This window comes from Acartia tonsa, unplaced genomic scaffold, assembly GCF_053477335.1.
Source record: "Acartia tonsa isolate MP-2025a unplaced genomic scaffold, ASM5347733v1 sca6, whole genome shotgun sequence".
Taxonomy (NCBI): Eukaryota; Metazoa; Arthropoda; class Copepoda; order Calanoida; family Acartiidae; genus Acartia; species Acartia tonsa.
In genome coordinates this window covers 1-110,000 of record NW_027649600.1, presented here as the reverse complement: position 1 = coordinate 110,000, position 110,000 = coordinate 1, and the positions used below count along the sequence as shown (strand labels likewise).

General features: G+C 32.4%; 1 protein-coding gene and 1 long non-coding RNA gene across 2 annotated transcripts; one reads left to right on the top strand and one right to left on the bottom strand.

The window, feature by feature from the left end:
- Window positions 1-36: 36 nt before the first annotated feature.
- LOC145311338 (uncharacterized) lies at window positions 37-13,416 on the bottom strand. The gene is made up of 10 exons (XR_013876627.1): window positions 13,206-13,416; window positions 12,390-12,457; window positions 11,411-11,495; window positions 10,631-10,768; window positions 9,632-9,818; window positions 9,330-9,426; window positions 8,857-8,986; window positions 3,300-3,585; window positions 1,477-1,546; window positions 37-960 (listed from the first exon to the last, which is right to left on the bottom strand). It is a non-coding gene; the product is annotated as an uncharacterized LOC145311338 (long non-coding RNA).
- Window positions 13,417-21,996: 8,580 nt separating this feature from the next.
- LOC145311339 (uncharacterized) lies at window positions 21,997-110,000 on the top strand. The gene is made up of 17 exons (XM_080150539.1): window positions 21,997-22,185; window positions 91,467-91,667; window positions 94,201-94,288; window positions 96,509-96,604; window positions 98,731-98,821; window positions 100,077-100,222; window positions 100,699-100,763; window positions 101,213-101,317; window positions 101,478-101,574; window positions 102,946-103,119; window positions 103,364-103,378; window positions 103,676-103,776; window positions 104,460-104,532; window positions 104,960-105,013; window positions 105,616-105,822; window positions 108,521-108,684; window positions 109,339-110,000. The coding sequence occupies exons 2-17, from the start codon at window positions 91,548-91,550 to the stop codon at window positions 109,372-109,374; spliced, it is 1,632 nt and encodes a 543-aa protein (XP_080006665.1). The 5' UTR covers window positions 21,997-22,185; window positions 91,467-91,547; the 3' UTR covers window positions 109,375-110,000.

Here is a 110,000-nt window from a genome sequence, read left to right as displayed (position 1 = left end):
TGAGATCCCTTTTACTCATAGTTCCTACAACAATATTCTCATTCACTATTTTAATGAAGAATCAAGGAATAAACTAGATATTCTAGAAATAGATCCTAATGCCCTTAGTGCTCAGGATTTTGTAAAATCGATCCTAACTACCATAGGTGCAGAATTACTCAACCCACATCAATATGAGAAACAATTCTACACTTATAGATTCACTGCTGAAGATGAAGACAAACCAAATAAAATAATAGTATATTTGGCAGCCATGTTGCAAAAAACAGGCAATAGTCATGAAAATCAAATGGCTAAACTTAGGGAGAAAATATGTACCTATTTGGTACCACCATTATTGCAATCTGCATTTTTGACATCCACCAATGTTCCTTACATTACTAAAGAGACAATCTTAAGCTGGTTTAGCAACAACAGAAGCTTTTATAACTCAGCCATTGAGAGAAAAAGAAAATTAGACAGACAAAAAAATGCAAATGTAAACCAAGTAGAAAAGGAAAAAACTTGTGAGCATTGCCAAAAGCCTCACTATTCTAGATACTGTTTAAAACATCCAGATGAAGCAGTTAAAAAAGCAAATATGGAATGGTGGTATAAAAAGAATAAAGAAAAAGCTAACAGTATAGTTTGTTTATTGTGTAATTCTGACACCCATGGTAGTGGGGAGTGTTTCACTTTCCCTAATGTCAATCCCTCCAAAGACCAATGCCCACGCTGCTTAAATTATGGTGTATCAAGATTATACCATCCATTGTCGGCGTGCAAATTCCCGCCAACAATGGAAAAAAACTAGTAGGGCAGCCGAGTATTTCTCAAGAAAGCAAAAACATACAATTACAGATAAAAATACCACAAGTTACGGATTCTTGGGACATACCCGGCACCCCTATTCTAGGGAAAAAATCACCTCAGAATCAATCTGGTCCCAAAATCAACATTTCTTTGTCCATTCAGATAAACCTGAAAAATTCGGATATTGATTATCAAAATGAAAATATAAAAATTAAGAATGTTGAAGTACTAGAATGTTCGACTACCCAAAATAGTGTCAATAATAATACCCAAAATAGTGTAAATAGTAATAATACTAATAAGCTAATAGAAAATATATTAATGGAAAGTCAAACATCTAATACTTCAACATTAAACTGTTCGTCTATAGACAATGATTTAGAAATAATAGAAAACTCTGTTGTTAATAATCCAATAGATAAAATTAATCCGCCAATAATTACCAATATAAAAGAAAATGTGTCTAACACAAAATTGGATAAATCCCCTAATTACGCGACGGATCAAAAAATAAATCAAAAAATTGAAAAATTATCTAGCAATAAAATTTCTGTTAATTTGTCTCAACAATTGCTATGCCCAGAGGTACAAATAGACAAAGTCGATTTAGAAAATAGTTTGGGGCAAAAAGAGGAAATAGACGAACAGATAAACATCAGTAAAATAAAAAGCAAAGAAAATTACCCTGAGGATTTAGATGAGCAGAAAATTGACTACTGCAAAACAGTACAGTCCTCTTACAACACTGACATATCTGAAAACAATAGAATTAAAGAAAAATCAGATTTTAAAAGTGCATTGTGCATGAAAAATGGGGCCAGAAACACAAAGGCTTTATCATGGCTCCAATATCTTGAAGACTTTCCTTCTCAAAATAAATTCATGACAATCATGTTAGTTCTACTAACAAGTATGGTGATTGGTAGTACTCTTGCTTCATTTGGCTTATTATTTTTTATCATTGCATACATTAGTATGTCAAATGAGAGATTATTACTCATTGCCATGACTGAACGCGGAACCAACAGGATTGATATGAATAAGCATGAAACAAAGCCGGAGTTTAAGCCAATTAAATCGAGCAACCGTTTAATTAAAACCCTAAATAAAATAATTAATGTTTTAAATTATATTAGGGTTTATCTAGCTAAAAAGATAAGGTATAAAATAGCCATTATGCAAACGTTTTAAGAATCTCCAGATCCCATTCTTAGAACTATACAATGAGACACAGAGTTTCATTAATAAATTTATAGTATAAATGTATAAAGAGCATATTATTTGATTTCCAATTGCAAAGACCTAGAGCGTTGCAGACGAAAAATAAATTTTGCTTTCTAAGCTTAGCTGTTTAATGCTTTTTACTGCTTTTTGAAAAAGAAAGTGACAATTTTTGTGAAAATTGTCATTTCTGTCTAAACTTATGTGTAGTATCTAAAACTACCATTATCAATTTCTCAAAACTTAACTCCTGACTATAGAATTATATTCATAATCATCTTTTCTGATTTACAATACTGCATTTTTAAACCTAGTTATTTGTGATTAATAAGACATTCTTCTAAATGATATGAATACTTTGTAGTAAATCAAAATTATCAAGTTTTTAGAGACGTCTAGCGACAAATGTAGAACTAATATATTGCAGATGTTCCCAAATTAAATTTTGCCTATATTTACATTGTTTTCGATTATTTTTCCATAAATGGTTGAGCTCTCCCTTGTGGGGGTGACAAATTAACTATTCCTTATTTCAAGTATTGGGTTATTTTCAGATTCAAGAGATCAATAGATAAATTACAAAATAATTTATAACAAATGAACAGTATTTAAACTATACAAAAACGAAATTAACTAGGCAAAATGCAGAAATCATTATAACTGAAACATAGATATCCAAGTAAAGGGGTAATGGTGTATTTATCCCTTACACCCCTCAAGTTTTAAATATCTTACATTACTAACATATTGAAATCCTCATTTTACCCCCATGCTAAGTAAAAAGCTTGAGCGTCCTTGTGTTAACATTAGTTTGCAATTTGCTCTTGGTTCTTTTGCCAGCACCCGGCTGTATTTACATTTTTGAATGATTCAGCTTATTTCAAAGACCCAACCAAAAGTAGTGTAAAAGGTCTTTGAGAAGGGGTGGTTGTTACATATACTATTTATTGCTCTATATACATTACTTTAATGTTTTATTTATAAAAGGCAAGAAAAAATAATAAAAAGAGTTGAACAAGAATAGACATGATTATAACTATAAAGTAGGGCAATTATGTGTGCTTAATAAAATGAACAAATTCAGCAGAAAATTAAAAAATAATTACAGACGACAATTCTAGTTTTAGAGCAGATATGCTCTCTAGTATTTATCAAGTACAGACATATCTAGTTATGTAGCAAGCTGCAACATACAATCAAAATTATAAAATAACTCCCCACAAAACTGCAGAAAACATATAACCTAGAGATAAATTTTTCTTGCTTAAAAAACAATAAATTCCTACCTGCCTATACCTCCATTAGTATCCTCAAGCCCTTCACTCTTTTTGGAAATATGTGGCTGGCTAAGCTCGAGCACCACTCCCCATCTCCAAGTCAAAACAGGTTCCTTAACTTCGGAGATACATTTCTTTCAGTCAGCAGGGTAAAAGATACAAATCTGCAGACAAAAACCGGTAAAATCTGCGGAGGTCCCAAGGGAGGAATTTCACAAATAACCAATTTCAGTTCTACTGTTTCTTCAACAAAAACTCGATCCTCCAACCACAGGATATTGAACAGGCATGATACCTAAAAATAAAATACAAGAATTAGTAACAAATAAATAAATAAGCTATTAAATTCTTTTGTAATAATCAGAAAACACCACACAATAATAAATTAGAATGACACCGTACTTTTGAAATAATAATTGGCAAAAACTTACTAACAGAAATGTGTCATCCAAAATTACAAGACCTTATTAAATAAGCATGAACTTAATCCCAAAAGAAATAAAAATTTCCATAAGAAAAGTCTAACTAAATCCAATTTCCATAAATTATGTGTTTATGTAGCAAAATAGTCCAACAAATTTATCATCCATTGTCTTATCCCTTTAGATCCTTGTATAATTAAATCCAATTTTCATTAATTATGAGTTAATGTGTCTTAAACTTCCAACAAAATATCGTCCATTGTCTTATCCCTTAAGATCCCTGAAAATAAGCCTAATTTTAACTAATAATTTTTATGAAAATGAATTTATAAATTCTGAGGTTTATGACCTAGTTCTGAACACAGGTGTTGATTTTTAGACATGTGTGTTAAAAATCGCTCCAAAACATACATTTAATTCAACTTTTTACAAACTTTTAAATACATTAAATTGATTATCTTGAATTTTCAACTACAAATTATACAACATTATAAGACTGAACTGATTAGGCTCTCTATCTGGTATAAGATTGATTTAAGTTTCACTTTAGACTTAAAGATTTTATCTTTTTTTTAGGCTTTACTATGATTTTAGGTTTCAGTTCTTTTATTGTATGTCCCCAGCGGGAATTTTGTAGTTTAGGCGAGCGCTAATTAACCCCTAAAAAGTTATCTCTATCCTATCTCTAAATTGATAATCTTGCAATTTTTAAATATTTTCTGCCTATACTTTTTCCTAAAAAATACAAAATAAATAATCTCCAAGTATCCTCAAACCTCATATAGTAATCTAGGAAAAAATATTATTTGTCGCATCGTATTATAGACAGTTTCCCGCTGACATTAAAATGAAAAATTGCTAAATTAATTTTTAATTAAGTATTGGTTGAAAATTATGTACAATTCGATGCTATATACTAGCTTTAACATGGCTGAGAACCAGTTAAAATCCATCGGGAAGTAATTGGATTCAAAGCAATTTTTACATATCCTGCTATCCCTGAACCTATAAAATGTTAATTTTTTTTGTAGCATGTAACTGAAAATGTTTAAATAAAGGCCTTTTGTTATGTGTGGCAAAATAAAGGACTTTTATAGCCTTAAAACAAAGGATTTCTCATCGGATTGTCAAACTTTAATATCATTTCAATTACAATCTCAAAGATAGGGAAAAAAGAATTCTTGTTTCACTAAAAAACGAAATTTTCTGCTTAAATTTTAATAACCCCAAAATATGACAACTTTTTCTAGATGTAAAGGATTTGAAACTAAATGTCTTTTTTTATACAAATGTAAGTAAATTAGAAATTTATAAAATAAACAATATTTTTATTCAATTTCCAGTACAATAACAAACTCAAAAAACAAGGTTACAATAAAATGTCCATGTAACTTCAATTGGCCCACTTCTCTCCCATAAATAGTTAAAATCCTTAAATAATAAAGGCAAAATATTTCTTTTAAAACAGTCCAAAAAAGAGTCAAATTTAAATATGCAAAGTGGTTTTCTATTGTCAAACAAAAAGTAAACTGATTAACATTTATTTTTTTCCTACAATGTAAACCGATTTTAAAAACATAACCCTAGCTTTGATAAAAAGGACATTGGCATGCTACACTATCTCTGATTTTCATCTTTTATAGATAGAGGGGTAGTTTTGTCAATAATACGAAATTAAAATATGACATTTAAGATTTAAAACCCAATAAAAGTTAAAACAAATAAAATCTACAAAAGTTTTTCTATTTTTAATTCCTTTTTGCAAAGATATTTAAGACCAATTTGAATACAAGTTTTTATATATTTGCAACTGATTTCTTGCTGATTTTTTTTTCACAAAACCAAATGTCGTAGCCTTGTCAATACCTAAGCGGATAAATATGCCCAAGTTTGAGTTCCAGATTCATCATCTACTAGCTCCTAACAAAGTAGCTGATTCTGATAAAAACAATCAGCCAACCATTGCTCTTGAGCTTGAAAATCAGTAGATCTACAGTCAAATACGTCAAGAAACCAGCCTTGCATCATACAACACAAGTCATCAGGCGTTTATCAGATGTGTATCCACAGTATCCTAGCAAGATTCCACCTGACTTGGACTGGAATATTCACCAACAGCCATAATACCAGAAATACCTAATAAGAAGCTACGGATCTCATAACCTGTTACAGCATTAACCTGAAGAAACTCACTGGTATTAAACAGTAAACACCTTACTGTTGCTAACTCTACAACACCATCAAAATACATAATTTTAATGTAAATCATTACATTTTTGAGCTAAGGATTTTGACAACGGGGGTCACGCGCGCCCGGTAGAAAAATATCACAAGCAAAAGTATCAAACTCCTTGTTTACATTGTATTCAGATTTGTAAAAAATATCTTAATTTTATACTTTTTCCTAATTTTTCACACATTGATATCAGTAGTCTTATAGCAAATCTTGTCCAAATTTTTACAATAGTTGGGTAGTGTTAGAGATAAAAATCATAGCTGTAGTCGATGTTAAAATAAGAGATAGCATTGTGGCAAGCTAAAATGATTAACTATTAACAACCTTTCGTTCTTCTATAAGCAAATTAAAATATTGTTCATACTTTTTACAGCACTAAGCATCTATGGCATTGTAAAAGGTTTTAAGAACCTAAATATGAGTTTAAGCTTTTCCCTAAGAATATTCTTATAGGGGCGCAGCCAATAGTTGTATCATTGTGTAAAGAATAGGGCCTTTATGCTTTGAAACATGTATTTCTTAGGATGTGTAGATAAAATGGCGAGTTTTTTTTTTGTATATTTTTGGCCTAAACAAAGAATATTTCAAAATGCAGTATAATTTTTGAAATTAGTTGTTTATGGAAAGTAAATTGAATTTTTATAGTAAAATTTGAAAAACTTTATATAATAAAAACTTTTCTGAGGGTTCTAATATTATTAAACTGATAGATAGTAAATTAAAGAAATGCTTTGCTCCGAAATAATATAATTAAAATTTTTGTGTAAATGCATAAATATAGTGTTGAAAAAAGTTGACACATGTCAAGATAGAAAACAGACCTCATCAAAATTATTTTAGTTTTTAATTTAAATAATGCATATTTTGAAAGTACAACTTGCAATATTTAAACACACACACGCAAGCCTAAGATAAATTAATAACAATTTCTAAGATTTAGGACAACTTAATCTTAAATTACTTTCTAACATTTCTTGGAAGCAGTTTTAAAATCGATTTGCCTTAAAAATAAATTTTTTTTCTTATTCTCTTTAAAATAGGAAGATAAAAACGCCGAATAATTTTTCTGTCAATTTTTGGCAAAATAAAAGACAATTATTGGAAAAATTCGTTTTCGTGCGCATAAAAACAATCAAAATTTTTGCGTAATAGAATAGGTTTTAAGCTATTTTTGTAATTTTTTCATTTCTTTACATATCCTCAGTGTTTATGGTACGATTTCCAGATTTTTTTTTAGTTGCAAAATAAAATTTCCTGCTGTTTAAAGAAAACAGACATGACGATCAGACTTCCTTTTTTGCAGGTTTTTGGCTATTTCTATATTTTTTACATTTTCCCCCATATTTTTGGTATTTTTGGACCAGTCTTAAAACTCTTTAAGATATCATAATCAAAATAATTCTTCTCATAGTTATGAGCATCCTTTATGTAAGTTACTTTGACCGACAACATTATATAAATAAAAACAAGTTTTAGTGTTTATTTTACCCAATAAATCAATTAATAAATACACTACAAATCTACTTGTAAATATTACCATCAATGACCTTTTTGTGTTTCGCTATTTATAGATGTTGTCATCCTTGTTTTGCTACATTTAAAATATTTACTTCACTTATAAATCTTCTTTCTTGTAAATTTATACATAAAAAGTTACAATTGCTAAGCCATAAAATTTTAAACTTTTAAAATGAACAAAAAAAATATAAGGTCATTTAAAAACAAATGAGAAACTACACATATATGTTTTAAAGCAGCAACTTTACACACCACAACTCAGCTGTTTCCCAAGCCACTTAGGCGGAACACACACGCAGGCTATATAGCTCTAAAATACATTATTCAACATCTAACAATAGGCACACACACACACAGCCTAGTTAGCTGTAAAGTACACTTTGCTAGGCCACTAAACTACACGCACAACCAATGCCGCCTAGGCACACACACACACAGCCTATTTAGCTGTAGAGTACACTCTACCAGACTAAACAGCGACAAGCACACACCTGCCCACTTAGCTGAGAAAAAATTAAATGAGAAAGCAGAAATCAGCTGCCTATTTTTCTTCTAACCAAACCGGTTACACACATACACTAGCCTGGATAGCTAAAAAGCTAACAGCTGAAATAAAACAACACTATTAAAACAAACTTACAAAAAACTCTAAATTAAGAAAATATCAAACAAGCTGGATGGCACATGCACATTTCACACAACATAAAAATAAAATCAACATAAATAAACTAAAACTTTACTTATCAATATTTTTTTTACACACACCTTGATTTTTCACCTTACACGACACTCCTTAATAAAAACAAAACACCAAAGCTATCAGTATAAAACAAAAAAGCGATATTAATTCTTTCTCTCTTTCTCTCGACCCTTCTCTTTATCACTTTCTCTCACTCTTGTCTTAAATCTATAAGTCAAAAGGCCAATGTCTCTTATGTCAATTACTCTATAGAAAGACAGAAAATAATGCCTTATATGTTTTATACAGAATGATATTAACAAAATAAATTTAAGTTTTTAAAATATAAACCACCCTCCCAACTCCCAACAAAATGAACTGAAAAATAAAGCAGCTAATAAAAATCACTCTCAAATTTATCTCTAACTTATATTAAAACCCCTCCAATTGAGCAAAATTTTTTTTGCAAAGGGGGAGAAGTTATTTTGCTAAGCAAATAACTATCTAATTATAAAAATATCAGTCACATATTCTGCTTACATTAAACAAAACCTAATCTTTTTGCTTCACCTAAAATAAGAATAAGCATGCATGTATCTTATCCCCCAAAAAATAATTAAGGGGCTTTCTTTTAGCTTCACAATCCTATAAAAAGGGATGGGAGCACCATAGGCCCTAAAGGACCAAAATAGAAGCAAAAGGAACACTTACTTAGAAAATCAGTATACAGGCTACTCCGTCTGCAATCAAATATAGGGCGGTCATTCACCAGTTACTTGATCAACAATGCAATATTGGAACCACAGCTGTTGAATTAAAACTGGGAGCCGAGGAAATATGACTGAAAAAACAGAAAAAATAAATATTAAATCAAGCTAAAAAATATTCTACAAAATATAAGCTGTAAATAAGATTATTTTAAAAAGAAAAGCACACAGAATATAAGCCAAAAGACATTCACACTTAAAAAATTACATCTAAAAATCTTAGGATTTAATTATCTGCACTACACTCTTGTTCTACTCTTGTTCAGAATACTTTTTTTCTCATCATAAAATCCATTATAAATATAAACCAATTTTTTTATCATTCTATGAAAACTTATACAGCTCATAAATTACGAATAAATAAAATATTTTAAATTAATACCCATCTAAATTGAGTCTAAATGATAATACCATTACCTCATAACTGCTATCTTAAGTAAATTTTGTACACCAACAACAAAGCCCAATAAGTGAGAAAACGGCAGAACAAATAGCTAAACAGCTACATGATAATCTAAAACAAAGAAAAAATAATTGTAAAATGAGACAATAATGAATAAGACAATAGTAAAAAACCAAAAAACTTAGTAATTAAAACACCATTATTTTAAAATTAACAACAAGATAAAATTATTAGTTGTTTTGAAGAAACACAGTCTCTTATCCAATATTAAATATGAGTTCGATACTTAAAAATTCATCAAAGAATTATAACTTACCAAATAAAATAACAAAACCAAATTAGAAAGGATCTCCTACATCGTCATCCCACAAATAGCGGCAAACACCACGCTTCTTGGAACCTTGTTCCAGGACAGGAACATTCTGCTCCATGTAGGTTGTCTTGGCGGATAAATAGCGGCCCAAACAAATCCCAAAAAAATCTCATCTTCTTTCTCAAAACAACTGAAAAATAAGAACAATTAAAAAATATTAAAATAGCTATACAATTTTAGAAAAATCAATCTTTTAAGTATCGGTCTAATACTCCATATATCTATTGTATCATTAAAAAAGCTATAATTTAAAAGTGAAAGAGGATGTTGCTCTTATGATGTAAAAAACTTGGCAAGGTGTCTAATCACGTTGTCGTCGGTGTGCAGTGCATAAATCTAAAAAACGTTTTATTCTTTGCTCAATAATCTTTAAAAATTGGAAGAAAAAACAGCTTTTTGGACCACAACACTACCACACCACCTCCTAAATTAAATCAAGATATCCATGTTTTTAAAAAATGTAAAGCTAAGATAGATACACACTCTACTACTTTAATTGGAACAATAATAATATTTAATAATTTTATTTCAGGTTTCTAACTCTTTTATTATAGGATAACACCAGAAAAAACAGCTAGTAATCATCAATTTCCTAGGATCCGAAAATGGAGAACCATATCAGTCTCATACTTGAGACAAAAAACCAACGAATGACTGTTAAAAACTAAACTACTAAAGACTTCAAATATTTTGAAATGGTCCATTTTTATCTCTTCCTAACAAAAATATTCAAAAAAAGAAGACGGCATTTAAAAGTTTCGATATTTTCAATCAACCTTTTTCTCCCCCTGTAAAGAATATTAAAAAACTTTCTTTTTTTCAACTATCAGGGAAATAGGGATAGGAAACTCAACAGAGAGCTGAAAAATTTAGGTGAAAAACACTCAAATAATATATATTTCCCATTCATAATTTACCCATTACATGCAATGATATACTTACTTTGTATGTGTACCACAACCCACTAGTTGGAGATGTAGCAGTGCGGCAGGTGTCCCAGAATGAACAGCTGACAGTGGAGCAGTCAGGGAAGCTTTCAATACTCGTTTATTCAGGTGGAATACAGCAGTTCTAAACAACCTAAAATAAAATAACAAAATTAGGTTGTTATAAATGAACTACAAATAAAACAATAAAGTATAATACATAAATAAAATACTAAAGTTTGCATTGCTTTGTTAATTTCTTTTTAAAGTCTTTTTTCGATTTAGGGCTTTTCAGAATAGTACATTTCATTAAAACAATCCAATGGTTCATTAGTCAAAGAATGAAAAACTTACTTACATAATTAGGTGATATTTGGATAGGCCGCAATCTACATTATAACTAATAACTAATAAAAAAGTTCAAATTGTTTTTATAAATGCTTTGAATTGATTTAAATGCGTATTCTGTACTAAAAAATAACAATTTTCTTTAAGTTTTTATGTAGACTGTTTTCCCTTGCTTTTAGTAAGGTGGCCGACGGGCGACGTTAGACTGATACAACGAATATAGAGATTTGAACCTTTTGCGCGTCATAGGTTAATCACATATATAGATTGGATAATATTTTTCTCATTTTTATTTTCTACTCTTTGCTAAAAATGAATTTGAAAATAAAAATGACTTTTGCATTAAACAATTACATTTTAGTATAAATTTAAGTTTTGTAAGTAATTAACATTATTTCCGGCACTTAATTTTTGCTCTGTGGTGAAGAAATAGGTTGCGTGACTTTACCTTGACATATTTTAAATTATTAAACTTTAGTCTTGTTAGGGAAGCCTTCTCTCAGTCTTCGTGGGGTGATTTGACTGGATTCCTCCTAAATATAAAACAGTATGGCTACCAGGGAAACTTATACTTGTATTAATAATAAAAGAATTAAGACTCTATGACAATCTCTCAATATTTAATGCCTATTTTGGGAACTTTCTGATGACTCATGACATCGAGAGATTGAAACTAATAAGTGAGAACAAAACTGGGAATATGATATTGCTTGAAATTTATGCAATAGCAACTAACTTTAGGGTCTTTTTGACTGTATAGTCGGGTTTTTAGCTATTTTTTTTATAAAAGGACTTTTTAAGAGTTTATTATTTATATCTGAAAGGATCTAAGTAATTTTTACAAAATTAGAACCGACTATGAGATAAATGTAAAATACTTCATATACCTACTAGCGGTTACGCCCTTAGAAGCCTCTAGGAGCAATTAATGTGTGAGGTCTTTTCACCCATAATAGTTTACAACCTTCCATAGACATATAAGAAGCTTCATTGTAAAGGTGAACCATATCGGTTCAGCGGTTAGCGAGATCTTTCGCTACAGACAAAAAAGGCTTACTACTTTATAAAATAGGATAAAATCAATAAAATATGTAGCTTTTGCTAACGCATAAAAAGAACTATAACAGTTTAAATAAAACTACTCTATAACTAGATAAAATAAAATAACAAAAGTAATTGTTGGAAAAATATTTGGCCCATAACAAATAAACTGAAACAACCCAGCTGCTCTTTAAAACAATTTCCCAAGAAGTTGATGTGGACCTTATATTTTTTTTTCAACACACATAATGTTATATAATGTACAACTAGTAGAAAGGAGATGAATATGACGAGGCTATCATATTTGTCCACTTGACATTAGTTCAATATAGTAAAACTAGTGTTTTAAAGGTCAAAAATAAAAAAGTCACAAATTTGATACTTACCAAAAATTGAGAGCCCAAACTACGACTACAATCAAGAACAAAAAACAGCCAAACTACTGCAAAAGGGCCTGAAAAAATAAGAAATTCAATTTTTAGATCTAATCAAAAAAGAATAAATCCAATTTTTAAAACACATAAAATTCAATCATTGATAAATAATTATGTTCAGGTCATAATGCAGGAATATGATTGCAATTTTATGGAAAACAACATTTTAAAAATAATGTTTCTTTAAAAATACATATAAAATTTAGTCTAAAAAACATCTGTTTAGTGAGAGATAAAGGAAGGACTAAATATTATATAATAAAAACGTAGCATAAGATTAATGACCTTAAAAAACGAACTTTCGAATAAAACAGTAATAAAATGACCAAATTTGTATAAAAGATAATTAATTAATGGAATGTCTTTCTATTTTTTAACTCTTCCCGATAGGAGTGGATTAATATCTAAGAGATAAAAAATATATAGACAAATAATATAATGATGTAAGAATAATTTATCGCATCGTGTTATAGACAGGTTTTCTCTTACATTAAAATGAAAATATATAAGTATAAAACCAGTTTTATTGAACTCTAGGGGCTGAAGGTATTAATTTTTTTTAATATTCGTGGGAAGTTGTCTGTAATACGATGTATTTCATGACTTTTAGAATGGGTGAGAGCTGGTTCAAATACAGCGGATATTAATCGGTTTCGAAGCCGAATGTCCATTGTCTATGAAAACCTCTTGGTTTAACTTGCTAAATAGTCGACGCATGAAAAGACATTAAATTATAGCTTTAAAAAACATAAACAAAATTTAGTTTACCAGTAATAGTGTGCTTATTTCTTCTTTAGTCAATTCTTTATCATTTCAAAACTAAGCACATTTTCACCATGGCAACACCCGACATAAAGCAAGATAAATCTAAAATATTCACAATGTTTATATTAAACTAAGATTTTCATATTTATCATATCACGAAGGCTCTTATTAAAATTTATCACCAATTTTTAGGGAAAATGACAAATTATAGCAACAAATGATCTAGCTTTTCTTATTACTATTTCTCACTTCAAAGTGAGCATAAAAAAGCAACTTTTAACTCGTATATTTCCTTATTTTATGTTTAAAAAATGTTTTTAGCTTGTAGTCTAAAACCTATACAGTGTCGCCATGCGGTAAATAAGAACTACTCAAATTTTAGCGCGGCATCCATAAACTAGTGCGCTCACCAATGTAGGTAAGACGACATTAATGTTTTGGTATAAGTTTTTAAGAGCCTTCAACTTTTAATGTAGTACATAAAGATATTAATTGAAAAATAACTTAAAATCATGTCTTAAAGCCATAATATTATATAAAAAATTCGTCTGTGCCAAAAAACACAAAAAAATTATTAAAATAGTAAACAAATAATATTCTATGATTTAAAACACCTCAAAAACAAGGCTGTATGAAACACGAGTCATTTTTAGCCTCCTGAAACGTGTTATAATCGAGCTTTTCTTTTTGAGGGGGGTACATGGATCGTCTTTTTCCCCTAAACCGATTCTATGAATAACTTGTAGAGTAGCTTTACTGGGGAAAAATCCAACCCATACTTTAAATTATGTATTTATTCTAATGAAAATAAAAGACTATAAAAATATTATCAAAATTAGACAAATTTAAAACAATTTAATATAATTTTTAAGTAAGAAAGCATGTATAAAGACCTATTTATTAAAATGGGGAAATAAGATTTATAAAACGAAGACCCTAAAAGGTAATGTTAGAGACAATAACCCTTTTAATAGAATGGTCATAGTACAGCTAAAAAATTATTAGCAAATATTGTCAGTATAAATTAACATTAGTAAAACAACACAAGAATCATAAAATTAGAAGTTTCGTGATAAAAATACTGAATTAAAAGAATGGAAATTTGTAAAAATTAAAGAGGACATTGAAAAAACATTACTAGGAAAACTAATTCGAGACCAATAGTTTAATGTATTCTTGATGTAAAATAAAATAAAATGTGATCTTACTAATTTATGAAATGAATATTGTGATTTAGTTGAGATATACACACACTATTAAATGCAAAATCTTAAAAATCAGGTTGCCAATTTCTAATAAAACATAAAAATCAACATAAAAATCAAAGTCATCCTTTTTGTCTCTCTTTTTTCCTTAGGCCTCAGGCCTATAAAAGTAAACCTGGAAGAGAGAAACAATCAGTCGTTTTACGGAATTATTATATCACACAAACTCTTTTTAAAATTCTAAAATTTAAGGGAAGACTCCCTTCTCTTGCTTTGGAATTTTCTTGAGGGTCCTGGCGGCTCAAACTTAGGATTTTCATTTAAAACACACCTAAAAAATAAAAGTTTTTGTTAGATAAATTCATAATACTTTGTTAAATAAATTATAGAATATCATTTTGATGTTGGTCAATTGAGATAAATTTAAGGACAGGGCCTTCTTAGGGCCTAAAGGCTTAGGCATCGGAACGGATAGTTATCTCCAAGTTTTCTTCTGAAGAGAACTCCTATAGCGCGGTACTAGGTACCAGCAAGTCGCAAGTCACTACGGGGCTAAATAGGAATAACACAGGGAAGATACGGTGGTGGCTCGGCTACCAACGGTTGATGATAGCTCGCTATCTGACGGCCGGTACTAACAACTGGATCCTCCCCCAGCTTCTGAAGTATAGGAAAGTTGGAGATCGTTATCTTTTCGGACAATTTAACATTTTCGGATTAGAACTCTGAATAAGTTCACGTCTTAAAGGTAGTTTTACTTTGCTAATACTCTGGAAGATCGGTTCGGGGCTAGCCTAGTGATTTTCTTACCTGACAAAGGTACCTAACAAAGAACTTCACGCCTCACGGGGATACAGGCAGCAGAACGGAATATTGTAGTCATGTTCGCATGGCTCTAGTAATCACAATAGATACTTCCAGTCCAAAAGTGTTGACAAAGTTAGTTACCTAGGAATAAAAGAATTCTTAGAATAAAATAACAGTATAAAGTTATCAGTAATGTTTTAATACCATTTTCGGAATAGGGCCTATAGGCAAAAGACTATCCCTTAAGTATATTTGGGTTTAGGATCGGTGTAAAGTAATACCACCATTCTAAGGTTAAATATATTTGTCAAAACAGGGATTAATGTGTCGCTGATCTGGAAAGGAGACATTGGTGAGAGATTGTAGTCCTGTGATAAAGGATTGCATTTGTCCCTGGAACCCGGAGGCGACCCATGTACATAGCGTCAGCGCCCCCCTAAGGGCCTCTAGGGGCAATCAAGGCAACCCTTTTTGAAGGAGACGTATTTTTCTTCGGTTAATTTCTCCTACGATTTGGAAGGTAACCCCCCCCCCCTCAAAATATAATTATTACTTGAACCCACAGGAAGCTTGACTGTAAGGGAGAACCATATTGGTTTAGCAGTTATCAAGATCCTTTGCTACAGACAGACATATTCATCTTATTACTTTAATATGTGGATATTCAGATAATTACAAAATTTATCTTTCTAGGAAGATGATTAAAGTCCCTCAACAGATTATGACGCCATACGATAGAATAACCAATGAGAGGCCAGTATACGCTGTAATTGACCAATGGTCAAATTTATGCTGGCTTCTCGTTGGTTATTTTATCGTATGACGTTATAATCAGTGGAGGGACTTTAATCATCTTCTCTTTCTAGTATACTAGCTGTTAAAGGATTCTAGTAACCCTTGAAAGTGGGGAGTTGTAAACCTTCTCAGGTCCAATGAGAAGCTACACCGTAAAGTAGAACCGTAGAATTTCTGCGGTTGGCGAGATCCTACGGTACGGACAGTTAATAAAAATTATATGGCTCAAAATCTTCCAGGGACCTATAAGAAAATCCATAAATTGGAGAACTCAATTGGTTCAGTAGCTGTCGAAATCTTAAGCTACAGACAAAAAAAACTTACATTACTTTATAGTACTTTATTACTAGGATAATATAATATGTGTCTGTCTGTCTATAATGTGTATATCTGTTTGTCTTTAAGTCTGGCCATCTGTCCATCTGTCTGTATGTAAGTCTGTCCATTTGTCTATATGTTTAAATGTCTGTTCATCTGTATGTACATTTGTCTGCATGTAAACTGTATATCTGTCTGTCTGTAAGTCTGTCTATCTGTCTGTCTGTTAGTCTATCCTGTCTGCACATCTGTCTATATGTCTGTCTGTAAGTCTGTATGTCTGTAACTCTCTCCATTTCTTTATCTTTATTTACTGCACTGTTTTACTTATACTTATATATCCTTTTATGTCCAATCTTACTTCATATTGGTTTATCGCAGCATTTGGAAACATTCCACCAAGTTTTGCCTTTTTAAAAGCAAAGCTTTTCTATAATTAGGGTCGGTCCGTCCGTACGTCCGTCTGGAACGGATACCTTTTTTGTTAGTTTAGAATTTAGGTATGCTAGAAATGACCTATCGATTTCAAACTTTGGATGGGGATTCCTGTAACATATAGGTACGATTTAGAAAGTGTAGCAACTCTATAACCATTACCAGAATGTCCGTTCGTCCTTTTTAAACATATTGATTTTAACTTTTTTAAGAACAAATTTTTATGTGTAAAAATTATCCGATTTATCCGATTTTTTGGATACTGATTTCTAGGATAACAAATTAAAATGTTCTAAGCGAAGCATCTCTGTAATCAAGTCCCAAAAACAGTATTATCCTGCAATTATGCAGTTTTTCAACAAATTTACTTACGATATTGATTCGACATTTATGTTCTGATTTTTCAGTTCTGACACTCTACAATTAATGTTAATATTCGTTTGTCCTGCCGTTTCAGAGCTTCGCTTTTATGGATGTTTTTATCCTTGTTTCATAAAAGATTTCACATTAACACGAACGATTTTTTCTACAAATCACTTCTGGTAATTTGTATTCTTCTGCTACTTATGGATGCTAATGTCCTTGTTTATAAAAGCAAAATTAAATTTGATACCTTAAAAGCTACCTAACACTAAATTAATTAAAAACAGAAAGAAAAAGTGTACTGTTTGAAAAAAAGGGGGATTGTAAATTAGGGGGAAATGTTTGGATTACACCGGAAAAGGGTTGTGTTAGAGGTGTAAAAAAGGTGAGAAAGTGGAGGGGGGGATAACCTGACGGGGGTATTATGACGTTTAAAGAGGAAGGGAAAGATAAAAAAAATCCGGGGCTAGGTCAAACGAAGAAAAAATGTAGAATTAGGATAACTTGCGAGGGGAAGAAAATTATTTAGAAGAGGAAAGGGTTAAGATGTTGTGGGATATGGGGACGAGAGGAAGGGGGGGGGGAGAGGTTGTTGTTGTAAGTTGATAAAGGGAGGTGGGAGAGGTGGTGAGTTGTGGTAAGAGAGGTCGGGCCGTTACAACAACAACCTCACACGCTGGCCTCACAAATAAATAAGTAAAAGCTAACATTCTCTCTCAAAAAAGAGCATTTATTGATAAAGAAGGTGTCTTAACTTTTTTGATTTTTATTAAAAATAGCTAGTCGGTGTTTTTAGTAAGTAGTAGATGTAAAATGGTCCATAGAATTTAGATATGCAATCGTTTTATTTGTAGACCTCTTATTTTTGAAGTAATTTAAGTTTTTAAAAAAAGAAAATTGCTATTATGAACAAAAATAGTAAGATCTTTAATTTGACACCTTACTTTTTAAATTCTGTCAGGTAATTATTGAAAAAATCTCAGTTTAATAAAAACTTTGAACTTAAATATATCCTAACACAGGCATAAAAATATGTGTTTATATATACACATATATATAGAATGAGAAAAATATTTCAAATCTATTCTAAGCAAAATTTAAAAAGTTCAACAAAATTATAATAAAAAATATAAGTTTATCTTAAGTATAGTAACTAGCCAATCACAAATAACAAAAAATTGACAAATCAGGAAGCTTTATATCAAAAGTTAACCAATCAAATTTCTAGAAAAAAAGAGAATGTTTATAAAATATATACAATAGATACTACAGACAAAATAATAATACTTATATTACATGTAAAGAATTTAAATTATGAACAAATATGCTTCTGTCTGTTTATAAACTTATAAACAATGCAGTTAAAAACACATTATTGTTTCTGGCGTTGCTACAAAAGACCAACTCTACAAAAGACCAACGCCTACAAAAGACCAACACTACAAAAGACCAACGCCTACAAAAGACCAACAAATATATATTGTTATATATATACATCAGATAAAGGTCATGGCCGCAGCAATATTAAAAATTGTAAAAATCTACCAACCACTTTTTGTAAAATCCACGAAATTCTAAACCAACTATGTATTAACAGTTGAGGATATTTTTCTTAAATAAATGTCCTGGGGCTAACATAGGTTAGGTTAGGTTAGGTTATAGGCTAAAGGGCCAAGCGCCCGCGGCTAGGCAGGTCAGGTACACCATTTGCAGCGATAGACCTTCCTGCTCTACAATTTTTTGTAGGTGTTGGTCTTTTGTAGGCATTGGTCTTTTGTAGTGTTGGTCTTTTGTAGGCGTTGGTCTTTTGTAGAGTTGGTCTTTTGTTGTCTTATTGTGTTTAAACATATCTGTTACATTGCATTGTACATTTATTTAGGTTTTGTTCAAGTTAACCCTACTATGTTTGTTTGAGATTGGCTAGTTACAATTCTTAAAAATAAACTTATAGTTTTATTAAACTTTTGCAATTTTGACTTAGATAAAAGGTTGAATCCATTTTTATAGAAGCAGAAAAATAATCTATAATTACAGTTTTAATCCCTAAAAGACATAATGTATGATTTCATTTTCCCCACTCTTATTAATTATATCATCAATGCAGATATGATTTTTGTAAACTACCATTCCCATATAAACAACCCCTTAAATAGTGGATGTAAATATTCTTTTATTCTCCCTGAGATCATAGACGTCCAAGGGGGGGGGGTTATGGGGCGATTACCCCCCCCCAAACGATTTTGGGGGTGCTATAGGCACTCCAAAAATTTTTTTCATTTTAACCCACCCATTTAAAATCTACCCCTACCCTGGGGGTGCCTACGGCACCCCCAACCATTTAGGAGGGGGTATTTAACCCCCCCCCAAAATAAAAAATCTCAAACAAAAAATTTTTTTGTGCGCTTCGTGTGCATTTTTAATACTAAATATTTAATAAATTTTGAATTACCCCCCCCAAAATTTTACCCCTTGGGTAAATTTTTTTTTGGGGGGGGGGTAATTACCCCACCCCCCAATGTTACTATTACTATTATGTTGATTTAAATAAGAAAATCAATGTTTATGAATATGCTGGTATGTAAACTTCAATGTAACATTCCAATTTCCCCTCTATTTAAATTACTTTTTAAAAACATACTGTGACATTCCCTTTGTTCAGTCATAATTTTATGAAGACGTAAATTATGACTGAACAAAGGGAATGTCACAGTATGTAAAAATCTTTTCTGATAACCAATGTATTTTTGATATGATATTCTTTAATATATGTGTACATAAATAATTTTTATCCATTTTTTTTTGAATATTGTGAATGACTTTTAAAATAATATTGATAAACTTTAAATGTAATCTTTGTATGTAAATGATAAAGACAAATAAAGAATCAAATAATAATAATAACTTTTTAAAAATTATATTGACCTTGATGATATCATTACCAAGAGAAAATGAAATCAAATATTACATTTTTGAGAGGGTCAAAACTGAAATCATAGATTATATTTCTGCTTCTATAAAAATGGATTCAACCTCCTAACTTCAAAACAGGCGCAACTACTTATCATTCACAGTCACAACTTCTAATCAAAGCCATAATTTGCGTAAGACATTTGACATACACTGTTCAAATAATTTTTTCTTTTAGTATCAATTGATACGCTAGGGAGTATTGGTCCTGGACCTGTAAATGTGCTGTATTAACATAATGAATATATAACACTACGTAGTACTATATAATGCAATAACTATTACTAAACAGAGCAACTACATTTTTTAGTATCAATTCACAGTGTAACAACAACAACAAACCAGAGTGTGAAAAACTTCTTTCTATCATATTTAATTTTATTCCACAGAGCATATTGGATAATACTATACTACAGACACATTCTTTATTTAGTAATACATATTACTCTATAGAACAATAAGTAATAGGGCGGGTTCATATCGTAATTAGACAAAGAGGGGATATGCAACAGATAAAATTAACCTTAAAAACATTTATGACCAAAAAAGAATTTTTTAAAATTGAGTTTTAAAATGCGACCATTAAAAAATATATTTCATTACTTATTAATATGCAAAGAGGACATTAAAATTTTTTTTTGAATCAGAACTATGGCTTCATGGTGCTCCCAGGAAAGGCCTTGAGGAGCTGAATCAGGAACTTTTGTCTGTTTCAAAATATCGTGTTCCTAGCCTTAGAAATCTCTAAATAGCCACAATTTTTTAAGGTTTATTGAGAATTGTCTAATTTGTAGAGGTTTTTTAGAGTTTCTCAGGCTAGGAACAAGATTTGAAACGGTCAAAAGTTCCTGATTCTACTCCTCAATGCCTTTCCTGGGAGCACTATGAAGCCATAGTTCTGATTTATAAAAAATTTGACTCCCATTTACAAATAGCTATACAATTGAATATCTGGTCGTCAGTGGTTTTAAGACTTAGGATAAATTTTAAATCATCCAGAGGTGTATTATACTCATAAAAATCATTTGCAGATCCCTGCTTTGGCCTCAGAAAAAAAATGTCCCAAATCAACCCACCCTAACAAGTAATACTCAATACAGTATTGGAATCTTCCTTGTATTGTAATGAGGTTTTTTTGCTAGAACGTATGGGATGATACTATACATTAATGAAATGAATATATAGCATTATCTGATGCTGAAAAAAAAAAAATTTTACCATTGTACCTTCAATTTATATTCTCATGTATGCCATCGTTGTGAGGGCTCCTAGGCCTGCTAGATTACACTCATCAGCCCCCCCCCCTTGGGCCCGAACTTGCAACCCCCCTGAAGAACCTAGAGAGCAAACAGCCCGAGTAAGGAAGAATCTATTCCCGGATTTTTTTTACAATTCAGCCTCTTCTCTCGTAGTTTATTCCCCCTTCCTCTTTTCTATGCAATATTCTCTCTGTTCCTATCTCAATAGAGGTTGATAGATAGATAAATCTATCTATCCGTTTCTCTACTTTTCTCTCTTTTTCTCTATCTGATTACCCTCTTATTATTTTTCATCTATTCTCTCTCTCTATCTCTTTCTCTCTCTCTCTCTTCTCTCCTATAATCACTTTTCATCTTTTTCTCTCTATCTTTTTTTCTTCTTTTTCTTGATATCAGGGGTCTGGATATACATCTCAAGAAAGAAAAAAAAAGAGAGAGAGAGAGAGAGAGAGAGAGAAAGAGAGAGAGAGAGAGAGAGAGAGAGAGAGAGAGAGAGAGAGAGAGAGAGAGAGAATGAGGGAGAGATGGAGAGAGAAAGAGAAATATAAAGCATAGACAGTAAAATAAGATCTGTTGTCTATAGGAGACTTTCATAAAAATTACTAGTGATTAAAAATTAATAAGTGAAAACATGAAAAAATATACATGATTTAAATTTAATAAGTTAATATAAAAAAAATCATATTTTATCCAGTGTCAAAGTTTTGCAATATGTGACTGATTGCCTGTTACAAGAGGCTAGTGGCTGGGTTTTGAGATTTGATTTATCTGTTATTTTTGAGATGGGTTAGATGTAAGCATGATGCTGAAATTTTACAATTTTAGTTTCACCAGGTTTGTATTTGTATATTACAAATATCTGCGCATCTTCATTCTACTTTATAAAGTAGTAAGTTTTTTTTGTCTGTAACGTAATATCTCGCTAACCGCTGATTTGATTTGCTTTACATTGAAGCTTATTATAGGTCCTGCGATGATTTTAGGCTATTCTATTTTCATTAATAAGTCTGAGTATGGTTTTAGGCCATTCTATTTTCAGAAATAAGTCGGGGTATGGTATTACTATTAGTCTTTTTTTTCAGCCCTTCCATATCCGTTCGAATATATAGCACCTAGATGCTAAAGGCGCTGTCGCTAGCACATGCATATATATATATATCTATGACATGTATCATATATATGACATTTTGCTGTATTCCATTTAAATATGACTAGCGGCTTCGCCCCTAGCCTCTTTGGGCTTTGCACCAAGAGGTAATTTTAAAAAAAAATATTAAGTACTTCTGGTGCTGTGACAATTAATTTTACATTATGTTTAAATTAATTGCCTAAAAAAGGGGGGGGTATTAATTTATTTTGGAGGGTTGTGTGTGTCCCACCCACTAAGAAAATAGTGTAAAACCACCACAGGACCATTAGGTATATTCCCTAAAGAGTAGAATCCAATCGGTTCAGTGGTTCCGAGATTTTCAGGGACAGACAGACGGACGGACAGACAACAAGCTACTTTGTATAGAATTTACTTTCTGTGTCTGTCTGTGTTTTATGCGTATCATGCTATTAACCTTTTGTAAGTTGGTAGATTTTTTCTTGTCATATTTTTTTGGGAAAATTCCATATACATATTGTATAACATCATATTCTATCTATAATACAAAGTAGAACGATGTCTGTCCGTCTGTCTGGCTGTCCGTATATCTATATGTCCTGCTGAATCTTAAGATCTCAGTAACCACTGAACCGATCTAGCTCTACTCTTCAGGGAATATACCTACTGGTTCTCTTGTGGTTTTAAGCTATTTCTTGTCATCCTATTTATAAAGTTTCAGGGTTTTTTGTCTGAAGGTTAAGATTTAAATAACTTATTAACCGATTAAGTTTTTCTATTTTAGGAAAGCTTTACATATGTCCTGTTATAGTATTAGGCTTATTATATTGTTAAATACTAGCGGCTACGCCCCTAGAGGCCTCTAGGGGCACTTGAGAAGGAGGGAGTCGAATTTAATAATTCAATTTCTTATTTTAGATTTTAGAAGAAAAAGTTAAAAAAAAAAATTAAAAATTAAAAATCCCTCCCCCCCTCATTTTTAATTTTAGTTTAAAAAATCAAATTTTTTTTTTTTTGGGGGGGGGGTTTAATTTTTTAGGGGGGTTGGGGGTGTCCCACCCCCCAAGAAAATAGCTATAAATCTTCCCGGGACCTATGAGAAGCTACCCTGTTAAGGAGAACCCGACACAGACAGTTCAGACACACAGACAGATACACAGACAAACATCCTGTTACTTTAGTATAAGGATAAGTCTTGGGGTGTTTTTAAGGTATTTTATATGCCTTCTCTGACTTTTAAATACATAAACCCTATATGCATGGGGCGTAGCTGCTAGTATAATTTAAAGTAAAACAAACACTAAAGTTCTGTAGTAGCAGAAATACCTCGAATTGATAAATTATACTAAAGTTAATAAAAAAAGGATAACAACATCCATATAAGAATAGTTATGAAACGGTTAGACAAACGAACAATAACACTCTTTCAGAACTAAATAATTGTAAGTTTGTTGAAAATCTGCTTAATTACTATGTAATGATAAATCAAAGGTTGGTTATGACTAAATGGCCGACCCTAATATAGATAAGATTCGCTAAAAACCATGCTTCAAATGTTAGGCATAGACTAAATTAAGTTAACAAGATTGGTAAATAGAATATTACAAAAACGTGAAAAATTAAGGAATCGATCTAAATAGCACCACACAGATAAGAAATCTCGACCATAAAGATTTTTTTATCCAATCTTGACAAGTGAGGTATTTTTGGAAAGAGCAATATACATAGAAAACGCCTATGTAAATTAGAAAATCCGCAGAAATCATATTTGCAAGTTATTTGCAAAAATCTGCAATGTTAATTTGCAAAATTAATTTCATGCCCTAAATGACTGATTTAGAAAAAAATCTTTTTATGAAATGTGTTTATCTATAAGTTTAGAACATAATTAAGGCAAAAAAATTTTCTTTATTGTTACTTTTTTCACCTTATATATGATAAAAGCAGTTTCTCACAATTTATGATAAAAAAAGGTATAGGAACAAAAAATATTTTTTTTCTTGATGTAAACACAATAATTGGCATAAAATCTATCATCCTAAATGTAAAAATCAGATATAGACTCCTTTTTAGAGCAAATATAGTGCAAAAAGTAATCAAGACATTTTTGCAAAGTATGAAAATCTAAGAAAATAGTTCTTTTTGATTTTTATATACATATCAGATAAATGTATATAAAATTAGTGATCAAAAACTATAAAACAAGTTATAACTTTTTTCAACCCTATCATTGATTAAAATGCACTTTTAGGTTTGCTCATTACCAAAGTTGCACATAAAAACTCTTTTTATTAAGTTATTAAAGAAAATAAATTCAAATCAACAATTAGGCGTTTTTTATAATGCAGTAGACCATTTTGTAGTTGTTTTTTTTGGCATTTATTTTGTTTAATTACTACATAAAAAGAGTTTTTATGCACTGCTTCAGTAATTCTTAAACCTAAAAGTGCAATTTAATCAATGACAGTGTTGAAAAAACTTATAACATGTTTTATAGTTTTTGATCACTAATTTTATATACATTTATCTGATATGTATATCAAAATCAAAAAGAACTATTTTCTTTAGATTTTCATACTTTGCAAAAATGTCTTGATTACGTTTTGCACTATATTTGCTCTAAAAAGGATTCTATATCTGATTTTTACATTTAGGATGATAGATTTTATGCTAATTATTGTGTTTACATCAAGAAAAAACATATTTTTTGTTCCTATACCTTTTTTTATCATAAAATGTGATAAACTACTTTTTTCATATATAAGGTGAAAAAAGTAACAATAAAGAAAATTTTTTTGCCTTAATCATGTTCTAAACTTATAGATAAACACATTTCATAAAAAGATTTTTTTCTAAATCAGTCATTTAGGGCATGCAATTAATTTTGCAAATTAACATTGCAGATTTTTGCAAATAACTTGCAAATATGATTTCTGCGGATTTTCTAATTTACATAGGCGTTTTCTATGTATATTCCTCTTTCCAAAAATACCTCACTTGTCAAGATTGGATAAAAATTTCTTTGTGGTCGAGATTCCATAACTGTGACCACAACTAATGGGCAAATCTTTATGAAACTTGGTTAATATATATAGATTCGTAGAATAGTGAATCCCTTAAAATTTCAGCTGTCTATCCTGAATAGGAGCCGAGAAAATCATGTTTACCCCATAGCCCTACGGACTGACTAACGGACGGACAGACAATGTGAATAATAATGTAGCTTCGTTACTAAAAAGGGGTTAATTATGTTGTATGTAATTTGGAGACCTGATCAGGGTTTAACACAATGGAGGAAGATAAAAGAAAGAATATTATAAAAACGTAAAAATCTAGGAATCGATCTAGCACCACAATTAATGGGCATATATTGATAAAACTTGGTTGATATATGTACAATATGAACACATTTAACCCCTAAAAATTTAAGCTGTCTATCTTGAAAAGGAACCGAAAAAATCATGTTTTCCCACAGCGTTACGGACTGACGGACATAACAAGTAAACAATAGAGTAGCTTCGCTACTAAAAAAGGGGTTAATTATGTTGTATGTAATGTGGAGACCTGAGCAGGGTTTAACACAATGGAGGAAGATAAAAGAAAGAATATTATTTCTTGGCAAATCATTAATATGCAGTGCGTGTTAGTCATGCTACCAGGGATAGGTTAATCAAACAGAAAAAAAGGTTATTGCCCTCAAAGTCCCTATTTAGCAATGAAACACCCGAACCCTTTAAAAAAATAAATTGAAAATAAAGATGTTTTTTTTAACAAATAAAAAAATTAACTCACTTTCTTTTTATCAATTTGATAAATAAGTGGGGTGGGTTTCTGTGCTTAATAACGCATTTTGGAAAGAAAACCCCCAAAATATCAACACAAAGCCTTATAAAATTTTGTTCCATACAAATTTAGACCCCTTTCGACAATGCAAATGTTTTGATATAACAAGTTTAATCAATATCATATTCAATTATTAATCTTTTTTTTATACCAAAAATCAAGATTTATTTATGTATTTTAATCAAAAAACATTTGATTGGATGGATCAAACTATTTTTCACTACTTGGCAAGTTTTAAAAAAATCCTCCAATGCCATTAATCCTGATAAAACCACCATGGGGGGGGGCGTATAAAGAAGAGATCTAGAGGGATAAGACAATGGTCGATAAATTGATGTACATACCCAATAGTGATACACAATTACTCCTTCTGTAGATTACAATTAGTGGTTTGAAACATTTGGATACTCAACTTAATGAACAGACCAATCGAAATTCAATAAAAGTCCCCAAATTTGTTAAGCAATCGAATAGGAAAACACTAATAAACAGCTCAATGTCCCCTCCCTCCCTGGAGAGGAGATTATGTACTATGTTGTCTTACTAACAATTAAATAGTTAGCTTCTTCTACACTATATTCTGATGGATATATTATGTGTGTGTGAGTGTGTGTGTGTATAGGTGTGTGTATAGGTGTGTGTGTGCATGTGTGTATGTGTGTGCCAAAATTTATACACTAACACCACTGTATAAAGGGAAAACTTTCTTAAGATAATGATTATCCTGTTATTAGTAGCGAAGCTACTCTATAATTCACTTTGTCTGTCCGTCAGTCCGTCCTATGGGGGAAATGTGAATTTCTCGGCTCCTATTCAATATAGACTGCTGAAATTTTTAGTGAAGATTCCTATGACATATGTCCATCTAATCTATACATTGTTTTGTCCATCTGTCTGTTATTTGGGGTGCTAGATCGATTCCTAGATTTTAAAGTTTTTGGGATTTTCTCAATTCTTATTCAAGATAGAAGGCTGAAACTTTTAGAGATTAATTTATTTTACATTCTACATATTTTCATTAAGTTTCATTAAGATTTGTTCATTAATTAGGGTGCTAGATCGATTCCTAGATTTTTAGGTTTTCGTGTTTTTCTCTATTCCTATAGTACATTTTTTGTGATATAAATTCACAATTTCTTAGCTTCGCTACTTATGGATGTTGTCATCCTTGTATAAAGTATTGATAGCTCAATCAAAATGAGAAGATATCACAGCAAAGGGACAAGACAATGGCAGATAAATTGATGTTTGATGATGAACCAACTAGTTAAAGTTCAATAAAGGCCCCCATAGTTGTTAACCCAACAAATAATAAAATGTTATTATAAAACATTAGGGACTAGTGTAATAAACAGGCCAATGTCTACTCCCTCCCTAAGATACCATGAATTGACTGATTATTAATATTTTGAAATACATATACTTTATAATTACTGTTAGCTTGTACTGTTTGCTAAACCCGCGACCGTGGCCCAACACGTAGCGCATCCGCTCGTCGTCGGGAAGGTGATAGGTTCGAATCTCGGTCCGACACCGCGTCATTACTAAAGACGTTAAAAATGGTTCCCACTGCTACTATGTCAGATGCGCGACGTAAATAGTTAGAGTGGGGGGAATGCCTTGGCCCAAAACAGGCGCAACTCGCTACCATGCACAGTTGGGGCTTCTCAGACAAAGGTCGTGCATCTCAGAGAGTTGGTTGTCTGATGGGTGATTGGACGCTTTACACCGCAATCATAAGTATTGTATGTATGTTCCAAGGTGCGTGGAGATAGGTCTAGTACCCGAAGCGACACCTAGCCCCCTAGAGTCTTAACTCTTAACTCTTGTAACTGCTGCACTAACATGCAACATTAATAGTTAGTAAAGGGGGAATGCCTCAACCCAAGACAGGCACAACTAATTGCCATGCACAAAGTCATTTAATCAAATAGTTGGTTGTCTGATGGGTGTTACTTAACCTAAAACCCCGTGTGTTTAGACAGAAAATGAGAGATTTTGCTCCCCTTTTAGCTATCCTGGGTTGTTGGACCTGACGTTAAAGTGTCATGGATAGCAGCCTCGCCCGTATGAGGGTTGATAGGTATGTACTACTGTACTACTTAAAATTTGTCATGGAGATTTATTTATCTTGCATTGACCCAACCCTGTTTCCCTGTTTCCCTGAACCGTGTCCCAAGGTTTTATTATACTGGTCTCCAAAGATTTTTAATAGCGTTTTATTATTAATTGGCTTAACAACTTTATTGCATTGTGATTGGTTGTTGGTTCAACAAGTTTCGAGTGTCCAAACATCTCAACCAATAATTGTTATTTTCAGTAAGGATAAATTTGTGTATCATTATTGGGGATGTACATCAATTTATCAGCCATTGTCTTATCCCTTTAGATCCCTGCCCTCTGACCTGTAATTAATTATTTATTTGTATGGGTCTCCAGGTATTAAACATTAAAGACCATACACATTATAAGCTCTTACCTAATTGCGTAGTTTTCTTCAGAGATCTAAAGTGGTTTGACAATGGCTGGTAAATTTATGTGCATTACCAAAGATAATTCTCAAAATTACCATTTCTTTAGATTACATTTAGTGGTTGAAACGTTTGGATTCTAAAGTTCCCAAAGTCGTTGAGCCAATGAATAGGACAATGTTATTATAAAACTTTGGGGACTGATAATAAACAGCCCAATGTCCCATTAGTCTCTGATAATTTGATTGGTTGTCTATAGGGTGACATTGTGTGTTACTATGAATTTTTAAGGGTTAGGCCCCTAGAGGCCTATAGTACGATTAAGGGGGGACTCCATCAACAAATTCTAATTTAGTTGTTTTAAAAGTAAAATATATTTTTTCGGAAGGGGTGGGGGGGATTTTGTCTATACGCGATTTCTCGTAGGAGGTTTTCCAAAAAAATATGGATATATAGGAAGCTTCAATGTAAAGGAGAGCCACATTGGATCATCGGTTAGCTATTCACTGGCTAACAGATAGACATCCTTTTACTTTTTATAAGGATATATTTAACTTAAATAAAGATATCCATCTTTAAATATTTAAGTATGTTGAAAGCTTGGATGTATAGTTTACTTATTTTATCAATAATTTAACCCAGAAGAACTCAAACCAACTAATTTTAAACCCCACAAAAGGATGCAAAACGTTTTTTTTCAAAACAAATGTCTAATAAGATGTAAATCCAATGGCTAGCCTAATTTTCCTTTTTATGTCACAACTATTGCATACTAATAAAAAACAGAGAGAGAGAGGGGACAATTGACAGTTTATTACACTAGTCCCCAAAGTGTTATATCGTTTTCTTATACGTTGGCTAAAAAACTTTAGGGACTTTTGTGAATTTTGAATGGTTGATTCATTAAGTTGAGTTTTCAAACATTTCAACCACAAATTTTAATCTACCGAAGGCGTAACTTTGTGAATTATCATTGGGGATTTACGTCAATTTAACCGTCATTGTCTTATCCCTTTAGATCCCTGAATAAAAACACATTTGCCTAAATACACAATTTACAACGGTTCCAATAACTAGGGTTACGACGATTGAATATAATGGGGAATATAGGATGATTAAACTGCTTTTTCCACTTTCTTTCCATCAATAATTGAATTTAAAGGCTGTAAACAAAGATTTTTAATGAGAAAAAAAATTGGTAAAACATTGATTGTACTGACAAAGCCCAATCTGTCCTACTTTTGATTCCTGTGACGTCATAAAAAATGAGTGAGATGATGGGAGAAGTGGGAAAGAAAACCCCTTAAAAAGAGATGGATAATCCCTCATTTTTATGATGTCATAAAAATCAAAAGTAAAACAGATTGGGCTTCGTCAAATGTACTGTCATAAAGAACCCACGGGGAGCCTACCCCTACCTGCATTGGACAAAAATATTTATGCCTAGCGGCTACGCCTCTAGTGGCATCTAGGGCCCTTGAGGGGGGAGGGGAGTCGACTATCTTTTTCAATTGTAGTTGCAAAAAGAAAGAAAAATGGAGGGTCATTTTTGCTAGGAGCGATTTAATTCTCTAGGGAGTTTTATGATACCCTTCCTTCAAAATAGTCATAAACCTCCCAATAACAAATAAAGCGAAACAGTAAAGAAAATCAATGTCGATTTACCTAGATAGATAGATCCTTCTACAGACAGACAGACATCCTGTTACTTTATTATAAGGATAAAACTAAATTTCAACTATTAATATAATTAAGGATATGTATTACATTCCAGGGATATCTGGATGGGATTTGTATGACTAATACCTAAATTGGGGTTGTTTCTCAGATTTGACAAGGGGTTGATAAGAATGGTTTGTTACAGAAGTAACACAGTAGAATTTCTGGTTTATACCACCTATTCTTAGAAGATCAGTATTTTGCTTACAAACCAAAATAAACTTGTTTTTAAATTAAATTCAAATAGTCTGCTAATATGTAATATTTGTATTAGTTAGTTCACTAAAAGTGACCTGCTTTAGGAAAAATTGTTTTAGCGGCATTCTTTGCGCTAGTCTTCAAAGTCTTTAAAATGCGCCAAAATAAGAAAAGTTGCATTAGTTCTAGTCCCCAAAGTCCAAGACAGCCAGAAATATATGAATTTTATCCCTGATTGTATTCTGTAAGAAAGTTTTATTTAGAGAATTATATTATGAATTATTCACTGGTTATATTACAGATCAAAAGAAAGTCCTGTATGGCCCTTCTTTATATATTTATACATTGCACTGTTAAAAAAGTTTCCAGTATGGCTTTGAAACCGATTTATATTCGCTGGATTGGAACCGGTTCTCAGTTATACGGAAAAATTATGTATAACATTGTATTACAACCAATTTTCCACGAATTTTAAAATAAAAATCATAGAATACAATCCATTTTTGCGCTGGTCTGGGCTTCGGTTTAAATCTTATATACTTATAAAATTAGCTATATTACGAAAATCCTTTACTATATAAAATTTATCTAATATTTTTTTAAATTTCTTAGTTTTTTCCTGCCTTAAACTTAAAAAATAATATTTTAAAAAATCTGATATTTTTTGGGAAAAATTTTTTTTTTACAGTAAACAATTATTTTTACTTACCTAAGAGAAGAAATTTTACTTCAGCAGTAGAAAAGTGTATTTTACAAGGATAAAGGAATGGTGAAAACATCATCTAATTTTCTTGAATAAGATATAAAATGATCTTATAATACTTAACCTAACCATTTCTAACTACACAAAAGTCATATACCTTTTTTATGGGATTGTTAAAAATGTATTTTAGTTTTCTTTCTCCACTAAACATTAAAATTTTAACTCGTTTGGTTGCTTTGATTTTGAGGTCAAGTCTTCCAGCTTATCTTTTTAAATTTTAAAAGGTTGATTTTTCTGAGGCTTACACTTGGCTGACGCGCGGCTGCCGAGCCCTTACTTTTAGTTAATAAAATCGACCCAAAATTATTTCTTTTGAAGGGATTCATTACTTATTTTTTCTATAATGTATTTTGAGATTAGTTATTTATCGCATTATATTGTAGACAGCTTTCCGCAGGTTATAAAATAAAAAAAATATAGGATTAAAACCAGTTTTGTTAACCCGAAGACCCGGGCTAATAAAATACTATTAGTTATATGCTTTTCACTTTTTCATATTCGTAGAAAGTTTTCTGTAATATGATACCAAGTATGGCCGAGAACAGGTTCTAATCCAGCAGATATTAATAGGTTTCAAGGCCGATACTAGAAAACTACTTATCCATTTCTACCTTACATGTATGGTGCATAAATGTACATAGTTAATTATTCAGAAGCTTGGACAGGCATAACCCTGCTTATATTACCCAGGCAAGGCCATTTTCTCCAGGGAACTACAGGGATAAGACAATGGCCGATGAATTGATGTACATCCCCAATGAGAATACACTTGATTACCCCTTCTATAGTGGTTAAAGCGTTTTGGCAATCAATATATTTAATTAACCAACCAATCAAAACTTAATAAAAGTTGTTAAGCCAACGAATACAAAAAGGTTATTATAAAACTTTGGGGACTAGTGTAATAAACAGCCCAACGTCCCCTCCCTCCCTGCATTTTCTGTCCATTCCTTCACAATTAATATCCCATAGTAGAGGAGTCTTTATAATCACCGACTGCTCGTGTACAAATAGTAGGCTGTATGTGTGTCTGTCTATAAGCAATTTTTAGATTTTTTGAGTATAGTCCCTTTCCTGACAACGCCTCTTAAGGGTCGTTTCGTCGTATTTTCACAGTAGCTTTTGATAGGTTATTTTAGGTTATGTTATGTTAGGTGATTGCCCCGCAGTGTGAGGCAATTGGCCCCGCAGGGTTAGAGCCCCACGCAGAGGCTAGAAATAGGAGGCATTTTTAGTTTCAAGTAACTGGCGTCTTTTATTTTTGTAGATCTGAAAATTATTTTATCTTATCTAAAACTAGTATGTTTTCATGAAAATTAATATTATCAACAGTTGGAGAAAAATTATCAATTTTTTTATTGCAGTGGATATTATTTTTTATTAGTCCTTTTCATTTACAAACTATTCACTTCTCCCGAGCATATGGAGATACAGACAGTTAGAATTATAAAGTAGCTTTACTTCATAAAATAAAATTGAATTATAAAGATGCAACGACACTCCAAAAAGTACACAATATAACATAACATCATGTGCTAGTAATATTAAAGTAACGGAATATTTTTTTTATGGCGCAGGTATCTAAAGGGATAGGACAATGGCCGATAAATTGATGTACATGCCTAAGGATGATGTACAAAGTTTACTTCTGTAGTTTACTTCTGTAGATTACTTCTGTAGATTACATATTGTGGTTAAAATGTTAAAACACTCTATTTAATGAACCAACCAATCAAATTCATTAACGTGCCCAAAATTGTAAAACAAACGATCAAGAAACGTTATTATTAAACTTTGGGGACAAGAGTGAAAAACAGCCCAATGTCCCCTCCCTCCCTGATTATGGACCCATACCATTAACAAAGTAATGACCAAGGGTCGTTAGATAAATAAACCCATTAAGAAATAACCTTTTATGCCTAGCTCTGTTCTAAAGAATAACTTATGTGATTAATAGAAAATCTACATTATATTGACTTTTCCTTTATATACATTGACTATTTCTTTACAGGAATCTAAAGGGATACGACCATGGCCGATAAATTGATGTACATCCCCAATGATGATTAAAAAAATTACCATTCTGTAGATCAACAATAAGTGGTTGAAGCGTTTGAACACTCACCTTATTGAACAAACAAATAAAATTTTAAAAAGTCCCCAAATTACTTAAGCCTACTAATAAGAAAATGTTATTATAAAACTTTGAGGACTAGTGTAATAAACAGTCCTATGTCCCCTACCTCCATGATTTTTTCATATCTTTTACTTTTTCTATCTTCATCTATAATAGATTATTCATTTATTTAACAAGGATTTGACAATATCCATAAAAGCGAAGCTCTAAAAAAAGAAGGAAGAAAGGACAAAAACTCTTGTAGAGTGTCAGAACTTAAAAAGCAGAACATCAATTTCTAAGTCTGAACAAAATTGCAAATAAATTTGTTGCAAAATTTAATAAATAAAGAATACTGTATAAGTAATTACTTTATTTAGATATACTTTGCTCATATTTGAATCTTTATTCCAAAAATCCGATGAATAGGATGATTATATCATATAAACAATTGTTGTCAAAAAAACTTGTTTTAAATAGCCGTAGAGACTTTATGGTGACGATTATATAGCTGCCACTCTTCCCAAATCGTACCTTATTTCTATAGAAATCATTAATGAAAATTTTAATATCAATAAGACAATTCTAACATGAATAAATTAACGAAAAGAGCTATTATAATTATTAAAAAACTTTGTTTTTAAAAAGAGTTCTTCCCATTAAAGTAAATGCTTGTATTTTTAGTATTTCTGTAAGATTTTCGAATCTGTTCTAGAATTAAAAGTTACGGATATAATACAATTATAGATACGTTTTACTATCAAAAAATTATTTTATAAAACACGAAATATGTTGTCAAAGATCTATCATATTTTTTTAGGAATGTAAATTTTTTTTATTTTAATTTTTTTTTTTTAAAGTAAATAATCAAAGTCTTTTCTTTTAACTATGTATATTATACATATCTTAAGTTTAAAAAAATTTGTCTTTTTCGAAAATGGTAATGATACTTTTATTGTTTTACTTTTCTTCTAATAACTAGATAACAAACCAAAAGTATATCTATATATATTTATCTACTTAAGTGTACTTTAATAAAAAAAAATATAAGAACTCTGGCCTTTCTATCTTCATTTATTCTTCACGATATCGCTGACCAGTTTTTACAAGGATATCCAATTTTTTGCCTATTTTATTTATTTTTTAACAAGGATGGCAACATCCATGAAAGCGAAGCGCTGAAACCGTAGGACAAACGGACATTAACACTTGTATAGTGTCAGAATATAAATGTATAAGAGTCGATGCAAAATTGTAAGTAAATTTGTTGAAAAACTGCTTGATACAGAATAATGTTTGTGGACATACTTACAATTTTAGGACTTAATTATAGAGTAACTTCGCTTATAATATTGTACTTTGTTGTCCCAGGAATCAGTATACAAAAAAATCAGATCAATCGGATAATTATATCATATAAAAATTTGTTGTTAAAAAAGTAAAAAAATCAACGTACGGACATTTTGGTAATGATTATAGAGCTGCTACGCTTTTTAAATCGTACCTAACTACTGCAGGAATCACCATGCAAAGTTTGAAATCGATAGGACAATTCTAACATGCCTAAATTAACAAAAAAAGCTATCCGTTACGGACGGACGGATGGACGTACGGACAGACCGACCCTAATTATAGAAAAGCTTCGCTTTTAAAAAGTGTAACTATAATCTAAACCAAGACTTTTGGGTACTTTTTCTGTAAATTACTCTGGTACCCAAAGTTTTATAACCACATTATCTTATTTGTGTGCTTCTATTAAATTTTGATTGGTTAGTTTCAAACAAGCAGTGTCCAAACATTTTAACCAATAATTTGAAATTCAGCCGTTCTATTTGATATACTAGCGGTTGCGTCCCTTGCATCTAGGGGCTCTATTCGAAGTTATATTGAATCGCAGAAAAATAGCCTAAAACCATTCACAGACTTTTTTTTATAAAAAAATAAAATTTAATAAACCATCTCAAGCCTTATAAGAAGCTTCACTGTAAAGGAGAACCATATCGGTTTAGCGTTTAGCGCGATTCTTCGCTACAGACAAAAAAGCTTACTACTTTATAGAATAGGATATCAGTGTTTTTTTCTTCAATATTTATTGTTGTTTAAAAACTGTTTGTTTTATTAGTAAAACTCCCCTGAGTAATACTGGATTTATTATAAGGCCCATTGGTACAGGAAGGAAGGGGTCATTGAAGTTTTTTTTTATTAAACTAGTCCCCAAAGTTTTATAATTACGTTTTCTTATTTGTTGACTCAACAACTTTGGGGACTTTTTGGTGAATTTGATTTAAATTTAGTGTCCCAACGTTTCAACCAATATTTGAGATCTACAGAAGGGGTAATCAATGGGGATGTAAATCAATATATCGGCCATTGTCTTATCTCTTTAGATGCCTGTGATTCCTACCTTTATATTGTAATAATAATGATAATGATACCAACTAGGATAACTATAAGTAGTGAAGCTATCCTATTATATAAAGTAGTAAGCATTTTTTGTCTGTCCCGAAGGATCTCGCCAACCGCTGAACCAATATTGTTCTCCTTTACAGTGAAGCTTCTTGGGAAGGGTTTAAACTATTTTTGTGGAGGGTGTCTTCACCCCTCTCCCCCCAAAAAATGATTTTTTTACTCTTTTGAAACTCGAATTAAAAATGGGATGATGTCGACTTTTCCCCCTCCTACCTTAAGTGCCCCTAGAGGCTTCTAGGGCGCGTAGCCGCTAGTAAATACATAAAGCTCCAAAATAAACTTTTGTTTTGTAAGTACTTGAAGAAAGTGACTAAGAAATACAGTTTTTATTATATTTAAATATTCAATAACTGTATAATAGTTTGCTGTTCTTACTCAAAATATAGCTAACTTGTTATTCCTGCGCTACATCTGGACATAGTAATCATAGAGACTATCCTATCAATAAAAGTAGTAAGGTTTTTTTCTGTCTAAAGCTTAAGATTTCAATAAATACTGAACTAATTGAGTTTATCTGTTTCGGAGAACTTCACATTTATGCTTTTTATCTTTAAACTTAAGCATTACGATAGGTTTGGGCTATTTTTATGCCTTTCAATACAACTTAAAATACAGAGCCTCTAGATGCTAAGGGCACAGGAGCTAGTATTGCTTATAGAGTAGCTTTACTGCGTGCTAATAAGTAGCCAAGGATAACTACACCAAATTAGAAATAGGGAATAACATTTTACAAATATAACCGGACAAACAAAATAAAAGAAGTAAAAGTAAAATATGAGGGAAAAATTCAGTTCAGTGGATACTTAGATCTTAAGCTTTTGACAGACAGACAGACAGACATCATTCTACTTTGTACTATAGATTAACATTGTATCTAATCTCATTTCTCATTTTTAGTTATTAAATCCATGTCCTAGAACCAACCAATCTCTCTCCATTCTTATTATTAAAAATAGTTATTTTTTTGGTAGAATGTTCCTGCATTTATATTACCAGCGGATACTCCCCCCCACCCCCCCTAGAAGCCTCTAGATGCACTTAAGTAGGTAAGATTAAAATTTTACATTCAGCTTTCCATTTTCAGCTTTTTGGGGTGTATTTTTTTAACACGGACGGAGGAATAAACCTAGACCTGTATGAAGCTTCACTGTAAAAGAGAACCTTTTCGGTTCAGCGGTTGGCGAGATCTAAAGCTACAGAACAGTTACTCTTTTTTCCCTAGAATATTTTTTTTGCGGTGCTACCTATCCTATTATAGAAAGTAGTAAGCTTTTTTTTGTCTGTAACGAAGGATCTCGCTAACCGCTGTAACGATATGGTTCTTCTTTACAATAAAGCTTCTTATCTGTCCTGAGATGGTTTTAGGCTATTTAATTTTGTAAATAAATCTAGGTATGGTTTTAGGCTATTTTTCTGTCCATATCCTTTAGAATATATAGCCCCTAGATGATAGAGGCGCAAACGCTAGTAGACATAAATAGTGCAGGTTTTTCTTATATACTTAATATTTTTATATTTCTAATATATAATATGAACGAATAAATATTATTTCTACTAAGCTAAGATCTAAAGCTCATAAGGTTAATCTATAGGATTAATAAATAGCCTGACATTAGACATATAGTCTTTAGAATAAGCAAAATATAGTTTTTATATCAAATGCTTTGTTGGATTTTTTAAAATTTGACAGTTGTAACTTGCCAGGGATCTAAAGGGATAAGACAATGGCCGATAAATTGAACTAAATCGACAATGATGATACGCAGAATAACCATTTCTGTAGATTTCAATTAGTGCCTGAAACGTTTGGACATCAAACTAAATAAACAAACCAATTAAAATTCAAAGTCCTCAAAGTTGTCAGAAAACATTATTGTAAAAATTTGGGGACTAGAGTAATAAACAGCCTAATGTCCCTTCCCTCCCTGTTGTATGGGTTTTTTACTTGGGGTGTATTTCTTGATTGGTTGAAAGAAAGTAAGGCTGCCCTTTCCAATTCTTTTTTGAGAGGGGGGGGGGATGTTAATGTGGTATTCGGCAACCCTGGGCCATGCTGCATGGCAACCCTGACCCCGGATCGTAGGAGGTCCGAGGGACCTCCCTTGAGTAAAGGGGGGATGGGTACACCTGACCCCTCCCCCCATGCTTTAAAAGTAATTATAGTTTTGACAACCCCATTATGGTTAATCTGAATTGCTTGGTTCCCCACCCCTTTCCAGGGATGGGAGATAAATGTTGTCCATTCTGTTTACTGTATGTATATCTATATTTAACCTTTGATTTAGTATTAATTATTCCAATCTGTGTATTGATTATTTGTTGTATTATAAATCAGTAACCTTTAGACTCTGAATAAAGTAACACCTAATTAAATTCTGTTTGTTATTTGGTGATACATAGAGAAGCCCAGCTTCTCTATAATTATACTTGTCCACGTCTGTTCACACTGCCGTAATTCCTGAACTTGGGAAGCGGCTGATCAACCGCGGCCGCTACCACATTAACAACCCTCTTTCTTACGCTTATTCGTAAAAGTAAAAAATTAACGTACGTGAAATCAAAACAATTCTTCTAACATCAACACTTGTAGAATGTCAGAACTGAATAAGCAGAATATTAAGCATAATTCTAAACAAAATTATAGTAAATTTGTTGCAAAACTTCTTAATTACAGGAAACTGTTCCAGGACATAATATTTTTAAACTTTATTATAGAGATACTCCGCTTAATAATTATAACATACAGGAATTTGTTGCCAAAAAAGTATCTGCATGATTTAAATGGACGTACAGACTTTCTTTTAACAATTTTAGAGTGGCTACGCTTCCTAAATAGTACCTAATTGTTATAGAAATCATCATGCAAAGTTTGAAATCGATAGACGCATAACTAATAATAAAATTCTAAGTTTAGAAATATCTGTGAAAAAATGAATCTATCAACCCTCTAATTTAATTCTATATATTTTTATATTCGGGGAAAATATCAATGGTAGCAGGAAGGAAGGGCTGTTTATTACACTAGTCTCCAAAGTTTTATAATAACGTTTTCTTATTCGTTGGCTTAATAAATTTGAGGAGTTTTTATCGGTTGGATTATTAAGTTGAGTTTCCAAATGTTTCAACCACAAATTGTTATCTACAGAAGTTGTAATTTTGTGTATAATAATTGGGGATGTACATAATCTTATCGGCTATTGCCTTATCCCTTTAGATCCCTGCACTGATAGTAAATATTTTCAATCATATAGGGCAAATAAAAAGGCAATGATATATTATGGTTTCAATGAAAAATGCCATTTCTTACACAAATCCATTCCTTTAATCTTTAATCCCAGTTGAAGTAAAGTTTTAAAAAGTAAATTTTTTCTATGATAAGCGTCCGTACGTTTGTCCTTTAGTACTTAGCTTTTACGTTCATTTAAGCATGTTAGAAGTGTCCTATCGATTTAAAACTTTAATCATATTTTTTTATGGTCATGGCTGGCATACTTTTGACATGCAATGTTTTTACTCATTTTAAGAGTACTGTTTAAATTTTGCATATTCTTATAAATTGTATTTAAAAGGGAAATATCTTGCCTATATATTCAAATGTATAAACAAATGATTATTATTTTCGTAATTTAATCATTTGTACTATGTTTAAAAAACGAAGCTTTTCTATAATCAAGGTCGGTCCAGGTGTACGTAACGGAGAGCTCTTACCGTTGATTTAGGCATGTTATAATTGTCCGATTAACGATTTCAAAGTTGGCATTGTGATTCCTGCAGTAGTTAGTTCTGATTTAGGAAGCGTAGCAACCCAATAATCGTTACTAGAATGTACCTACGTTCATTTACAACATGTACTAGACATGTAACTACTTTGAGGACTCTTATAGATTTTTTTGGGTCATAATTGGGGTTTTACATCAATTTATCGGCCTTTGTCTAATCGCTTTAGATCACTAAATTGCTATGGATACACCTAAATAACTTTTTACCTTGTGAGTAAATTGTGTTTGTGTTTGCTGAACAAATATAGGATGAATCCAGGGAGCAAGGGGACATTAGACTGTTTATTACACTAGTTTTATATTAAAGTTTTCCTATTCGTTGCCTTAACAACTTTGGGGACTTTTAATAAATTTTATAGTTGGTTAATTAATTTGAGTTTCTAATCGTTTCAACCACTCATTATTTCTACAGTAGGGATAATTTTGTGTACATTAATTTATCGGCCCTTGTCTTATCCCTTTAGATCACTGGGATGAATCTCAGAGTTTATTTGACGCGAACTTGGCAAAGTTTACAGAACCCATATGGTTTCATAGGATTAACACAATACAGGAAGGTCTGGTGCCCGCAGTCAAGCTGCAGAGTTTGCAGAACCCATATAGTTGCATAGGATTAACACAATACAGAAAGGTTTGGTGCCCGAAAACAAGCCGCAGAGTTTGCAGAACCCATATGGTTTCATTGGATTAATACAATACATAAAGGTATGGTGCCCGCAGTCAAACCGAAGAGTCTGCAGAACCCATATGGTTTCATAGGATTAACACAATACAGACTGAGGTATGGTGCCCGCAAAAAAACTGCATGTAAGCCGCAACAAAACTGCTTCTTTGTTTATATATTAAACATTAAAAATAAAAAGTATAAAAATAAACAGTATAAAATTTAAAGGTAATTTATCTATATTCAGAAAGCAAATATCTTACCTCATTTATATTATACAAGTGTCCTTGCCCCAAGCCTCTGGAGGCATTATTTCAGAAAAGCAACCAGAATAACCAAAAAGTCAAACTAGATGGGACCAGCAATTTCAAACATATTTTGCATCTGTCCGTTTTTAAAGTTTTTTGTTTGTAGCTTTAGATTTTTATAATTAAAATCTTCTTTCTAGAAAAGCTTTATATAGTTTCTTGGGGTTTTTGTTTATTTTTGTGCCCCCTCCTTGCCTCTTTGAATTTAATACAGGACCCCTAGAATCGATGGTATATCCGCCAGCCTATTATATAGAATTATAGTAATTAATGTAGAATTATGAAAGCAGCTGAAGATCCTTAATACAGTAGTACAATTCCGGCAGACAAACTTATCTCAAGACTTTGCTTGGATGAGGAAATAATTTGTATCTCAAACAATTCTTATTATAAATACATATATCCTATTATATAAAGTAGTAAGAGTTTTTTTTGTCTGAAGCTTAAGATCCAATAAGTACTAACCCGATTGGGACATCTTCACATAGGTTCATGTGATGGTTTTAGGCTATTTTGTTTTTAGATTTAATTTTCATAACGGTTTTATGCTATTATTCTGCCCCTTTGAATACAGAGCCCGTAGATGTTAGGGTCATAGGGTCTAGTTCTTTTATACATTACTAGCGGCTACGCCCCTAGAGGCCTCTTGAGGGGGGGGGGGGGGGAGTCGAATTTGATAACTCAATTACTTATTTTAGTTTTTAAAAGAAAAAGTAAAAAAAAAATATTTTTGGAGGTGGAAATTTCTTTTTTTTTTGGGGGGGGGAGATTTTTTTTTTTTTTTTAGGGGGTTGGGGGTGTCCCACCTTCAAGAAAATAGTTATAAACCTTCCCGGGACGTATGAGAAGCTACCCTGTTAGGGAAAACCCGATCGGTTCAGCGGTTAGCGAGATCCTTCGGTACAGACACACAGATACACAAACAGACAAACATCCTGTTACTTTAGTATAAGGATTAGCGGCTGTGCACCTGGAGATCTTTTTGGGCCCTACTTTGATGAGGGGCCTAAACCTTCAATATTCATTGAAAAATAAGGAGATATTATTTTTTTGGGTGGGGGGGGGGTGGGTTGATGGCTTATTTGTCTTAGAGTTAGCAAGGTCTATTGCTACAGACAAAAAGACAGACAGTCAGACTGATATTCAGAAGAACAGACAAACATTCAGACAGACATACAGACAGGCAACATTTGCAAAAAAACTATAATAGTTAGACTAATTGTTTTCAGCAGAGTTCTTCATTATTATATATTCTGTCGAAAAATGTATATGAAATACTAAAGTCTTCGCCCCTAGCATCTGCAGGCTCTTTGTTCAAAGGAATAGAAAGATATAAAATAGCCTAAAACTATCCAAATAAAAATTCGATAAAATGGAACACTTAACTGGTCAAGTCTTAGAATACAGACAAAAAGACTTACTAATTCATATGGTAGGTATAAATAAAAATATGTCTTTTTTCATTTTTTTTTTATAAAAATCAAATTACATTAAAACTTTAAGTTGTTTTATTTTAATTGGATAATTCTTTCAGGCCTAAAAATTTCTAACTCCTTTTCATTGACTAATTATGCAGGGATCTAAAGGGATAATGGGCGACAAATTAATGTACATCCCCAATGATGACGAACAAAGTAACCTCTTTTGTATATTAAAATTAGTGGTTGAAACGTTTGAACACTCAACTTAATAAACCAACCAATCAAATTCCGAAAAAATCTCCAAACTTGTTAAGCCAACAAATAAGAAAATATTTTTATAAAACTTTGAGGACTACATAGTGTATTAAACAACCCACACTCCCCTCTCTCTGTGTATAAATCAATATCACAAACTTAAACTACAGAGAAGCTTTGAACTAAATATAAAATTGAAGAATAACTGTATAATAAAATCTGATTACTTTTGAATTGTCTGGATAGTAGACAAATCATATTCAATTAAAAGTTGAAATAAAGAGAAAACTTAAAACTTAATTTTCTTTTCTCAGAAACTTTAATTCTTTTTTTTTCTTTTTATAAATTAAGAATTTTATCTCATACTGACGGATGCGCCCTAAGCATCTAAGGGCTCTGTATTCAATGGGGCTAGAGAAAAAGCTTAAAACCATCCCAAGAATCAAATCTGAAAATGAAATAGGCTAAAACCATTATCGAACCTTGATGAAGCTTACTTGAAATAGAGAATCCAATAAAAAAAACCTTACTACTTTATAGAATATGATTAAGTATTTTAATGTATTTGACATAGAAAACAATTTCTCCCCACGTAGCGAAACATAGCAAACTTCTTTGGATAAAGAGCAAAATTTAAAAAGTCACTATATTGTAATATTGTCTGCGTTTCTCTTTTAAAATGTTTGGTTTCTCCTTAACAGCAAAGCAAGTCCCGATTAATGTATTTTATCAATTTATAATATTAATTCCTTCCTTCCTAGTGACTAATATGTATGTCTAAACATAACAGTTTTTTTAATCGGTTCACCAAAAAAATAAAAAAAGACTGTTAATATAAAAATCATCAAAATATTACTTTTTTATTCAATCTTTTACTATTAAAACTATTGAAATAAATACATACCTCTAAATTTTGTCAATGTAAATGTATTTATATATCTTTACTAATTAACCTATATTTTTTCAGGTAAGCTTTTCCTTGGTTCTTTAAAGTTTCAAAACAGTCTTTGATAAAGGCAGGGGCTGCTATTCAGCCAATTAATTCCATTTGAACTTGCCGAAAATTAAATAATTTGTTAGCGTAGAGTTCGCGCAAAACTGTTTTTAAATGTAGCTGAAGGGAAGTGGATAAGCAGAGGAGAAATAATGGAAAGAGGTTTAAGAGAAAATTTTTACTTTGAAGGCTTTTTGAATTATATAGAATTTCTAATCAATAAGCACCAAATATTCTAGCTGTTAAATAAAATGTTACTGGACAAAGTGTCTCAAAAATCAGCCATGTGACGTCATAAAATGAGGAAGATAAGAGGAGAAGTGGCAAAGAAAACCCCTTAAAAAAGAGATGGATAATCCCTCATTTTTATGACGTCACATGGCTGAAAAAAAAGAAAGAAAAGTTAATCCAAGACTATTCTGTTATAAATATGCGGATGTGGATTAACTTCTGTCAAACTTCTGTTAACTTCTATATCTTTTAATAGAGTATACATCAGGGAAGAAGGGGACATTGAGTTGTTTATTACACTAGAACCCAAAGTTTTAAAATAATATTTTCTTATTCGTTGCCTTAACAACAATGGGGACTTTTATTGAATTTTGATTGGTTGGTTCATTAGGTTGAGTGTCCAAATGTTTCTACCACTAATTGTAATCTGCAGAAGGGGTAATTAAATGTATCATTATTGGGGATGTATATCAATTTATCGGCCATTGTCTTATCCCTTTAGCTCCCTGGTAAACACACATTTATCCTGATTTATGTGCTTATCTTAAGTAGGTTCATGCAGGGATCTAAAGGGATAAGACAATGGCCAATAAATTTATGTACATCCTCAAAATGATACACAAAATTATCCCTGCTGTAGATGACTATTAGTGGTTGAAATGTTTGGACATTCAACTTAATCAAAATCCATTAAAAGGCACCAAAGTTGTTAAGCCAATGAATAAGAAAACGTTATTATATAACTTTGGGAACTATTGTAATAATCAGCCCATTGTCCCCTCTCTCTCTGGATTATAATTATTTTTAAGAGAGAAAGATAAAAATCCGCCTCCATCCATACCTTAAAGGTTATGTAAAATTAGCCCCTCTCTATTGATTGCATACTGTACATAAATGCACACACACACACATACACACACATATACACACAAACACACACAACATACAAACACACACACACATACACATAGTGAGAGGCAGATATACCTTAGGGTGTGACGAAATATACAACACACTGCACTGTTCACTGGTAACCTTATTCATAATCAGGAATCTAAAGGGATAAGACAATGGCTTATAATGACAAGATAATGTTCATTATTATGCACAAAATTATCCCTTTTGTAGATTACTATTAGTGGTTGAAACATTTAGACACTCAACTTAATGAACCATCCAATCAAATTCAATAAAAGTCCTCAAAGTTAATAAGAAAACAATAAGAAAACTTTAGGTACTAGTGTAATAAACAGCTCAATATACCCTCTCTTCCTATAAAAATATACACTTGCATAGTCGGGAAAAACAATGGCCGATAAATTGATGTACATTCTCAATTAGTATGCACAAAATTATGCTACTGAAGATTACAGAATACATTAGTGGTTGGAACGTTTGGACATTCAACTTAATTAACCAACCAATTAAAATTTAATAAAAGTCCCCAAAGTTGTTAAGACTACGAATAAGAAAACGTTATTATAAACTTTGGGGACTAGTGTAATAAACAGCCCAATGTCCCCTCCCTCCCTGAAAACATGACTTGCAGTGAACTGTGCCAAAGACGGTTTGCAGTGAACAGTTTACGGAGGGATGATTTCTATGGCTAATCTAATTACTTCCAAACACAAGTGCCTTTCTTCCCAGGGAGTGAGGGGACAATGGGCTCTTTATTATACTAGTCCCCAAAGTTTTATAATAACCATTTCTTATTAGTTGGCTTAACTACTTTGGAGACTTTTATTGAATTTAATTAAACCCGCAACTTCACTTGGTTTCCTTTAAATGACCCGAAATTTTTAAAAGAACTGACGATTTATTTTGAAATTCGCAACTTCATTGTGAAATAGTCTACTAACGTTGTCTGACTATTGATAATCTACTACACAATCCTAGTAACTGGACAAAGTGTCTCAAAAATCAGCCATGTGACGTCATAAAGATAAGGGAGTATCCATCTCTTTTTTAGGGGTTTTCTTTCCAACCTCTACTCCCATCTCTCCATTTTATGACGTCATATAGCTGATTTTTAAGACTCTTTGTCCGGTTACTCAATCCTATATAGTTGTTATTCCCAATCATCATCTATTCCTTATTTTTGTTTAGACATGCTTTGCAATTTATGAATGTTGTCATCCTTGTTAGGATATAATTGTTCTTTGTGGATGCCTAACAAAGCCTGCTTACCCAGGGAGGAAGGGGACATTGGGCTGTTTATTACACAAGTCGCCAAAGTTTTATAATATTATTTTCTTATTCTTAGGCTGAATAACTTAGGGGACTTTTGATTGGTTAGCTTATTAAGTTGAGTGTCCAAACATTTCAACCGTTAATTTTTATCTACAAAAGGGGTAATTTGTGTATCACCGTTAATTTATTGGTCATTGTCTTATCCCTTTAAATCCCTGCTAACAAAGCCTACTTACCCCCCACCCCCCAAATACACTTTTACACATTGATCTAAATGGATAAGACAATGGCTGATAAATTGATGTACATCTCCAATCATGATACACAAAATTACACCTTCTGTAGATTACAATTATTGATTGAAACGTTTGGACACTCAACTAAATGAACCAAAAAATCATAATTTAATGAAAGTCCCCAACGTCAACGAATACGAAAACTTTGTTATGAAACTTTGGGTACTAGTGTAATAAACAGCCTATTGTCCCCTCCCTCCTTGCATTTTTACATAACCTTCTCTTGCCCTTCTTGCTCACCCTTAATGAACAACACTATAAGATAATATTATATATATTTTGTATTTTTTGTAGCTCCTGATTGTCCTTATTTATAAACTTTTTACATTGTCAAAAGGAGTCATTTTTTTCGAGTTTTTTCCTTAAAGTTGTGTGTTAGCGTTTAGTCAAATGCGCTTATTAAGTCAAATTGTTCTTAATTATAACAAAATGAATATATATGAAATGACCACAATTAAAAACAGTTTGACTTAATAAGCGCATTTGACTAAACGCGAACACACAACTTTATGGAAAATACGCGAAAAAATGACCATCTTTGTTTAAAGTTATAATACGAATTTTAACTAAAAAGCACAAATGATTAGTGCCTATACTTGATCCTCTGATGTCTTGTGCCATCCTGGGATTAATTGATTTCTTCAGCCTGCGTTGGGATTCATTTTCATACACCATACATACAATAGACTACAAATAGATATAATTGGTAAAAGTAGATAAAAAGTTCATAGATATTCTTATATAAAAGTAACAGGATGTCTATGTGAGTGTCTGTCTGTCTGTGTGTATCGAAAGTTCTTGCTAACCTCTGAACTGATATGGTCCTCCTTTTTTTGAGTAACTTCATAAAGTTTCTCAAAAATCAGTCATGTGACGTAATAAAAATGAGAGAGATGAGAGGAGAAGTGATACCCTACAAAAGTGATAATCTATCATTTTTAAGACGTCATATGGCTGATTTTTAAGACACTTTGTAAAGTACCAATTTTGATGAGGTTACCACCACCCTCCCAAGAGAAATAGTCAATAGAAAAATGTCCCCTCTCCATAAAAAACAACAACTTTTTTTAAACTTTTCTTATCTAAAATTGACTCCCCCTCCTACCCACTTCTATTTAAGCCTCTAGGGGCATATCTGCGGTTAAAAATAAAGTAAAATCACATATGTATAAGACTAAAAACAGATGCAAAATGATATCTTTGAGGTTAAAAGTGCAAATAAATTGCTAAATCTGCAAAAGAAATTTAAAAAGTTTTCTATTCATATCCTTAATCTTTAGGCTTTTTAGATTATATTTTCATCATAAGTGTCAGTATAGACTGGCTGACAAAGTGAATTATAGAGTTGATGCTCAAATGATCAAAGCTTTGAGAATCTCTACAAAAAATCTGAAACAAAGTAACTTTTGAATAGTTTTCTTCTGAATATTTATACAAGTTATGATATACATCTTTGTTTGAATATATTTTATTACCACTGAATATTATTTACTTTACTCTGCAAAGTAAAGTTTGTTGTTTTATTTAATCTATGAAGAGAACATAAAGTAGTAAAATAAGAACTAACACAAACACAAACACACCCACACATACACATACACACACACACACACTTATACACACACTCACACACACACACACATACAAATTACTTCTGACAAGGGATGCAGAATTCTATTTTTAGTTTTCTTTCTTCCTCTCATTTCCTCCCCTCAACTTTCCAACATCTTCTCACTGCTCAGAGCTGTAGGGAAATATAAGTTGAAAATCTTCCATTTTAATTTAGATGTGTAAAAAAACACAAATTTAAATCTAAATCTAAATGAAATTTTGGTAGTATCAACGTAGCGGGATAAAGTGTCTCAAAAATCAACCTTATGACGTCATGAAAATTAGGGATTATCCATTTCTTTTCAGGGGTTTTCTTTCCCACTTCCCCTCTCATCACCCTCATTTTTTTGACGTCACATGGCTGCTTTTTGAGACACTTTGTCCTGCTACGTTTCAACTTCATTGAGAATCAACTTTCATCTGGTTAGCTAACCTTGCATCTTAACTTTATATTCTTTGATATTCTCATACTTGCTGCTACTCTTTGCATCTCATACACCCCCACTCCCCTTTCTATCCTCACAGTAGGGAAACTAACTGTACCAACTACCTAATTCAATTACTCAGAATACAATATTAGCACAGAATTTATGAGAGTAAGGCTGCAGCTTGCTTACTGAGGATCAAAACATTCACCGCTTACCCTTTTATACGTCTTGGCTTCCAAATAAATTTTCAGTTGTTATGTGAAGTTTTAATGTAAGCATATTACAGGACAAATAGAAGCAAACACTAATTATTAAATATGAAATGTAAAAAAGATTTATAATATTTCAAAAGAATTTTAGTTCTGTTTTTGGCTTTAAGGCGGCTAAAGTACTATGAGTTCTGATAGTTGAGACACAAGACAAATTTGGATAGAAGACGGTACATTTAGGACTTCATCTTTAACATATCTTACCAACAAAAGTAATAAAATTTTATGTAGAATATATATTGGTAAAGTAAGTATGGCCTACTTTTCATTGGTGCACTATTCTTGTTAGTGCTAATTGGAGGCAGAAAAACATCAACAATTAGTCATGCATCTTTACAATCAAATAAAACAACATCAAAACTATTTGCAAAATTATCAATGAATGAAAATGTAAGGCTATGGTATAAACTCTGAAAGATCCAATAAAAGACAAAATAACAGATTAGTTGTTTTTCATATGAATAATTAATTTTATCTCATTAAAATGGTGGCTAAGAGATAATAAGTAACTTATAAGTGCATTCTACACTTAAATCTTTTTATGTGATGATATATCCTATATTTACCAGATTTCTTTTCCCAAACCCTGCTAAAATGTTGGAGAAAAACTATTAATACTTTACAGCTCGCATTTTTCTTGTGCATAGAAATCATTTATAATCCACCATATTTAGTTCCAGGAAAATTCTATGTGTGGTTGAAGCTAGGATAAATGGCAGATTTTTATAGCCAAAAAAATTTATGTAAAATTGAACTTTACTGGTTTAAAGATTTAATTATATAAAGAATACAAAAGAACTTTTTATTTTTAAGCTAACGGAGAATTAATATTTAGCCAAAAGAAGTAAAATAAAATCTAAATCAATGGTATCTACTTCACTTTTAGATTATTACTGAGATTATCTAGGCATACAAGCTTTCTAACAGTCCATCTTATTTTTTTTTGAATGTAGGATAGAAAGAATAGCAAAATCAAGACATTGATTAAAAAATAAGTTTTAAAGCAAAGATTAAAATCTGCAGCATATGATGATTACATTGGGGAATCAAGCCAAGTTTTGTAGAGAACAGGTTTTGAAAAATTTCCTGAAAAAAAATCAAGAAAAATACCACATATTTAAACAGATAACCAGACTTATGTAAAAATAATGAATGACTTGTAGTGAACCTTTCTACTTTCTTATCAGTAATTGACAATAATATTTTTATTGCCTATTATCTTTTTTTACTTGTAGTGTTACTACATCATTTTCAATGATTTATTGCACTCCTGCTAAATTTGCCTTTTAATTTTGAAAATGTTAATTTATAATAATACTAGCGACTTCAACCCTAGCCTCTAAAAAATTAAGTACCGCTGTTGCTGTGACTACCACATTTTAAAAAAACATAAAAAATTGAGGGAATTTTTTTTGTTTTTGAGGGGGGTTTGTGGGTGTCCCACCCCCCAAGAAAATAGCTGAAAACCACCCCTGAAGAGTAGAATCCAATCGGTTCTGTAGTTACTGAGATCTTAAGCTTCAGACGGACTGATGGCCGGACATCAAGCTACTTTGTATTATAGACTAGTGGCTTAAAAGTTTCTTTTCAATATATATGAAGATCAGCTGTTTACCAAAAATATTTTTATGGTTGCTAGATGGGGTTAGATGTGTTTTTTTTTGTTTCTCGTGGGATGATGGTGGTTCCCTCCACCAAAATAGTTATAACCCTTCCTAGATCATATGAAAAGCTACCCTGTTAAGGAGATCCTTTAGTATACTTTACTTTATCATACGGATTTTTATTTTTTAATATTGATGCTTGACTAATTTTTTTTATTTACCTTTTAGATAAAATTATCCTTGTTTATTTGAATTTCTCCGTCTATTTACATTTCAATTTCACCATGATGCAGAGCCATTTTGAATGCAGCGGGTAGGATGCAACGCAGTCAAACACGTTGATGAGATCATAATTTAACTCCCAGAGTTTGTTTGTATGCATCATATGCTTTTAAATGAAACTTTCTTTCTGTGAGCTGCCCTGTTTGTTGGTTTTAATTGTTTATTTTAACCAGATGTGGTAATGTGCATTTTTATCAGCATAGTAACTCTTTAATTCATCATTTTTCTAAGTCAACTATTCATGCTGTTTGTTATTAAATGAATAAAGGTATTAAGTATAGATATTAATCCATATAACTACCTGGATCCAGTGTTGGGGATCTTTTTTGTCAGCTAGCATTGCTTTCTGCTTTTTTGTAACGACTTGGGTGTGTTAATATTTGTGACGTCATTGGCTAATATTTAAAGACTCAATTAAAAACTTGACTTTACATCTAAACTGTTCTTTTTTTATGTAAATGGTTATTATCAACCTTGTTTTTTTTAAAGTAGAATTCTGGTTAAAATTTAATTCATTTTCTTCAGTTTGAACAGTAGGAGATGATATTGTCGTATAAAGAAGCTGTTTTAAGCAATCCTATTCATTCCTAGTGCTGCATTTCAAAGAAATTTATTTTACAAAGAAAAGTAACTTTGCATTCTAAAAAGAGTATTTATATGTAATAAGTGTTCACAAAAGGCTTGATTCTCCCACTCCTTTAATACAGGTATCTAAAGGGATAAGACAATGGACAATACATTGATTTATATCCCCAATAATGATACAATAATTACCCCTTCTTTGGATTAGAATAAGTGGTTGAACACTCAACTTAAGGAATCAACCAATCCCCAAAGTTGTTGAGCCAACAAATAAGAAAATGTTATTATGAAACTTTGGGGACTAGTGTAATACACAGACCATTGTCACCTCTCTCTCAGCCTTTAATGTGTTTGTCAGCATCTTTCTAACCAAACCTATATAATTATAGATACTTTGTCATATGTGAGCAATTTTATTTTTACTAAATAAAAACATAGAAGGAATAAAACAGTTAATCTTACTCGCAACCGTGGCTCAACACGTAGTGCATCCGCTCGTAGTCGGGGAGGTGGTAGGTTCAAATATCTCGGCTTAACTAAAGACGTTAAAAATTGTTTCTAATGCGCGACATTTATAGTTACAGTAGGTGAAATGCCTTTGCCCAAAACAGGCGCAGCTCATTACTATGCACAATCGTAAAGGCAAAAGTCATAAATCAAATAGTTGCTTGTCTGATGGGTGTTACTTAAAATAACCCCCATGGAGTCAACGAATAAGAAAACGTCATTATAAAAATTTGGGGACTAGTGTAATAAATAGCCTATCTCTCTCCCTTCCTGTGACTTTGTAGACTATGGGCATTTTTCCCTCTTCTAAACCAATCCTAAATACTAGCAATCCAAATATATATGTAGAATTGTATAATTAAAACAAATCCATTTAATATTTGTATTAAAAGTGTATAACGTATTGGCTCTCGCATAAATCTCTAGCTTGAAGCTAATTTTGGCAAGGCTAAGGTCCGCCAAATCAGGGAGGGAGGGGACTTTGGACTGTTTATTACACTAGTCCCCAAAGTTTAATAGTAACGTTTTCTTATTGTTGGCTTAATAACTTTGTGAACGTTAAGGAATTTTGATTGGTTGGTTCATTAAATTGGGTGTTGTAACATTTCAACCACTAAATGGAATCTACAGAAGGGGTAAATTTGTACATTATCATTGGTAATGTACATCAATTTATTGGCCAATGTCTTATCCCTTTAGATCCCTGCCGGCACAATTCAACACAAGGAGTTGACAATTAAGGTTGGAATATCAGCAGGGATCTACAAGGATAGGACAATTGCCGATAAATTAATGTAATCACCAATGCTGATACATAAAATTATCCCTTCTGTAGGTTTAATATAGTGGTTGAAACGTTTGAATACTCAACTTAATGAATTAACCAATCAAAATTCATTAAAGTTCTGAAAGTTATTAAGCAAACCAATAGGAAAGTGTTATTATAAAACTTTGGGGACTAGTGTAATAAACAGCCCATTGTCCCCTCTCTTTCTCTGGATTTTAGAAATACATGCGGAATAAGTTATTCCCCGTGTTATACAATAGGTTAGGTAAGGATTTATTGGATACAGGTCAGCCCCGCAAGATTAATAACCTTGGAGACTTTTATTGAATTTTGATTGGTTGGTTAAGATGGTCTTCCTGTCCATAAGTTTCATCCACGAATTGTAATCTACATACGGTTTAGTTTTGTATCATCAAGGGGGATGTACTTTAATCTATCAGCTATTGTCTTTTCCCTTTAGATTCCTGTTATTTTCTGGATTTTAAGAAAAGACTCCTCTGTCCTGGCTTTGGCAGATTAAATGGTTGATCCAAACAAACACATTACCAACTTACCAAAATTTAAATTAAAACAATCTCTAATTATTTTTGCTTAAATTGAAATAAAACATCTTTAACAAATATTTTTGTTCTCAAAAAGACATTCTTATCAAATTCAATGTATTAATAACGATTGAAAAAAAACTTTTATTTGGAGTTAAGCTGTTCTTTAATTTTGTTGATCAAAGGATCTTGCTGATCGCCATACAGATATGGTTCTCCTTAACAGTGTAGCTTCTGGTAAGGTTTATAGCTATTTGGAGTAACCCTCCAAAAGATATTTTAAAAACTTTACTAAAATCTGAAGTATGTGGAGGAGATCACCGACATTATACCCCTAGAGGCCTCTAGGGCGTAGCCGCTAGTTCATAATATTGTAGCAAAATAACAGAATCAATAAAATAAATAAATAACAGATATAAAGTTATAAAAACTTGCAATTATTCATTTTTTCTTCATTTATTTCATTTACATAGAGTGATCAACACAGTTTAATTAAACATGTTATTTTTATTTGATAAGTCCAATACACAGTGTTTCATGTCAAGAACAATCTTCAGTTAGATAAATAAAAATACATGATGCTTTAATGAGCATAAATTCTATACTGTTTATTAAAAACAAAAGATGATTTTTTTCTTGCAGTGGAGGTGAGGAACGAGTGGGGGGGGGGGGTACTTTTGCATAATAAAAAGGGAAAGAGGTGAGGTATTTAAATTTTAGCATTTAAACTATGACTAATGTTTCTTATTTAAACACATAAAAAGCCAATATGTACTTTGTAGTAATGAATATTATGCATGATATATATATAAAAAAATTATGCATGATATATATAAAAAATTGCTATGATATGGCCATATAAGGTTAAGTTTGGTCCAGTAAGTACTTTTTTCGATGTATGCAGTGGTTGAAGACTTCATTTCTCATGTTGAGTGATGTTGTGGTTGATTTTGAAGCATGGGCAATGGAAACACATTCTGTCAGGCATAATTGGCATTTCTTGAAGTTTTGGTTGTAAGTCGTTGCAAGGGCTTTTATTGACCATTTTAGGCTATGTGGCTTGTTCTGTTCTTTAAGCTTTGAAATGCAGTCAGAAAGCTTGGTACCATTGTTGTTGTGTCTAAATGAGTGTAAGTGTTTGTAGTATCTGTTTTTAAAAGGTCCAGATGACAGCCCTATATATTGGTATTTAGTTTGGTTTGTTTCATCTGTGACAAGGGCTTTGTATACTAAACTTTCTGTAAGGCATTTTCCATCCAGGGGGCAATCTTGTGGATTCCTACAGTTGCAACCCTTTTCTGTAGGTAAGTTTGATTCACTCAGTAGTTTTTTGTTATGGCTTTGGATTATACTTCCCATGTTAGCCATTGTTGAATATGAAACTTTCAATGTGTTTCTGTTGTAGTATTTATGAAGTGGTGAGTTTTTTGGGAAGTGTTTGTCAACTAGCTTTAAGAACTCCTTGGCAATGTTGGTTTTTACTGCAGAGTTGTATGGAGGATTGAACCAAATTACTTTCCTTTTTCTGTTCTTTGGCAAAGTGTTTCGATTTTGTTGTTGTTGTTTGTATGTTAAAGTATGCTTGTAACCTGAGGCTTTTAAAGCTTTTTCATACTTGGCTTTCTCTGATTCAAAAATCGTTAGATTACTTGATAGCTCAGAAATTCTGTTTTCTATCATATTGGGAAGTTGTTTGATTACATTAGCAGGGTGACATGACTTTGTGTTAATGTAACATGGAGGATTTGTTTCTTTCCTGAATGGTTTGTGTGTTCCATTGTTAAGGTTTAAAGTTGTGTCTAAAAAATTCACAACTTTTATGCATATGTTTGTGGTTATTTGAAAGCCAAGTGATTTAAAATGTTGGGTGACTCTTTTCTTCAAACTTTCGGCGCCTGGGCCACTCAAATTTGTCACTGCTAGTCCATCATCCCTGTATAGGCCAATATATTGTTGGGGTATGAGGTTTTCTAGGCCATTAAGAAGGAAAAGGCCAACAAGTTCAGCAACCTCTGCTGAATCATAACTACCCATAGCAACATCAAATTTTTCGCCTTTCTTTTTAACCCATGCTTCACCATCAGAAAATAAGAATGTTTGTCTAGAATGCACGATGATATCTACTTCATCTTGGTTGATACAGGTATGTTGTTTAGCAAAATTAATTGCTTTTAAGAGGGTTTCTTTTGAAATACTTGGATAGAATGATTCAATATCAAATTGAAAGAATGTAAGGCTTTGTTTGTTGTTTAGTTCTTTAAACCAATTTAGAGCCTCTTTTGTGCTAGACCATTGGTTTGAACCGGTTTTGGTTTTGATTTCTTTGTTGACTTTTGCCAGGATGTGTTTGCTTATTTTTCCAATCTCAGTTTTTGAAGGATTAATAAGTCTGCATTTGATCCGACCAGGAAAGTCTTCTTTATGGTCTTTGATTGTTATAAAGCTTGAAGTGTCTGAAAGAATTTCAGCTTTTTTAGCCACATCAAATTTATTGGCTAAAGTTTTTGCCTCTAGGTTAGTGTTGTTCACCTCATTTATATTTACTTTCTTGTAATCCTTAGTTATGTTGTTCAGAAGTTGGTTCTTATACTGGGTTAAATTCATTTTGTATAAATTAGCTGTTTTGTCTGCACTAACTATTATGTCGGGTGAGTTTCTTATTATATTGCAGTCATTTTTGAGGCGTTTTTGAAACTCATTTGTTTGTGGACGATATTTTATGTTTGAAATTAACTTAACAAGGTCTTCTTTGAATGGTTTTAATTCGAAGGCCTCCTTATACAATGGAATAGAAAAGTTTGATTTAAGGCCAAAAGAAGGTTTATGTATATTTGTTTGGTTTGTGCATCTGGCCCAGTGGTTAAAAGAAAGATTTTTGGCAAAGTTCTGCAGTCTAAAAGCTACTTCCTTCTCGTACTTAAACCTTGAGGGAACAGGTATATTCTTTAAAGAATAATCAAGGATGATCCTGTCCATGGCCATTGTTGTTACTGTGTTTGATAAGTTTTTTGTTGATAAGAGAGCTCTACCCAGAATTATGAGGAGCAATGTGTATAAATGATCACAAGAATAACTAGAGTGCTCGATATTTAATCACTTAATAGAGCTTATAACATAGAGTGATCAACACAGTTTAATTAAACATGTTATTTTTATTTGATAAGTCCAATACACAGTGTTTCATGTCAAGAACAATCTTCAGTTAGATAAATAAAAATACATGATGCTTTAATGAGCATAAATTCTATACTGTTTATTAAAAACAAAAGATGATTTTTTTCTTGCAGTGGAGGTGAGGAACGAGTGGGGGGGGGGGGGTACTTTTGCATAATAAAAAGGGAAAGAGGTGAGGTATTTAAATTTTAGCATTTAAACTATGACTAATGTTTCTTATTTAAACACATAAAAAGCCAATATGTACTTTGTAGTAATGAATATTATGCATGATATATATATAAAAAAATTATGCATGATATATATAAAAAATTGCTATGATATGGCCATATAAGGTTAAGTTTGGTCCAGTAAGTACTTTTTTCGATGTATGCAGTGGTTGAAGACTTCATTTCTCATGTTGAGTGATGTTGTGGTTGATTTTGAAGCATGGGCAATGGAAACACATTCTGTCAGGCATAATTGGCATTTCTTGAAGTTTTGGTTGTAAGTCGTTGCAAGGGCTTTTATTGACCATTTTAGGCTATGTGGCTTGTTCTGTTCTTTAAGCTTTGAAATGCAGTCAGAAAGCTTGGTACCATTGTTGTTGTGTCTAAATGAGTGTAAGTGTTTGTAGTATCTGTTTTTAAAAGGTCCAGATGACAGCCCTATATATTGGTATTTAGTTTGGTTTGTTTCATCTGTGACAAGGGCTTTGTATACTAAACTTTCTGTAAGGCATTTTCCATCCAGGGGGCAATCTTGTGGATTCCTACAGTTGCAACCCTTTTCTGTAGGTAAGTTTGATTCACTCAGTAGTTTTTTGTTATGGCTTTGGATTATACTTCCCATGTTAGCCATTGTTGAATATGGAACTTTCAATGTGTTTCTGTTGTAGTATTTATGAAGTGGTGAGTTTTTTGGGAAGTGTTTGTCAACTAGCTTTAAGAACTCCTTGGCAATGTTGGTTTTTACTGCAGAGTTGTATGGAGGATTGAACCAAATTACTTTCCTTTTTCTGTTCTTTGGCAAAGTGTTTCGATTTTGTTGTTGTTGTTTGTATGTTAAAGTATGCTTGTAACCTGAGGCTTTTAAAGCTTTTTCATACTTGGCTTTCTCTGATTCAAAAATCGTTAGATTACTTGATAGCTCAGAAATTCTGTTTTCTATCATATTGGGAAGTTGTTTGATTACATTAGCAGGGTGACATGACTTTGTGTTAATGTAACATGGAGGATTTGTTTCTTTCCTGAATGGTTTGTGTGTTCCATTGTTAAGGTTTAAAGTTGTGTCTAAAAAATTCACAACTTTTATGCATATGTTTGTGGTTATTTGAAAGCCAAGTGATTTAAAATGTTGGGTGACTCTTTTCTTCAAACTTTCGGCGCCTGGGCCACTCAAATTTGTCACTGCTAGTCCATCATCCCTGTATAGGCCAATATATTGTTGGGGTATGAGGTTTTCTAGGCCATTAAGAAGGAAAAGGCCAACAAGTTCAGCAACCTCTGCTGAATCATAACTACCCATAGCAACATCAAATTTTTCGCCTTTCTTTTTAACCCATGCTTCACCATCAGAAAATAAGAATGTTTGTCTAGAATGCACGATGATATCTACTTCATCTTGGTTGATACAGGTATGTTGTTTAGCAAAATTAATTGCTTTTAAGAGGGTTTCTTTTGAAATACTTGGATAGAATGATTCAATATCAAATTGAAAGAATGTAAGGCTTTGTTTGTTGTTTAGTTCTTTAAACCAATTTAGAGCCTCTTTTGTGCTAGACCATTGGTTTGAACCGGTTTTGGTTTTGATTTCTTTGTTGACTTTTGCCAGGATGTGTTTGCTTATTTTTCCAATCTCAGTTTTTGAAGGATTAATAAGTCTGCATTTGATCCGACCAGGAAAGTCTTCTTTATGGTCTTTGATTGTTATAAAGCTTGAAGTGTCTGAAAGAATTTCAGCTTTTTTAGCCACATCAAATTTATTGGCTAAAGTTTTTGCCTCTAGGTTAGTGTTGTTCACCTCATTTATATTTACTTTCTTGTAATCCTTAGTTATGTTGTTCAGAAGTTGGTTCTTATACTGGGCTAAATTCATTTTGTATAAATTAGCTGTTTTGTCTGCACTAACTATTATGTCGGGTGAGTTTCTTATTATATTGCAGTCATTTTTGAGGCGTTTTTGAAACTCATTTGTTTGTGGACGATATTTTATGTTTGAAATTAACTTAACAAGGTCTTCTTTGAATGGTTTTAATTCGAAGGCCTCCTTATACAATGCACATAGGGGCAAGAAGGGGCATCAATTCACCACCCCCAAATCAAGTTTTAAACATTCTATGAGTATTATCATACCCAATGTACATCAGATTTCAAAGGAATCGTAAAAATACGCTTTTCAAGTAAGCATTCTAATGCATGGAAGTCAAGAAATGCAAAAAATTTCTTACAGAAAAAGGCATACTTTTTGTGTTTCACCAACAATTTTAAAAGTATTATAAAATCCCTTAGAATTAACGTAAAAAGACAAAATAACTTTTGATGAGTCATGCATTACATATATTTTGACACTATAAAAGAAAAAAACACAAATTGAAGAAATTAGTCCTAAATAATTCTAGTTGAAGTCAAGATTTTAGTTTTTTTTTGTTTGTTTTTTAATCAACTTTTAAGATCACAGTAAGAGGAAACATGTTTTCGCCGGGTGTCGCCGGCTAAAAAAACGATATTTGATTACCCAAAGACATATTTTAATCGCCAGTACTGGTTTCACTTACCCCCCTGCGCCCCCGTAGGGGTTTTTAGTCCGTTTTCTGAACGTAAGTGCACGAAAAGTTTGTAAGAAAAAGCGTTTAAATGCACTTTTAAAGTCAAAACTTAAGATATAATTCAAAAAAATAAAAGACACAAAAACATAGACATATTGGGAAATATTTATTCTGACTTAGAATTAAAGTTAAAAATAAGTATTTTCAAGTTCTATTCCACTAAATGATGGGAAGGAGAGGGGGGGGGGGGCTAAACCTAAATCTAAACTTCTTTATGTTTGATGTTTTAATGTAACTAAATAATCGTTTCTATAGATTATTACATATATCAGGGATCTAAAGGGATAAGACAAAGGTCAATAAATTGTTGTACATCCCCAATGATAATACACAAAATTACCCCTTATGTAGATTAAAGTTAGTAGTTAAAACGTTTGAACACACAACTGTAAAACTTTTGGGACTAGTGTTATAAACAGCCCAATGTCCCCTACCTCACTGCGGAAAGGTAAAGTAAATATGCAAATAACGTGAGGTTCTTATAATCATTCTAAATTGGAATTAGCAAGTAGTCTATCTGTCTGTCTATTGGTAATGCTTTGTTTTTAAATTATGTAGTTACATGGTATTCATGTTTAATGTCAGCAGTTTTATTTAGAAAGGGAGGGGACTGTTAATTACACTAGTCCCCAACCTTCAAAGTTTTATAATAACGTTTTTATATTCGTTAGCATAAGAACTTCAGGAAATTTAATTGATTTTTTATTGGTTGGTTCATTAAGATAAGTGTCAAAACTTTTCAACCACTAATTGTCATCTACAGACAAATAATTTTGTAATATAATTTATTAAATATGTATCAATAGTGGGGATGTACATATTAATCAGTTATTGTTTTGTTCCTTAGATCCCTAGGTGTTAATATATAATACAAAGTATCTTGATGTCTGTTTGTCTGTCCGCCCATCTCTTAAGATCTCGCTAACCACTAAACAGATTGAATTCTACTCTTCAGGTAATATATCTACTGGTCCTGTGGTTGTTTAAAGCTCTTATTCAAAAAAAAAAATCCTCATCAATTTTTTCATATTTCTATAATTAGGGTCGGTCCGTCCGTACGTCTGGTACAGATAGCTCTTTTACTTAACTTAAACAGGCTAGAACTGTCCTTTTGATCTCAAACTTTTCATGCTGATTTCTACAACAGTTAGGTACGACTTAGAAAGCACAGCAACTCTATAATCGTTACCAGAAAGTCCGTACATCCATTTATAACAAGCTGATTTTCACTTTTTTGACAACAAATAATGGTTTTGAATGTTACAAATATCCTATTCATCTGATTTTTTGAATTCTGATTCCTATTTCAATAAGGTGTAATGTTATAAGCGAAGCAACTCTATAATCAAGTCCTAAAAACGTCAGTATGTCCTTAAACAGTAACATGTATTTAATCAGTTTTAATTACAATTTTGTATAGACATGCATTAATATTCAGTTCTGACACTTCACAAGTGTTAATGTTTGTTTGTCCTTCCATTTCAGAGCTTCGCTTCTTTCATGGATGTTGTCATCCTTGTTTAATTACCTCTTGGGGCAAATCCTCTAAAGGCTAGGAGCGAAGCTGCTAGTATTCATATTAACAGTAAACAAGAATCATTATAAATATAGATATTAGTTAATAAAAATTTATGTTAATCATGCCCACATTTATAATGGATTTATTAAACATAAAAATAAAGTGAAACTTGTAGCTTGCTAAAATAAGGATCCCCATCCACCCCCTTTACACCATCCCCTCCCCTCCTACTGAAATGAATTACATGACCCCAAATTTGACACTTTGAACACTAAAATCGGACTACAATTGGCATAGTTACACTTTTAAGTGCCCAAAAAGCTGAATAGTGTAGCTGCGCTACTAAAAAATTCTCATATTGCTCTGATAACCAAAACCCCTAATTAGACGATTTAAACACGAAATTCAAGAAAGTTGATGGATAGATAGATGGATAGATAGATGGATGGATAGAAAGATGGATAGATAGATAAATAGATAGATGGATAGATAGATGGATAGGTAGATGAATAGATATATGGATAGATAGATGGATAAGTAAATGGATAGACAGATGGATAGATAGAGGGATAGATTGATGGATGGATAAATTGATAGTTGATGGATAAAGAGATGAATAGTTGATGGATAGATAGATGGATCGATATATAGATGGATAGACAGATAGATAGATAGATGGATAGATAGATGGATAGATAGATGTATAGATAGATGGAAAGATAGATGGATAGATAGATGGATAGATAGATGGATAGATAGATGGATAGATAGATGGATAGATAGATGGATAGATAGATGGATAGATAGATGGATAGATAGATGGATAGATAGATGGATAGATAGATGGATAGATAGATGGATGGATAGATAGATGGATAGATAGATGGATAGATAGATGGATAGGTAGATGGATAGATAGATGGATAGATAGATGGATAGATAGATGGATAGATAGATGGATAGATAGATGTATAGATAGATGGATAGATAGATGGATAGATAGATGGATAGATAGATGGATATATAAATGGATAGGTAGATGGATAGATAGATGGATAGGTAGATGGATAGATATATGGATAGATAGATGGATATATTGATGGATAGATAGATGGATAGAGTAAGGGGGGGCTATTTTCGGGAGTGGTTAATCTGGTAATTTTCTATCTACCTTCATAAAATGACCTTTATCTCCATGTTTCTTTCAAATGACAGAAAAAAACATAAAAGCAAATTTGTTTGTTGTTAAATTACCTACAAAAAAGTATAAAATGAAATTTTTGTGAGATGAATTTTAAGGGTACTAAATAATTAAATCCCCTTTTTGGTTGATTTGCCCCAATGTGCAATGGAATAGAAAAGTTTGATTTAAGGCCAAAAGAAGGTTTATGTATATTTGTTTGGTTTGTGCATCTGGCCCAGTGGTTAAAAGAAAGATTTTTGGCAAAGTTCTGCAGTCTAAAAGCTACTTCCTTCTCGTACTTAAACCTTGAGGGAACAGGTATATTCTTTAAAGAATAATCAAGGATGATCCTGTCCATGGCCATTGTTGTTACTGTGTTTGATAAGTTTCTTGTTGATAAGAGAGCTCTACCCAGAATTATGAGGAGCAATGTGTATAAATGATCACAAGAATAACTAGAGTGCTCGATATTTAATCACTTAATAGAGCTTATAACATAGAGTGATCAACACAGTTTAATTAAACATGTTATTTTTATTTGATAAGTCCAATACACAGTGTTTCATGTCAAGAACAATCTTCAGTTAGATAAATAAAAATACATGATGCTTTAATGAGCATAAATTCTATACTGTTTATTAAAAACAAAAGATGATTTTTTTCTTGCAGTGGAGGTGAGGAACGAGTGGGGGGGGGGGTACTTTTGCATAATAAAAAGGGAAAGAGGTGAGGTATTTAAATTTTAGCATTTAAACTATGACTAATGTTTCTTATTTAAACACATAAAAAGCCAATATGTACTTTGTAGTAATGAATATTATGCATGATATATATATAAAAAAATTATGCATGATATATATAAAAAATTGCTATGATATGGCCATATAAGGTTAAGTTTGGTCCAGTAAGTACTTTTTTCGATGTATGCAGTGGTTGAAGACTTCATTTCTCATGTTGAGTGATGTTGTGGTTGATTTTGAAGCATGGGCAATGGAAACACATTCTGTCAGGCATAATTGGCATTTCTTGAAGTTTTGGTTGTAAGTCGTTGCAAGGGCTTTTATTGACCATTTTAGGCTATGTGGCTTGTTCTGTTCTTTAAGCTTTGAAATGCAGTCAGAAAGCTTGGTACCATTGTTGTTGTGTCTAAATGAGTGTAAGTGTTTGTAGTATCTGTTTTTAAAAGGTCCAGATGACAGCCCTATATATTGGTATTTAGTTTGGTTTGTTTCATCTGTGACAAGGGCTTTGTATACTAAACTTTCTGTAAGGCATTTTCCATCCAGGGGGCAATCTTGTGGATTCCTACAGTTGCAACCCTTTTCTGTAGGTAAGTTTGATTCACTCAGTAGTTTTTTGTTATGGCTTTGGATTATACTTCCCATGTTAGCCATTGTTGAATATGAAACTTTCAATGTGTTTCTGTTGTAGTATTTATGAAGTGGTGAGTTTTTTGGGAAGTGTTTGTCAACTAGCTTTAAGAACTCCTTGGCAATGTTGGTTTTTACTGCAGAGTTGTATGGAGGATTGAACCAAATTACTTTCCTTTTTCTGTTCTTTGGCAAAGTGTTTCGATTTTGTTGTTGTTGTTTGTATGTTAAAGTATGCTTGTAACCTGAGGCTTTTAAAGCTTTTTCATACTTGGCTTTCTCTGATTCAAAAATCGTTAGATTACTTGATAGCTCAGAAATTCTGTTTTCTATCATATTGGGAAGTTGTTTGATTACATTAGCAGGGTGACATGACTTTGTGTTAATGTAACATGGAGGATTTGTTTCTTTCCTGAATGGTTTGTGTGTTCCATTGTTAAGGTTTAAAGTTGTGTCTAAAAAATTCACAACTTTTATGCATATGTTTGTGGTTATTTGAAAGCCAAGTGATTTAAAATGTTGGGTGACTCTTTTCTTCAAACTTTCGGCGCCTGGGCCACTCAAATTTGTCACTGCTAGTCCATCATCCCTGTATAGGCCAATATATTGTTGGGGTATGAGGTTTTCTAGGCCATTAAGAAGGAAAAGGCCAACAAGTTCAGCAACCTCTGCTGAATCATAACTACCCATAGCAACATCAAATTTTTCGCCTTTCTTTTTAACCCATGCTTCACCATCAGAAAATAAGAATGTTTGTCTAGAATGCACGATGATATCTACTTCATCTTGGTTGATACAGGTATGTTGTTTAGCAAAATTAATTGCTTTTAAGAGGGTTTCTTTTGAAATACTTGGATAGAATGATTCAATATCAAATTGAAAGAATGTAAGGCTTTGTTTGTTGTTTAGTTCTTTAAACCAATTTAGAGCCTCTTTTGTGCTAGACCATTGGTTTGAACCGGTTTTGGTTTTGATTTCTTTGTTGACTTTTGCCAGGATGTGTTTGCTTATTTTTCCAATCTCAGTTTTTGAAGGATTAATAAGTCTGCATTTGATCCGACCAGGAAAGTCTTCTTTATGGTCTTTGATTGTTATAAAGCTTGAAGTGTCTGAAAGAATTTCAGCTTTTTTAGCCACATCAAATTTATTGGCTAAAGTTTTTGCCTCTAGGTTAGTGTTGTTCACCTCATTTATATTTACTTTCTTGTAATCCTTAGTTATGTTGTTCAGAAGTTGGTTCTTATACTGGGCTAAATTCATTTTGTATAAATTAGCTGTTTTGTCTGCACTAACTATTATGTCGGGTGAGTTTCTTATTATATTGCAGTCATTTTTGAGGCGTTTTTGAAACTCATTTGTTTGTGGACGATATTTTATGTTTGAAATTAACTTAACAAGGTCTTCTTTGAATGGTTTTAATTCGAAGGCCTCCTTATACAATGGAATAGAAAAGTTTGATTTAAGGCCAAAAGAAGGTTTATGTATATTTGTTTGGTTTGTGCATCTGGCCCAGTGGTTAAAAGAAAGATTTTTGGCAAAGTTCTGCAGTCTAAAAGCTACTTCCTTCTCGTACTTAAACCTTGAGGGAACAGGTATATTCTTTAAAGAATAATCAAGGATGATCCTGTCCATGGCCATTGTTGTTACTGTGTTTGATAAGTTTCTTGTTGATAAGAGAGCTCTACCCAGAATTATGAGGAGCAATGTGTATAAATGATCACAAGAATAACTAGAGTGCTCGATATTTAATCACTTAATAGAGCTTATAACATAGAGTGATCAACACAGTTTAATTAAACATGTTATTTTTATTTGATAAGTCCAATACACAGTGTTTCATGTCAAGAACAATCTTCAGTTAGATAAATAAAAATACATGATGCTTTAATGAGCATAAATTCTATACTGTTTATTAAAAACAAAAGATGATTTTTTTCTTGCAGTGGAGGTGAGGAACGAGTGGGGGGGGGGGGTACTTTTGCATAATAAAAAGGGAAAGAGGTGAGGTATTTAAATTTTAGCATTTAAACTATGACTAATGTTTCTTATTTAAACACATAAAAAGCCAATATGTACTTTGTAGTAATGAATATTATGCATGATATATATATAAAAAAATTATGCATGATATATATAAAAAATTGCTATGATATGGCCATATAAGGTTAAGTTTGGTCCAGTAAGTACTTTTTTCGATGTATGCAGTGGTTGAAGACTTCATTTCTCATGTTGAGTGATGTTGTGGTTGATTTTGAAGCATGGGCAATGGAAACACATTCTGTCAGGCATAATTGGCATTTCTTGAAGTTTTGGTTGTAAGTCGTTGCAAGGGCTTTTATTGACCATTTTAGGCTATGTGGCTTGTTCTGTTCTTTAAGCTTTGAAATGCAGTCAGAAAGCTTGGTACCATTGTTGTTGTGTCTAAATGAGTGTAAGTGTTTGTAGTATCTGTTTTTAAAAGGTCCAGATGACAGCCCTATATATTGGTATTTAGTTTGGTTTGTTTCATCTGTGACAAGGGCTTTGTATACTAAACTTTCTGTAAGGCATTTTCCATCCAGGGGGCAATCTTGTGGATTCCTACAGTTGCAACCCTTTTCTGTAGGTAAGTTTGATTCACTCAGTAGTTTTTTGTTATGGCTTTGGATTATACTTCCCATGTTAGCCATTGTTGAATATGAAACTTTCAATGTGTTTCTGTTGTAGTATTTATGAAGTGGTGAGTTTTTTGGGAAGTGTTTGTCAACTAGCTTTAAGAACTCCTTGGCAATGTTGGTTTTTACTGCAGAGTTGTATGGAGGATTGAACCAAATTACTTTCCTTTTTCTGTTCTTTGGCAAAGTGTTTCGATTTTGTTGTTGTTGTTTGTATGTTAAAGTATGCTTGTAACCTGAGGCTTTTAAAGCTTTTTCATACTTGGCTTTCTCTGATTCAAAAATCGTTAGATTACTTGATAGCTCAGAAATTCTGTTTTCTATCATATTGGGAAGTTGTTTGATTACATTAGCAGGGTGACATGACTTTGTGTTAATGTAACATGGAGGATTTGTTTCTTTCCTGAATGGTTTGTGTGTTCCATTGTTAAGGTTTAAAGTTGTGTCTAAAAAATTCACAACTTTTATGCATATGTTTGTGGTTATTTGAAAGCCAAGTGATTTAAAATGTTGGGTGACTCTTTTCTTCAAACTTTCGGCGCCTGGGCCACTCAAATTTGTCACTGCTAGTCCATCATCCCTGTATAGGCCAATATATTGTTGGGGTATGAGGTTTTCTAGGCCATTAAGAAGGAAAAGGCCAACAAGTTCAGCAACCTCTGCTGAATCATAACTACCCATAGCAACATCAAATTTTTCGCCTTTCTTTTTAATTTTTCGCCTTTCTTTTTAACCCATGCTTCACCATCAGAAAATAAGAATGTTTGTCTAGAATGCACGATGATATCTACTTCATCTTGGTTGATACAGGTATGTTGTTTAGCAAAATTAATTGCTTTTAAATATGCTGTATATTTTATTTCCATCCCATAAAACAAAGAGATTTCCAGGGATGGAGGGGACATTGGCCTGTTTATTACACTAGTCCCCAAAGTTTTAAATTAACGTTTTCTTACTCGTTGGTTTAACAACATTGGTAGCTTTAGTTGAATTTTGATTGGTTTGTTTATCAAGTTGAGTGTTCAAATATTTTAACCACTCATTGTAATATACAGAATGGGTAATTTAATTATTTATCGGCAATTGCCAAATCCCTTTAGATCCCTGGAGATTTTACATGATTTATTGTAAACTTAAAACAATTCTATTAAATATATTTGGCTTTTATCTAAATTTTAGAACGATGTCTGGTCGTTTGTCGGTCAGCATTGTATGACTAATATGTGCAGTGTCCAATAAAAAAAGACGTCATACAATACAAATGATAGGGCAGAATACATTGTATTTGACCTATGGTAAATTGTATACTGGCCTATCATTGGTCATTTGTATTGGACACTATACACTTTTTCAAAACTAACTTCTAAAGAAAGAAAATAAAAGCAGCTAAAACTCAAAAATATAATTTAAAATTTATATTCCCCTAGTTGTAAACCTATTAATTTAACCAAGACAAGGATGATACATCCATAAACCCGAAGATTAACAAACCAGAAAAAGAAAAAAAGGCATTTTAAGTTAAAGTCTGCTGTACATATGATGGAAAATTTAAGCTCTGTATAGTGCCTATAAAAAATTACCAATAACAGGTCAATACACAGAATAAATTACCAATGACAGGCCAGTATACATTTCAATTGACCAATAGTAGGGCAGTATGACATCATTTTTTATAGGCACGATAAAAAGCTTCTGGAAAATTGCGTAAAATATCAGATATTTAATAGAATATTTGATTTTAATAGAACGATACAATAATTTTAAAAATATCAATTTATCCCTCCATTACTAAAGAATAAAATGACAGATGTACAGACTGACGAATCCTATATGTAGAAAAGCTTTGTTCTTATTAAAACTAGCCTTAGAATTGCGAGTATTTGTATAGAATACTTGTGTAAATGGATTTCTTAATGTAATAAGTTTTGTCTATACACGATTACTTTACTCATTTGTATTGTTATTTATGCATTGTATTATAAACAGCTTTCTGCGGATATGAAAATGTATAATTACATTGAAACTAGTTTTGTTAGCCCCGAGATGCCGTGGCACTCGTGACACAAAATTGGTTTTGATATTATGATTGTACATTTTTATTTTAGTATAAAACTGGATATAATACGATACATGATTTTTCATTAGGTCTTGGGACCAGTTCTAATCCAGCCGATTTAAATAAACTGAACAGTGTATTATGAAAATCTTTAAATCTTCAGTTGGCGTTGCTACAAAAGACCTACTCTACAAAAGACCTACCCCTACAAAAGACCTACTCGTCGGTTTTACAAAAGACCAACGCCTACAAAAAATCATGGCCGCAGAGCTTGGCCCCCTGGCCTGCCTAGCCGCGGGCGCTCGGCTCCCTTGCCTATAACCTAACCTAACCTAACTTATATGTAATAATGTATGAATGTTTATCGTACATTAACTTAATTATATTTTAGAATTTCATTGATTTACAAAAAATTGTTGGAAGATTTTTTTCAAATTTTAATATTTTTTTACAATATTTAGGTAAGGTTAGGTTAGGATATAGGCAAGGGGGCCGAGCGCCCGCGGCTAGGCAGGCCAGGGGGCCGAGCGCTGCAGCCATGTATTGATCATGTATTACTTTATTAATAAATTTGATGTTTATATAACAATATATATTCGTAGGTCTTTTGTAGAGTAGGTCTTATGTAGGGGTAGGTATTTTGTAGAGTAGGTTTTATGTAGGGGTAGGTCTTTTGTAGAGAAGACCTTTTGTAGGGGTAGGTCTTTTGTAGAGTAGGTCTTTTGTAGTAACGCCCTTCAGTTCTTGTTGTAAGTTGAGGGTGATTTTAGCTGGTATATATTTAAGTTCAATCAAAAAAAACTTAAAATGCAAAATTTATAGCAGCATATACCACTGTTTTTTTCTTGCAAAATGTTTTATTTTAGACAGTTTGAACTTAGCAAAATGTTTAATGTTACATTAATCTTGTAAACATGTAAACTATCAGAGTATATCTTAGTAAAGTATGATTGTGTATGTATATAAGTATTACTAAGTATGTGTATAGTATGAGGGTTTGTAAACTATCAGAGTATATCTTAGTAAAGTATGATTGTGTATGTATATAAGTATTATTTAGTATGTGTATAGTATGAGTGTATGTAAACTATCAGAGTATATCTTAGTAAAGTATGATTGTGTATGATTGTATATAAGTATTACTTAGTATGTGTATAGTATGAGTGTATGTAAACTATCAGAGTATATCTTAGTAAAGTATAATAGTGTATGTATATAAGTATTACTTAGTATGTGTATAGTATGAGTGTATGTAAACTATCAGAGTATATCTTAATAAAGTATGATAGTGTATGTATATAAGTATTACTTAGTATGTGTAAAGTATGAGTGTATGTAAACTATCAGAGTATATGTTAGTAAAGTATGATATTGTATGTATATAAGTATTACTTAGTATGTGTATAGTATGAGTGTATGTAAACTATCAGAGTATATCTTAGTAAAGTATGATTGTGTATGTATATAAGTATTACTAAGTATGTGTATAGTATGAGGGTTTGTAAACTATCAGAGTATATCTTAGTAAAGTATGATTGTGTATGTATATAAGTATTACTTAGTATGTGTATAGTATGAGTGTATGTAAACTATCAGAGTATATCTTAGTAAAGTATGATAGTGTATGTATATAAGTATTACTTAGTATGTGTATAGTATGAGTGTATGTAAACTATCAGAGTATATCTTAGTAAAGTATGATTGTGTATGTATATAAGTATTACTTAGTATGTGTATAGTATGAGTGTATGTAAACTATCAGAGTATATCTTAATAAAGTATGATAGTGTATGTATATAAGTATTACTTAGTATGTGTATAGTATGAGTGTATGTAAACTATCAGAGTATATCTTAGTAAAGTATGATTGTGTATGTATATAAGTATTACTTAGTATGTGTATAGTATGAGTGTATGTAAACTATCAGAGTATATCTTAGTAAAGTATGATAGTGTATGTATATAAGTATTACTTAGTATGTGTATAGTATGAGTGTATGTAAACTATCAGAGTATATCTTAGTAAAGTATGATTGTGTATGATTGTATATAAGTATTACTTAGTATGTGTATAGTATGAGTGTATGTAAACTCTCAGAGTATATCTTATTAAAGTATGATAGTGTATGTATATAAGTATTACTTAGTATGTGTATAGTATGAGTGTATGTAAACTATCAGAGTATATCTTAGTAAAGTATGATTGTGTATGTATATAAGTATTACTTAGTATGTGTATAGTATGAGTGTATGTAAACTATCAGAGTATATCTTAGTAAAGTATGATAGTGTATGTATATAAGTATTACTTAGTATGTGTATAGTATGAGTGTATGTAAACTATCAGAGTATATCTTAGTAAAGTATGATTGTGTATGTATATAAGTATTACTTAGTATGTGTATAGTATGAGTGTATGTAAACTATCAGAGTATATGTTAGTAAAGTATGATAGTGTATGTATATAAGTATTACTTAGTATGTGTATAGTATGAGTGTATGTAAACTATCAGAGTATATCTTAATAAAGTATGATAGTGTACAGTATGACCCTCGAAAAAGTATTTTTAAGCATCTGCAGCCCTTATTTCTCAATGAATTATTAAAAAATGCATATGTCCTTGTTCTCCATAGTATTTTACGTAAGTAGATATAAAAATATTTTTTTTACCTCCATTAACACCGGAGATTTTTAGTGCTAAAGTTTTGAAAAAGTGACTGAGGAAAAAGTAACTTTTTACATGAAACGACTTTTTTTAGCAAAATTAAGCTAGAAATCCTTTTATTTTTGTTACTAGCAGAAACTTTATACAAAAATGAAATAAAAAATTTAGTTTTTGAGTAAAAAGCATTTTTTTACACATATTTTTTGAGTCTTTTTAGTTTAATGATATTTTGGAAAACTTACTTATTAGGCAAAATTGTTTAAGATTAACTCTATGAATATAGCAGGAAAATTGTTTTTGTTTCACAATCCTAACTTTAATAACAAAAAAGTTATAAAGAAAATAAAAATAAAACATAATGATTTTTTAGTCTAAAAAGCTTAATTTACCCCCTATTAAATAATTGAGATGTCAGAAAAGTAGGCGGAGCAACTGTCATAATTAATCCTTTTCTATAAATAAGGGTTAATAAATAACCTAAAATTTGCAAATAATCAATTCATTCAGTAGTATTTTTTGCCATTAAAAATTTTTATTTTTTGGTGGAATAAAAAAGAAATATTTAGTTAACTTGTTTTTCTTTGTGTCTCATTATTCAGTTGCCAGAAAAACATAATATAACCATCCAAAAAATAAGAGAAACAAAGAAAATTCTTTTTCTCAGTCACTTTTTCAAAACTTTAGCTCTAAAAATCTCCGGTGTTAATGGAGGTAAAAAAAATATTTTTATATCTACTTACGTGGAATACTATGGAGAACAAGGACATATGTATTTTTTAATAATTCATTGAGAAATAAGGGCTGCAGATGCTTAAAAATACTTTTTCGAGGGTCATACTGTATGTATATAAGTATTACTTAGTATGTGTAAAGTATGAGTGTATGTAAACTATCAGAGTATATGTTAGTAAAGTATGATAGTGTATGTATATAAGTATTACTTAGTATGTGTATAGTATGAGTGTATGTAAACTATTAGAGTATATCTTAGTAAAGTATGATAGTGTATGTATATAAGTATTACTTAGTATGTGTATAGTATGAGTGTATGTAAACTATCAGAGTATACCTTAGTAAAGTATGATAGTGTATGTATATAAGTATTTCTTAGTATGTGTATAGTATGAGTGTATGTAAACTATCAGAGTATATCTTAGTAAAGTATGATAGTGTATGTATATAAGTATTACTTAGTATGTGTATAGTATGAGTGTATGTAAACTATCAGAGTATATCTTAGTAAAGTATGATAGTGTATGTATATAAGTAATACTTAGTATGAGTATAGTATGAGTGTATGTAAACTATCAACATTGAAAACCTTCCTCCGTGGGGATATCAAAAGGCAGGCACTATGGTCTAGAAATAAATACAGTTTGGCCCAATTGAAAAATACATTGATTTTTTTGCATTTTAAGTTACATTTTAAAATATTGACCATTTTTTGAGGGAGAGAGGGGGACAATGGACTGTTTATTACAATAGTCCCCAAATTTTATAATAACATTTTCTTATTCGTTGGCTTATCAGCTTCAGGAGCTTTAGTGAATTTCGATTGGTTGATTTATTATGTTGAGTGTTCAAACGTTTTAACCACTAATTTTAATCTACAGAAGAGATAATTTTGTGTATCTTCATGGGGGATGTACATCAAGTTATTGGCCATTGTCTTATCCCTTTAGATCCCTGCAATTTTTTATATTTTATGGGCCATAGTGCCACTAGCCTAGTTAGTATTCTAGCTTCGACTCAACTAAACTTTAGAATCACTTTAGAATAGTTGGACACTAGCTCTACAAAGAATACACACACACACACACACATACACACACAAACACACACACACACAAATACACACAATAATCAGTCTTTAAATAGTCATTTCTTATTCTTTTGATCATATTTACTTTTTCTTTATTAAAGGTATGGGAAAAATGAAAAAGAAAACTGATAAAAAATACTTCAAAAATGTGTTTTAAAACCTACCATTAATAAAAAAGTTGGATATAATTTCTTAACTATGTTAATCTATAAGTAGCTTGATGTCTGTCCGTATGTCCTATAAGATCTGAACCACTGAACCGATCGGATTGTACTCTTTAGGGAATATACCTACTGGTCCTGTGGTGGTTTTAGACAAAAAAAATCCCCCCCTATTTTTTTTATTTTTTTTTTTTGCTGGAGATTTCCTTGGTGCTTTTTCTTGCTGAAGAATTCCTTGGTCCTTTTTATTGTTGCTGAAGATTTCCTTGGTCCTTTTGTGGTATTCGGCAACTCTGGGCCATGCGGAAACCAAGATATTATAGTGATGCTACGCACCCAGCTAATCCTGTTATTCTACAATTGTAAAGCCACCTGCAAATATGTAAGATAACGGTATTGATTTCATCTCTCAGTTGTCCTGCAAGTGGAGGGAGGGGTGTGACCCCTCCCTCTCCCTTCTTAAGCACCGGAACCTTCCCCTTCAACCACCAAGTTATCAGCACCACCTCAGCCCTGAGGATAAAGGTTCTAAGCCTTCCTTCACCCGATAGATTCACCACCCACACAGACTGTTGTTGTCACAGTAATCATCAAACCTTCCCTTTTAGTACCCAGACCTACCACTCAACCCCTCTATTCTTATCTACCTATTGTGCTGTTCCATGGGCTATCCTGCCTCCCCAGGACAGGGATAGCCATCTACCTAACCATTGCAACTATCTATGTTTTACTTGTATGATTTACCTTTAACTATCTCTATTCCTAATCCATATGTATTTATATTATGTTGTACATCTTTAGTAAACCTTAGACCCTGAATAAAGTAACATCTGAATAGACTCTGTTTATTATTTAGTGATTGCTAGAGAAGCGCAGCTTCTCTATAATATATGTGTCCACGTCTGTTCGCACTGCCGTAATCATTTGAACTTGGGTGTCTGCCATTTAACCGAGGCGGATACCACACTTTTACCGAAGCCGCTAGTATTTGAAAAAGTAAGAATTTTTTTCCGTTCAAAATTCAATAACCAATGAACCGATTGCATTCTCCATTTTTTATTTCACACAAGTTTTAAGTTTCACAAAAGTTCCAGGATGGTTTTAGGCTATTGTTTTTAAAATCAAGGTCTTGGTATGGTTTTGGGGTATTTCTCCATCAAATACGGAGCCCCTTGAGGAAATTGACACAGCCTGTGGATAATAGACGCCCAAGGGTTGGGTAAAGGAGTGTTTACCCCCTCAAACTTTGAAACCCCTTATTTTACCCCCGGCCATAAAAATTTCATCCTGGTGAGAAATACATTTGATTACCACCCTCAAACCTTGGGAACCCCTGTATTCTACCCCCTCAAAATAAAAAGTTTGGACGTCCTTGCTTTTGATTCTAAAATGTTGTCACTATAATAATACAAAAATAGGGATATAATAAATATAAGGTATTTATTTTCAGGGATCTAAAGGGAAAAGACTATGGTCGATAAATTGATGAACATACCCAATGATGACTCACAAAATTAACCCTCCATAAATTACAATTAGTTGTTTAAACGTTTGGACCAAAGAAGACCTTATTCTATGGTTTGGACGCTTAACTCTATGAACCAACCAATCAAAATTTAATAAAAGTCTAAAAAGTTGCTAAGACAACGAATAAGAAAACGTTATTATAAAACATTGGGGTCTAGTTTAATAAACAGCCTAATGTCCCCTCCCTCCTTGATTCATTCTATATAAGGTCAAGTATTTGCGTCATAATTGGACATCTACATATTAAACATTTACAAATTGGGTCATTTTTAAAAACGAAGCTTTTCTACCATTAGGGACTGTACGTCCGTATGTTTTTTAAAACTTTGGATGATGATTCCTGTAACAATAAAGTAGGATTCAGAAAGCGTAGCAACTCTATAATATTTACTAGAAAGTTCTTATACGTCCATTTAAAGGTGCGTAGACGCAAAGTTTTAGCTAATTTTTATCTTATTTTTAAGTTGTTCTTTGCAGTAAATGGACGCCAAGTATGTATGTGTGTCTGTCTCAATGAAACTTAGCTTTTCTTGGAAAGAACGTGTCCTAACTTTTGCGATTTTAAAAAAAATATCTAGACGGTGCTTTTAGTAAGTAGATGTAAAATGATCCATAGAATTTAGATATGCAATCGGTTTTTTTGTAGTTCTCTTATTTTTGAAGTAATTTTTTTAAATAAGTTTGTTTTAAGGACAAGGTACTAAAACGCAACAAAAAAAAAGAAAATTGCCATTATGAACAATAATAGTAAGATATGACACCTTACTTTTTTAAATTCTGTTGAGTAATTAACGAAAAAATCTATTTTGTTGAACCCCTTTGAATCAAAACTTTGAACTTTTGGAACGAATGGGTTAAAAAATCACAAAAGTTAGGACAAGTTCTTTAATAAGGTTTTAAACACGTTCTATAAGGTTTGCATTTGTTTTAAAAACCAATCTTTCATAATATATAATATAATTTTTATATTTCAAATTATTTATGTTTATTTATTTTTTAGGTAAGTAAGTTTAGGTAAACAGAGCAGTAACCAAAGACCCCGCGGGGTTAGGTTTTGTTTGGTCAAAATTGGTAAAAAAAAAACCTACATATGATTCAAGTAAAAATAAGAACTTTTTCCACGGATTATATATTAAAATCCAGGCCTTATTGAAAGAGAATAGTTTTTTATCGTATCGTATTATAGACAGTTTTCCACGGATACCAAAACGAAAAGTAACATGATCAAAACCAGTTCTGTTAGCTCCTAGAATAGTTTTTTATCGTATCGTATTATAGACAGCTTTCCGCGGATACCAAAACGACAAGTAACATGATCAAAACCAGTTCTGTTAGCCCCTAGGAGCCGAAGTTCTGGGCTAACAAAACTTGTATTAATATTTTGATTTTTTATTTTAATAATCGTTAAAGACTTGCTATAGTACAATACGATAATGATTTTTAAATTTGGCTTAGAACTGGTTCTAATTTAGCAGATATTAATTGGTTTGGTTTCTTTTTATCAACTTAACAATTAACAAACAAAATTAAAAGTACAATTATCCAGGGAGGGAGGGGACACAAAGTTTTGCAATGATATTTTCTTATTCCATTGGTTTCGGGGAATTTTATTGAATTTCGATTGGTTTGTTCATTTAGTTGTAATTGTAATCTACAGAAAGGGTAATTTGTGTAATATCATTGGGTATGTGTATTTTATGTATCGGCCATTGTCTTATCCCTGTAGATCTCTGACAATTATCAGCCCCAATCAATATGACACAAAAAAGTATCTATAGCGCAATATATTTTCCATAATTGAAAAAGTTTGTGACAAAAGTTATTACGTCAAGGTATGCATAAAAGAATAAAAACAAGGATTACAACATACATTATAGCGAAGCTCTGAAACGGTAGGACAAACGGACATTAACACTTGTAGATTGTCGGAACTGAATAAGCAGAATATTTATGCTACGCTTATTAAATTGTACCTTGATGTAAAAGGAATCAGTATTAAAAAAATCAGAAGAATCGGATAATTTTAACATATAAATATTTGTTGTTAAAAAAGTCAGCATGTTTTAAATTGACGTACAGACTTTCTGGTAATGATTATAGAGTTGCTGCGCTTTCTAAATCGTACCTAACTACTAGCGGAATCACCATGCACAGTTTCAAATCGATAGGACAATTCTAACAAGTCTAAATTAACGAAAAAAGCTATACATTGCAGACGGCTTGACGTACAGACCGACCCTTATTATAGAAAAGCTTCGCTTTTAAAAATAAATAACTTTATTTGTATATCAGATGATACAATATGTTACTATATATATAAGTGTAGTGGCGTATACAGAAGTTTAAATATCATTATAATAAAGTAACAGGATGTATGTCTGTCTGTCTGGTGTACCAAAGGATCTCGCTAATCTCTGAACCGATAGAGCTTTAAATGTATCATGGGAAGGTTTTTAACTATTTAATGGGAGGGTACCACCACCATCCCAAGAGAAATTGCCCTTGGAAAATACACCAAAATATGTTTTTTAAAGATCTAGGAATTAATGAAGGGATAAGACAATTGACGATAAATTGGATGAAAAGTTTGAACACTACTAGTTTGAAACCAACCAATCAAAACTTAATAAAACTACCCAATGTTTTTGAGCCAACAAAATATAAAGTGGTTATAAAACTTTGGGTACCAGTGTAATTTATTTTCAACCCTCTTGTTATCGCTCCTATTATGTCCTATATACCATTCATCCTATTTACGTATATTACATTTATATACATTTATTGTGTCCCATTATAATACAAATATACATATGTCATTTATTTATCGTAAGGCAGAAATTTTTATAAACCGAAGCTTTTCTATAATTAGAGTAGGTCAGTCCGTCCGAGACATTTAGCCTTTTTCGTTAATTTAAACAGGTTAGAATTGTAGAATGTACAATTTTTTTAGCAAAACAACTCTTTAACCAAGTCCTAAAAATGTAACTATGTCCCTAAACAGTATTCTGTATTTAAGAAGTTTTGCAACAAATTTACTTACAATTTTGTTTAGACTTATGCTTTATAATTCTGCTTATTCAGTCCTTACTTACACTCTACAAGTGTGATGAAAATATGACCAAATGACAAAGCTGATATTAAAGCATACTGAGAAGAAATGTAGGGAACTAAAGGGATAAGACAATGGGGAATAGATTGTTGTAAAATGTACATCCCCAATGATCATACACAAAATTACCCCTTCAGTAGATTTTAATTAGTATTTGAAACGTTTGGACACCCAATATAATGAACCAATCAATCAAAATTCAATACAAGACCCCAAATTTGTTAAGCCAACTAATAAGAAACATTTTTATAAACTTTGGGTACTAGTGTGATAAAGAGTCCAATATCCCCTCCCTCCATGGTAGAAATATATTTATCATGTATTGAATGTTTGATATTAATGATGTATATTGTGTATGTTGACAAATTAGCGTGTAAACATTCTCTCTTGCACGCTGGGTCATGGATAAATAAAGTTGTACCATGACAAATTAGCGTGTAAACATTCTCTCTAGCACACTGTGTCATACATAAATAAAGTTGTACCATGACAAATTAGCGTGTAAACATTCTCTCTAGCACACTGTGTCATACATAAATAAAGTTGTACCATGACAAATTAGCGTGTAAACATTATCTCCACCACGCTGGGTCATGGATAATTTAAGTTGTACCATGACAAATTAGCGTGAAAACATTCTTTCTACCACACTAAGTCATGGATAAATAAAATTGTGCTATGACAAATTAGCGTGTAAACATTCTTTCTAGCACGCTGGGTCATGGATAAATAAAGTTGTACCATGACAAATTAGCGTGTAAACATTCTCTCTACCACACTAGGTCATGGATAAATTAAGTTGTACCATGACAAATTAGCGTGTAAACATTCTCTCTACCACACTGGGTCATGGATAATTAAAGTTGTACCATGACAAATTAGCATGTAAACATTCTCTCTAACACGCTGGGTCATGGATAAATAAATTTGTACCATGACAAATTAGCGTGTAAACATTCTCTCTTCCACACTAGGTCATGGATAAATAAAGTTGTACCATGACAAATTAGCGTGTAAACATTCTCTCTAACACGCTAGGTCATTGATAAATAGCGCTGTACCATGACAAATTAGCGTGTAAATATTCTCTCTAGACTGCTGGGTCATGGATAAATAAAGTTGTGCCATGACAAATTAGCGTGTAAACATTCTCTAGCACACTGGGTCATACATAAATAAAGTTGTACAATGACACATTAGCGTGTAAAAACTCTTTACCACACTGGGTCATGGATAAATAAAGTTGTACCATGACAAATTAGCGTGTAAACATTCTCTCTAACACGCTGGGTCATACATAAATAAAGTTGTAACAATAATCACAGACCTAAACTTTGCATGATGATTCCTACAACAGTTAGATACGATTTAGGGAGCACAGCAACACTATAATCGTTACAAGAAAGTCCATACTTCCATTTAAAACATGTTGCTTTTTAACCTTTATTTTAATAACAATTTTTTATGTGACAATTATCCTATTCATCTGATTTTTGAAATACTGATTTCTAATACAACATGGTACAATGTTATAAGCGAAGCATCTATTTAATCAAGTCATAAAAATGTAAGTATGTCCTTAAACAGAATCATGTATTTTAACGGTGTTGCAACAAATTTACTTCAAATTCAATTTAGACTTATAAATTTATATTCCGCTTACAATTTACAATTCAAATGATAGTTCGATACACAGAGTAAATTACCAATAGGCAGGCCAGTATACATTAAAATTGACTAATGGTAGGTCAGTATGACGTCATTTTTTATAGGCACTATTAAAAGCTTCAAAGGTTAATTCTATGAATTAAACTTAAAATTTTTTATCAAATGAAAAAATATTAAAGGGATTAAAGGGAAAACGATTGTGCACCCAAAATTATAAAGAACACTTATTTTCAGTGTATGAAGCAACTTCCATAAACTTTACTTGACCAAAAGCACAGGCTGATATAGGGTAATTGATAAATTAAGATGTAAAACCATAATGTAACATGTTGTACTACAAGGAGGGAGGGGACATTGGGCTGTTTATTACACTAGTCCCCAAAGTTTTATAATTTCTTATTTATTGGCCTAACAACTTTGGGTATTTTGATTGGTTGGTTTTTAAGGTTGAGTGTATAAAAATTTCAATTACTATTGTAATCTACAGAAAGAGGTAATTTTGTGTGTCATCATTGGGGATGTACATCAATTTATCGGCAATTGTCCTATCCCTGGCTGTACTATCTTGTACTAGGGAGGGATATAGCCATTGTAATTTTAGCCCGCTGTGTGTTTCACTTTATTAGAGAAAATCTGGTGTAAGATCTATGTAATAATATATCCATTTATATTATATGTTGTATCACATATTGTATTTACATGGGAATGTCGTGTTTTAACACGCCCTTTGCCCTACCCCCCAAATATTTCTGGTAATGGATATAGAATGTACGTGGATGTTATGACAGGGGAAAAATTGTCTTAAATTTGGGTTGCTATTTCCCCTGGCATTTATTGGTAGGTTCGTGCATCCAGTAGTGGGGGGAGACTGAGGAAAAGGGAGCCCGCTTCGTGTTTCACTTTATTACAGAACATGAAAATTTGGTGTTAGATCCAGGTAATAATACATACATTTTTTTGGGCTAGCTTGACAATTCAAAGACAGAGACCTTGTACACTGAAAATGTTTGTAGAAAGTTTAATAAGCAGAAGAAGAGGATATCAAAGCTTAATTTTTCAAGGGGAGGGGGGTTTAAAAAACAAATATTTTTGTATTGAAAAAAGAGAAAACTTCACACAACATATATCTTAAAATGACTTAGGGGTCACCAAGATCCAAATGTTTTTCTACTATTTGACAATTTCAAAACCTGATGGAAAACAGATTTAAAAGTGATAATGAATCAAATGCTTTGTTAATATCAAAAACAAAAAGTCAGTGAAGTAGAATAATGGATTGTTAATTAAATGGGTGCCTAAAGTTTTATAAACGCGATATGTCATTCGTCATTTTGCAACTTTTAATAGATGTTTATTATGCTATTTAAACAATTATAAACTTATTCGTTCATCCAGTAGGAATGGAAGGGATGGGGTGGGGCAAAGAGAATGTAAGAGGGTGTAGCCCACTGTGAGTTTCACTGTATTAGAGAACATGAAAATATATTCAGTTATATATTTCTGACGTTTGCGAATATAGAAATTTTATATACAAATATAAAATATACTATACATACGGACCGACCGACAATAATTATAGGAAAGCTTTGCTTTAAAAAATTTTTCTTTTTAGCAGCCGATGAAATCTCATTTTTAGTGGGTAACTATGACGGACATACCATACTTATATAGTAGCTATGCTTGTAATAATAAATTACTGAAGAAATGTCCAACTAGAAGTATCCAAAAACTTGTTATCATAGTTATAAGAGACTAAAAACTAATAATCTTTTTCCTCTCTACCTAATCGAGCCAGAAAACTTTTTTCTTCCACCTCTCCCCACACCTCCTATTCCTCTTCAATCTTCCAGGGAGGGAGGGGACATTGGGCTCTTTATTACACTAGTCCCCAAATTTTAATGATAACGTTTTCTTATTCGTTGGTTTAACAACTTTAGGGCTTTAATTGAATTTGGATTGGTTAGTTATTCAAGTTGAGTGTCCTAATATTTCAACCACTAATTGTAATGTACAGAAAGGGTGATTTTGTGTATAATCATTGGATATGTACATAAATTTGTCGGCTATTGTCTTATCCCTTTAGATCCCTGTAAAACACCAATATTTGAGTGTGTATTCACATACTCATATTTTCACATTTTTGCAACAAAACAAGGATGACAACATCCATAAAAGCGAAGCTCTGAAATGAAAGGACAAACGAACATTAACACTTGTAGAGTGTAAGAATATTAATAAATAATCAGAATATTAATGCATAAGTCTAAAGAAAATTCTAAGTAAATTTTTGCAAAACTCTATCAATACATGATACTGTTTAAGGGCATACTTACATTTTAGGACTTCATTATGGAGATGCTTCGCTTAAAACATTGTACTTTGTGGTATTAAGAATCAGTACTCAAAAATCAGATGAATAAGATAATTACAAGATACAAAAATATTTTGCCAAAAAAGTAACAAATCAGCATATTTTAAATGAACGTACGGACTTTCTGTTAACGATTATAGAGTTGCTACGCTTACGAAATCCTACAAAATGCAAAGTTTGAAATCGATAGGACAATTCTAACCTGTTTTAATTAAGTGCTAATTGTCCCGAAAGGACCGACCCTATTTATTAAAAAACTTCGCTTTTACAAAGATCAAAAAGCAATTAAAATATAAGAGGTGTTTTTTTTATGATAAAATATATCTCAAATGGTATTAGTTTGTACTGTTGTAATAATATGCGAAATTTATGTGAATAACTTACGCGGAAGTTATGGCACACATCCAATATTTGTGGAAGTTTTGGAATGTTACGCAGTGATTCTGATTCAGGAATAAGGGAATGTTCATAATAACAAGGATGACAACATCCATAAAAGCGAAGCACTGAAACGATATGACAGATGAACATTAACTTTTGTTGAGTGTCAAGACTGAATATACAAAATATAAGGCTTGACAAAATTCTACGTAAATTTGTTGCAAAACTTCTTAAATACAGAATTTTGTTTAAGGTCATACTGACATTTTTAATACTTGATTATAGAGATGCTTCGCTCATAATATAGTACCTTATTATAAGAGGAATCAGTAATCAAAAAATCAGAGCAATCGGATATTTTTATCACATAAAAAAAATTTTGTTAAAAAAGTAAAAAAATCAACATGTTTAAAATGGACGTACGGACATTTTGATAATGATTATAGAGTTGCTACGCTTTCTAAATCGTACCTTTGTTTGAAATCGATAGGACAATTCTAAAATGCTTTAATTAAAGAAAAGAGCTATCCGTTACGGACGTACGGACGGACCGACCCTAATTATAGAAAAACTTCGCTTTTAAAACGACGATTACGGTCGGTAGATCAAGCTCTCCCAAACTTTCTTAAGCTAAGGCCTTTAGTAAATAAAAAAAATAGCGGCTTGTTTTTTTTACGTTTTAGATTTAAAAAGAAAAAGTAAAAAAATTGGGGAAGGGACCCTCACCCAAAATAATCATAAACCTTCCCAGGACCGTTGAGTAGCTGCACTGTAAAGGATAACCGTATCCATACATCTGTTAGCGAGATCTTAAGGTACAAACAAAGCAGACAGACAGACAAACAGAGATCCTGTTACTTTATTATAAGGAATATAAAATGTGTGGTGGAAGCTCTTGGGACTAAGCAAATTGTATTAACAATACATACGACAAAAAAAGTAATGTCCTGAAATTTCATAGAGGGAGTGGACATAAGGCTGTTTATAATAATAGTCCACAAAGTTTTATAAAGTTTCATATTCGTTGGTTTAACAACTTTGGGGACTTTTAACAAATTCTGATTGAGTGTTAAAACGTTTTAACCACTAATTGTAATCTACAGAAGATATTTTCTTTATTATCATTGGGGATGTACATCAATTTATCAACCATTGTCTTATCCCTTTAGATCTCTGTGAATTTTTGTTTTATTATTGGCTTTTTTCTTTGGGATAAAAAAACTATTTGAATATAGATCAGATTATTTTGTACCATATAAATGGATATAGAATATAGATATATTGACGGTGGATATTTTTTTTTTGTTAATTTAGCTTGCTAATATGGTCCTCATTGGTCAAGTCGTTCATGCAGTATAACATTGTACCTTGTGGTAATATGAATCATTATTCCAAAAATCAGATGAATATGATAATTATAACATACAAAAATTTGTTGTCAAAAAGTAAAAAAAATTAACATGTTTTAAAAGGATGTAAGGACTTTCTTGTAACAATTATAGAGTTTCTACGATTGTTATAGGAATCAGCATACAAAGTTTGAAATCGATATTACAATTCTAACCTGTTAAAATTAACGAAAATAGCAAACTGTCAAACCCTAATTATAGAAAAGCTTCTCTTTTTAAAGTGTTGTATTTTTGTAAATGTTTCTACAAATTTCAAATTTTAAGAAAGAAAATATAAAATTCATCTTAAAATAATCTAGTGTATAAATTACGGTCAAAACTTTTCATTAATAATAATAAAAAGAAATAAATAGGAAATATGTAAATGGAAGCGTTTTTATACATGTTAAACAGTTGGGGTATTATAGTAATCTATATATTATTACTTGTATGTTGCACCAGATTTTTATGTGCTCTAATAAAGTGATGCTCGCAGCTTGCTAAAATTACGATACCCCACATCCCCCACTCCATTACCTCCCCTCCTCCTGGATGAATGAACTGTCCAATAAATGTTATTCGCCCCCCCCCCCCCGTGGCCAACTAAACTGGAAATAATCGTATAATTTTTCGTTCTGATCTCCGCGGAAAGCTGTCTATAATATGATGCGATAAATAACTATTAAAGCATCCGACTGTATTAACAATATATGGAATAATATGAAAGTGTGTATGTGTGTGTGTGAGTATAGTTAAGCATTTTTGTATTGTATAAGAAAAGTTAATATTTGTTAAAAGAAAATGTATATTAATAAAAGCTGTTCTCCAGCTAAAGGATCTAAAGGGATAAGACAATGGTCGATAGGGAAAAATTTATCTCTCTGTAGATTTCAATTAGTTGTTGAAACGTTTTGACACTCAACTTAATGAACCAACCCATAAAAATCAAATAAAAGTCCCATAAGTTGTTACGCCAAGGAATGAGAAAACGTTATAGTAAAACTTTGGGGACAAGTGCAATAAATAGCCCAATGTCCCCTCCCTTCCTACATAAAGGTCTTCTTCATATTTATATGTTTGGTCAGGATAACATTTTTAGCTCTTGGCATGTCTTATCCATCCTGTTTTCATCAATTTGATGCTTTTAAAGCCCAATATGCTTTGTTATTTTAATGGGGGGGTAAAATGAGGGGTTTCAAATGTTTTTAGGGGGGTAATATAATATATATATATTTTATTTTGAGGGGGTAAAATGAGGGTTTTTAGTGTTAAAAGGGGTTTTATTATTATTTATTTTATGCACTTGTGAAATACAATATTTAAATGTAAAACCACTTTTAGTTGATGCAAGATTAAATAACAAACAATTAAACTTTTGAAAAAAGGTTAGCAAAACACCATATATGGTAACAATTCTAAAATTTAATATTGTTATATTTTGTTACATGCTTATCATTTATAAAACAGACGGTATTATGGTTTAATATTGTAGGTCTAATGGTCACTGCAGTACGACTATTTCAAGCAGTTACTATAGTTATATCATATCTGGATTTCACAGTAAATATTAGGGATCTAAAGGGATAAGACAATAGCCGATAAATTTATGTACATCCCCATTTGATAATACACACAATTTACCCCTTCTGTAAAATAACACAAGTGGTTGAAACGTTCGTACAATCAACTTAATGAATCAACCAATCAAATTCACTAATGTTCCCAAAGTTGTTAAGCAATCGAATAAGAAAACGTTATTATAAAACTTTGGGGACTAGTGTAATAAACAGCCCATTGTCCCCTCTCTCACTGCAGTACGACTATTGCTAGCCGTTACTATAGTTATATGATATCTGGATTTCACAGTAAATATGCAATTTCAATGAAAAAGATCAATTAAGTTTATAAAGAATAAACACATTATTGCTTATGTAAGCATATTTTTAGTAAAGATTAGAGCTCCTTAGTACTATAGCAACGAAAAAAATTCAAAGAAAATGCGTTTTAAAAGCCTATTGAATATAAAATTAATTTGGAATGTAAGTAAAGGAAAAAAGGATAATAATTATGACTAGCACAGACGAACCAATATACTACCCTTATCCCAAGCTCCTCTGCGGAGAGCGTCATTATTACGGCGACTTAATTTGGGACACATGCCATACTCGGCGAGGGTAAGGTAATAATGAGTAGCTCTCATGAGATAGCGGGTCAAGTCATAATGTGCTTGAACGTGGAGCTTGAAAGCCCTAGTGGCTATACAAAAGTGTCTCAGCCTACTCCATGACTTCTTAGGTCCAAATTCTAAGAAACTATGGCTAATCAATCAATCAATCAATCAAACCAATATGTTTGACATTTGGAAAAGCTTCCCAAATCCTCTTTGGTTCTACGTTGGTGTTACATTTAACTCAAGAATCATCCTGTGAAAAATTTCATTTAGTCAGTAATTTTGCAATCAAAAGATAAAGGTTAAACTTTATATAAGAACTAGTAGCTGCGCCCAAAGCATCTAGGGGATTTGTATTTAAAGGGGTTAAAAAAAACCATCCCATCCCTAGACTTATCTGAAAACTAAATAGCTTTAAACCATCCAGGGACAAATATGAAGCTTCCTTTAAAATTAGGACTCAATCGGTTTAGTAGTTATTAAGATTAAAAGAAAACCCTTACTACTTTATGTTATAGGACTAGCGGTTGAGATAAGAGACAAGGAAAGTTAGAAAAATATCCTTAAACAATCGCAATAGTTCAATCTAAAAATTCAATAGCCTAAAACTTTCTAATTTGTTTATTTAATACTTTAGGTCATGTTATTGGGTACTTCAAAGCAACATATGGTTGGAACTCCCCGTAAGAGACGACATAAAAATCCATCTCTTTTTTGAGGAGTTTCCTTTCCCATATCTCCGCTCATCTTTTTTTTAGACATATTTTTATGACGTCACATGGGATAATTTAGGCTTTCTCCCCCGTAAAGGTTAGTTACAGAAAAAAATAACCACATCCCCCTCAGTTTATTTTATTTAATGGCTTGAAAGAAGTTAAGGTATTCAAGGACGTCCAATGGGGGGGAGGGGTTGAGGTAAAGGGGTGAATTTCCACCCCCCCCCCCAAAAAAAAAAAAAAAAAAAATTAAAACCTTGGAAGTCCTTGCCTATTTGATATAAAGATTACCCCCCGCCAAAAAAAATGAAAAAGCTTGGACCCCCCGAAGGTATTATTAACTTTTAAGCTATAATACTCTTAATTCCTGGAATTAACCTTAGAAGACTTTCAGCTTTTTATCACTTTTCCAACATATTTCTGCGGGTTTTCTTATCTTTATACTTTTTCTTCTTTCTTATATTTTTTTCTTCAAAATTAAGAGAACAAGGATGACAACATCCATAAAAGCGAAGCCCTGAAACGGTAAGAAAAAACGGACATTAACACTTGTATAGTGTCAGAACTGAATAATCAGAATATAAATATATAAGAGTCGAAGCAAAATTGTAAGTAAATTTGTTGAAAAACTGCTTGATACAAGATAATTTTTATGGACATTTTTAGGACTTGATTATAGAGTTGCTTATAATTTTGTACTCAGTTGTCCCAGGAATCAATATACAAAAAAAACAGAACAATCGGATAATTATATCACATTAAAATTGGTTGTTAAAAAAAAGTAAAAAATCAACATGTTTAAAATGGACGTACTGACATTCTGGTAATGATTATAGAGTTGCTACGCCTTCTAAATCGTACCTTACTAGTACAGGAATCACCATGCAAAGTTTGAAATCGATAGGACAATTCTAACATCCTTATTATAGAAAAGATTCGCTTTTAACAATATAACATTCATAATTTATATTTCTTTAACAATCAGACAGTAGGACAAACGTCTCAGATCTTAGGGAGCAGAATATAAATTTGTTACAGAATTGCTAAAATATTGATGGTTTAAGTTTATACTTAGGTTTTTAAGATTAAATCGTAGAGATGCTTAGCTTTTAAAACTGTTCATTGTTGTCCCAGGAATCATTATTCCAAACATCAGATGATTAAATTATATCATATAGTAAATTGTTGTCAAAAAGTTAAAAACATGTTTTAAATGGACCTAAGATTTCTCCGTTTTCTAAACCGTACCTAACTATTACAGGATTCATCATTCAAATATACCCTCCTAACATTATTCTAAAGTATTCTAATTAATTTCAAACCTTCCATAAACAATTTAATATAACAATAAATCACTAGCACCAAATAAAGTAGTGAGCTGATAAAATAAAGAAAATAAAATAAAAACAATAATTCCTCACACTTCTCCTATTTTTGTTATTGGATATTGATTCAATATATATCTATATATAACATTCTATATATATCATATATATTTATACAAGAGACACATCATAGTTTCATTTCAAACATATCAAGATAACAAAAGTTACTCAATAGTCAGTGGAATATTCTAAAAATTTCTGGCTTCTTTTTTAAATAACAGCTAAAAAAAATCATTTTTTTTAGTCCATCGATGGACAAAGTGAGTTATAAATCAGATGCTTAATTGTATTTACTAGAAGTAGACACAATTAAGTTTCTGTCAGACTGAAACTCAGAGGTATAGAGAAGCTTTGGTACTAAAATGATAATACACGGTTAATACTTCCCATACAAAGGTTGTGCAATCAAAGAGTTTGTTGTCTGATGAGGGAATGAAAACTACACCGCAATAAACAGAGTATGTTTCAAGGTGCATGGAGAGATCTAAAACCTGAAGCAAAACCAAGCCTCCAAGAGTCTTCAAATTATAATGCTGAAAGCCAGGAGTACTAAAATATTAATGCTGGAGGCCAGGAGTACTACAATAATAATGCTGGAATCCAGTAGTAAGATATTAAACTAATAATACTGGAGGGCAGGAGTGAGATACTAAAATAATAATGCTAGATGCCAGGAGTGAGAAACTAAAATAATAATGCTGGAAGCCATGAGTACTAAACTAATAATGTTGGTTGCCAGGAGTACTAAAATGATAATGCTGGATGTCAGGAGTACTAAACTAATTATGCTGGAAGCCAGGAGTGAGATACTAAAATAATAATGCTGAAGCCAGGAGTACTAAATAATAATAATGCTGAATGCCAGGAGTGAGATACTAAAATAATAATGCTGGATGCCAGGAGTGAGATACTAAAATAATAATGCTGGAAGCCAGGAGTGAGATACTAAAATAATAATGCTAGAGGCCAGGAGTGAGATACTAAAATAATAATGCTGGAAGCCAGGAGTGAGATACTAAAATATGAGATACTAAAATAATAATGCTGGAGGCCAGGAGTGAGATACTAAAATAATAATGCTGGAAGCCAGGAGTACTAGTATTGCCAGTACTCAGGAGTACTAAATAATAATTATGCTGGATTCCAGGAGGGAGATACTAAAATAATAATGCTGGATTCCAGGAGTGAGATACTAAAATAATAATGCTGGATTGCCAGTATTGATATACTAAACTAATAATGTTGGAGGCCAGGAGTGAGATACTAAAATAATAATACTGCAGGCCAGGAGTGAGATACTAAAATAATAATGCTGGAGGCCAGGAGTGAGATACTAAAATATTAATGCTGAACGCCAGGAGTGAGATACTAAAATGATAATGCTGCAAGCCAGGAGTGAGATACTAAAATAATAATGTTAGAGGCCAGGATTACTAAAATAATAATGCTGAACGCCAGGAGTGAGATACTAAAATAATAATGCTTGAAGCCAGGAGTGAGATTCTAAAATAATAATGCTGGATGCCAGGAGTACTAAAATAATAATGCTAAAAGCCAGGAGTGAGATCCTGTAAAGTAAATGTATATTATACCTTTGCACTTCTCTGGTCTACTCATACTATTATTATTATTGGGAAGAATTATAATAAGGAAGCCTCATAAATATGTATTAAAGCCAATAATATAGGCAATGGTAATCTGAATAAAATTTTGCAAGATTGTAAAAAAAGTGTTATTGCGAATCTTTTAAGCATTAATTTTCTTGTTTGTTTTAAACAAAAACAAGTATCATTACATTCACCAGAAGTTTTTCAATAGATTTAATGAATTATAATTAAACTTCTTAGATATGTGATATTACCACATAGATGAGAAAATGAGCCGTGTGACGTCATAAAAGGTGAGATGAGAAGAGCATTGGGGAAAAAAGAGATGGATTATCTATTGACGTCTCACGACTAAAATTTTCAGCCACTTTGTCGAGTCTCGAGTTTTATAATCTAAAGATTTTTTTAAAAACTAGTGGCTACGCCTTCAGCAACTATGGGCTCTGTATTCGAAGCGGCTAGAAAAATAGCCTCAAGCCATCCAAAAATTTAAAAACTAAATAATAGTCTAAAACAATCACAGAACCGATGTGAAACTTACCTAAAATAGTTCATTGTTATTGAAAACTTAAACCTTACTACTTATATAACAAGATAAGGTAAACCAAACAACAACCCTTAGACTTTTTGTACAGAATTGGCCTTATGGTTTTTTTTTATTATACGATATTTATAAATTCTTTTATTGCTGAACATAAACATATATGAGTGTGTATGTATGTGTGTGTTTTTGTGTTTTTTGTGTGTGTGTGTGTGTGTGTGTGTGTATGTGTGTGAGTGTGTGTGAGTGGGTAAATGTGTGTGAGTGTTCTGTAGGCTAATCCTTTATTTTCAGATATTATTATTATTTTTGTACCTCTGCAATAAGAATATTTTTAGTAGTGAAGCTACTCTATAATTAGGGTCGGACTGTCCGCCGTGATATCTATAGTAGTTAGGTACGATTTAGAAAGCGCAGCAACTCTATAATCGTTACCAGAATATCCGTGCGTCCATTTTAAACATGTTGATTTTAACTTTTTGACATCAAAATTTTATGTGATAAAATTATCCGATTAATCTGATGTTTGGAATACTGATTCCTAGGATAACAAAGTACAATGCTATAAGCAAAGCATCTCCTAAAAATGTAAGTATGTCCTAAAACACAATCCTGTATTTAAGCAGTTTTTCAACAAATTTACATACAATTTTGTTTCGACTGTTATACATTTATATTCTGATTATTCAGTTCTGACACTATACAAGTCTTAATGTTCGTTTTTCCTACCGTTTTGGAGCTTTGCTTTTATGGATGTTGTCATCTTTGTTTATTTATTATAGTAGTTGATCTACAAGCTGTAAGTGTCAGTCTGTCTGTTTATTTATTTTTCTATTACTTATTATCCCTATATAAAAGTAATAGAATGTCTATCTATGTGCAGTGTGTGTGTGTGTCTGTCTGTCTGTAACAAATGATCACTAATCGCTGAACCGATTTGTTTCTACTTTGAAGAATAAGTACTTTTTTACATTACTACGCTAAATCTGGATATAATCGTTCTGTTATTTCTAAATATATTAGTATTTATACAGTTAATGATACAGCATTTCTCCACTTATAATACAAGGATGACAACATCCATAGAAGCGAAGCTCTGAAATCAAAATTTGATATGTTGTATACAGAATATATCATTAAATAATGTAGTAAGATAAATTTGTTTGAAGCAAAGTATCTCGCTAACCGTTGAACAGATATGAAAGTTTTTAAAGTGAAACTACTTATGTGTCCTCGAGGCCTAAAGTTATATTTGTATAGAAACTTTCTCAAAAATTACGTCAATACAGAATTTTAAAAGTTATAGTCATAATGCTAAAAATCAGCATGATTAAAATGGACTAATGGACTTTCTGATAACCCTTATAGAGTTGCTACGCTTTCTAAATTGTAAACTACAGGAATCATTATCTAAAGTTTGAAATCGACAATTCTAGCATGTCTGAATAATTAACGAAATGAGCTAACCGTTAACCCTTACAGATCGGGGGGGGGGGGGGGGGGGGGGGGGCTCAAAGAGCCCCCCCCTCTAGTTTTTTCAATCTCATTTTTTTTGTAGATAAGATGGAGAGCTGTAACTTCATGACTTTTTAAGTTTAGTAATTATACATCGGCAAGAGTTGATTTTATTAGGATATCTGGTCTGTGTCGGTCATGGTGTCCGGTCAAAGTCGGTTGGGTAGCAAAAAAAAATAGAAAAAATTCTAAATAAATCTTAATTTCTACATTATGACTTTTGTGTATAAGGTAGAAACCTAAAATTTTTTTGGTGAATACTTAGATATCAATGACCATCTGAGAAAAGTGGTGTTATGACCGTTTGACCGCTCCCTGAACGACTTTATAACCGATTTAACAGATAAAAATATTAATTTGCGCCGCCAATCGCCGTAGCCGCCGAAAATGGCGGTTTCCGTTATTTGCCGTTTTTCGGATATGATCAGAAAAAGTAATTTTTTTGTTATGAAAAATAAAAGTTAGTCCTAAAATTTGGTCATCCTAGCTGCAAAATTGGCCGCTCTACAGCTGTTTTAAAATTTAGCGGCTAAGGAGCGGTCTGACTGCTATGACTAGAAAAAGTAATTTTCTCTAAAAATACACATGAACCACCAGAAAAAAATTGTACGTCTTTATCTGAACCAGGAGCCGAGATAGAGGGGGGGGCTCTATGAGCCCCCCCCCCCCCCCCCCGATCTATTAAGGTGGGAATTGGGTCCCGATCTGTAAGGGTTAAATACAGACGTACATACCTCAATTATAGCTCCGCTTTTGTAAAATGAAAGAAAAGTAATTAGTAATATATTGCTGATTAATTGCTAAATGTATAGAGAAATTCTACTATTAATATTCTTATGCCTTTTTGAGAGAAAAAACAAGAAGGTATAAAAATCCATATTTTTTTCAGGTATTTCTGAAGGCATTACAACAATCATCAGTTGGTCTTCGACCACTTTGGAACGCGCATAGGCGCGCGCGAAAGCGCACGATGCCGCTGACTTCGGCCATCCAGAGCGCCATGGCGATACGCCATGAGCGGGAGAAACGAGAACAGCGGCGGCTGAGCAAGATTCGGCGGGAAAGCGGCCGTTCCAGCTGGGAGGGAGAGGTAAGTTGAAAAAAAAAACTTTTTATTAATAAGTTGGTGTTCTCCCTTTTTTAAAAATAGTTATATTTGTCTGTTTATACATTACTTAAAGTCAGTTTAAAACAAACTTCCTTATTTTAAATTAATTTTCAAAATTTAAGGGTGGGGTTTCAATGCTACACAAGTACTTAATGGGAGAGCACCAAAATATACTAATATATTTTTCTCTGCTTTTTTTTCATAGCGAAGCTACTCTATAATTTACTGTGTCTGTCCGTCAGTCAGTCTGTAACACTATTGGAGTAATTTGATTTTCTCGGCTTCTATTAAAGATAGACAGATATTTAGTGAAGATTCCTATGATTGTGCATCTAATCTGTGTTTTGTCCGTTTGTCATGCTTCAAAATCATGAAACGTTATTTATAGTTTTTGCATATTCTCTCTCTTTTTTCTTTGTTATTTATACTGAACATCTTCTCTATAACTCACTCTGTCTGTTTGTCCATTACATGAGGTTTTTGTGCTTCGCTACTTATGGATGTTCTCATCCTTATTTATTTTCTATTAGACATCTATTATACAAAGTAGAACGATGTCTGTCTGTCTGTTTGTACCGAAGGATCTCGCTAACCGCTGAACCGATCGGGTTCTCCTTAACAGGGTAGCTTCTCATAGGTCCCGGGAAGGTTTATAACTATTTTAGGGAAGGGAACAACCACCCTCCCATAGAAAAAATTCCAGCCCCCACCCCTCCTAAAAAATCTAGAAAAAAATATGGGTTTTGGGAATCAACTGCCCCCTCCCCAAGTGCTCCTAGAGGCCTTTAGGGGGCGAAACCGCTAGTAGTATTACAAAGAAAGAAAAAAAGAATAATAAAGTTTTGTATATTGTGCTAATTTTGACAAGTTGGTAAGAATAATTAGAAAAACTTTTATTCAGAAGTGGATATCAGAGAAATTAGGGAAAGGAAATAGAATAAAAAAATGATAAACTTTTTTTACTAGAGGCGATTTCCCTTGGGAGGGTGGTAGTACCCTACCCTAAAATAGTTATAAACCTTACCAGGATCTATGAAAAACTACATTGTAAATGCGAAACATATCGGTTCAGTGGTTACGAGCTCCTTTGTTACAGACAAAAAAAGCTTACTACTTTGTATAATAGGATATATATCCTAGTGGCTACGCCTCTAGAGGCCTCTATGGGCATTTGAGATAGAGATGGGGAAAGTCTACCCCCCCCCCCCAATATTCAATTTAGTTTTTAGAAGAAAAAGGTAAAAATAGAGGGCATTTTTTTCAAGGGACAATTTCACTTGGGAGGGTGGTAGTACCCTTCCCCAAAATAGTTATAAACCATACCAGGATCTATGAGAATCTACATTGCAAATTAAAACCATATCGGTTTAGTGGTTACGAGCTCCTTCGTTACAGACAAAAAAGCTTACTACTTTGTAGGATTGTGAGGATTTATCTAATAGTGGCTACGCCCCTAGAGGCCTTTATGGGCATTTGAGATAGAGATGGAGGTCAGCCCCCCCCCCCTCCCCATATATTCAATTTAGTTTTTGAAGAAAATGTAAAAGAATATTTTTTTGGTGAATGGGGGGGGGGGTAGGTTCGCTATTTTTTCTTAGGGGCGATTTCTTTTGAGAAGGTGGTGGTACCCTCCCAAATAATAACCTATCCTGGACCTATGAGATACTGCATTGTAAATAAGAAACATATCGGATCGGTTCAGTGGTTAGCGAGATCATTCGGTACAAACAGACAGACGGACAGACGCACACACACAAAGATTCAGTGACTTTTATATAAGGTTTTGAAAAATTTTACAATAAAAGCGAGAACTTTTTCGATCAATTGACATATACTTTTGTTCTTGAAAATTACCAAAACAATAATATCTAATTTCTATCGGCTGGTCTTTACCAGTTTCTTGCGGATTAGTCTTTCATTTCTTTACTAGGAAAATAATAAAAAAATATTCTTAGAAATTATTTGCTATGGAATACTAATAGTTGTATTTGGTAAGGTTAGATAATAAATAGTTATTTATCGGATCGTTTTATAGACAGCTTCCCGTGGAAAGTAAAATTAAAAATTATAAAAAAAAATTCCAATGTAAATATATATATATATATAATAATATTTGTTAGCCCGTGTATTCGGCATCTGGAGGTTAAAAACTGGTTTTGTATATAATTGTACATTTTTATATCCGCGGAAAGCTGTTTATAATAAATAACTATTTCATTCTCCTTCTGGCTGATGCCAAAAACTAAAAAACTCAGTTTGATTTCGGAAACCGTAAATTAAAGTAAAAGACTAAAGGGGGAAGGAGTTAAATAACTGTATGTCCCCACCCCGAGTACCCTGTGTCGACTTTCAAATGGGTCTTTGACAATTAACCAATAGCGTCGGGAATATTAGCATAGCCAATCGCTACAAAATAACAGAAAGCAACTTTCTAGCAGACGAAAAAGGTCCCCAGTAGGGGGATCAAGATGGTTATATATTTATTCGCCGTATATTTATGATTTTTCTATTTTAGGTGGAGGAGATCCCAGTGGTAGCGCCCACAAATCAAAGTGATTCCTCCCTCACAACTTTTCATATGGGGGTGGTTTTTATTCTTCTAGGCATGCAAAAATATATCTAACTAGCGGCTACGCCCCTAGAGACCTGTAGTGGCACTTTAAATGTTTGGTTTAAAAAAAATAGTATAACATATCTATGTTGCGTTCAAGTCTCAGCGTAAATTATTTTATTTTTTTTGTGATTTCTCTTGAGAGGGTGGTGGTACCCTCCCTAAAATTAGTTATAAACCTTCCCGAGACCTATGAGAAGCTACCCTGTTAATGTTAAGGAGAACCCGATAGGTATAGCGGTTAGCGAGATCCTTCGGTATAGACAGACAGACAGACCATCACACATCCTGTTACTTTATTACAAGGATTAAATTAAACTTAAATAGATTCATTATTACTTGGATTACCATGTACTCTAATAGGTCAAACTTATAGCTGGCTGAAATACCGATCCCCCCATTCATCCCCTTTATCCCATGCTATTCCCTTCCACTGAATGAACGAACTGACCAATAAATAATGTCCATGTTAGCAACTTAAACTGACGACAATTTCAATAAGTAGGGGTGATTTTGTGCATCAGCAGTTGGGATGTACATCAATTTATCGGCCATTGTCTTACCCCTTTAGATCACTGTTCAACAACTTTGGGATCTTTAAATAAATTTTGATTGATCATTTCAGTTGAGTGTCAAAACATTTCAACTACAAATTGTGATCTCCAGAAGGAGTATTTTTGTGTATCAGCAGTGGGGATATAAATCAATTTATCGGCCATTGTCTTACCCCTTTAGATCTCTTTTCAACCCCCCCCCCTCCCCACCTTAATGAATATTATTTTTTATCTACTTATTATTGTTCTTTCTCATTCTATCTCCTTTTTTATCTTCTTTCCCGCTTTTCTATTTATCTATGTGTGCTAATATTGGACATTGGATTATTTATTACAATAGTCTCCAAAGTTTTATGATAATGTTTTCTTATTCGTTGTCTCAACCACTTTTGTTGAATTTTGCTTGGTTGGTTCATTAAATTGAGTGTCCAAACATTTCAACTTAAATTGTGATCTACATAAGGGGTAATTTTGTGTATTATCATTGGGGATGTACATCAATTTATCGGCCATTGTCTTATCCCTTAAGATCCCTAGCTAAAATCTAACTATGTTTACATCTGGTTTTACTGCAATGCAATGTTTTTACATTCCTCTTAGGGTTTGACCGGATATCCGGCCATTTTCAATGTCCGGCCGGATACCGGATACTGAAAATATCCGGATACTTTATATCCGGCCCAACCATAATTCCTCCAGGGATATTAAGGGATAAGACTAGGGTTGGGCCGGATATCCGAATGGTTTCAAATGCCGGATATCCGGTTATACGGAAATTTGCGTGATATCAGGGCAGATACCGGATATCCGGTATCCGGCCCAACAATAGATAAGACAAAATACAATAGTTTGATGTAAACCTGAAATTATGATTAACACAATTACCCCTTCTGTAGATTAAAATGGAAAAGTTATGACATTGAAGGCTTGTACATTGTACAACCCATAGTACAATGATATTTTCGAAGCTACTCTATAAACTAGTCCTAAAAATGTAACTATTTCCTTAAACAGAATTTAATGAGTGAGTTTTGCAACAAATTTACTAAAAATATTTGGTTCAAGTATTCTGATTATTCAGTTATGACACTCTAAAAGTGTGAATGTTCGTATTCCTACAGTTTTAGAGCCTCGCTTTTATAGATGTTGTCATCCTTGTTTCATCACTACATTATATGAGGGGGACATTTTACGAGAAAAATGCTGTAAAAAGACAAAATAAAATATCTCATCAAGGACAGCTATTTTCATTATTAGTATAGCTATTAAAAATAGTTTAATTAAACTTACATAATGGGTCATAATCAGAGATCTAAGGGGATAAGACAATAGCCGATAAATTTATATATCCCTAATGATGGTAAACAAAATGTAGAAGTATTTTTTGGAGAGTAATCATCATTTTTGATGTACATCGATTTATCTACCATTGTCTTATATATTTAAATCCCTGTTCAGCTACTTTTTAAAATGACTAGCGGCTTCGCCCCTAGCCTCTAGATGCTTTGCCCCAAGAAAAGGATCAGTAGATATGTTCCGCGAAGAGTAGAATCCAATCGGTTCAGTGGTTACCGAGATCTTAAGGGACAGACGGATGGACAGATAAACGGACAGACATCGTTCTACTTTGTATTATAGATATATTTCGCATTACTCAGGATTTTTGATGATATTTTCTTCGATGATACCAAGTAGCCTTATAGACGCGGATTGGAGCAGACTTCTAGGAGTCGGAGTCATTTTTATATTTATAGGTACAGTATTTTAGTTTTAGGTTAAGAAGCAAAGCTTTTCTATAATTAGGGTCGGTCCGTCCTAGGAGTTAGAGTCATTTTTATATTTATAGGTATAGTATTTTTTTCTACTTTTGTTCAAATACCAAAGAGTAATCAATACAGTTTATTTAAACACGTTATTTTTAATTGATAAGTCCAATACTCAAATAGCTTTAGAAAAAAAGGATAAAAAATTCCTTTCTCTTTTAAAAACTAAAATTAAAAATGTGAGGGTTGGGTCATTTCCCCATTCCATCAAACGTCCTTATAGAATGGATTTATTTCTTACTGCTATCTTACACCAGATTATCATTTGCTGTAATAAAGTGAAACTTTTAGCTGGCTAACCCCCCTCCCCCCAATCCAACCACTTTATTTCCTCCCCCGTCCTTAATTGCTCCTAGAGGCTTCTAGGGGCAAAGCCGCTAATTTTAAGTTAATAAAATAAGAACACATACCAATCACAAGAAGAGAGAGAAAATAAATGTAAAAAATTGCTAAATTTTCAATAAATTTAACCAATATCTAGAAAATGGATAATTCAACTAAAATTCTAAATTTTTGCAGACTAATATTTAAAGAGCGTTGCTACTCCACAAGTTTATGTGGAGTTTAAACCAACCATTTAATTGCTTGAACTTTGTCAAAAGTCTTTTACTGCACATTGTTGCACCTGTTTACAGGGAAGGAGGGGACGTTAGTCTGTTTATTACACTAGTCTCTAAAGTCTTATAATAATGTTTTCGCATTCGTTGGCTTAACAACCTTGGGAACTTTTATTGAAATGGGGTTTTCTCCCATTTCCTTTGAAGAGATTTTCTTCCCCCCTTCCATTTTTCTTTCCCGAAATCTATATGACGTCACAGGAACAAAAGTGACCCAAAAGTAATACAGATTGGGCTTCGTCGCACTGGTCAGTGGTTAGCGAGATTCTTCGCTACACACACACAGACATTCTGTTACTTTTATAAAAGGATTTTTCTCTGTGCACACTTTTTGCATCTTTGCAAATCCTTGGCACTTGATTGATACATTTAAACTCTTTTATTGACAATTCTACTACAAAAAATGTTTGCTTTTTAGAACTTATACAAATTGAATTAAATTTTATAAAATTTTTACCAAAGCCAACTTGTAATCAAAATAGCGAAGCTCTTTTGTAGTACCTGGCTGTGTAAATATTTCTCATGCTATTGGCTAATTTTCAAAGCCCCAATTTAAAGTCGACACAGGGTCCACGGGGTGGGAACATACAGTTATTTAACCCCTTTCCTCTCTATTGTTTTACTTTAAATCACTAAATTTGACTATGACTATGTACACTGTTTAATACTTTACTGTCCTTTTGTCTGTTTTACCTAAATTGTTAAAAGCTTGTTGCTGTTGCGCTACTTCGGCAATATCCTTGTTTGAGACTTTTTGTTGTTGTAAATATTAGAAGGGAGTGAGAGGACAATGGACCGTTTATTGCACTAGTCCCCAAAGTTTTATAATTATGTTTTTTTATTCATTAGCTTCATACTTTGTTTTTTAAATTTTAATTGGTTGGACCATTAAGTTAAGTTTTCAAACGTTTTAACCAATAATTGTAACATACAGAAGGGGCTAAATTGTGTATCATCATTTTATCTGTCATTGTCTTATCCCTTTAGATCCCTGGAATATTGGTATGACAAATATTATCCTGGCAAATAATACTTTCAAGCTTTTTATCTCAAAATCAAACAATACAAAAATTGGACCCATGGACAAAATAAGTTTTGTTATTACAGCACAATTTAGACTTAAAAGGGCTTTGACTGAACTGTTAAATTTTATAATATTGTCTGTAGAACCATGTAGTGTTTGCTTCTTTGTGAATAGTAATACCTAAATAAACCTTTTTATTCAAGTTCTTTCAATATTATAGCTGGGAATTTGAATACATTTTTCCTTTTTTTAAAGGAAGGTTTACTACATACTCTATATGTAAAATATGCCCCTAGGAAAAAAAACACCTAAACTCCCCACTCCAAAAAAAAAAAATTTGCAAGCGGAGTGTAGACATTTTCAACCTCTTTCAAAAGTGACTTTACAAGCTTCTAAAATCCCTGCATTTTTTTCAGGTTTATTAATGGTGATGGTGAACCGCATAATCACTGCTAAAGAGGAAGAAGAGCTGTCCAAATATGTGAAGCAGCGACTCTCCAGAACCAGGTAGAATATTTGCTATTCCTGAGGTTTTAATGGACATTTTGGGTCAGAAGGAGTTGTCAAATCAACATGATTGTAATGTAATGTTATTTTGCGAATTTTATTGGATAAATTTCATGTAAATTGAAATTTTTGTATCTCTAACCGAATTTTATTTTTGACAATTTTTTATAATTTTACAATGGCTGCCGCTTACTGCCTACAGCCTTTAAAAACATTGTCATATGTATATTGTCTATACAATTTGCCAGCTTAAATCCTTATACTAAAGTAACAGGATGTTTGTCTGTCTGTGTGTCTGTCTGTGTGTCTGTCTGTGTGTCTGTCTGTCTGTGTGTACCGAAGGATCTCGCTAACCGCTGAACCGATCGGGTTCTCCTTAACAGGGTAGCTTCTCATAAGTCCCGGGAAGGTTTTTAACTATTTTGGGGGAGGGTACCACCACCCTCCCAAGAGAAATGACCAAAAAATCGAAATTTTAATAAACGTTTAGGAGACTTCAACGTCAAATGAAGAGGTATCGTACGTAAAAAATTATAGTAGAGACTTTATCAAACAAAAACATTTAAAGTGCCACTAGAGGCCTCTAGGGGCGTAGCCGCTAGTAGTTAATATAGAGGCTGTGATTTAGCAAACTAATTCCATTTCAAATTGCTGAAATTCTACATGAATATTTTGTGGGGTAATTTTGATGTAAAACTTGTTTTGTGCTGTAACTAAATTGAAGTGGATAAGAACCAGTAAGCATCAAGCAAAAAATATTTGGATTTAGAGCAAACATTTAGAAAAAGGATAACTTATCAATCAATTATTGCCTACAAAATCATATAATCCAAATTAATATGAAAGGAGTAGCTAATGAACGGTTTTCCTAGGTCTGGTCATCCATTCATCAAGAACCAGGACCAGGATTCTGAGCAGCCTCTAGAAGAACCTGTACCTATAACTTCATCTATCTATCTATTCTAGGTCTGGTCACCCTTTCATCAAGGACCTGTACCTATACCTTCATCTATTTATCTATCTATCTATTCTAGATCTGGTCACCCTTTCATCAAGGACCAGGAGCAGGATCCTGAACAGCCACCAGAAGAACCTGTACTTGTATACCTTCATCTGTCTATCTATCGATTCTAGGTCGGGTCATCTATCTATCTATTCTAGATCTGGTCACCCGTTCATCAAGGACCAGGAACCGGATCCTGAACAGCCACCAGAAGAACCTGTACCTATACCTTCATCTATCTATCTATTCTAGGTCTGGTCATCCGTTCATCAAGGACCAGGAGCAGGATCCTGAACAGCCCCCAGAAGAACCTGTACCTATACCTTCAGCCATGAAGAAACCTAGCATCACAGGAATGATTATTCTCGTATTCATTCAAAACCAATGGATTAGAACCAGTTCTCATCCATACAAAAAACTATGTCTAGCATCATATTATATCTAGTTTTCTACGAATATAAAAATGTACAATCATAACTTTAAAAACTGGTTTTATTCTCATAATTGTACATTTTATATCCGTGGAGAGCTGTTTATAATACCATGCGAGAAATAACTATTTTAAAACTAAAATCTGAATAAGATATCAGTTGCCCTGCGTTACAGTTGACCAGTTTATTGCTGTTTATCTGTTGCCGGGGTTTCTGTATCCCAACCCGATAATTTTTTATTTATTTAAAATGGTGAATAAATTTTATTATTACATGGATCTTAAACTAGATTATCATGTACTCTTTTAAAGTGAAACTTGTTGCTGGCTAACAAACTAGACCCCGTGGGCAAGGTTTCATCTAGCTTGTGCCCCCTCTATTCTTTTACTTATTATTTAGTAAATACTTTTTAGAATTTATAAATAAATAATCTTGTGAAACAGGCGCCGGAGCTGGTTCCAATAGTTTGGGAGGCCCGACTCCCTCGCCTAAAAGTCCAAAGGACAAGGTAATTTTTTGAAAGAATATAGCAGTATGCTTAGCAACCGATTAATATCTGCTGGATTAGAACCGGTTCTCAGTCATTATGTAATATTGTATTATTAACAATTTTCAACGAATATTAAAATGAATACCAGTTTTGTTAGCCCCAAAACTTTTTAATATCCTGGAAAACTGTCTATAATTCGATGCTATAAATAGTATAACTATGATTTTTTTGTAGATTTTATTGTAAGGGGGGGGGGGTCGAACAACCATCCCACTCCCCATTTTTAGTTTTAGTTTTTTTGATATTAAAGAAATTGTTGGGGATGGGGGATTTTTTTTAGAGGCTATTTCTCTTGGGATGGTACCCTCCCCCAAAATAGTTATTCTTCGGAACAGACAGATAAACAGACAGACAAACTTCATGCTATTGTTGTGCTACTAATTTCCATAATTATCCTTATTGTCTAGGTGACATTTGCTGAGTTTAAGAATGAGGTGTACAATGTGCCCGCTATATCTACAACTGGCAGAAAACTTAGCCGCTCAAGCGGCGGCTCCGGGGATCAATTACAGGTAAGAATAGTGTTTTATCGCATCGTATTAAAGTCAGCTTTCCGCGGTTATAAAAATGTACAATTATAAGATTAAAACCAGAACAAAAACTGTTTCAATGTTATACTTTCTAGAGGTGTGGCTGTTATATAGCATATATATTATATAAATATTATTCTAGGTGCCAGGGTGTGGCCCTCCTTCAGTAGATATGAATGGTGTTCCACTTTCTAGAAAAGATTCTTTACTAGCTAAAGAAAATGGCAGTATTGATCAAGGTATAGTATGTTTTATTTCCTAGCAAAGCTATTCTACATCAGGGAGTAAGGGAGGGGACAATGGATCGAATATTCAATTTTTAAGGAGTCTCAGACTTTGGGGACTGGCTTAAAGGGAATGTGCACGAATACAGCAGATTCTTACTGATTTTGGGGACTTGCGCATCAATGCCCCGCTAACTAGCTGAGCTAGTTTTGAATATGCAGACAGAAAAGTTTGTTATTTATCGCTGGTTTTAACAAATATTTTTTCCCAACAAAATGTCTTTTCATGTATAGAAACTATACTGTGATATCTATGTATTAAATAATCTAAGAACCGCTTGAATTTAGGGGTTATAAATATATCAGAAGGGTTGAGGTAGTTCTAAACAAGATTTTTCTAGTGATAAATTACAGAATGTTTACTACATTGTGATGTGTTGATAATTTAATTTTCAAGTAAATGATTTTTTTCTAAGGACTAATTTTGTTCTAAATTAGGTTACCATGATCCCTTTACAATTTTGGTAAAATTTTCTTGATAAATCTGGTTTTATTGCTTTTCAGCGAACCCTCTTAAATTGAATTAATTGCCCATTGTCCCCTCCCTTACTCCCTGATTCTACATGCTTAGACGTCTATTGATGGTGGTAAAGGGATGTTTACCCCTCTCAAACTTTGAAACCCCACATTTTACAATTTGTGTTTTTAAAAAAGCGCAGAAAAAGAAGTGTCTCCAAAAAAATGGACAAATATGACAACATTTGGCGGAGTATTTTGTGATATTGGCTGATTTAGAGACTGTGTCTCTAGACTATCTCTATTCTATAGATAGAAACACAACTTTTTTTCTCATTTTATTTATGGAATACAATTGTTTCACAAATTAATACAACATCAGTTCCAATTATTTGATGTTTAAAAAACAATGACAACATTCATAAAAGAGAAGTTCTGAAATGAAAGGACCTACGAACATTAACGCTTGTAGAGTGTCAGAACTGAAAAAGCAAAATATAAATGCTTAATTCTCGACAAAATTGTAAGTAAATTTCTTGCAAAACTGCTTAAATACATGAAACAGGCAGACTTATATTTTAAGACATAGAGATGCTTATAACATTGTACCTTATTGTAATAGGAATCAATACAAAAAATCAGATGAATTGGATAATTTTAACCTACAAAAATTTGTTTTTAAAAAAGTAACAAATCAGCATGTTTTAACTTGGACGTACAGACTTTCTGGTAACGATTATAGAGTTGCTGCGCTTTCTTAATTGTACCTAACTGTTATTGAAATCATCATGCAAAGTTTGAAATCGATTGGAAAATTCTTGTTTAATTTGACGAAAAGAGCTTAATAAGAAGTTAAAAATATGTCTTTAGGTCAACTGTGCACCGTACCTGAGGCTGTTTCTGTGACCTACACAGAGACAAGCGTCACCGTGCCGCCGCTGAGCATGATGCGGAACGGGTCCATGAAGCGGTCACGGCGGTCTAGCGGTAGTGCCGCCACTCTGGGTAGCAATGGACGTAAAGCAAGCCTTGGTGAGAGGACAGGTAAATGATTTCTATTTTTATATACAAGCAGCGTAGCTACGTTATAATTAGGGTACATCTTCTGTATGTTCGTTACTCTTTATGTGAAAGCAATATAGATGCTAAGTAAAAATGAATAATGTTGAACATGTCTGAAATTATATCTAAGGTGTTTGTATTACATTTTATTGTTCTTTTTTCTTAAAAGTTAACAGCTTATAACTATGCTGTCTACTACTCCATTATCCATCAATCTAAATTCCAGGTGACAATCTGGAGTGTAGCAAGGGCCCTCAGCACGCAACTATCTATCTATCTATCTATCTATCTATTTATCAATCTATCTATCTATCAATCTATCTATCTATCTATCTATCTATCTATCTATCAACCTATCTATCTATCTATCAATCTATCAATCTATCAATCTATCAATCTATCAATCTATCAATCTATCAATCTATCATCTATCAATCTATCTATCTATCTATCTATCTATCTATCTATCTATCTATCTATCTATCTATCTATCTATCTATCAATCTATCTATCTATCAATCAGGTGACAATCTGGAAGGTAGCAAGGGCCCTCAGCACGCAACTTCATGTGATGTAAAATCAGCTGTTTCAAATTCTACATTGTCGTCTTCCATCACTGACTCAAACACTGGGCGCAAGGAATGGACCTTAATTATGTCAAAAAATCAAAAGTGAACATTAAGTGAAACCAATAAAACTATATTAAGTACTAGTGGGGGAGGTGTCTACTCCTCCCACCCACCCTAAATTTTCAATTTTAGTTTGAAAAGAAAAAGTTTATGAAGATTTGAGGAGAGGGGGTCATTTTTGTTCAGAGGGGATTTCTCTTTGAAGGTCGGTTGTACCATCCCTCAGTACCTATTGAGAAGTTAAGTATCCCAACATTTTAACCACTAATTGTAATCTACATAAAAGGGGAATTTTGACTATCATCATTGGGAATGTACATTAATTTATCGGCCATTTCTTGTTTCATTTAAATCCAATAATAAATGTATTTGAATAGATGCATAATTTAAACAACTACCTATCCCAAGAAAAACCCTTATCTTGTGATAGCATATTGTTTTTTTGTGGGGACTCGGCTGTGCTTATATTTCTATCGTTATTAGCTGATACACAAAATTACCCCTACAGTAGATTACAATTAGTGGTTAAAACGTTTGGACACTCCACTTAATTAACTAACGAATCAAAATTCAGTTGTTGAGCCAACGAATAAGAAAACTTTAACATAAAACTTTGGGGACTAGTGTAATAAACAGCCCAATGTCCCTTCCCTCTATGACTTTAATGATGACTTAGTCAAGGCTTCCCTGCAGAGAACCTTATCACTGGGGAGACAGAGTGAAACTTCATACTCATCAATGCAAGAAAAAATTATGGCCAACAAAGGTAATAGTTATTATCGCATCATATTATAGACAGCCCTCCGTGGACATTAAAATAAAAGATTATGTGATTAAAATTAAAACCAGTTTTGTTATGTCCGAGATGCCGAAGACACCGGCTAACAAAACTGGGTTTAAAAATATGATTTTTATTTTAGTATTCATGGACAATTGTTTGTAATAAACATAAAAACATAGTGCACCTCTATATTTGATTATTTAATAACTAAACATCAGAGTCATAATAATCTTTACTTAAGTGTATAGAAATTATATTTTCATTTTAATTCTTCTAAATCTGCTATAAATATTTAATACTCTATTAAAGTTATGCTCCCAATTGGCTGAAATAACGACACCCCCCTTCCACCCCCTTTATACCATCCCTTCCACTTGTTAGATGAACGAACTGACCATTTAATATTTTGTAGATGGAGAGGTTGTACAATCACAAAATTATTCAGCATTATCATTATCAACTAAAGGTAACAGTTTCCGCGGATATTAAAATTAAAAATTATAAAATTAAAACCAGTTTTGTTAGACCAAAGAGGCTGAAGGCCCGGGCTAATAAAACTAGTACAAATTTTATAAAATGAAAAATTGTCTGCAATACGATGCTATACATGATTTTTTAGCATTGCTTCGAACCAGTTCTTATCCAGCGGATGTTAAACGGTTTCGAAGCCATACTGGAAAATATTGTAAACAATAAAAGAAAGAGGTTTATGTAATTCCACCGAAAGAGTGGGACGACCCTGTTTCGATTTTGTATTGGGTCTTTGAAATTAGCTAATAGCCACGGAATTATAAAAACAAATAATTTGTAGTATGAATTTATAATGAGAGGGGAGACAATGGCTGTTTAATACACTTGTCCTCAAAGTTTTATAATAACGTTGGTTATTTGTTGGTTTTACAACTTTGGGGACTGAAATGAATTATGATTGCTTTATTAAGTTGAGTGTCCAACACTTCAACCACTATTTAAAATCTATAGAAAGGGTAATTTAGTGTATTAACATTAGGATCTACATCAATTTATCGGCAATTGTCTTATCCCTTTAGATCCCAGTTTTTTGTTCAGGCTCAAAATGTGTAACCGACGGAGACGCGGAAACCGCCCTGAATTCTCCGCCCCCACCTGACCTACCTTGCTCATCCCCGCCCCCGCTCGAGGATTACCCAACCACCAACCCCGCCCCCATAGTGACTGGGGGCAGCGCCTCGAAAGCCCGGATAAAATCTCGGATGCTTCCACCCCTGACATTGGATAATATATTATCCGCCACAGGTATTGTTACATTATCTATAATACAAAGTAGCTTGATGTCTGTCAGTCCGTCCGTCTGTCTGTCTGTTCCTTAAGATCTCGGTAATCACTGAACCAATTAGATTCTATTCTTTAGGGAATATAACTACTGGTCCTGTGGTTGTTTTAGGCTATTTTCTTGGTGGTGGGACACCCACAACTCTCCCAGAAACAAAAATCCCCCCCCCCCATTTTTTTCATTTTTTGGGCATTTAATTTAAAATGTAGTGGTTGCAGCTCCAGAGGTGCTTAATTTTTTTTAAAAATTACCTCTTGGGGCAAAGCCTCTAGTAATGGATATAATATATACTGGATATTTTGTCAAGGGAAAGATTGTTGTAAATTTAGGTTGCTATCATGGTCAGTTCGTTAATCCAGTAGAAGGGGAGGGGTTGGTTAAATAGGGTGGTTCACTTTATTAGAGTACATAATAATCTTGTGTAAGATCCAAGTAATAATAAATCCATTGTTAGATTACACTCTCAAACACACCTCATACACACGCACACAAACACACACATACACACACACAGATCAGAGATCCAAGGGACCAGAGTTCTGGGGCAAACAACTGACATATTTTTACAATAATCGATATATTATTACTTGGATATTGCACCAAATTTTTATGTACTCTGATAAAGTGATGCCCACAGCTGGCTAAAATAACGATAACCCCTTTTTATCCCCTTTCCTTCAACTCGATGATCGAATTGACCATAAGATGAGGCAATATTATCAATTAAAGATAAATTTTCCCCTGTAAATATATCCACGTATGTCTTATATTTATTTTTACTACCTACATATTAGTAATTCTCCCATTTTTACACAATGTAAATACCTTTTAATACATACCAAAACTAGTTTTACCTCAAGTTTACCCTAAGCGTCATTGTCTTGGTACTTATGTAGTGTGTTCCTTGCGGGATCGAACCCCCACCTAAACCTTACTAGAAATATGAGAAGAAGACGACTTTTGTAGTTTGAAATCATATTATATCTAAGCAACGAAGCGCGGCATAGCCATATGTGTGCGCCCCACGCGCTTTCTTCCTTTGTATTGTTTGATGCCCTCAGCACGGCACATGTTATGTGACGAAAAATCCTGTTCTGCATAGAATGAGTGGTTAGCTGTGTGATTTTTTACCTCTATATACTTCCTGGCTTGATATGAATTAAGACTGATCCCACCGTTTCATGGTGTAAATACACTATTTGTAACTGCATCAGTGCCTTATTCATTGGAAGTAGTGAGGATGATTGTGCTTCATGCACTTAAGATCTCGTAGACGGCCACGTAGGCCTAAGTACCGAGATATTCGGCCCAAAGTACCGAAACAGTCATAGACGTCTAGAGGGGAGGGGGTAAAAAGGTGTTTACGCCACACCGCCAACCCCCCCCTCCAAAAAAAAAATAACTTTGAAAACCTTTTCTTACCCTCATAAAAATTTTTAAAAAGACATTAGATTACCCCCTCAAATTTTGAAACACCTCAAGTTATCCCCCTCAAAATAAAAAGCTTTAACGTTACTTAGAACGGTATTATAAGTTTTTACCTAAAATATGGAAAATATTAGCTTAAAATATATGTATATCCCGTAATTCTTGGGAGTATTGTTAATATCATTTATGATTGACAGATTTATTACTTAACAAATTCTCTTCCTTCCTTCTCAAAAGCCGCATTTTTCTATATACAACATATTAGATATTATTAATTCTTAAATAAATTTAAATTTCAGGCAATATCTGCAAAATTATAAGTTTTTTAAAAAATTGATTTAAAAAGGCTATACTTTGAAAGAAAAAAAAGAGTAGACTTTTTAGTAGAGTCTCAAAGGGCCATTTTAAATTTTTAATAATATTTTATCCAGTATGGCTTTGAAACAGATTACTATCCGCTGGATTAGAACCGGTTCTCAGCCTTACAGAAAACTTATATAGCTTTGTATTAGATCCAGTTTTCTTCGAATATCAAAATGTACAATTATAAGATTAAAACCAGTTTTTTGGCTGTGCCTTCGGCATCTTGAGGCTAACAATAAAGGATTTAATCTTATAATTTTTTGTTTTAATATCCGCGGAAATCTGTCTATAATTTAATGCGATAATAGTTATTTCTCGCATCGTATTATAAACGGCTTTCCGCGGATATAGAATGTTTTAATCTTGTGATTGTACATTTTTACATTCGTAGAAAGCTGGATATTATGGTTGCTAGACATAAAACAAGGATGACAACATCCATAAAAGCGAAGCTCTGAAGAGGTAGGACAAACGAACATTGATACTCGTGGAGTGTCAGAACTGAATAATCAGAATATAAATGCATAAAAGTCGAATAAAAATTGTAAGTAAATGTGTTGAAAAACTGCTTGATACGGGATAATGTTTATGGACATATTTAAATTTTTAGGACTTGATCATAGAGATGCTTCGCTTATAACATTGTACTTTGTTGTCCAAGGAATCAATATCTTAAAAAATCAAATCATTTTAATTTTAATCTTGTGATTGTACATTTTTATATTCGTAGAAAGCTGGATATAATACGATGCTAGACATAATTTTTTCGTATGAATGAGAACCGGTTCCTATCCACCGGATTCGAATGAATACGAGAAAAAAATTATTATTGTATTTTTTAAGTTTTTTAATAAATTTTTCTTTGTCTAGGTAATGAGCCCATTTCACCGCTGCGGGAGGCTCCCCTGGCGGTGCAGGAGGCCCCGCTGGAGCATTACTCCTCCCAATCTTCAGATGTATCCCCTGTGGGGACACCCTCCACTGTGTCGGCCTGCAGCCCACCCTCCCCACTCTCACAGACCAGTGAGACACAGGTAATAATACCGGGGATCTAAAGGGATAAGACAATGTCCGATAAATTGATGTACATCCTCAATGATGATACACAAAATTACCCCTTCTGTATATTACAATTTTTGTTGAAACACTCAACTTAATGAAACAACCTATAAAAATTTAATGAAGTCCCCAAAGTTGTCCAGCAAACGAATAAACGTTATTATAAAACTTTTGGGACTATTGTAATAATAAGCCGATGGTCCTCTCTCTCTCTCTCTCTCTCTCTCTCTCTCTCTCTCTCTCTTTCTCTCTCTCTCTCTCTCTCTCTCTCTCTCTCTCTCTGTTTATAGACACTCAACAAGTCATAAATTGGGCTGTTTATTAATACACTAGTCTCAAAAGTTTAATACTTTAATACAGAGAATAATAAGTTAAATAATATCGTTAAATCATCGTTAATTGTCCTATAACTAGAAAAAATGTATCTACTAAAAAATACTCCGGATACAACCAACCCTTTGATTGCACGACCTTTGTCTGAAAGTCGTAACAGTGCTTATTAATGAGTTGTGCCTGTTTATTGGCCAAGACACCCCCCCCCCACTTTCTTCAACTATAGGTGAAACGCGCCTGACATAACAAAAGTAGATACAATTTTTTAAAATTTTTATTGTTATTTTTTTCTTCAGAGGTTGTTACCAGAACAAATTGAACAAGATTCATAATGAAAAGAAAATATTTAAATATATATTCTATAACAAATCATTAACATTTATATTAAATTTGATGAAAATATCATATCAACAAATTAAAAAATGAAATAAAAAGGCAAAAAGAGAAAAAAAATATAAAGAAAGTCCTTAAAATCTACCCAAATAAAAAAAAATTGATCTCAGAAACTTATTTGAAAAAATGTTGGTGCTTCAAGAAAATATAAAATTACAAAAATTTAACTAAAATGTTCTAATACAACAAATAAAGCAACCAATGCATTTAAATTACAATTTTTATGATAAAATAATAATAAGGTATTTTGAAATTTTGATGCCAGCTATGAATAATAATGATTACATGAAAAATAGGTATACAAATGACTAAAATAGGTTTACCTATGTCAGAAATAAGCAGGTAGTCATTTAAAAAATATTTGTTATTTTTTAAAGACAATAATGTTCTTTTAAATGTTGATAATAAATATATAAACATAACTATTGGCATACGCGGAGGAAGCTCTTTATAGTGCCTATAAAAAAGGGGATAAATTTAAAAACTTTTGGCTGAAAAATTCAAAATGACTTCATATTAGAATAATGGACTATTCTAATATGACGTCATTTGTGATACTTTGACC

Bases quoted from the DNA above. Each gene is read 5' to 3' on its own strand.
- LOC145311339 (XM_080150539.1), top strand. From the start codon at position 91,548: ATGCCGCTGACTTCGGCCATCCAGAGCGCCATGGCGATACGCCATGAG. The intron at 100,764-101,212 runs GTAATTTTTTGA...CTTATTGTCTAG, and splicing joins CTAAAAGTCCAAAGGACAAG to GTGACATTTGCTGAGTTTAA. The intron at 108,685-109,338 runs GTAATAATACCG...TTTTTTCTTCAG, and splicing joins CACAGACCAGTGAGACACAG to AGGTTGTTACCAGAACAAAT.